This window comes from Numenius arquata, chromosome 2, assembly GCF_964106895.1.
Source record: "Numenius arquata chromosome 2, bNumArq3.hap1.1, whole genome shotgun sequence".
NCBI lineage: Eukaryota > Metazoa > Chordata > Aves > Charadriiformes > Scolopacidae > Numenius > Numenius arquata.
The window spans coordinates 97,764,343-97,908,521 of NC_133577.1; the positions used below are offsets into that span (position 1 = coordinate 97,764,343).

Here is a 144,179-nt window from a genome sequence, read left to right on the forward strand (position 1 = left end):
CTCAGTTAAAACTGATAGTAGGTTCAAAAATGGCAGGGGATGATCTGACAGACAAAAATGCAGAAGGCCTCCTCAATCCTCTAAATTCCATTTCTTTACGAAAGCATAGGATAAAGCATCAAAAACATTACCAAAAACACAGCAGAAATCTCAAAAAAGTAACTACTTCAAACAAGAAACACCCAATGCTTTATAAGCTTTGCAGTCAATCCTGAGCTGTGTGTGAGAGCAATGGGACACTGCAGATTTTTTTTAGCTGGAGCCACTAGCTGTTAAGCAAATATCTTTCTTTCAAACTGCTCACTTCCATTTTGGTTTTAAGTTACACGGGCAAATAGAGCTAAAAGAACAGAGCTGAAGCAAATAGGCACTAAATTCTGCAAAGGAACAAACCAGAAACAGGCATTCCTTCGTTTTCTCATATTCACACAAATGGAAATCTGAAAAGTGAAAATGCTAGTGGTACTTCAAAAGTATTGAGTATCTTGGGCAATTTAAATTCTTAGAGACTACTGCAGAGAGAAAGATATTTCCACAGAGTTATTCTCTGCCAGTATCAGAAATTCCCCTTTATTAATCAAGTTCAAATAACAGCTCAGTGTTTCCAAACTTAAAGAAAATGTGAAGTGTTATGTTTTCCACAGAGAAAAAGAGACAATATTTTCTTTTCTGGAATAAGTCATTTTACGTTAAGTGAAGAAACAAAACCAGAAAAATACAAAAAATTTAAAATTGCCAGTTCCATCTGAGAACTGCAGCTACCCCCAGAGAGAGCAAGTCCTGGAAACATATCCTGCATGGAAAATGGAATCGTTACTGCTGTATGTTACGGTTTCATATACCATAGTAAAGGCACTTCTCTCTTTTTTCTCTGGAATTAGAAAATATTTTACTGCACGACCCAAAAGTTCCACTATATTTGTTTTTCCTGAATTTCTGTCAGCAGCAGTTCATATTCTAGAAGATGATAAAGTATCTCTTATAAACACATCATATATGTAAGAATAAAGTATTATGGATTAGTCTGGAAGTGATGACATTAACAAATATTATTATTATCGAATGAGATGACTTCTTGATCTATCTGTGAAAAAAACTCAAATTGTTTCAATCAAGGACGAAACTTTCCTTCCTCAGTTTCCAGTTTGAAGGTATTGCTGGTGAAGAAGTGAGGATAACGGAATACAAGACAGAGACGGTCTGACTGCAAATGTCTTGGCTAGGATGGTACAATTCCATATCATGGAAAGCAAAACAAAGACAAAAAAAATGACCTGTATTAAAAGTATGCAAACCAGAACTCCATTATATATGTCATATTAAGAATTTAGAAAGCAGCAATGTATGCAGTGATGAGGGCACTGATATACTTGATCTGGGGTTTTTAGATCTTTAGGATTTTTTGATGATTTCCAGAAAATATCATACAGTTTCAGATCTTTCTTGAGAGAGAAAATAAAGTTTCAACTAAAAGCTTTTAAAGGGGAGATTTTCAGCACAGAGTTTTTTATCAAGACAAGCATAAAGAAGATAGGAGAGCAGCCAGTAGCTGCAAGAGGTAAGTATAACATAAGAGCTCTGGATTTAAGTTCCTGACTTGCTTATACAAATTTGAGCAGCTGCACCACAAGGGGCTGAGAGATGTGACTGAATATTCAGTGATCCTGTGGTTAAGACATCCATGGGGTTGCGCAAAAAACTAGATATGCAAAGCATGAGTATGAATGATATTCTTCTACATCGCTGTGTTACTGGCCAGACTATTCTGTGGTGGGTCTCTTGCCTTTGGTTCTGACCAGACGTGCCACCTGGTCAATACATACCAGTTTCTGTATTTTCCAATAAAGCAATTTTCACTGGAAAATTCCCAACCAGCTCACATCAAGAATGGGCTCTTGTTTGTCAGGCCAGATGAGTCACTCCACCACCTGGTAACCCTTCCCACACTTTTTGGCAGGTAGCACTTGGTATGAATGCCAACGGACATCATCCCAAACCCAGAAGGAGCTCACTGTAAACTCAAGCAGGCAGCAAGGGGACTCCCACGAATCAAGACAGCAGCTGGGAACATTCTCATTACTGGAGGAGAGAGGTCTGGAGAGAAGCAGGCCATGATCACAGCATCAAGCTTCAGCAGATGCCTACACAGGTGCTAAGGTAGATGTACTGGGCTGAAAGCAAACTGGGGGAAAATTATGTTCCCTGTTTAGAAATCAGATTCCGCTTAGACAGTGAGACACGGAAAGCTATGAGTGCAGTGCTCAGAAGAAAAAACAAAAACAGGCTGTGGAAATGTATCTTCTCAGGTACTGCAATTACCTATACGAAATCAATGCATCCTTCAGGCAATTAATTATGCAGTGTAAAAGCAGACAGAGACACAAGAACAGAACACAGGCAAAGTGTTAGTCCCGATGTACACAATCGCTATAGGACAGCTAGAACTGCGCTGCCTGAAGCTGCATTAGCACTGCGTGAAAACCCAAGGCCATGTTCTCTGGAAAGAGATGAGTTAGTGGGATGCGTGGTCTCAGCACCAGTAACCATAACAAAGAAAACACTGCGTGCTGCAAGACTGAGCACAATTTGTGTTACTGAGATGCTAGCATTATGCTCCAAGGATAAGGAACAACTCGCTAACATTGCTAATGACATAGATACACATCAAAGCATGCCTTCTGGACACAAGTATTCTTCCAGCTCTATAATACCGAAAATATATGCAAAATGCAGTACCTTTGTTTCTCTTTTCAGACTGTTGAGAATGGCAGACAGTAGAAAAGTTCATCCTCCAAAGCTAGCCATGTCTCAAAGAGCAAACACCTCAGGAAGTCAGTCCCTATTATAGACAAAGCTACAAAATGGAGTTTTGTTTAAAAAGGCAGGGATAAAGCAGTAGCTTCAGAGCATTTGGAAGTCAGCACCAATGCATCCATCGTATGTGGAGAAAGAGCTATGTCTTAGATGAGCTAGCAGAACAGCTACTTCACAAGCAGAAATGTTAAATCAAGCACATGTAGATCTATGAAAAAAAAATCATAGTCCAGCAATCAACAGAACCAGCAGATCTGTAATAGATCTTTTCATTATTAAAAGTTGCAGAAATTACAAGATAGCAACAGATTAGTACTCCATTTCCTGGGAAGTGGACTGAATGGAGGGCAAAACTAAGATCACAGTCAAAAATGTCTGTGATGCTTATAAAGCCTATCAACTGGTTGCTCTGACTGTGTTGAGACCACTAACACCATGCTGACCAGGAGTTTCTTAGTGTTTCTTTGCACTTCCCTATCATCACTCCTACTTGTATGCTCTGATTCTCAGCTTACATACAAATTCTGGCAGAGACTCTCTTTTTGATCTTTGAAAGATGTGTAGCAGACCTGACTTGTTGAGACAACAGGCCTCCATGCCCCACGGTAGAACACAAATCAGTCAGTGTCAATTGGGAATTTAGGCACAAATTACCATCTAATAGCTTTGAAAGCAAATGAAGACAGTGTTGCAAGACATCATAGACTGTCACAGCATTATCAACCATACAAGGAGCGACCTCAGAAAGGGATGCATCAAAGAACAATGTTTTTGTTTCACGCTCTTGCAGAAGAATGAATGACAGAGCAAAAAAGCAGTAAATTATAGGGGACCATAATGATCCAAAGATCCAAGGCTGATCCAGATCTGGATACAGCCCTCAAGAAATGGGAGAATGCAAAAGCCAGACGCTGCACTGGAATAGAGAACATGGGAGAGATGTGGCTGATTGGTCTTCTCCTATGTAGCTAGGCCAAGACCAGGATCTGAACTTAACAAGAATCTCAATGATCAGTGACACGCAACGCTCAGATTTTTCTGCAAGACCTGCAAACAGCATCAGATAATAGCAAACAGCATCAGGAGCAAGCTGGAGGCCATATTAAATAGAATCCAAAGAAGCATATAGAAAAGACTAGTAAAACCATGACGGCATGAAGGGAAAGGATGGCTTCCCAGAACATCTGCACATTGCTAATGTCTGGCCCCAGCAAGTCAAGAGAGGCTTTCACAGAGTAGATACTGAAGGAGCTTATATGTACAACTCAAAAGGAGGGATACAGCCTGTAACTGTTCATTAGTTGCTGCTTAAGCCGTGGAGAGGGGCTCCCTTACAGCAAAGTTGTCCAAGAAGTATATGCTGAGCTCGTACTAACTCAGTGGGGATAAGTTATTAACAGTATGCAATAAGAACTGTTTAGATATTCTCTGAAAAAGAATCATTATTAAGATGTACATTCTCCAAAAACAGCATCTTGGAAACATCTCCAATCCAGACCTCATACTCCATGTTAGTACTAAAAGAGGATTTTCTCTAGGTCTGTCCATGAAATTCTCCAGACATTTCTGATGGTCATGTTGGAGGGAGCTAGCCCTTTTCCTTCTTCATCCAGAGGTGAAAACAAATAACACGAGAGCATCCCTTATTAAAACAGAGTAAAATATTTATGTATGTATTAGGATTTACGTTACATTGAAGCAGATTTACAGCAACCAAATGAGGAAATCAATGGAGGGAGTGCTGACAGATAGAGGGAAACGGTTAAGAAACTCATCACTAGTTTTTCAAACGTTGGCTGCAGATGTTTGTCTACAAGTAACTATATTCTTTAAGAATCTCTGAATCCTTGCCTGATGAATTAGCTGCTTGCAAAATAAGTAACTGTTCTTAGCATGTAGCTCCAGGCAGTGTGCAGCGTGCACTAGGGAATGCCAGCAATCAAAACCTAGGCAGGATTTTGATACCAGTAGTCTTCGGATTAGGAATTCAATTTTAATTTATGGTACCTGACTGCTTCTGTGGGCCTAAGTCACTTATTCAAAGGTATATTTAAAGCCAATGGCAGAGTCAGAAACTGAGTTTTGACTTATATACTAGAACTCTGTGCTGAGGCCATTCTTATGTGACTGAATGGAAGCTAAATTTACCAGGTTCATAATCTAGAAAATATATGTGGAACAGTGTCTTTGCTTATCTTAAAGCAGAGATAAACTGTCTTTGCCTTTTTTTCTGAGAGTGACCTTGTTCTATACATCACTTTTAAGTATGTGCTTTTTTTTTTTTAGGTTTTTGAGAGGGAGAGAAGAAAGGAGGGAGAGAGGGAAAGAGGAAGGGAGTGACTTTTCAAAATTATTTTGCAAATATGGAAAATTTCTGTACATAGAATTTTGTACAGAAAATTCTGCACATAAAATTTTTATCAACTTGTAACATCCATTTTATCCGAGGCTAAGACAGTCTTTTATGCTTATGTAAGGGAGAGAACTGAGACCTATTGGATCTGTCTACAGATATCTATAGTTTCTCCATTACTTTCTGTCTCTCTACTCTGTGGAAGCTCCTGCCTTTGGACAACACAAAGTTTTAGAGAAAGAAAGCAGAAGGAGCGGAAGCCCATCTGCTAGCCACAGGCGCTTCCCCTGCTGACCTTACATATTTCCAAGTTGGAAATCCAAGGAAGAGTAGATGCCTGCTTCAAAGCCTGAGGCACAGATAACTTCGCTCCACTCTACCTGGCTGCAACCCAGAGCTGACAGGGGTCTTAGCATGTGGCAGCCAGCTTGTGTGGCCACACTGCAGGTACTACACTGGGCACGGTGAAGAACAGGCTCTAAACTGGACCCTAGCTTTCCTTGTTCCTGTGAATCCAAGAATCACAAAATACCTACCTACGTCTAAACAGAAACAAAGCACAACCTTCTGTCGTTGCTGAAATTTGACAGGATTATTCCAGAAATGAACTTACACCTCCACAGGCTACATGATTCCCAGAGAGCACCATCAGTTACTGCACTGAAATACCTGATTTATTATACACAGGTAAGAGGTAATCACTACATATTTATTACTTTTTTTTTGTGTGTTTATTTTGGAGAGGCAATAGACTATCTGTAATTAGGTTTGCATCCATTACAAAGCCCTTTTTAAAGCTGTTTTATACCTTTGACTTGCCTTGGCTTGAAAATCACCACATTTATTCTGCAGGCAACGGGGAATGGGTCTTGTTTACTTTGAAAAAAATATGTTCTAGTGCTTCAGTTACTGAATTTCAACTCAGAAACAGCAAAGGAAGTTACTTTTCTCAATTATTTCATTAAAAAGGAGAAAAGTAAGTTTGATGTAGTATTACATCTATTTTGTTCATCTTTGACAAGTTTCCTATGAAATCACTGGCTCTAAAGGACACGGGCCTTAGTCCAGCCGTGAGTTCCATCCTCTCAAAAGTCTGAGCATTCACAAAGCCTACATGAAGCAAATAAGCACCTGCCTGGTCACAATCCATCCTCTGGACTCAGGGACTTATGATCCATTTTCCATTTGTTTCCCAGGCATCATCCTCTGTCAGATCGACAGGATATTCGGTCATGAAACAAACTACCTTTAGTTTGAACTGAAGCACTTCAAGTTCCTTACTGGAACCCATTGTTACATGTGAATTGGCTTTTTTTTTTCGTTTTTCTATAAAAGATTCTATTACCAAAAGTTTGTGTGCTTTTTTCTCATTATTTAAATGCAAAACCTTGTTCCCCCAAACAAGGTCCTCCCCCTTCAGTGGTAGAATGGTGGAAAATAAAACTTTTGATTAATACATTCCTTGGCAATTTCCCACCAGCACAATCAGACATAGGATTGTTTTTCATAAGAATGATCTTTTCCCTCAATAATTCTTACTTGAGGTTCCCTTTAAACTTACCAGGGTCAAGCTCTTGCAGTCGTCAAATGCAATTGGTTTTATCATGCCTCCCTTCAGTATGTAAATGCAGGGGGGATGGGGTGTTATTCCATTTTGCTCTATTCCTTAAGGAGAAAAAAGGGTTTTTACACGTTCACAATTTTTAAAAATCCTAACAGTGACAATCATCCCATTGACTTCAGAATTTTTCTGGGTCTAATTTCTTCATTCTGTTTCATTTCAATATTTTGTAGTCATCCTAAATTAATTTAAAATTGAAATAACGTCTAAGGAGAAGTGTTAAAGATAATTTTAGGTTTTTTTCATTCTTAGGCAATTAACATCTTGAGACTTCTCAACAGGTCTCTCATTTGTTTAGTTAAAACACATCTTTATTACCTCTTTCAGCTGACGAGAAAAGGTGCAAACATTTCGCCATACTTAAAGCTTTTTGGTGTGCCGAGCTCAGATGAATAAATAGACTTGAAGCTCCCACCAGCGATGGTCTGAAAAAGTAATTAGCAAGGGACATTCTAGAAGGATTAGTGTCCTTTAATATGCTGATTAATCAGCTTTTAAATAGTGAAGATCCTTGAGTAAGTCTTTCCAAGTAGAAGGAATGTCTTTACTTGCTGGTATATGGTAATGGTATTTGAAAAATCAGAAGTGATTAATACCTGCAGTGTGTGTAATTGTACAAACATAATTATTTTCAGAAAGGAAAAGAGCTTAGTAACACATTTATTGTCCACCTGGACTGTGTGGCTGAACACTTTATTTAGGGCTTTTCTTATTCCCCCATGGAGTTTAACGAGAGCGCAGCCGGCAGCCTGTCGCCCCCTACGACATCCACATGGGTCGCCACAGCCGCTGGGATCCTCGCTCGCAACCCATCGTGTCCCTCCACGGCACGTTAATGAGGGCATTGAGTATCTCAAATTGCCTCGCACTTTGCCAAAGTAAGTGCTAATAGGCGTGCTCTTTCGAGCTGTAATTAGTACTATGCATTGGAAACGGCTCCTGAAAGCTTCTTGTGATCTCCCAGTCGAAGGCAACCTCAAAAAGCAAATAAATAGCAGATAAGTACCTTTTTAAAAGCCCAGTTATAATTATTGTTCAATGTAACACAGGAATACTCCGCCTTTTTCTTACAAGTAAACATAATTATTTGCGCAAGCTTCTTAACTTTTAAGTGGCTTGTCACACCCACGTCTTTATACGAATTTAATGAAAGGAAAATGTCAAAATGTCCCGTTGGGTGAAGCAGGATTGAGTCTTTCGTCTGTGCTGCGCGGTAAGCTCAGAAGTGCCCTTCCCTGATATTCCAGTGGTGCACCTACTTCTGCGTTGATTTTCTTGCCTTTTAAGTATTCTCATTTATTGCAATTTTAATTTCAGAGTGCAATTCACTATATATATTGATTTAACTCTTTATACCATTAATCTCCTTCAGAAAACATGCCCACAGCTCTTATGTCTTTGTGTGACTTTAGATATGGGAGCAGACTGCTGGAATCAAAAGACCACTCACACTTCTAATATCAAGTACGTGTGTAACTGCTTGCAGAACAGAGGCCTATAAGTACCTCGTCTCTATTTCTAATATCTCTAGGTTGCATTTATTATTTGCTGTCCTTTGTTGTGTTTATATTCTTTACCAATTACAAATATACAAAAAAAAAAACCAAACACTTTTTGCCCATTCCTTGAAACGACAAATGAAAACAAATACCAGCCTTGACATCCTACAGGACATTTCTCTCCAGTGTGTCTCCAGATCCCTTGTTGGTCTTTCCTGAAGTTTCCAGCCGGTATGACGGATCAAGTAACAAATAAATAAATAAAATCAGTTTCATGATGCAGTGTATTGAGTGCTCTACTTCAGTTCCTAGAATGGACCAAATACCGTCCCAGAATAGTTCGCCAAACCCATGGCAGCTGCATTTATGGTCACTGTTGGACACTATGAGATAGCACTGTACCATGCAACAGAAGAGTATCTTTCTGATGGGAAGAAATGCCCAGCCTTTCCTCTCATGGGGAGAAATGCCAGCCTCTTTGAAGTCATGAAATAAAGCTCCCATTAGCTCCAGTGTCATCCCCCTTACTTGATGCTTATTTACTGCATGTATGGCAATAACACATATTCCAAGCTTAGCATCAAAGAGACTCAAAATTGCAGTTGTATGACAATTTGGTGAGTGCCAAAGAGTGAAGCAAGGGCTCCTTATTTGGGAACTTCTAATGCCTCGGAAGAGAGGATGTTTCCATCAGCACTGCAAGTCACAGAAGCCTGCGGGGTGCAGCAGGATTTGCATGTTTTCCTGCCAGGCTGTTGAGCCTGACGCTGCCATAGATAGTCTCAGTCGAAGGCTGCACCAGCTGTGCTTGGAACCGACTGTGCTCCTCCTGACAAAAATGCATGCACTACATGAAGTTAAATATCATGTGTGCAGAAAGTTAAAGTACATATAAAATACACTTGTGTGTGTATGTATAAATATGTGTGTTTGTGTGCATGAATTTACATATGCAATAAAACAATGGGGATCTGAGCATTAACTGCATGTAACCAAATTCAGAAAGCAAGATAAAAAATGTGCATTAAAGAACTGTAGAACACATGCAAACTTTGTGGCTTTAGACAAGCTTCTACAGCAGTAGAAATGGAAGAAGAATGTAAAGTACAAGCACTGATACATGCTGTTTGGTTCACTTTCAATTTTTTTCCATTTTTGAGCCCCTATACATTTTTTACTGGCAATATGAACGTCTGTCAGGATTATGAAAATGAGCTTGTTTTTCTTGTACTGCAGGTTCCACCACCATTAGTAGCAGACCTGAGCGTTACTGGAGTAAATGGAAGTGCAGCCAGATCAGGTGTGAATACACAATTCATTCTCATAAACTGGACAGTACGATGTTTAATGCTGTCTTTAGTATCTTATACTAGTTTTGTTTGAGCTACAGATAGATCAGATCTGATCCAGCATAAAGTTAAACCAACAGCGAGAGGCAACATTTAAGCCAGCACATTTTCAAGAACAAAGATACCTATGGAAAAAAAAAGTTGATTTCACTTGAAGAGGCAGAGTGAGGTTTTGTCATTTCAAGGGACTGTGCCGTTTCTAATCTCGGTGCCCAAAAACTGGATTTACCACCAAATCAAATGAGATTCTTCAAGCCACAGGTTTTTTTGATATGTTGTTTTCATCAGTAACAACAACTTAAGGTGCAACCAGGACCCCTAATGCCTTGCCACTCGTTCCCTGGCCATATCATGGCACCTGGCATCATTTGCCGGGCCAAATGACAAACAAAACGTATGCACAGAGCCAGGTTAAAAGTAACTCCCAACAAAAAATCATGACGTGGCTTCCTGTAAGGCACCACAAGCATATGTGCTCACACCGTGGAAAGGGTGGTAGGGGCAGGTCTGAGCAGGCAGCGTGTTTGATGGGAACATCTGAAGCCACCGCTGCTTGAGGAAATGGTGTGAGGAACCGTTCACAAGGATACCCTCTTTGCACTACACTCCCTCTTCCTCCCCACTTGAAAAGTCGTACGTGGATATGGAAAGGTACTCGTGCCCAGGCTAAAGGCTACTCAGGCACCTCTGATTTGATGAAGTACTAGTGCTAGAGACAGCTTTAGGCTGTGCATGGTTACCCAACCCTTGCAGTTCATGAAGGGGTCCTGGTCGGGAAGGTTTCTCACCATACACCCCACCAGGCTTTCCCTTTTGTGTCCAAACCTTCTTCTTAAATACATGCTGGAGCGCTCTTGTTAATCAGAGCTTTTTACAATAGTGTATTACAACTCTGGAGATCAGTGTGTGCCACTAAATACAGACGGCAACAAAGGGCTGTTTGCACTTGCAAAGTAGTCAGTAGAAGCTTCTTTGACAGACTTACTCATCTGTGTGAGCTGCTGTAACATTTTATAATTAAATACATACCTAATTTAAAAACACCTCTTTAAGAAAATAAATTAGAGAACGAAGTATTGGAAAGCACCAGAGTAAGCTTAAGAGACTTAAAATGCAAAAGAATTCAGACAGCTATACCCAAAAATTAAAAAAAGTCATACCACTTGATATTTAACGGTTGCCATTTTTTAGACAATTCAAAACTGTCTAAATTCAAAAATTCAAGTACATTCAAAAGCCATGTCAGAGATTATGGTTTTAGTTTTAACTCTGAATGCCCTTTTCTTGTTGATTTTATTTTAACATAATTTATGGTTTATTTTTTATGACATGCAGCCATATATATGTGTAAAAAGCACATTTATTTATAATTTAAGAGATTAATTTATATACAAACTGAAATATACAAACACAAGGCTAAGTTTCTTGGCTAGATCTCTTTTGACACTATTTTTAAATTGTATTATTTCTAACAAGATGCAAGTCCAAGGGTTTAACGTTACCCTGGGAGAATTACAGTCTCTGAGGAACACATTGCTCACAGCTGCGGTGAAATATCCATCACTGAAAATTTCAGCACTTTTAATTCCATCTCAGTGACATCAGTGGGATAACTGAAATATTACTCACATGTGGTACTCAGTGAGTGCATGCATGATTTTATCAAAATTTTAGGAAAGTAATTTTGTGTTTATCATTAGCAGGTTTTTTCTAACAAAAAATCAGAATGAAGAATATTAGTGTGGATAATGTGGTGCATTAATGGTGGATTTTTCTTCATTATGATTAAAATAAGTTGCGATTTCCCCAAAGTTTAAAATGATCAGCAAACCTCTTCCTGTTTACTTTAGTTTCTAGCTTTTTTTTTTTCCAAAACACTGGGAAATCATTAGTAAGTAGCTTGGCCAAGCTTATGGAGACTTTTCTGATTATAAATCACTCAAAGGATAACTCAGTTATCGAGCGTCTGCAATTTGATGAAAGCCACAGTTTCTTAATCACTGCTGCCAGACTTATGCCCAGCCTGATCATGTGGCAGTACTGCTTCGATTTTGGCACCAAGGCATCTGATAATCCACATTGTGGCACTGTGTCTCCTTATCCACCTAGGATGTGGTAGGACGCGGACTCTGCTGTTGGTTTCTCTCTAGAAGGTTGCTTTTTCTACTGCTAAGGCCAGTACAGTCCAGAGTTATTTGCCATGTAGCACTGCTAAAGCATCATACCCTTTTATTCTATTTATTTCCTCTCCATAAGCTGCAACAGCAACCAAGAACAGAACTGCAAGGAGAGTCCCCAAACCAGAAGTTTCTTGTTTGGAGATGACAGCACACAACCAGAGAAGTATTTCAAGATTCAACATGTGCAACTCTCTGCGCTGCTAAATAGTTCCTTTGATAGATCAGAGAGTGTCAAGAGGCCCAGGAAAAGGAGTGATAACTTGAGAGGAGATGACTAGGCTGCAAACCTGGGAGGGAAAACAACAAAGTCAAAACTCCACAGCAGACAACATGGATGGAAATGTGTGCTGATGGTTGTCTTAGCTTACCCTAGCAGAAAACCCACTTGAGAAAGTCACTGAAGGCCCAGAGAAGTGGTGTCATGGCCATTAGGGAACAGACAAATGTCAAAATCGTTGTTTGAGCTGGCAGGCAACAGAACTATTTGGAAGGTGACATCTGTATTTCAGAGGCTTCCCAAACCATGCTGCTTGAACCCCAGAGATGTAAAAGAGGCCATAGAAAGCATAAGATTCCCAAGAAGCGTCAGAGCCATGAGCAGGGTTAATACTGTTATCCCTTGCAGTTTCTCCCAATTCCATATTAACAAGATCAACACAAAGCGCGTGTTGCAGACCATTTGTGCACCAGTCTGGCCAGCCGGTGCACAGCGCTGGTGTTTGCTGCAACTCCTGCTGGGCTATAGCTGGCGCCCAGCCCATCCAGATCAGCAGGCTGTGCTTGCTGCCATCTGATCCAGACTGCTCTTTGATGCTCCGGCACAGAACGTCAGACTTTATTGGCAAACGTGGCTATTGCAAGCAACCGCTTCAGCAGCTGTGGAAGTGGTGCAATGCCTGTTTGGCCAACTTCTTACCCGGACAGTGCTTGCTTATTTTGTTTTATATAATAATTGGGAAAGCAACAGGCAGCAGAAAGGGGGAAGCAAGTCCAGACGATGCTACAGTCTGCCATAAATCCCTGGTTTCCCAAGGATGGCAATGGGACAGCTTTGTGCAAAATCTCGAGTGCTGCTTGCTGTGCTGCGACTCACTTTTTGTGAGAGCTGTAACCTCTGTCCTCCTGAGCCTGCTACCAGCTTCCTGTAGCCCTCCCCTCTCCACTCCTCTCCTTTTATATCTGACCCCCAAATGGGACACAATACTTCACCACAGCCCTCACCAGAGCGTTATTTCTTTCTCTCACGTAGAAAACTCCAACTGATATACCCCAAAATGCCTTCATGAAAATGAAAATGTTCATTTGAAATGAAAATGTTTCATTGTTGACACATACTTATTTAGCGCATGATGCGCTACTACATCCTGTTCCACAGGGTCCTCATTTTGTATTTGTACATGATACTTCACTTAAACATAGCACTTTCCCTTTGTTTTACTAAATCTTGTAAGATTTAATCTGTTAGTAAATCCTTAATACAACTTGTTATATCAGACAACAAAGCAAACTAGTATAGGGGTATAATTAAAAACTACAACAATTCGTATTTGTGAGAAATTTTGCTTATTACAGTTATGACATTTAAGGTACCTATAACAGAAAAAGTTTAAGGAATATGCTTACATATTAGTCTATTTAGTTATTTATGTGTGTGTTTGAAGGCACAGAGTGGGAATCGTCTAAAAATCCAGGGTCTAGTCTAAACAAGTCATAAGGCTCTTTTTCGTCAATGGAGACGGAGAAAAGCCTCCAGAGGCTGATTCATTCCAAATGCCTTGATTGCTTATTTTAGAAAGGTAGTAATCACTCTCTGGATGTGTCTTTCTCCACTGATGACAGAAGATGCCAAGACAACTGCTTTAGAATAGATCCCAAACTTCCAAACTGCTAAAATTACACAAGATGAGTCCCAGCTGCAGCTTGTTCCCCCCCAGGAACAGACAATCAGACCTAAATTCTTCAAAGATTTAGGCCCTAACTCCCATTGATTTCTCACCGTGAGATTCTTTCAGCCATTGACTTCAATCAGAATTACACACCCAAACGTGGTGAATACTTAACACCGGGGGGATGCAAAACACTGACAAAAATCTTACCAAATCTGCCCATTTGACAATTTAAGCAGATACAGCCTTCAAGCACCCACGCCTCTCCTCTGGCAGGAATTTCCATCCCCATTGCAGAAGGGAACGTGTGTTCGTGCTTCGGGCTCAGTAACCCCCCACCCCAAGGAAGAGGGAAGAGCTGAACACATTCCTTTCTGGGAGAGCTACTACTAGGTTCCACAGAGCATCTCCTTCAGCATTCCCTTTTCGGCCGCTTCTTGATCTTTCTTACCACAAAAGTTTTACTTATTTTAAAAGATTATTTAAAAAACCCCAACAAACTAAAACAACGGGTAGAACAGACCTGGCAGGTGTTTTATTACAGTAGCACCGTACTGAAATTACATCTACTTATTTTTATTCAAATTGACAACATTTCAACTTGAGTGTTCCTTAATGACATAAAACTAACTCTTCTTTTTTCCTCTTTGAAGTTACATCATTGTAGATGTTGATTGTTTAATTGTCCTTCCAATCATGCACTTAACTTCCCACTTAGCCCCATGCAGGACATGACTTGAAGACATTAACAATCGTCACTAATGTGGATTGCCTTGGGATGTTTAAGTTTATTTGTAATGGAGGCAAACACTCACTGTTTGGATGAATTCTATAAAAGCTGAACATTTTCTGCCCTAGGCAAAGTTTTCAGAAAGAGTTCATATGGTTTTTCTGGTTGTAATCAGTGCATTCAAATTATGCATAATTTGGTTTTCATGGTTTCAGTGTTGGATCACATAAAGTCAAGTATAATTACTACCAAAAATAAATTTCTGTGTGCACCTTTGGATATTCACCGTGGCCTTATGACACATTAGTAGGAGATTCGCAATTACTGTAAATTATTTAAGAACATTTATTGTTTTCCTCAAATGCAACTGAAATTGCAATGGTTAATCACAGGAGTTGAAATAAATGGTTATGAAGTCTTAGGGTTATTATAAACTAAAAGTATTATCAATTGCTATACCCAATGGGGAGAAGAAAAGGAGGGTGGGAAACCTTTGCACTTAGAGTCATTTCCATGAAAAAAATTCCATGATATTGGATGAAATTCTTGTTTACACACACAAAGTGAAGAAGTGAAAAGGGTCTCCTACATCCAATAGGGAGTTTTCATGGGACTCTCTAGTAAACTTCCAGACTGGTGCCTGAGGCAGAAACCTTCTAATGCCTAGTGCAAGCTATTTCATGTATGCAAGCAGCCTCCACAAAAAACATATCCTACTCCACTTTTGTTTTTTTTTAAGCAGGATGGGTCTCACTGGTTCCTCTCTCTCTCTCCAGCTGTGGCTTTAGAAAAAGTTTTGTTAGCCTTATGACTTTTTTTTTTTTTTTAAACGGCTTAAATCAGGGAACCTGCAATAGGGAGTGATGATCTTGAGAGGAGGAACTAGTAATTTCCTTCTCCCAGAAAGTCCTAAACGCCTTCTTTGACTAGAAATAAAATGGAACTGGGAAAGTTTAGGAATAAATAGACAGGGCATTAATTCTGCCAATACTCCTAACAGGGCCATTTACTGATAGGAAAGTGGATAGATGGGCCATTGAATTCTGTCTCACTCTATCAGAACTGAGATGTGTCAAAACATAAGCAATCTTGTTCTGCTTTGCTTATGCTTTTTGCTGCTGAACACTACTTTATTTACCCATGAAAACTAGACGCAGATTTGGATTACCTGGTGATCCACGAGTACATGGAGAGACTCTTAATTCCCAGGGTGGCCTTAATGGACATAATCATTTAGTGAATATAACTGTTCACTCCTTTTGACCTTCTGACATAAATCCTGCAGATTTAACTATACGTAACTATATACAGCTATATGCAGTTGTCTCTTGTAGTGGTTTGAGACTCTCTTGAAAACTGACTAAAAAAACTGAATTTAGATTAATCAAACTGTTAAGGTTACTGATGTTATAAAAGATGTTCTAATTTTAACTCCAAACAGAAAATGTACAGTATGTTAATTTGGTTTTGCATAACTTGGCAATAGGTAAATTACTTTTAATAATCTGCTAAAACCAGACTGATTTAAGGCTGACCTTTTCTGGAGGTAGGTTACTTGAAAGCAGTGCCTGATTTCAATGCGTTAATGATATGTAAAAAAAAATACTTAGCCAGCTTCTGGGTGTGTCTTTTGCCTGAAGTGAATGCATATTTTAAACAGTATACGTTTGGACTTGAATCTGTAAACCTGTGTTTATCTGATTTAAAATAATCAGGGACTGAAGAAGACGCCATTAGAGTCAACCCGTAACATCCCAATGAAGGGTCTACAGTTCACTGTGCAACCTCCTTTCCTCCACTCCCAGCTCACCCAGACTACTATGCTGGGTAGTCTCGTGGAGGAAACTAATCTCATTAGCCAAAGAGAGAGCTTGAGGGTCTAGTTTTACAAGAATTTTTTCTCTGCAGCGTGCTTCCCCCTCCTCAACAGCATCCCCTCAGGCTGACCTATATTCAGGCTGCCATGGAACGGGCCTGCCTTTGCGTAACCACCATAAGTCAGTTCTCTTCCTTGTGCAGCTACATGGAAAGCTGGATGGGGGAATTATTTCAACTCAGAACTAAAGTGGGGTGTGTGTGTTGTTTTTATTTTTGATGGGGCTTCAGTCAAATCAGTCCCTTAATCCTGTTGAATTTGCATTTGCACTAATGCTGATGCCAAACAAGGGTCGGCAGAAATCCCTTGCTATATGTGGTGATAACAGGGCAGCTGAACGTGAAACTTCTCACTTTGATAAAAAATTACTTAGGGCAGAAACATTCTAGCCAACCCTGTGAAGGAGACATTTGTATTTGCTTATGTACAGTCATGGTGCATTCTCAACCTAAAACTAACGATCAAGAGACCCCTGGGCTTGGGGCTGCCAGCACTTGCTTCATATCAGGTATACAATCGATCCCTGAGAGTTCTGAAGAGAGCAGAACTCCCTGTGGGAAGAAAGGCTTTCTGTCATGGTCTCCAAAGTACAGCATATAAGCATTTTAGAATTCATATATAGTAAGTTTTGAAATGTTTTATTGAGTATTTTGAGAAACTAAGCTGCAAAGACAAATGGATTAATTTTCTGAATTGATTTACCTTGCTTAATTTAAAACAGCTTCATACATTATTAGCACTAAATATGCATCGGGTTTTTGTAAGGGCACAGTATTCCATGACTGCATGAGTGGTTTTCAAAATTACAAAACCAGAAGTTCTTGCCCTTTTCAACATTTTCATCTTTTTTTTCTGCTTTCTTTTCTCAGAGTTTCTCGTTCCATAGTTCACATATGCACTGTGTGTATTATTGACTGCTATGATAAAGTAAGTTCAAAATGCTTTCTCTTTTTTCTTTCCCTTGGATGTTAAAACTGACAGCTTAATGACTGTTGCCACCTACTAGTGAATCACTTCCCTTGCCAACACTCAAGATAAGACAAGGTCACTTTTCCCAAAGAAGAGGCCCTTTGCTGTGCACTCTGGGAACTGTAGTGTAAAGGTTTAGTTACTTTAAATCCATTTTAATTTTAGTATGGTGCTCAATAATTCTTTGGAGCAACATAAACATGAAGGTTTTCCTCTTGAATTTTTGATTACTTTGCAAAAGTAGCAAGTATAGCACATTTTACCTAAGTATGAACACAACATGTTCAAGTGTCTCTGTATCTTATCCTAATGGTGTGAAACAACTGGACAGCTAGAACAAATGCTGGCACTTTTGAAACAGAAGGAAGCTTTCCCACTGACTTCAGTGGGAAAGGGTACAGGCTAATAATGATAGATAGCTTTGAAAATCTGAATTTGGCACTGTCCTACTGGCTGTCTAGAACAGCTCAGTGTTTCACAGGCTTTGTTGACCTAATGTCACCCTAACGTTTTTTAAAGGAAGGAGAACGCTGCAAAGAAACCGAACAACTACAATACGTCAACGCGGCCAAGAGTTTTAATTTATAACAAATAAGTAAGAGTAACTTGTACATATTACATGTTTTATCCTGTATTTTGTTTCTTCGCTAGCTTGCTTTTATGTGTAGAAAAAAAACAAAACGTGTTCCTGCTGTGTGTGTTTTCCTGCAGTAATTTCCCCGAGGAACACCCGTGGTCAGTGGATGCAAGCTGACAAAAGCCCACACAGCTCCACACACCCTACACACCTGGAACAGCTGTGTGGACGGTGGCATGTGAACGTTTGCAGTTGCTCAGAACTTGCTCTGCCTGGCTTGCAAATTCATGATTCCTGACTAAAATGGAGTTTCATTTCTTTGATTCAGCCTGGGCCCCGAGATGCACACGGGAACAACAAAACCAGTTACAGTTTCAGCCTTACAAATTGTGACAATGGAGCCGTCGGGCTTTTGGGGCTCCAGGTTCCCAGTGTCCAAGATGTCTACAATCTTTTGGGTGAAACATAGAGATATAAAGGCAGGAGAGAAAGCAGAGCGTCCATGAGCAGTTTTGGCTTCTGCTGCTGCTGAGTTAGGGGTGCGCAAAGCCTACAGTAATTGAATCCATTGCAGGGTCTGGGCCTTACATATGGAACTTGAACAATAGGTATGTACTTAAATTACACAGATTACCTCAGAGATGTGGAATCTGCACGCCCTGCCCACTTCCCTGAACCTCTGGAGCTGGGATCCTGTGGGGAACATAATGGGCTTAATTACGGTGTCTGGACTCGCCGCGCAGGACCCGGAAGGCAGGAGTTAACCTCACCTCACCTTTTACTTGCCAGTGACCCCCGGCTTGGCTGGGAACCTGCTGGGGCCTCTGTGCAGCGGCTTCTGGGTTGCCCCGACTCGCGTTAAGCGCCGCGACGGCGAAGGGAAATCCCGCACGGGCAGGGCAGGGCCGGGCCCGGCCGCCCTCGTCTTCGCGCCTCGGCCCGGCCCGGCCCGCCATCCTGCACCCCTCAGCCCCGCGGGGCCGGGTCGGGCCGGGCGGCGCCTGTCACATGGCAGGGGGAGGGGGCTGCGGCGGGGCGGGCCGCGCTCGGGGCTCCCCCGGCCGGGCGGAGGCGGGCTGAGGCGGCGGAAAGTTTGCGGAGTGGCTGGCGGCGCGGCGGACCCCCTCCCTCCCTCCCGCCCGCTTTCTCCTTTACTTTTTTACTACACCCCCCCACACACCCCCCTCCTCGCCGCCTTCCCCCCACCTTGGCGGCGGCTCCGGAGCATGAGCGGGAGCCGCCACCCGCGCTGAGAGGCGGGAAGTCGCGCCGCGCCGGGCTCTGTCAGTGAGGGAGCGCCAGGGACAGGGGAGCGCGGGCAGCGGCTCTCAGCCCGCCATGCCCCGCTCCGCGCCCGCCGCCCTCCTGGCGCTGCTGCCGCTGCTGCTGGGGGTCCGCACCGCCTCAGCGCGCTGCCCAGCGCCATGCCACTGCGCCGGGCACCTCGTCGCCTGCAGCCGCCTGGGGCTGAGCCGGCTGCCCGAGCGACTGCCGCGGGGGGCGGTGCAGCTGTGAGTATCGGGGGGCTGGGGGGTGCCCGTCCGCCATCTTCCGCCCCTGAGGGCCGGGGTGCCCCGGTGGGGGCGGCGGTCCCGTGCCGCCGGCTGGTTTTGGGGAGAGAAACGCGGTTTTTGCGGCGGTAGCAGGGCGGGAGGGGGCAGCGCCCCGGGGCCGCGGTCGAGCTGTCAGCGGGGGCGAGGGGCAGCGTCCCTCGGGTGGGCCGCGGCCCCGGGGGCGGGGGGGAGATGGTGATAAGCGCCCGGGCTGAAACCGTTCCCGGGAGCGCTGCCGACAGCGCTGAGGTGGGGGGGGAAAGTTCTGGTGACTTTCTTGGAAGATGTGCAGTAATCGTCAAGTTGATACTGATGTGTGCGTCGGGAAAACTGGTCTCGTGTTTGGTTGGGGTTTTTTTTGTTTGTTGTTGTTTTTGTTTTTTTTTTTTTTTTTTAACGTGTGCGGTTCTTCATCTTTCTTCCCCGATCGTTTTGGGTTTGATGACTTCGTTGGCACCGGATCTCGCCCCGTTCGGTCCGGTGGCACGGATTCACGGAATCCGCCGTAACGCGTACTGAAATGCCATCTGTAGAAAATTTACTCTCAGTGACAAACTTTTACGGACAAAAGATAAATTACGGGAGCTTTCTAAAAGCCTGGAAATAGCTGAGGGACTTCTCACATTTGTTTTTAATCTCTCGTCACTCAGAGATCTTCTATATTAGTCGTATTAATTTTCTATTACATTTCCAAAGCAGATTGAGATAAGGACTTTAAAGTAAACAGGAAGACTTTCAATTAGTTGTGGCTAATTCTGTTCAATTGCCTCGTCTGGAGGTCATGCTGCTTCACTCTTGAAATGTGGATGGCTGTATTGACACCATATGGGACTGAGCATAGGAATGGCTCTGGGAGTTGAATATTTCCAGGAGTGGTATAGGAAAGTGTGAGGGGAAAGAAACTTTTTTTTTTTTTTTTGGCTGATGTGATTAAGGCATACGAATCAAATACCGGATCTGCTTTACATTCAACAACTGGCTTTGCTTCCTATTAAATTTCATCCCTCCTATTCTTTTGAAGTATTTCAGTACGCTAACATAAGTTTTCTGACAAAACCTCAGGCTTTTTTGATACTAAGCTAAGCTTCATAGCTTAGTTCCTTAGCTTAGCTTACTTTAGCACTGTTAAAACTCAGGTGTGACAGCATGCTAAACAAAAAACCAAGGGGAAAAAAACTTTAATTTTTAGAGTTGCTTTAAAAAGCATTTTGTATTAGCAGTTACCCAAATTTGTCTTTTCCACTTAAGTTACTGAGAGACAATAAAACACATTGCAGGGCTTTTTTTGTCAGCACAAGGGAGGTTTTTCTAATTAGAATTCCCTTGGTAGTGTAAATTGTCCTTATGTAAGTTCACATTCCTTTAAAAGTGTGAGAAAATAAGTTCCACTTGTATAAATAAGCTTTGGTCTGTTGTAAGAAACCCTGCTGTGATTACTCATTGGACAGCTGTGTCCCTCGCTCTTAAACTCACAGGAGTACATCTTTGTAGGTGTCACCAAACCATGTGGTCTGGCCGCTTTTGTGTAAATAATTCTTTTGTTTGTGTCAAATGCCTTAGAAGTACCCTACTCTTTCTTCCTTCCCTTCTTCTTAAAGAAGAGAGTGAGGAAGAGGCCGTTGTCTGTTACCTCCAGCTACTCCAGTACTTGGGGCTGGGATTGCACAACGTTTAAGATGATAAAGCGTTTCGGTTTTACATACGCAAAAAAAAAAAAAAAAAAAGGTTTGGACGGCCTGGGTTATTGTTGCAACAAACTGTGGACTTCAAAATTGTAAAAGATTGTTTATGAATTTTATTGGTATATGTTTACTGTGTTTTCCATGGAAGTCCGTAGCGGCTATAGCCAAAGGCTAGTAGTTTAATTGCAGGCTTTCCAATCCTCTTTAGAAAACAACAACTATTACACGGTGTTCTCAAAATACGCAGGCGAGATCTCCCAAGCAGGAGAAGGAAGAGAAGGTCCAGGCCCGCATTAGGCCCTACATCTTCCTCTGCCCATCCGTCTCCTCGCCTTAGTGGAACATCAGATGGAGTTGGCTTTCAGAAGCTCTGTTTCACTCTTCCGTTCCTTTTTTGTTCAAATTCCCTAATGAAATAAAAGGAGAGAATCTAATGTGATGGGGCTGCGCAATCTCGGGGAGGTTGAAAAGAAAATGAGCCTGAGAACTGAGGTTTTTTTTCCCCTTCTGTTTCATTGCTACTGCTTTGTACGGAAATGGGGTGTAAATAGGGTATAATTGCCAGCTTTACTGTGATTTTAGCGCAAAATACCATCTTCTGCGATGCTGCCTTCACCTTCACAGAAGGTGACAGACTGCTGAGAACTGACAAACATTTGTAATGGTTTTGTGTACAAATAGTTCTGAAGTTAAGATTTCAATTTACTTCTAGGATGTGTGTCCCCAGGTTGTAAGAATGTGGCTTTGTTAGAGCTGGTGTAGCAGAGCTGGAGGAGGAGGGAGGGAGGGAGGAAGAATGTTGAGCCTTGGCCGGTGTCCTCCATGTGTGCAAACTCCCGGTGGCACTGCCCTACCCCTCGCCAGGTTCACTGAGGAATGCTAAAACTGTCGGTGGGGCAGGAGGGAAAGTCTGAAAGATGGTTTTCACTTGTGTTTGTATTACATCTTTAGTATTTACATTTTATAAATCCTCTACTTCTCTACCAGATTTGCCAGAAAAAAGGGCCGTATGGTTTTCACAGCTGTTTTTCAATATTTTCCAGACTAAAACTTGAACATAGCAAGCTGATTTATGAGTCACTTTGGATCAGTGTCTTAAAACAGCTACAGCCTGGCTTTTTGTTTTTCAGCTCTCCTGATTTCTGCTGAATTAGCAGCTCTATAGGCCCCAGTGGGACTGATTAAGAAGCTGTTGCTGGATTTGCATTTTAAAATTTGACTTGGGGCTCAGGTTTCTGAGTTCTCTAAGGAAGAAGATGATAATTGTGACTAAGTGTTGTAAATTAAGTTAGAGTCTAAAAGTTATATTTATAAAATGTGTGAAGAAACACTCAGCCTCTCCCTTTATGCATTAGGCCTTCCTTTCAATTTTTTATCACACAAACATTGACATTCAGAGGTACATTTCAGCTTTCTAACATGGAGACTTTTCAGTTATGAAATATGGTCATACAAACATAATGGAATATACAAAATAGTTTCTTTCATAAAACAGATTCTTAAAGGGCCTCAAAAACTTTGGCAAGCTTTTTCAAGTGGAGGCAATTCTACTTAAATGCTCAATCACTTTTATGAGAAATCTGAGGTGAAGAACAGGTATATGTACTTTTTATTGTTATAAAGAAATTCTTAATATAAATCTGGTTTCTGAAGTTTCTGAGTGCATTCACTGTTATATCTTTCATGGCTTTTGAAATTTTAGTAGCAAAAGTAATCACAGAGGAGATTTCCTCCCCACTTGCAATGTGGTTTTAACAGACAAGGAAAATTCAGAAATGGAAGATGCATAGTAATAATCTTAGTGTTTTAACATTGTCAGTTCCATTTCTGTGAAGGAAGAATACTGATCTGTTTTCAAACCTTTTCTTCATGCTTGTTTAAAGATATGTTGCGAAATGCATTGGACTGAAATGTACTTGTAGCTTTGCAACAGGGATGATAGATTTTTATATTTAAAAAATGCCTCAGATCCAGTGCTTATAAGTTTCAGAAACTTCTGTAGGCTTAAGCTTCACTTAGAATATTAGTAAAAGACAAATATTTTAACTCTTGGTTCACTTCCAACTGCTCTGTTTAACTTAAATGTAACTTGCAAGGCTTTTTTGGTGAAGTTTCTCCTGCCAGTAGCACTGAAATAAAGTTTATTAAAATATTTACAATTCATATTTTATCCAGCTGTGTGAGATAGGCAATTCAGTATTGTCCGGTTTGTTTTTTTTTTGTTGTTGGTTTGCTTTAGGTATTTTGCAGCTTGTGTTTGACAACCTGCTTTAAGGAAACCAGGAATGAGGATTTTGTACTTCTGTATTTTTTTTAATGTAGGTGCTATGTGGAAAATCTGAGAGTATCTTTAGTGTTAAAACACACACACAGACACACAAAAAAAAGTTTGAAACCTAGTGTAAGTTGTTACGCTCACGGTTGCCTTGATAGACTCCAGATGGATGTGAGCTTGAGCTATGAGTGAAAGTGTCTGGCTCCAGTGTGGTGATCATGCACAGCAGTGGTTGTAATTGCAGGATTTTTTATAGTTTAAGGACTCTGCCAGGCTTTTTTTTTTTTTTTTTTTTTTTTTTAAACATGTTATAACTCCAGCAGAACAAATCTACTCACGTCTGTTACTGTCTGGTAGGTCCTTTAGGCAAACATGTTTTAAATAAACCTTTTGCAGGGTTTTTAGATGAAATGAAGAAATGCAGGTTTTTAGCACTAATGTTGAAAGCTCTTTGTTGAAATAATTACTGATTCCTAAGTCTTGTATGAAGCATGAAGAACAGTAACATATTGGGCACTAACAGCCATAACTTCGCTGAATTTTGGCTGTTTATTTGCATAGTTCTTATAATCCCTACAGATTAAAGCCAAATATTGAATTAAGTTTAAGGGTAAAAATTGTCTCTATTCTGTCTGCTTTAAAGGACCAAGTTAGATTTCCCTCAAGATCTTTGTAACAGCATACTTCTCCAGTCTTTACATTTAAGACTGTAGCGTGAGAATTTCAAATCTATGCAGCTAATGTCTTCAGGTGTTAAACAAAGGGATTTTTCTCCAGTCTATGGCCAGACGAATGTTTGCACTAGATTTTAACGCAGTGCACGATGCAGTCCTCTAACTCAAGTGTGGTTAACCTCATTTACAGGAGAAATCAAAATCATAATGATGAAACTAACATTTGTGGGTTTTTGAAAATGTTAACACTGTATTGGTTTTCCATCTTGAAGAGAAAAATCTGTAGGTGTTTAGACACCTGGAAGAAGGCGTGGATGTATATTAGGTGCTTGAGTCCGGAGCCGACTCTCGGAAAACATCCTCTCTGTGGCCACCTGAAGGTCGTAGAGGGTGTTCCCCTTCTCTAGGTGGCTCCCCCACAGCCTTCGCCCCCGCTTTTTCTTTTCTCTTGGAAAATGCCTTTCGCACCTGCGGATCTGCCTTGTGCACACTCCTGTGCAGCCCTGGCTTGGGAAATTGTGTTATCTCCTCCCTGCCCGTGGCCCTGAGCCAGACGCCGGTGCCACAGCTCTGCAGCCCACTGGGCCTGAGCCACTTGGCTGGCTCAGGGCACACCTCATAACCAAGTGCTGGTGGTACCCCTGGTAATGCCCGTACGTGCCTGGGATTATTTTTAATGTTTGATTTTTATTAATATATATTTTTTTTAACCACTGACTCCAGGCAAGGACAAAAGGGACGATGGAATTGTCCTGGCAACATTGAACAAGTACGGCATAAAGAACTGGTCTAAAGTCTAAAACATAGTTTTACCATCCCCATGTGGTGTTGAAAAAGCCTGGGTGTGGGTTGCAGCATTACACCCATGTCCAAGAACCTGCAGTGGTGGGTGCAGAGAAACCAGAGTTCTCTGGATCTGCAGTTGTTCAGTCACAGAGCGGAACACCCAGCACAGACCCACAGAACCTGGCTTGATTTAAGCCAATTCTGGTCCGTGTGGAGCAAGAATATGATGATCATCAGGTTTATTAAATTCCAGAACTGTAGATGGAGAGTAGGCACATCCATGGCCATCAGGCCTGTGTTGGGCACGCTCAATACAGGTGACTGTACTGCATCATATTATCCAGAAAAAGCAGGGAATCCTGGAGTTTCCTCATAGATTCAGTTTGAAATACATCATACCCTTGTGGCTTGATGAGGGCCCCAAGCACGTTGGATGACTGTTCAGTGCTTAGTTAGCATGGGGAAAAGTGTCATGAAGTGGGAGAAGTTTCTCTGCCTTAACCTGATGCTACAGCAGCTCACTGCTGAAGTGTGATGATGCGAGTCTTTCTGTGTCTGCACTGCAAACTCGCACCGGTGTGAGTTTAAGAACTCCTTAAAAATAGTGCAGTTTTTGTTTGCTGGTTTGGATAAACAGAGTGTTACAGTGTCCAGCCAGTGCTTTGCAGATGGCTGAATTGGTGCAGGTGAGGTGGCTGTAGAATGGGATGCGTTGTTGTGCGTGTTGTGGTGGATGAGTGACTAAGGGTGCGTGTTGTGGTGGATGAGTGACTAAGAAAGGGGAGGTCTTCGACAAGACTTGCCATAGTTACAAGATCAGTTGTGAATCTACCACTTGTGCAGATCTCTACAGATGTGCAAGTTTAAGTTTCTGAAACTTCTCTACCTTGTATTGTATGGCCATTCTTTTGTTTCTGTGATATTTCCAGTACTTCTGAGGCTACACCAAAAGTGTTTTAGGACTCTGTTTTATGGTGCTGTCAAATGTTTGAGAGGACGTATGGTGAAGATATGTCGTGTCTGTAAGGAAAGGAATTTCTTGACCCTGGCTTGTTTTGTAGCAAACACTGCAACGACACTAACAAGATTTCTTAGAAACTGCATCAATATATATTTGGGATCTTCAGTACAGAGTGGCACAAGCTAAGTGCTCGAGCTGCTACTTCAGGTGCGATTGAGTATTAGTGTGGCTAGTATACAGTCATCTTAAAACTCAGAGTAGAATTAGGCCTTTCTATGTCTGTTTTTGTCTGATTTTGCGTAAGATCCCCATCGAATTGGGCTATGTAGGAATGGAGTCCTGAACTGTGTGGAAGTGTGAAAATAGAATTGAGATTTATGGACAGTCCTCATTGTGTACTTACGATCTGTGTGTTGCATTACAGAAGTGAGTGAGTACATGAGTAAATGATAAAAATACTATGATTGACTCAAGGAAAAGACTGCAATGGGTATTGGTTCATGAATTTTCCTTGTAACCAAGAGGTAGCTTTAGCCAGATCTTTTGTTGTGAAGAGATGGGGGAGGAGGGTTGTTGGTGATGTATGTGAGTCAAAATCTTCAGATGTTTTTTGTGGGTCTTACGCACATCCCAGTGAACAGCTCTAAATTGTTCAGAGGTATAGGAAATTCTTTGACACTGCTGGCAGTGATCGAGGTATACTTTGTATACTCAAATGAGTTTATATTCTAATTTTGCTAATATAAAAAAGCCTTTTTATGGACTTGGAAACAAATGATAACATAATTTGGGTTGAAATTGTATTGCTTTACCCGATATATTATGGCAAAACTGACAGGCTGTTTATTTTTGTAACTTCATAGGGACTTAAGTCACAACAAATTATCTTCAATCAAGACCAGTCTCTTGGATCACCTTCATAGTCTTCAGGAAGTGTAAGTTAATTTGTCTTAATTAAAAAAACAAAAACAACACCTCCGCCAGAAAACCCCAACCAAAAAAACCAACCAGTGTTTGTGTATGCTAATTGCATAGATATTTCTCTAGGGATAATTGGTTGAACAACAAAGATGTTTGCAGTTCTGATATTTTGCTTTAAGTGAAACTGGAATTATTTTTGAATTTTAGAGTGACACGGTTCAGGAATTTAGCCAGTCCAGTGTACATACTTGTGATGAACATCAAAGCTGACTTTCCCTTTTCTAATATTAATAGGAAGTTGAACAACAATGAACTGGAGATCATTCCAGATCTGGGACCAGTCTCTGCAAATATAACTCTTCTGTCTTTGTAAGTAGATCTTACTCTTGTCCCTAGTTAGTGGAACTAACTCTACAGGGTTCGTGGAAATATGTGCATTACGGAGATTAAAGTGAAATAATTGGAAATAGAGCAGCTTGTGGTTAGGAACTTGATTATGTCATGTTATTTAGCAGGTTGTTTAAAATGTGTATAATTGAGCTTAATCCTTGTAGTTTTTATGCTACCCTCAGATACAAAGACTGCATTAGAATTAATTTATGTTGTGGTAGTGCCCAGAAGCCTCAGCCCTGTTGTGCTAGGCACTGTACAAACATTAGTAAATGTTATACAAACTTTTACAATGCAGACTTTAAAACAAGAGTTGCACTCTATCATTATGCATCTTGGCTGAAATCCCACTTGTGCTAAATCATGGCAGAATTCCATTAACTTCAGTGGGCAACATGGGGAAATCCCTTCGAGATGCAGCTTCAGGACAAGTATCTAGGTTAGAAGTTATTTTGCCAATATCTTTAAAATGTCTTTTTGAGCCCATTTTAATGTGTGGCATATTTTTTTTTTTTTTTTTTTACAGTTACAGTTATTACATATAATTGAGACACACGATTATGTCTATGTTCATTGCTTTGTTTGAAAGTAATCAGTAGATTACTTGATGTGGCATCTGTAATATGAGTACAAAATTGTAAAAAGCATATGGAGCCCATAACCAAAACAGTGTATTTTAAAGGAAATACTATTCCTGAAGTTTTCACTTGAAAACAGTTTGATTTCTCCCCCTCTCTCCCCCATTATCCAATTTCTCTAAAATCTTGAAGAAACTGCTAACAAAAATAGTAACTATCATACTCTTAATTGGGAAAAAAAGAAAAGACATGTTTTTCATGTGTGGGATTTGGGTTTTATCAGTGGGAATCTAAAGTGTCTAAAGCTACTAATATGTAGCCCTCTGGCCATATCCTGCCCTTGAATACAAATTGCAAGTTACCATTCTTGAAGAAGCCTGAAGGGTTAAAACAATACAGTAAACTTTGGAAAGCTGTTCAGTTAATTAAATTGATCACTATTCAATTGCTTACATCTGGTCATTTATAGGGGTTTGTTTTTACTCTAGGCCCAGGTCAGCTAAGTCAGCTGGTGCAGCCGCTGTGTCTGGACTGCTCTGTTTGAATAAGAACTAAGTGACATTTGATACTGATGTGGTTTCTTACAGATCAGAATCAGAAAAGAATGGAAGAAAAAGCAGATGGTGTCTAACAAATAACTGTTGAATTTAAGCGTATCTTCTATTTCTTGCTAATGTTGACATTATTTTTACACTGGCATGGCATTCTGTACTATAAGCGTCTAGTTGATATAAAGAATATATATTTTTTTTTTTTACCACTTTTCTAATGTTCTTTTTGCCACAAGGTTGGAAATAGTAACGTAATAAAGTGGTTTAGATCCGTCTACATTACTTCTGGTGAAAACAAAGTTGAGAATTTGTCTTAGCATTTCCTCTAGTCTTTCTCATGGAAACTTACCTAGTTTAGATGAACCTAAAATCATGCTTCTGTAGCTGTGCAAAGATTTCTGTATCTCTTTGGGAGAATCACTGACAATCAGTCAGTGCTGGATTGGTTGTTTCATATCGTTAGGTCACTAACTTGCTTGATTTACTCAGGTGGTCAAACATGGAAAAACCTTTGTTAAATCTGTGCTTTGCACTGTATATACTGACACTTAAAAGGAAAAAAAAAAAAAAAGTATTTCTAAAAGCTGTTATACTACCAATGCAGTTAAAGTTGGTTTGGTTGGGTGTTACCTTGTTCTTGTTCTAATTTCCATTATTTCTCTGTGGTGTTGGGAGATTACTGAATATAAGTGTGCTTCAGCTGAGATTTAATATCTATTCTATGACCACAGCAGAGATTCCTTGAGATTAATATGGTAGAAATAATTCATTAAGTTATTTATAGGTTTTACTTACACTGACATTCGTAAGTTAATAGTAGCTAATACAATTGTTTGTTCCGTATCAAAATGGATGTACATAGAACATAAAATTAAAGAGTGGTATTGCATTGTTCAATAAATAAAGCATCTTATTTCTTTTGCAAAGGTTTCTCTTTAGAACACAAGAGAATCATAGAATCATTTAGTTTGGAAAAGACCTTTAAGATCATCAAGTACAACAGTTAACCTAGCACTGCCAAGTCCACCACTAAACCGTGTCCCTCAGCACCACATCTACACGTGTTTTAAATACCTCCAGGGATGGGGACTTAACCAGTTTCCTGGGCAGCCTGTTCCAATGCTTGACAACCCTTTAAGTGAAGAATCTTTTCCTAATACCCAATCTAAACCTCCCCTGGCACAACTTGAGGCCATGTCCTCTTGTCCTATTGCTTGTTACTTGGGAGAAGAGACCAACCCCCACCTCACTACAACCTCCTTTTGTGTAGCTGTAAAGAGCGGTAAGGTCTCCCCTCAGCTTCCTTTTCTTACAGGTTGGAAGTTATTTATGTAAAGATGTTAATTCTCATTTTTCAGAAGAGAATACAAGTAAAGAGGAATAAATATACAGCAGTTGTCTGGCATAAAAGTATATGTAATATAGTGGTATCATAGATGGACAAATACTCATGGACAAATGATCCTTTTTTTTGAAGTGAAAAAATATGTTCACTTAGTTTTTCTGTATTGAATGTTATTCGGAGGGGTTGAATCAAACTGAGTTAATGTATCTAAGTCATGCAAAGAGAACACATGGAACAATTACACTATAATTTTTATTTCTGTTCAAAGAATAACTATACTTGAAACATCTGATGACTTTCTTCAGGATTTTAAACTTTTATATGAAAGGAGCTTGTGGAGCCTTTCCAGAACAAACCACTGTTGCCTTTTTGAGTCTTTGTTCTGACTTTCAAATAATAGCAGAAAGGATGGTGCTAGTCTTCTGAAACTTGATTTGATTATGTTTCTTGTGAGATACGTATATGTTGGTTCATTACTGTCATTTGAAAAGCCAGTTGTTTTTTCCAAGGAGTCTTCAAGGAATGCTGTGGAAGTGGTACTCTTCTTTCTTGCCAAAATCTTCATTGTCGAAGATACTCTCCTGGCAAGAATTTTTTTTCACTTCTTAGTATTCGTCACTCTAGCTGTGGAGCCTTAGAATTTTACCTGTTCTGCAAGAATTTTCTTGCCCTGCAAAGGAAATCACACTGCTGATATGTCTGCAGTGAACAATAGTGCCAGTATCTCCATACAGCACTATGTGTCTAAATTCTTTGAGCAGCTTAAACAAGCATGGGTGGATTATCATGTTAGTGTAGTTTCCATTTCTGGAGCTACCTCATTTCTAGCTCTCTAATTGATATTTATCTAGCTTAGCTATTTACATACTATTGAATTATGCAGGGTAAACATACCCAGAGCAGTAGATGTTCCCAGTCTCATGGTCACGGTCTGTCTGTAATATGAACAACGATGCCAACATTTTGTTTTTATGGATGCCAGCTAAGAGTTGAACACCATGGGAGAGAAGAGTATCAGGTAGGCACACACCGCCCACCACCCTGGGAAGACCTTAAGTCTATGTGAAAGAGTATACAAGCACATGCAGGCACACTGTTGTTACATGGCTGGAGATGCATCTATGGTTTTTTGGTTTTTTTTTTCATGTGATGAGTATGTATCTTGTCACATGGCATAGGAGAGCTTCCGAGCCTCCTGGGAATCTGGAAACTGCTGTGAACTAAATGGGTGGTACTTTGGGCTAAATCTGTTGAGGAGGCTTTAGGTTGTGAAGCTGTGATGGCTTGCCTGACACTAACAGATAAAAGATGCTCTGGACAGAGGAAAGAGTAGGATTCATCTTCCCTACCCTAAATTCTTGAAAGTTTGACATCGTAAGTATGAGTTACTAACTGTAGGTCCTTTTCAGGATGAGTGGAGAAGAAAAGGTACTCTCTGAAGTGATTTGTCTTCCCTAAGATAGTTCACGTGACTTTCCTACTGAAGACTATCCAGATACCTATTTTGAACTAACTTTTAGATGTATGAAGTTAGGTTCCTTTTGAAATGTCTAGCCAATGTGCTTGGGCATTTCTGTCTTACAGTGATGTTACTTGCAAAGGTCTGATGGCATCTTTGAGCATGTTTGACCATTTAAGTAAAATACCTGAAACTGAAATTGCAGGGTGTTCTTTTTGCTCACTCAGCCCTTTTCTTTGTTTTCTGTGAGAGGAGGCAGGAAAGGAGCAGTTTATCAAGGCAGAAAGAGAAGTTCAGCTGTTTGCCAGAGGTTGCCAGCTCTCCAGTCAGCACAGTGGCTCTAGCCAGGAGGCCAGGTCACACCAACACCTTGACAACATAAGTTTTTTGGGAGAGTACTGGATTTAACAACTGATTACCACAAAAATATAATGTACAGACACTATACACAGTAATACTGTGTACTGTCTACCTATTCCTGGAACTAAAATATGTTAGATGTTTCCCAATTTGTGTTCCTGAAGTGCTTGTAAAAATGGTTAAATTAATATGGAATTGCTCTACACCGTTGTGGAAGTTTTATAGTGGGAAATTGTGCAGTTCTGGGAGAATAAATGGAATATTTTTCATTGTTTCTAGATACGTGGATCACTTTTATGTGAGGTAGAGAACTAGGCACTAATGCCCTTATTCCAGGAGAACAAGCAGAGCTTCTGAAGTTAGTTCTCATTCTAATGGCATTCCTTATCCAAGATGTTCCAGTCCTGTCCTATTTATCCTGAAAATCTGCTAGAATCTGTGATGTTGGTCCAGGAGAAGAAAACTAGAATTGTCTTTTACATCTGTTATTGCTGTTAAGTTTTGTACTTAAGTTGAATCCAGAAACAGGTTGACGACAAGTAATACAAGTACAATAGCCTTTTATAGAATTCCTTTGACTCCTACCAATTATCTTTCGCATTGGGCTTTTACTTTTATTAAGTACTTTTAGTGTGATTAGTGCTTTTTAAGGAAGAAAGACAGAATCACAGAATCTTCATGGTTGGAAGGGACCTTTGAGATCATCGAGTCCAACCACAAAAAAAGAAAAACCACACAAAAAAAACCCAAACCAAAAATACCAAAACAAAAAAAACCAAACAAAAAAAACCCCCACAAAACACCACACACCACACCCAGCCACAAACAGACACAAACCAACCATCTCGTGCACTAGAGCATGCCCTGAAGGGCCATGTTTACACGTTTCTTAAATACCTCCAGGGATGGTGACTCCACCACCTCCCTGGGCAGGCTGTTCCAGCGCCTGACCACTCTCTCAGTAAAGTAATTCTTCCTGATATCCAATCTAAACCTCCCCTGCTGCAACTATACACCATTTCCTCTGGTCCTGTCATTATTCACTTGGGAGAAGAAGCCACCACCCACCTCTCTACAACCTCCTTTCAGGTAGTTGTAGAGGGCAATGAGGTCTCCACTCAGCCTCCTCTTCTCCAAGCTAAACATGCCCAGTTCCCTCAGCTTCTCCTGGTATGACTTGTTCTCTAGACCCCTCACCAGCTTGGTGTCTGTCCTCTGGACACATGAGCAGCTCAACACCACTGAGCAGCTCAATATCCTTCCTGTAGTGAGGGGCCCAGAACTGAACACAGTACTCAAGGTGAGGCCTCACCAGTGCCGAGTACAGAGGCACCATCACTTCCCTACTCCTTCTACACTATTCCTGATACAGGCCTGATACAGGCCAGGATGCAGTTGGCCTTCTTGGCCACCTGGGCACACTGCTGGCTCATGTTAAGCTGGCTGTCCACCAACATCCCCAGGTCCTTTTCTGCTGGGCACCTTTCCAGCCACACTTCCCTGAGCCTGTAGTGCTGCCTGGGGTTGTTGTGACCGAAATGCAGGACCTGGCACTTGACCTTATTAAACCTCATCTCATTGGCCTTGGCCCATTGATCCAGCCTGTCCAGGTCCCTCTGTAGAGCCTTCCGACCCTCAAGCAGATCAACACTCCCACCTAGTTTGGTGTTATCTGCAAACTTACTGAGGGTGCACTCAATCCCCTTATCTAGATCATCAATAAAGATATTAAACAAGACTGGCCCCAAAACTGAACCCTGAGGGACACCACTGGTGACCGGCCGCCAACTGGATTTCACCCCGTTACTTACAACTCTCTGGCACGGCCATCCAGCCAGTTTTTTACCCAGTGAAGAGCACACTTGTCTATGCCATGATTCGCCAGCTTCTCCAGGAGAACGCTGTGGGGGAACTGATATGCAAATGCTGCAACACTATTCAAGGCTTTGTTTAAGCATATACAGTTTAAATAAGAAACCCATAGTACTTTTCTTACAGAATTTTTAAAAATATGTAATTGTAGACACCATCCAACATCATCAGTGCACTGTATCCTTGAGTACTGTGGAATATGGAAGGCAGCAGTGACTTTAGAGAGACACAGCAATTTTGGGTATTAAAGCCTCCTGCCTCTCCAACTAAATTTTACTGTTCTAATCAAAATGCGTAAGTAGAACTAGACTTAAAAAACATGTTTCTTATTACCCACATCCAGGATATATTATACAGTAATCATGTTGTCTGTAGGGACTAGAAAAGCTGTACATGCCAAAGTCTCTAGTGCGTATAGTGAAATTCTGCCGTTAGACTAGCTTTAAACGATGGAGTATTTTAAATAAGTTTGTGATTTTACATTTTATTGAATGGAAATTATTTTATTTAAAACCACTAGTACTTATGGTGCAGGTGATTTAGATGGAAATATCCTTGTAGCTTGTGATGTAAAGACCAATCACGTTAGTCTAGGACACAAGCAAATGCTCAGTCTTACTAAAGCCAGGGTGGAAAACACAAAAGTTTGTGATGTGGGAATAAAAGGAGTATGGATGATTCACAGTTCAGTAATGTTTTTCAAGTTTTACATTAATATGTGGTTTATATTAGGTTCCCACTTCACTTTTTTTCAGAATGTGAAATCTTCTTTTCATAAGAGATGTATAGAATATGCAACATGGCACAGGTTTTCTTCTCCTACCCTGAGAGGATCCTCCAACCCCATCTCCTCAGGAAGCCTTCAACGTGGTTAAAACAAGGAATCAGGTGGCCCTTCACTTTTGAGCTGAGATGATGAAAAACGTTGCCGGTATTGAGGAGATTTCTTGAAATGTGCCCACTTGTTTTTTAGGTGCTGAACTGAATCCACAAGTCACTTTTTTGAAGGCTTTCTGCAGCCTTCCATTTGTAATGTCTTTCTGTTGGTATATGCCTGTTTAAATGCATTGGCTTTGAAGACATGTGTCATGTGTCCTGGATGTTTAAAAAAGTAAATGAACAAAACATATTAACAAACAAAAAATAGATCAGGAGCTAAAACAGGACAAAAGGACTGGAAAGTAGCCAGTGTTAATTGACTGCAGGGGTTCACAACTTCTCACAATAAGCAAAATTGGTCTAGCTTTAAATGTAGCTTTCTGATCAGCCAGTCTAAAATGATTCTGATCACTTCATTATTCACCTCAGGCCTTTGGTGTTCAATGAGCACTTCTGAGAAGTAAACTCAGAAGTTAAAATTGAATTGCTGTACTGAAAAAGTGCAAAGTCATTCTCTTCAAAGGCAACAAAAAACCCCAAACAGAACAACAAAAAAAAATTATCAAAGCCATCAACAATTATTTGTTTAAAAAAATTTATTATTTTGGTCACTGGATACAAACAAAAACCCAGCAAATGCCTAAAAAGTTTTTTCAGCTCCAGGCAATAGTATGTGCTCTCAATGGGAGGTTCTACTTGTTGCTCATCAACAGCTGCAGCAGGGAAATTTATTGGAGAAGACCTTCGAGTTTCAGTGTGTGCTAGTTTTAATAAATAACCTCTGAAATTTTAAAATTATCAGAAGGGCTGAGGCTTACCTTTGTGTCTTACTATATTAGTTCCTTCCTGCTCCTTCCTTCCTTTGCTCGTTAATCCTGATTTCAGTCATCAGTAAGATTTCTTCAGCGGACAGCATGCTTTGCTCCAGTCTGAATAAAATCCTGTTGATGAAAGACCTGGTTACAATGTGGTTGTTTCTTGAGACTGGTCAAGCTTTGTGCTGTCCTGCAGTGGAGGCAGAGCTAACTCCAATGCAGTACAAACCTTTGGTACGTGGAGCTTATGATACTGCAGTGTATCTTTACTTAATAGAGCTTTTCAGGGTGAATGGAATTGTTCATGCTACCTAACTGAGATGTGTAGTCTGAAAAAAGATTTTTCTTTGTAGCTCTTAAAACTAAATAAACTAACTCTTAAGTTGAAGTGGCTTGTCATAGATCTTTGCTAAACAAGATGCTGAGCTTATTACCAAGGATTTGTAAATTCATCTGTATTTTAGGCAGCTTCGTGTTTGCTTCCATTCTCCTTGCTGGGAAGAACAAAATAGTCATACCTTCTTCATTGCGGGGGGGGGAGGGAATAATAGAGTGTATACTGGTCAGTGATTTTCATTCTTGGTTAAAAAAAATAAATATCTATTGCCAAAAGGATACTCTTCCAAAATTTAAGTGTGCATTGTCACATCCTGGCTTTAATTAATCAACATACAGCTGAAGTACCTATCTAGCTTTATGCACAAGCGTAGTTACTGAAGAAAAGTGGTGACTAATCCCTTATACTATTTAGAAGGGATTTTATTTTAGTATTGTATGTCCATTTCTGTTTAAAATATGGAAAAGTATATTTATATATGTTTTGTGCTGTTAGGTAATCCAGATTATGCTTCAAATAGTCATCTTGAGAAGTAAAATTCAATTAATTGAAGGAAACATGCATAATAGATTGTACATTTGCCCCAGCTGGCAATGTGGAAATAAAAGTGATAGTTTTCACTGGGCGGCAGTATCTTAATGAGGAAAACTCCTGCAAGGGGCGTTCTATAAAGTTAGAAGTTTTTTTCATAATCCTTGTTTGTGAGGTTATTTGGAATAGGTGTAGGTGTGAGAAATCTGCCTCTTTGTCATCTCACAGTAGTCTGGAAGTAGAAGCTGTGTATAAAACTCAGGAGAATGCTGTCTCAGTTCGCATTCAGAAAGCCACAGTCCCAAGAAAGAAGTTTAGACGCAACTCCTAAAAATGAAAGCTCACATTCAGTAGGAGTGGATGCCTTTCCCTTCTACGCTTGCCAGAGAAAGTGGTATTGTGTGTTTATAAAGCTAGCATACTAAACTGAAGTCTGGCTCCCAATATTAAGAAAATTTTGGTCAAATATTTTACATCCTTGTCATCTCTTCAGCTACCACTTTATTATGGGAAGGATTAAGATTTGGATGCTGCCTGGAAGAGTTTGTTTTGAAGAAGGATTGAAAGAAAGGATAGAGGAATGCCAGACTAGGCTTCAGGCAAAAGGCTACTTGGAGAAAGTCCCAAAAATGAGAGTGGTGGTAAACCATGTGTGACTTGGGCTGAAGTTGCGAGCAAAAAAGCTAGAGCAAAGAAACTTACTGGAATTAGTTCTTGCAGTCTTTGACATTTGGTGTGGAGACTAAGAGGAAGTAAATGAAAGAATTTGAAAAGGAACCTGTCTTAGTCAGACTCGCAGACATGGAAACTAGATTTTTATGGCAGCAATTTAGACTGAATGATGGGAAAGAGAAGTATGTAGAAACCCAAAGTTTGTTGTAGCAAAAATATACAGTAGTGAGAGTCTAGACGAATGCTTTTGCAATGAGAATGGAAACAAATGCAATTTTTATGAGCTATTTGCAGTGAAAAAAAAAATCTGGCATGATTTTCTGATAAACAGCGTTAAAGAAAAAGATGAATTAAAAACAATAATAATGGATCAGAAAAATAAAGAACACTGTTCCTGTGTGACAAAATGGCAGAATGGTAGGAAATTTTACCAAGGAGGAGGTGGCAAGTTGTAGGGCATACAGCACAGAGAATGAGGGAAGTCAGAATGAAGTTAGGAGGTCAGGCATAAGTATTGGGGTTATATTTTATACAAGTGGTTATTGCTATAGAGCAGTGAAATGTAATGACTCAGTGCCTTGAGTGAAATAGGAGTGGACAGGAGAACATCCCTCAACTTGTACTAGCAGTTGAGATTAGGAGTAAAGTTAGAAGAATGTGCAATCTGAAGTGCCCCAGACTTTGGTCTGCACCCTCCAAAAGGGAGGGTTGGCTCTGTAACAATAAAGGATAAGTGTTTTTACTTAATGAGTCCATACATCTGATTAGAAATATGATTTATAGTATTGGAGGACATTATGCTGTGTTTAAACTAGGTCATACTTACAATTGTCCAAGATTTTAGCATTAGCTAACAGTCAGTGCACCAAGTCTGCAGTGGGTTATTTTGCCTGTTGTCAGCTCATGCTGAAATAGCTGTGCTATTTCATAGCTGGTTTTTTGTGTATCTTCTTTAAAATAATGAACTTACGCATTCATTTGGCTATCATATGCTAAGTAACTTGTGATTATTTTGGAAAGGCCAGAAAGTGTAATGGGAAACAGACTCCAGGCTATCAAGAAGAGAGTTTGGAAGGAAAGTTTAATTAATTACATATTTGTACTGTGACTGGAATCAGGAGAGAATTGCTATGGAGTATCACGTTTGGAAGTTTGGATTTGCCTCTGTCTTTTTGGTGATAAGAACACCTCTGATACCAGTGTTGTTTCATTCTTATATTTTTCTCTTCTGCTTTTCCCAATTTGTGCTTGGTTTAGGAGTCAGTAAGCCTGTGGTCTCAAGTTTTGGACAGGGCATCAGTAGCCTACAGAGTTCTGAGTTTTCATTTTCTACTGTATGCCACAAAGAGCAAAAAAATTAGATCAGAGAGTTACTGACATCTGGCTCGAAAGAGCAGTGACAGGCATGGATCATGGAATGAAGGAGACCTTCAAAAGAAAGAACAACTGCTTACTCTAATGAACTTGAGAAGCCTGTGTGTGAAGGAGGCATCAGACTTGTAGACCTACCAGTAGGACTGGAAGTGAGCCAGAATCCTGACTCTATTTCTGGCATCTTTGTCTTGGGAGAAAAACAGTTTCACTTGAAATATTTCTGTATCTTAACAACTGCAAAGATTCAAAAAAATAGAGGTTCTTAATTCAGTGCGGTTGGGTGTCTAATGGTGAGAAGAGCATGTAGTCGCATTCATACCAGGATTTTTCTAAGGGCAATGTTTAGCTTAAAACCATAACTACAATATTTTAAATGATGTAGTTGTTCGTTACAGTTGGCTAGTTTTAGTAGTCAAATGAGTAGAAATGGAATATGAGGGGAGATAACAAGTAAACACTTGTTATAGACATAAAGTAAACACAAGTAAACACTTATCTATGTTTACAAGTACCTAAAGGGTGGGTTGAAGGATGATGGAGCTGAACTCTTCAGTGGTTTCCAGCGATAGGATGAGGGGCAACGGGCACAAGCTGGGACATAGGAAGTTCCATTTAAATATGAGGAGAAACTTCTTTACGGTGAGGGTGACAGAGCACTGGAACAGGCTGCCCAGGGACGTTGTGGAGTCCCCTACTCTGGAGATTTTCAAGACCCGCCTTGATGCAGTCCTGAGTAACGTGCTCTAGGCAATCCTACTTTAGCAGGGGAGTTGGACTAGATGATCTCTAGAGGTCCCTTCCAACTCTGACAATTCTGTGATTCTGTGAATAAAAAAGATGAGTATCTTTGTTCTCTCACTAATTACTATAAGAAGGAAGAGACTCTTTCTTCTGTTATGTGTTCCTTAAAGTTGTCCAGCCTCATCCTAAAAGCCACAAAACATGAGTTGTCCAGCACTGTCTGAGGAAGTTCATTACAGTATTGATCTTCCATCTTTACTATCAATTAGGTTTGTGGGTTTTTTTGCTTAAATTTTCTTCCACTCTGTGTCTTGACATCCTTGTTTCTTACAAGAGATCCAAAAGTCCAAAGGAATTTGGGAGGGCAGGAGGGGGAGTGCAAGAAAGAGTAGATGAAAGGCCAGGAGTCGTATGATGTTGGTGGGTGAATGGAGGGAAGAACAGGTGAAGCAACCACAAAAATGTGAAGAAATGTGAAAAAGGAGGCTGTGAGCCATTAGTGGCACGTAACAGAGACCACCCAGTACGTGCTTGGATGAGGACAATCACATCTGCTTTGCCTGTGCTCTGACATGGCTGCCTCCAAGCCAACTGTAATCTGGAAGCCCTATAAACATAAGGTGGTCAAACTAAACATTGATGAACCCCAGTGAGTTGTCTTCAGCACTGCCCAAAAAGATATGTCTCTTTTCATTTGCCTGTTTGTGTGGCAAATTTGGTCTATTGTGTTTCTCAGGACTTAGTTGAGGGGCAGGAGATACTGTCTTAGTGCAGAATCACACAGATATTAAAACAGTTATTTTACATCTAAGAGCTTTGGAGAACAGGCTGCATAGACACAGCTCTCCAAAACTGCCTTTCTAGACAACTGTTCTTTTTACCAGGTTGCTCCACCTTCTCATGGATCAGACTAAGGTTCTCAAAACACAGCAGATCAAGATCTACCTGGAAGAAAGTTATGCTGGAGAAGGAACTGCCAAGAGTATTTTCGTGCTGAGATTTTGAATAGAAACAAAAGATAGGACTTCAGGTCTTAATCTGTTTCTGAGGTGGGACTTCTATGTTACAGGATCAGAGTAATGAAGCTTGCATATGTATTTCTCTTAGGTAGAAAACATAACATATTGACAATCTTTATCAACAGATACTTAGTCATACTATCTCAGCTCTTTAAAAACTGGTTGGTTTTTTTTTTTAGCACATAAGAGCTATTATGTCTAAATGGTGTTAACTCGATCCTTAACAAAATGGATACAGAAGGTGCTGCCCTGCTTTATATTTCCCCAGAGGCAAGGAAAGTACAAGTCAATATGTCAGATAAGTTGTAGCTGTTGTTTATATAGAATGAATTTTGAGGTCATGATTGATAGGGCTGTTAGAGATGTTTTGGCCTAGTGGTGTGGTTGAAGTCATGAATGGTGAGAGGGAAAGCTAAGGTTTCTCATACCCATACAAAAAAATTGATATTCTGTCTTACAGGCTTATGTAAAAATAATTAAATCAGTCTGCATGCACTCTTGAGGGGTTTTTTTGCCACAAGTCAGGGTGTAAGCACTCAAACTGCAGAAGACATGTTCAAATTCATGCAGGTATTTTTGGTGCTTTTGTCTGTGTTCCTCGGTGCTCCTGCTGCTTTAGCAGTAAGAGGAGAAGTTGTAAGGAAGCTGCAGCTTGTTGCTGTTCTTTGCACATGAAGAAACGGTGATCAAATTGCTTCAGGTCCGCTTCTGTGAGAACTTGATGTGCTGGTTCACTTGTTGCAGGGGTTCTCTGTTGCTCTGATCTCTCCTTGAGGGGCTGTGAAACGAAACCAATGTGGGGTGTGCTGCTCCTTTTGTCTGAGCACAGTAATAACAGCAGTTTGCTGGAAGGTTGGTTTTCTTGTTAGGTTTTTTTTGTTCCCCGCTCTCACCCCCTCACCCCCCCAGTGAACAAACTTGTGTGCTGTTGTGCTGACACAGAGGATATGGTTTGGTTCGGCCTTGGCAATTAGATAGGCTTGCATTTTCACACACATCCATCTTGACTAATTTTGACAGTGATTTGGCAGTTATGAGGATGCCAATACATTGTTTTTATTTGATTTACTTAAGTGATGATAGTGAAGAAAAATCAAATTAGAATTGAACTTTCTCATTTTAACTAAAGTTGGGCCTTAAAGTAGAACTGTTTGGCTATGTTCAGCGCTAGATGATCTCCTGGGTGTGAATTATGGTTCTTAATTTTTTTTTTTAAGAGAGAACTGGACTGGGAGGTTGCAGCAATAAAAATTCAGAAATTCTGCATTTGAGTAGCTTCTACAAATACGAGTAAGCAGAAGGTGCAGTGAGGGCTGGTTTGATTTTCATTGTGAGATGGACTAGGACTTTGATGTGTAGCTCAGTTTCAGTGAGCAGAAGAAGTTGCTTTCTCCCCAGGATATGACCTTACCATCACCAAGAAAGAAAAACATTCCCTGAAACAAACAAGCTGGGGTTTTTTGTTTGTTTGTGTTTGTTGTAACCTGGTTTGTGTCAGGTAATTTGCCAGTTAGTTTAAGTGCTAATCTGAAGGCTGTATAAGAGTTTTATTCGGTTCCATTAGGTCCAGCTAAACTTTGTAATACAGGGGCTATTATCCTGCCAGTTGTGAGGAATTTCTGTTTTATGGAGCAGCTCTGACACAAAGACAGCACTGTGCAAGCCGTCTCTATAACTGAGCACTTTCACACTGCAATTTAGGAGGCGTGCAGTTCAGGAAATTGCTGGCTTCTGCTGGAGCACACTTTTACTGCAAGGAAAATTTTATTCGTCACTCAAGTAATTGGCAGTTTTAATACCTTGTTAGTAATTACCTTATAAACAAACTAATGCATAAAGGCAAGGCTCTATGACCTGTTATCTAACTCAAAGTCTTATTTGGCCAGTGGGACTGACACATGGTGGTGGTGTTTGTTGTTGTTTTTTATTAAAGTAATTTGTTTCCATTTATTATAAATATTTTCAGCTAAGAGCTAAAAAAAAAATGCAGTGTACCTCTACCAGACAGCCTGAGGAATGAAACATGATCCGAGCGCAGCACTGGAGGGGCTGCAAGATCACTTACCCATTCCCAAATGTGGTCAGGAGGCCCATTAATCTAACTTCTGGTTCAGTTTTTGAGTCAGGACTTTTTTGTCTTGAGCAGTAATACCCCCCTCACCCCTTGAATATGTGAGGGTTGTTCATGCTATCCTAAATGTGTGGCTTGCTATTTGATCCAGAGCAAATATTTCCAATAAAGGCAAACACTTTCCAGAATCAACATTCATGTTGATAGTTCTACTGAAATTACCTTTGCCTGCAATTTCTAGGAGCTGGGGAGAGCTCCTAAATTTTGATCATTCATCTTATTAGGTGCAGAATGTACCACAGCCAGAACTGATTTGAACTTCCTAAGGTAACAAGGATCTTTTTGGGTTACATTCATTTAAGTGGTCGTGATCTGTTTTCCCCTATTCCCTACCATTAGCCCCAAACGAGTAACCCTGTAAATGTTGCTGATGTGCTTGTATGATTCTGTACATTATGCAACTGTGGTTGAAAAACTAGTAGGTTGCTGAGTATGGACATGAAATATGATCACTGGAAAAAGTACCTTTCATTAGAAGTGAAAGAAGGGGGATATTCCTTATAGCAGACCAGGATACCCATGTCTTTAAATGCAGTTGCGCAGGTTTTGTTGTGGAGTTGGGTGTGATGCTTAGCTGAAGTTTGACCAGACATGAAGTCCAGAACCTCTGCAATGAGCTGTAATAAGCAGAAATGTTACTCTTTGCTAACTCACTAGAAAAATCCGTAGGATGAAATACTAAATGTAATTGCAAAATTAGAGAATGTCTTTCTGAGGGAGCATACTGTCATCCATCTCTTCTAATATAGTTCTGTTTTTCTGGAAATTCAGTCTGATTTTCATGCTGTAGGATTTTTAAAAAAAACCAAAACATGTTGTCTAGCTACTATGATGTTAATTTGGTTAAAATAGAAAACAACTCTAATCTCATTACATAATGATACTGTGGCATAGTGTTCAATGCAACTACCAGATATTTCTACTGTTCAGAAATAGATGATCATAGAGTTTAACATCTTGTTTTAAAAGCCATGAATTGCAGTAATTGGATTATAAGGCATTTTTTTTTTTCATCTTGTTTGCTGGGAATAGGTTTTAAGAAATTTTGGTGAACACATTTATTTAGTGCATTCCAAGTTGGGATTTGGGATGGCTAGAAATGAATGTTATGTCTAGAGAACATACTTTATTGGTTTTCTTTAACTAGAAATTATTTTCAAGTGGAGGAACTAAGAAATAGCTTTCGTCAGTCGTGTAGTTAACAAGGGTTTACTCTGGAAATGACAGTCTTTTGACTACCGTCCTTAAATTTCAGGACCAGTAACAAGATTGCCAATGTCTTGTCTGAACATCTGAAGCCATTTCAGAGTCTAGAGACTTTGGACTTGAGCAACAACAACATATCAGAGCTAAAAATATCATCATTTCCATCGTTACAGCTCAAGTATCTGTAAGTAAAACTTACTACTTATTTTTCTTTCAGGTTGCTTTCAAAAAACTTGTTGGAAAGCTTAGATTGGCAGCTGTTTGTTAAGGTGCTAAATCTTGTTTCAGTTAGACACGCATTCATTATTAATTCCTACTTTCAACTGTTGAGTTTTAACATAAGCTGCTAATTTGAATACACAAGTTGTTGCAGTGAGATATTTTAGTTCATAAAAAGTGAAGGTGATTATCTTGAGATTAAACAAATAGACGCATCTCTTGAGAGAAATAGTTATGTAACAAAATGAACTTAAGTTCCCCGTGGCTGAGCTAGTCTTGAGTTACATGGGTTTGGGGGACTTTTTGAATCTATCTTAATCTTTATGCAGTAATACTGCAATGCCAGAGCTACACTGAGTGAGAATAAAGTAATGGGGTTGCAACATGCTATCTTCTGCCAGTAATACACTCCTGCAGAGTTGAGCAAAGTGTTGGTGGTGAAATACTCTTTGGCCGTAGACTGAGCTGTCAAGAACTCTAATTAATATGATAAATGAAATTCCATTTATCAAGGAGTAGGCAGCGCAATAGCTTTGTGTTTCACTACTTGGTATTAAGAATTTATTAAATAACTGTAAATTTAACCTTCTAGACATTGTTTCAACAGGTACATTAACAGTAACCGAATAACCTCCATGGAGCCTGGTACCTTTGACAATTTGTCTACCACACTTCAAGTATTGAAACTGAACAGGAACAAAATTTCAGCAATCCCTCAAAAGATGTTTAAACTCTCCCATCTGCAGCACCTGTAAGTGCAACCTACAATTGACTAATTGTTTTCAAAGCACTGGCAGTGCTTGAACTTTAACCTTTAATTTAACCAGAGGCAGAGTGAGACAGACACAGAAAACATTACAACAACCCTTACTAACTGCAGCTTTGTACTGAACAAAACTAGTCTTACATATTGGTGAGATGTGAATAGTCTTTGTGTTTAAAATCGTGTTCGCCTATTAAAAGAAAAAAATAAAAAGCAGTATTCCTGTAAGAAAGCATTGGAAAAATACTAGAAGTAAACTTATGTAGTTCACTGCAGCAGTCTCTTATTTATTTTGTGCTTTCACAGTGAAATGGAGGTAATTAATTTGCTTTCAGAAGGGATGACAATAAGCAATATGCTTGAGTAAATAGATCTCCATCAGTTTCACTGATACAATGCTGTCTATAAGTGATTTTATCTAATAAATAATAAAGTTATTTAATATGGAAGAGGATGGGGAAATAAAATATCTTTTTCCTTTTTTTTTTTTTTTGGAAAACTTAGAGTGCAGGAAGTTGGCAAGAGGATGGGCTAGGACTGCACTTTGTGAAATCCTGAATAATTATTTTCCATATATAGATAGTCAAGAGTTAAAAATTATCAACTCTCTTAGGTTGACCTTGAAAGTGAAAGGTCGTAAGAGCAGTGAAGTTTTAGGATGCTTGGCACATCTGGAAACAGCGACTGTGTCTTCTCTGTATACAAATGCAGCAAGAGTTTCACTCAAGCCTCAGTAGAAGAGTTCGAGAACAGTCCTGCAAAGTTCAGGATTTGTTAACGATCTTAGTAGACTTTCAGATCTTCGGATTCAACTGAAATTTTGGATTTGGTGATATTCTTGCCTAAAAAAGTTCTACTCGTTCACTGTTTAATCAGTAGGCTGACCTAGTTATGTTAGGTAGCTAATCTGAAATGAAGGTCAAAAATTTGTGTTAGCACCTGGAAGAAATGTTCAGAGGAGGAGTGGGGAAGAACTGAAGGCTGCTCTTGCTGAATGTTCTTCACTGCTTTATGCACATATAAACACAGGAGGAATAGTGTTCTCTATCAGATATCTGTTACCAGGTAGGGTTCATATCAGGATACCAGAAAGGAAAGCTGAATTCTGACTGAGATTCTGAAAAATAGTTGTGACGTAACTATGCAGAGAGAATTATTTAGATCTTTACTTCCTATAGGGAACTAAGTTTTGGAAGGAGAGGCTGCTTCTTGGTTTGGTAGGATTCAGGTTGATATATCTTCTTGAAGAGGCAGATGATCACTCATTGTTGCATGAGGGCCTTTTCTTACTATTGTCTGATCCTGTCTCTTTATATTATGTACCAATTGTTGCTAATAAATATAACTTTAGCAAATGATAGCTAGTTCAAAATTCAGTGTTATAAAACCAGTTAACATTGTTGTTTGTGCCTGTGTGAAGCTAGACTTCCCTTTTTACGTAGCTCAAAGTTGGAAAGCTGCTTGGGGTTGATACAGGTTTTGGAGTTAAAGAGGCCCAAAACCAAGACAGTGTTGTGGAGAGCAGGCAACTAGAAAATACTGAGTACTACTGTCACTGTAGCTTGTCCTCCAGCTAGTTATGCCTTATAACTCCCTTCCAGTGTACACGTGGGTCCCAGCTTCTGACCTACAAGGGTGTGTGTGGTGGCAGAAGAGTGAGTGCCAAGACCACTTAAGAAAGAGGGAAGGACCTATTAATAACTAGTTGTGGAGAATGAGGGAGAAGTGTGTGATGAATGCTTGACTCCAGATTAAGAAAGAGAGGGATCGGACAGGATATTTAATTTTAAATTAATTTTAATTTTATTTAATAAACTTTTCACTTTCTGACTGATTATTGATTGCAATTACAAGCTACCCTTAATGGCTTCACAGATGGATAAACACCAGGAACTTGCTTTCACCTTTGAATTTGTGAACAGGACTAACCATGACATTCTAGGTCTACAAGGATTCTTTAAATCTGAAAGTCAAGGAGCTACCAAGTACTTGTCCTCCGTATTAGAAAGGCAGAACAGTGTTAGCGTGGTTAAACATAATGTATTACAGTGAAATATTTGATTTTTATTACATCTTGTCTCTGTTGTTTTATGTGCAAGAAAAGCATTTAAATAAGGTTTGTTTCCAGAGAGGAAAGAAAGGTTGCTGGTATGCAGGTAAACTTACTGTGCTATAACTATAAATTTTATTGATGCAGGGAACTGAATCGCAACAAAATTAAAAAAATAGATGGGCTTACTTTCCAAGGACTTCCAGCTTTGAAATCATTAAAACTGCAGAGAAACGGGGTTACTAGACTCATGGATGGTGCTTTCTGGGGATTAACCAACATGGAAGTCTTGTAAGTATCAACTTTCTGCTGATAAATTCTGCTGAAAACATGTGAAGTAGAGTTGCGCAAAATGAATAGAATTGCTTGATAAAATTTAAAGATGTTTTTGAATTAAACTGCTCCAGTATTGTTTGAAAAGCAGGAAGCTGTCATTGGTGTATGTGTAGGACAGCACATTCTGAATGCATGCGTACAACTCTAAATGTAAATAGAGGCTGCAGCTCTCTAGCCAATATCATCAAGTCAGATGTGGAGCCATGGCACAGCAGGCACGCCACTGAGTTTCTGGACCTTACGTCTTTTTTCTGTTTGTATCTCTTTTGTGTTTGTTTGTAGGCAGCTGGACCATAACAACTTAACAGAGGTAACCAAAGGCTGGCTTTATGGCTTGCTGATGCTGCAGCAACTCCATCTCAGCCAAAATGCCATCAGCAGGATCAGTCCCGATGCCTGGGAATTTTGCCAAAAACTCAGTGAGCTGTGAGTTGCTTTTATTGTATTCCAGTTTTGAAAGCCAGGTAGATGCCAAAGCATGAACTTCTTACCACTGATCTGTGAATTTTTCATAACAAAGTTTCCAAGGTGACAACAACTTTTTTGTGTGTGGGACAGTTGTATTTTGTTGAAAGAAGTTGAAGCCAACCGTGACTGCTTCATTTCACTGTGGCAGTGGTACTAAAGCTGTAACACAGTCATTTTCAAATGAAATAAATGAATTCTGCAGTAATTTGTGAATTATCGGAAACAACGCACAATCTCTGTGGTAAAAAATACTGTAGTAGGTTTTGGGATAGTTGTAAGGGAAGAAACATTCCCTCACGCTGAAATTTCACCTGGCCTGAACTGACTAATATGCACTGCAGCATGAACATTAAAATATATTTTCTTCTTGAATTTGCAGGGATTTGACGTTCAATCACTTAGCAAGGTTAGATGATTCAAGCTTTGTTGGTTTAAGCGTGCTAGTTGGACTGTACATTGGAAACAACAAAGTAAATTACATTGCTGATTGTGCCTTCCGGGGACTTTCCAGTCTACAGACTTTGTAAGTTGTAAAACTCAATTTTTAAGGTCAAAAACCTTAAGAAAAACCCTCAGTGTTTATAGATACTCTTTTTTTCTTATGAAACATACAAGAACCTTTTGTTAAATTTCCCAGATCAGCATCTGTTTTTCTTACAGTAGGATTTTTTTTTTTTCAGAGTAGTTGGGAGAGGGAGGACTTCCTCTTTCATTAAGGCTGTGCGCAATGGATGGTGGTGATTACAATACGAACTTTTTGTAGCGTTACTATGGGAAAGGCATGTCGCCATTTGATGGCAGCAAGCAGCACTGCTACCTACAGCTTTAGGGGTCTGGATCATAGTTGTGTCTTAACTGAATCAACATTTTTCCTCATGGTAGAAATAAGAAGACAAAACTCAAAACTGTGTACTATTGTGGATGCTGATGCTTGTCGTGACTGAGCAGTTGCTTTAAGCATTTGAGCATTTTTTGAAAAAGCATTTCCTAATGGAAGGGGAAGAAAGAAGTAAACTAATCAAAATATATTCCGCTTCATTAAAATGTTCCAATTGCATACCATTGACCCATCTGTTAGCCAGATGAATGAAATGGTTGCCTTTCCCTCTAGGCTTTGAAAGAGGTGCTAACATTTTACTTTCAGGGGTTTGCTTACACACTCACACTTTGGACATGTAGCAAGGATGCAATTTGAAGGGGTGTATGCTATGGTCTTTACGTATACAGGAGCATACAGATCATAAAGAGGGGAATTCAGAGACTTGTGAGGTGTCTAGGAATTAAGTGTTAGACTTTTTCTCCTCTGGCCCTACCCTGTTGACACACCTTTCTTTTCACAAATCTCTAATCTCTATGGTTTACAGATAATTAAGCTATTGTTGTGGACGTTGTAGGATGTAAAATGATTCTTTTATTAATAAATCCCTGTGTGTTCTCTGTGTGTTAATATTACAAACTTATAAAGACATGAGTGTATTTTGTTTTGAAGAGGCAACAGTTGATTCTTTCCCTTCCTATGACGCTCCTTTTCTTATGATAGTATCTGAATCTGTATCTGAATACCCTTGTAGGGGAATATGGGTTTGTTTTCTAACAATTCTTAAAATTGTTAGGTTTGTGATCTTTTTAATTATCAGTGGGAAAAGTACTAATAGTGTTCAAAGTCTCTCAGTAAAAATTGAAATGAAATGGCTAATCAGGAGAAGCTTCTCTTAAAAAAACAAACAAACAAACAAACAAACAAAAAAACCAACCCCCAAACCAGCAATAAACAACCTACTGGAAAGCTATTTTAGAAATTGTTTTAAATAATATGTGCACTTGAAGAAGTATGTACCTTGTTCTTAGCTCATGTGGTTTGATTTCCCCTCCCTCCTTAAACAGGGATCTAAAAAACAATGAAATATCATGGACCATTGAAGATATGAACGGTGCCTTCTCTGGCCTAGATAAGCTTAAAAAGCTGTGAGTATTGCTACAATATTTGTATCTCATCATTCCTTAAAATAATTAGCTTAGATTATGTGTGTTTCAAGGGACAAACCCAAAACTTAATGATGTTATGTTTTTCCCTAGCTGAGGTGATTCTTTTTTCTCCCCATACCATTTTGTTCTCTATAAAATGTTCCTTTTCTATAAAAGAAATTCCAGATTTTTCAAGTCAAACTAATCTGAAATATTTTAGAAATGACAACTGTTTATGTTTATGGAAACATTTCTCAAAGAATGAGGGTTTCCTGAAATAGGAGGTAATAAGTGACAAAGTAAGGAAGTGAGGCAGTAATATGACAAAGGCATAGTGACAGGGATAGTCTCTGGTAAGGTAATCCAGCATCCAGTGGAAGTGGCTTCATTGCATTGAAATTTTCAAATGCACATTGATGAATTAAAAAGCTGCTTATGTGTATACACTTAGAATAATCCATATTACTGAACTGTACACATTAAATGTCTTCTAAAACCAGGGTAGAATCTAGATGCTTACTCAAGGGGAATAAATAGCTGTCTTTTAGAGGTGAGATGTTTTGCTGCATTGGGGAAGGTTGAATAGTGAATATTAGTCACAGTTTAGAAATAAATGCCAAAAATGCGATTGTTCAGCTCAAAAAATGCTTCCATTTTATTGCATCTGTTTTGCATCATGTACTTACATTTTTCAGGATACTCCAAGGAAACAGGATTAGATCCATTACAAAGAAAGCATTTTCTGGATTGGATGCACTGGAACACCTGTAAGTAGTAGGAGTTCACATTTAACCCAATATTGGAAAAAATTAATTTTGCTACTAGTTGAAATAAAAGTAGGACTAACAAGCTTTGCTTATGACTTGGAATGAAATACACTTACCCTGGTTGCTACTGTGATCTTGAGAAGGTTATTTTGGAGTTATTCTGAATATGAATTTTGGAATTAATGCAGAAAATGTTATGTATTAAGCTTGCTATAGAACTCCTTAATCCTGTCTCTTTAGTTTTTGAGCTGGGGGATCCTTTGTATATCACTGATGTAGCAAACTATTCTTTGAGTCTTAAATACATTCAATTTAATAAATTGCTCTTTCTTCCTCTAATGTTATTTTTCTTTTTCTTTTTTCCTAGAGATCTAAGTAACAATGCAATTATGTCAGTGCAAGGAAATGCATTTTCACAAATGAAGAAACTCAAAGAATTGTAAGTTTCTATCTAAAGACATCACCTCTATTAAATATATCTATCCATATAAATATATAAATAAAAGCCTTGTATGTTGTTGCCTGCTGCAGTGATAAACTCCCATGGTAATCTCTGAAGTCATGTAAAAAGGGTATGTCAGTGTTTGGGGTTTTTATTCTTTTTATGTGATCACTGTATTTAAGTGAGATAATGTAGGATAGGAGGCGTTCATTTTCTGCTACATTTGGTGTCTAGAGTTCTTATTTTAAATTGCCTGATTTCTAATAGGTATTAGATAAGGGAGACTTTGATGTAATGTGCTATAAGATCAGCAGTGCTATCACTGAGCTAAAGCTTACTGGACCAGTGAAATGCAGTGCTGTAATTCTTTTGTGAAGACCTGGTTGTCAGTGCTTGTAATTGGGTCCTTCTATCCTGTAGTAGCGAAGGGGCAGATCTTCAGAGAAGTCATGAAGCGGTCACTAGGAAGAATGTATTCTTCTAGTGAGTTTTTGGGGTGTTTCTTTTTCTCCTCTTACCCTCTTTTTCTGTTGATCAATGCAGAAAAATGCTGCCACTGTTCCCTGTGTTTTGAGCACAGCTAATTCTTCCTTTTGCATATGTCTTATGTCTCCTCTATTCATAGCAGCCTTCTCTAGTCAGGTCTGTTGTCCTGAGCTGCTCTGTGGGTTGTTGTTCTGCCAACAAACTAAAGAATAACAAAAAGATGCTGCTCTCATTACGAATAGAAACTACCTAGTGCTTGTCTGGAACTTTTGATTTGTGTTCTCCAGACTCCTATAGAATATCACCCTGACAGCTGGCTCTCTTCTTAATCTTATGGTATTACTCCATGTTGGATGCCACAGAGAATGTAACAAGGAGCCTTGCGTATTTAGACTCATAGAACAGCCCAGGTTGGAAGGGACCTCCAAAGGTCATCTGGTGAAACCTTTCATGGAAAAGGGAGCCTAGATGAGATTATCTATCACCCTGTCCATTCATGTCTTGAAAACCTCTAATGCTGGGAACTCCATGACGTCCCTGGGGAGGTTGTTCCAGTGTATGATTGTTCACACTGTAAAATGTTTCTTTCTTCTATCTAGACAATACTTGGTTTGTTCCAAGTTCAGTTTGGTGTTATTCATATCCTGGTGTAGCTGTGGCTGCTCTGGAGAGCAGCAGCCATGCTTCTACCTATAGCCAGGGGTTTTCTGCCTTTCCGCTTCCTTGAGTTGGCTTTGGTTGTATTGCTTGATTAGTTTGCTGAGCTCACTCAGCCAGCTGCAGGGAAATTGCTAGATTTGGCCCAAGAGAAGCAGTGGGAGGACAGTGCTGACAATTAGAGATTGACATAGATGATTTGAAGAGTGATCAAATGTGATGGAATGACAGGCTAACGCTGCTCCGGGAGGTGTAAGATGCTACAAGATACCAAACTCTGAAAGCTTCAATAAAATAACCATTCAACATTTGTCAGGGTCTTTTTCTGTACTTTTGTTGAAACACCTGGTGGACATCCATTATGTCTGAGGAAGATGTAGACAAATGGTAGAAAGTACTTTCCCAGAAGTAAGATTATTTAGTATAAATTCCTATCTAGCAAGTGTATTCTGAGGCCCCTAGAGAGTAACTCTGAAAATAGTATGACAGATAGCAAGAAAAGCTGTGGTTTCTTTGCCTCCTAAGAATAAAGAATGCCCCTAGAACTTCAGTGAAAGATGACCTGTTTCATCTCAATGAGAACTGGTGAGTTCACATCCCTAGGTTTTATTCATGCAGTGTTAATATGAAAAAACAGAGACACTCTTCCTTTTCTTCACAAAAAAATCAAGCATTGGTATTTCTTCATTTGTCTTTAAAGCTGTTTCTTTCCCTGGATCCATAAATTATTTTTGCTCTTCCTCCAAGAACAGGTAAGATTTGAAGAGAGGAATTTTATTACTGACTGTGGTTTTTCATACCTTTTTTTTAAGGGTGATTCTGAGTTTTCAGCCAAAACTGAAAGCTCTTCCTACTTCAACTCCTGATTCTTGATGCTTCACAGAATATCCCTTTGCTTTCTTATTTTTTTCCCCTTTGTCTCAATGTAGCTGTTTGCATAGGTTAGGTAAGCTGATAATTAGTTCTGTCTGCGCTTGTTATTTCAGCACTTGACTATTCTTCATTTCCCCACTCCCCTTTTCAGATATCTTCCCCAAGATAAATTCCGACTGAGAGGGAAACGAGGGAATCATAGAATGGTTTAGGCTGGAAATGAAATAGTCCCGGAAGTTTTTTATGTTAGCTTCTGTGTGTCTTACTGCTGGCTGTAGTTTTGTACCCAAGGCACTGCAAACATGCCTGACTGCCTGGACTCATATTTGTAGCAGAAGCTGGGAGTTCAGGATAACGTGTTCTTTGTAGAATGTAGGAGTTATGGCAATGGTGTCATCACATCTGAGCTAAATAATATTGCTGTATTTCTCTTGCGATATATATATTTAGCCTCAAAATTTAGTTTTGTTACTGACATGTGGTCATACAGATCTGTATTACAAACAGAAAAAAATCAAACAAGAAAACAGGCTTTGAATGTGATTGCTTTTTCTTAGGCACTTAAACACATCGAGTCTCTTGTGTGACTGCCAGTTAAAATGGCTCCCACAATGGATGTCAGAGAACAATTTTCAGAGCTTTGTAAATGCCAGTTGTGCCCATCCTCAGCTGCTAAAAGGGAGAAGTATTTTTGCTGTCAGCCTGGATGTGTTTGTCTGTGGTGAGTATAGCCTCTATTCCTCGTTCCGTAGAACAAATTTTGCTGAATGCATTGATTTTTGTTGTGGTTTCTTTGATATGTTTTGAATTCTGTAATGAAATGGAGAGGATTTAATATTTGTTAACATTTCTTTCTCTGTTCCCAAACTGTGATGTAGGTGCTCAAAGCTTGTGGCTTTGTACAAGATGGGGAGTGGTGATTTTCTGATTTTCGTTTCATGTACAGCTTGCTTACATAGTACATAGCATAGCATGCAAAGGAAAGCTGAACAGCTTGTGGTGGTAACTGTATATGCCTTTAGATTTAAAAGACGGATATTGTTTAGATAACTATCGTTTTTAAGTGAGACATATTTTGGAAAACTTGAGATGCAATTTTTGCTTTTGATTATTTGTAAATTATTTTTGTACCTGAGGTTATTCCAGAGCTGAGAAAATATTAAGGTAAAATAGCCATACTGGCCTTAGCTCTGACCTTTGTTTTTATGTGTGCTTGTTGTCTACTTTAAAAATTATTTGGACCATGCAAGTTACTGCCTGTATGTAAACTACATTTTAAAACATCTGATTACCACAGTTATGCTACTGATATTTTGTAGGTTAGTATGCCAGATACCTTTACTTTTAAGACTTGATAATTTGAGATGATAGCATCTGCTGTAAAAATGAAATTTCTCTGTGTATTCAGTAACATTCACTACCACCTATATGTCATGTTCCCTGTTTAAAGCAAAGCAAAGTGAAGCATTTAGAGTAAAGATGTATGTTTGACTACTCTGATATGTCTGATACATTAAGTGGGAACTTTGAAAATATCAGGAAATTAAAATCTGACTGGATTTCATGTGTTTTTATTGTATACATTTTAATTTTTCTTACTAAAGACAATTCAAACTTTATATTTTTTGGAGACAAAACAGTAACCGTATTTGTCCTCAGTACCTTTCCTCTCGTAGCAAATAACACTGCTTAATTTTTACTGTTGCCACTCCTACCTTTATTTCAGTGGGAAAGCAGGCACAGACTATACAATGGTGTACAAAAATGTTGTTTTCTCCTTTCTTATTAGCAGTCGAATGTTACATATATTATTGTTAAATAACGAGTAGATGGTGCATAATCTAGGTACTGCTGAAAAGAAGTTGACATAGTGCAGGAAATAACAGATTACTCGATAGCTAATGGAGTATATATGAAATATAGTTCTTTATTTATGAGAAACTCATTCTGGCAAGAAATTAAATTGGAGTATTTAAATATATATCTCTTATTTGTTAAACCACAGGGCACCTTGATCTTTTTTTTATCTGCTGAATGACATTTTTAATTTATTCATTTCAAACCCTTAAAGATGTATTAGCAGAAAGGGATGTACTAAGAGTAAGTTGATACATTTAATGCATAAAGTAATTGTCATGCAGAAGTAATTACAATCGCTTAATTCAATCAATGACTGTTTCACTGTTTATTAATTCTTCAAAGTGTGCCATCACTAGATGTTTGGGTGTATACACCTTGCCTTATAAGTTCACAATGGCCGCTTTTGCTTTCATAGAATTTTCAAGAAGACTGTGTTAAGTCCTGTCTGAACTGAAAATAAATAATGTATTACATGTAATCTATATGAATGTATAAAACCTCCAAACCATGCCAAGATACTTGCTGAGGAGATAGGAGGGAGTCATCCTAAATTTGTTAAAGGAAAGCGCATGTTAGGCAAGGGTTCCATATCTGTGAAATTGAAAAAAAAAATAGAACATCTGTGTAATTTGTGCTTCCTAAAATCACGTCTTTCAAGCTGAAACAAATTATGAGATTTTTTTTTACTAAAGATAACCGTGGAAGAGAAAGAATAGTTGCTTTTTTGACCTGTATTAATTACTTTAAGTTAACAGTGATGCTAAAAGAGTACCATCTAGGTGATGAATAGCTTGTTTTCTGTTACATAGTAGTCAAGTGGCTTCTATAAAATGAGAAATCTATTTCTCAGTGTATAAGTCTATGTGTGTATGTGTTTATGTGTATAAGTGTGTGCGTTTCTGTGATATGTGTATCTCTCAAATTACTCTGTTCTGACAAAATACATTGCCAGTCTTATCCTAGAGTGTTCTTCTGTATTCTATAATATTTGCTTATTTGAGTGACCTTGTCATCCCCTGATTCCTTCCAAATAATTAAGATTTTAAAATATTTTATTGTTCCATTCATAGCACAACTAAAACAGAACAAAGTATGTCCTCCTGTCCTTTCATAAGGCTAATTTTTTACAGTGTTTTACTTACTTTCACTGACTTTGCACAGGAATAACTATCAACTCAATTTGCAAGTGGTATAGTTTGTTAAGGAGGACTTAAGGGCGTGGGTAGGAAACGTGAAAAACCAAATGGCCTGGGAGATTCTTAAGGCCCATGCTTAGAGTCCCATTTCAGGGGATCCATGTTGCCCTGGCGCTGGAGCAGAGCTCCAGACTTGCAACTGTTCTTGCCGGTAGCTCAAGTTCAGGCTGTCTGCACATCTCATTGTCTTTGGTAACATGCAGCGTGGAGGTTCTTCGAGGAAAAAACACTTTGACCCTGGTATGTTGTTTCCAAACAGATGAGACGTAGGGAGGCAGAGCAGCTAGGTGAGACCTAACCCTGTGCGGTACAGGCAGGGTCTGTCACAAGGAGTATTTGGGGCCCAGGGCTTTTCCTGCAATGCCTGTGAAGTTTGGGCCTGTGTTGTTGTCAGGAGGTAGGCGACATCTTGAAAGTTGGGAATACTCTAAAAGTTGGGCTTTTGCTTTTGGAAGACCAAGCATTTAATTGCCCATTCCTTTTGTGCATGCAATGTACACGTAATTGACAGAATAAATAGTTCAGAAGGAAGCTAATTCTGTAAACTCACAAACCGGCACTTTGAAGATAACTTCTGAATAGTAAAGGGATCTCCAGAACCTAACCTCTTGAAATTCTTGTGTGCTGCCTTGCTTAAGGGATCTTCAGCACTGCAGTGTTTGTAAGGTGGACCAAACAGCCACAAATCACTGGAACATTGACTTTTGTACATGATTGTTTTTTGTAGGTTTGGGTAAAACCCTCAACTTTAACTTGCAGTTTCTGATGGCAGAAGAGCTATGCTTTCAATAAAGAAAACCTCACAGCAGCCTGAGGTGTTGTAAAGATGAAGGGTAGGCTTCATGACTGACATTCAGAGTAGTTCTTATGGATGTCGGGGGTAGTTCTCTCCTCTTTAGTGCTGCTGTTGAACAAACTGTACACAGTCTGCTTCTAAATGTGCTTTCTCTTCAATAAGAGATGACATGGCACAATAAACTCATAAATATGGCAACCTTAAATGCCCTAAGGCTAGCAAAATTTGAAGTGGAAGCATTGTGTATCCATTTTATAAATAGTTATCTGACACTTCTCTCAAACCTACGAAACAAGGCTTTCTGACTTTTTCTAAAAAGAGTCCTCAGGACCCACATTATCTTTTTCTCTTCCTTTGTGTTACTTTTTCTTCTTTTCCTTTCTTTGCAGATGATTTTCCTAAACCACAGATCACTGTCCAGCCAGAAACCCAGTCAGCAATCAAAGGCTCCAATTTGAGTTTTGTATGTTCAGCAGCCAGCAGCAGTGATTCCCCAATGACTTTTGCATGGAAGAAAGACAATGAATTACTGCAGGATGCTGAAATGGAGAACTATGCACACCTCCGGTCACAGGGCGGTGAAGTGATGGAGTACACTACCATCCTTCGACTGCGCAATGTTGAATTCAGTAATGAAGGGAAATACCAGTGTGTTATTTCAAATCATTTTGGTTCATCCTACTCTGTCAAAGCCAAACTTACAGTAAACAGTAAGTATGTTACTTCTTACTTGTGGACTTAAAGTAGAATTACTTTAATCAAGATATGTAAACACAGTTTTTTCCATTGTCATCATCTGCATCTTTTAGAAGATCCCTTAATAACATGAGATTATTCATTAAAATGTATCTATTTCCAAAATCACCATTTGGTTTTACATCTGGCCCCATTGTGCTGAACCATAGTATAAGAAAAAACAAATAACAGACCCAATTCATAGTAAATCTGACAAAAACTGCGTAATAAGATGGGGAAACATTAATTTTTTCTTTACAGGAGGTAAGCATAAACTCTGCTTCAAGGTACTATGGAAAGGTCATGTAGGAGGCTGTTAGCAGAAATGAGATTTTGATCTGGGCAGTCTCACATACTTCACAGCTCCCTCCCTTTCTCTTTGCTGGCTACTGATAAGTTTAGGTTGTATGCTTCTCCTGCATTTTCAGGCCCAAGAAGGGTCTTAAGAATGTGCTGTGCAAAAAAGGAAAAGTATGTTTCATTTATTCATTTTGGTGTCACTAACTTTTCTTTAGTGCTGCCTTCGTTTACGAAGATCCCCATGGACTTAACCATTCGTGCTGGGGCAATGGCGCGTTTGGAATGTGCTGCAGTTGGGCATCCTGTCCCGCAGATTGCTTGGCAGAAAGATGGTGGAACAGATTTTCCTGCAGCGCGCAAAAGGCGCATGCATGTCATGCCTGAAGATGACGTATTCTTCATTGTTGATGTAAAGATCGAGGACACAGGTGTTTATAGCTGTACGGCTCAAAACACTGCTGGAAGCATTTCAGCCAACGCAACATTAACAGTACTAGGTAAGACATTGGCGGTCCTTGGCGGCATAATATCCTTGAACAGAACTATTGCTGAGCACTTTAAAATTGTCAACTGATTAAAGGTAGCATTGTTATGAAAGTGTTGTATAGAAATAAAAATGCTCTGAAATAATTTGTATTGATACATAGTTATAGATTAGAAACATAGACACCAGTACACAATCACTATTATGATGCAAAGTAATAAAAGTTAGTTATGTTTCTCATATCTGATATGCAGGGGGAAAAGAAAATGGGGCTGTTACTTTTGTTTAGAGACAGGAGATTTTGTTTAACTTGCGATTTCGTGACATTTTTTTAACCATTTTTAATCTAGTTCTTGGCAGTCTTGAGCCTGTATGATTTGGCCTTTTTACCTTCTAAGGTAATCAAGCGCAGAGGTCTGATCAATTGACAAGTAAACTGTAGGCTCTAAGTTCAAATGCCTTGAATGTGTTTTTTCTGAGAATGAGAGTAAGCTTCATTAGGCCTTACTGATGCATTTAATTTAGCTTTTCCTCTTGAGCTGTGAAGGAAAGTGACATGTTCCCATTCTTGGAAGGTCATTTATAATATATGGCTTATGCTCGCTTTTCAGAAACACCATCATTTTTGCGGCCTTTACTGGATCGAACTGTAACAAAAGGTGAAACTGCAGTCTTGCAGTGTATTGCTGGTGGTAGCCCTCCACCCCGACTGAACTGGACTAAGGATGACAGCCCTCTCGTGGTAACAGAAAGACATTTCTTTGCTGCGGGCAATCAGTTACTAATTATTGTGGATACAGATGTAGAAGATGCTGGGAAATACACTTGCGAAATGTCTAATACACTTGGAACCGAGCGGGGCAACATTCGTCTAAATGTAATTCCCACTCCCACCTGTGATTCTCCTCAAAACATTGCCCCGTCACTTGATGATGATGGATGGGCCACAGTTGGCATTGTGATCATAGCTGTGGTTTGCTGTGTGGTGGGCACTTCCTTGGTGTGGGTGGTCATCATCTACCACACCAGAAGGAGAAATGAAGATTGCAGCATCACAAATACAGGTGTGTAAACTGAAGGTTTACCTTGGAAAGGAAAAAAAATGTTTGTGGTTGCTTTGCAATGACTTTATTGTAGGAACTTTTGTGTGCTTTGACTCAGTCAGAAGAATGAATTGCTTGTTACTTTCAGCTCTTTGCTGACAAGTTTAAAAATGCTTCTACAAACTCTGAAGTATGCTGATGACTATGGTGTGTGTTTTGCTTTCCCACAGATGAAACAAATTTGCCTGCTGACATTCCAAGTTACCTGTCATCCCAGGGGACGCTGGCTGAAAGGCAGGATGGATATGGTTCGTCTGAAAATGGCAGTCATCATCAGTTCCTCACGTCTTCCGTGGGAGGGTACTTCTTGCAGCAGAGGGACAGTACTGGTAGGTGTAAAACGTTAAGCAGATTTTTCCATGTTGCTTGAGTAGCTGCGGTTTGGCTTTTATCTTTCTAACTAATAGAAATAACACTAAAGAAACATCTTCACTGAAGTTTGAGAGGATGTGACATTTATTGCTTTGGATTGCTTCAATGAGATAATAACAGAAACTTCGTTCTGTTTATCCAAATGACGTTATGTCTTTGCTTAAATCATGAAGTTTTTCTCTAGTTTCAGGGGTAAAATTAAACTGATCACATATCCAAAACAAAAGTGTCCAAAAGAAAATTAGAACAGCATGTCTTCCTCTGTTATATCTTGAAAAGGATGCTTGAAATCGAATGCAGGGATGGGTGGTAAAACCAGTGTAACTTTAATATTATATGACTGATGTAACTTTCCTGTTATAAAAGCCATTAAGGTCGGAGTGAATAAAGGACTTAAGGTGACTGCAAGTTAACAGCTGCAGTACTTAATATTTATACATCTGGCCTCTGAGAATCCAGAACATACTTGGGTTAGGGAGGAAAAAGCACCTTGCTGGGAAGGGATTAGGGTCAAGATACAGTCAGGAGTTGGGGCAGGTGGGAATGGAACAATGGTGAGATAGTTCTGCAGCTGTAGGGAGCGAGAGGAGCAGGCTTTTGGGAACCATTGAGCTGAAAGTCAGTATAGCTGTTCAAGCAGCCAGTGACTCCCTTAGTCTCTTCCACCCGGGACTTTCTCATAGCACTCTGTGTTCAAAAATGAGCATAAGCCTGGATTCCAGTGCTAGAGGAAGTCAGTCCCTGTTTCTGATCCCTGTGGTTGGTTTTGTTCTGTTATCCAGGGACTGTATGATGAAGCAGTGTGACACGTTCTCTGTCAAGCTAATTAATTGAACACTTGCTAGAATTGGAGTTCTCATCAAAAGGTTAGGTTAAACTTAAGCAGGTTCTAAATACAGTATGAAAATTAGTTGAACAGATGAGGTTCTTGAAAGAACAAAAGTTACTCAGGAAACGGTAAGCTGAAGCTTAAGAAAAGACCATATGCTGACATATCAATTTTATTTTTAAGGCATTTGCCATCTAGATAACGGCAGTGAGACAGACTTGGAGGGTGTTGCAGATCCATTCCTGTGCCACTATCTGGGGACTTCAGGGACTTTGTATTTAAAAGGAAACACATATGGCTCTGAGGCCTTTGAAGCATACAGTGCAAGTAAGTGTGTGTGTGGGAAAGTTTTAGTCCTAATTTAATCTTGTGCTATGATGAATCTATGTAAAAGCAATTTTACATTTTCTTTAGGTTGCAGCCCTGACCAAAGAACAGTATGCCTGGACCCTTATGAGTCTGGATATCTAAAGAAAAAGGAATGCTATCAATACTCACCTCCACTAGAAGATCCCTTTGATCAGTGTGTTGGCGTAATTGGGATGCAGGCTACAAGTAGCAAATTGATTAACTCTATTTATACTCAAAATGAAGGAACTGGACTAAAAAGCAAAAGTCTGAACTCAGACACATTTGATTTAAACAGAAGTTTGGAACCCTCATCTATTATCAGTAACAGCACTTCCATGGGTATGTTCTACCTATTGGTTTTTATTCAAGCTGTTGGTATTCTTGCTGTCTAGTTTCCTACTTCCAACACTAAACAAAACTGATTTCTCAGCTTTTTCTTTCCCAGTCCTAATAGGAGTAATTCCGTAGTAGTGTTTAGGTGCTTATATAGATAGCGTTGTGAAAAAACTAATTTTGGATAATTTTGCATTGGCTTCTTTTTGCAGGTTTCTGTGAATTAAGTAATATAATACAGCATGTGAGAAATGAATACTTTAGAAAGGAGGAGAGGAGAGACGGTGTAGCTGAGTAAAGGCAGTTTGAGAGTCAGCCTGACTCTTTGCATGTGTTCTTGTCTTTCTGTTTTCTTCCCCCTTTTTCCTCCCTGAGTAACTTGCGACACTGCAGTGTCTATTTTTTTTAACGCGCACACAACTGAACTGTACACATAGGCTCAATCTCTCTCCACTGCAGAGCATGAGGACAGTTGGATGCCCCAGAATGCAGGGTGTGCTCTGGATGCTACCAGGAGTTAGCCAGGAGATGGGCCCTATCCTGTGTTAGAAAGGGTACAGCTTGGGGCTTGGTCAGAAGCATAAGTGGCACACATTGAAGAAGTCTTTAGGTCAAACGTGGCAGTCCAGTTGAGGTGGTTCACCTCTGGGTGTAAATGTGAGCCCTCTTCTGCTTCTTGGGAAACCTGATTCTAAGGACCATTAAATACAATGTCCCAAATGTTTAAAGGTCACGAACAGAAAAATTATTACAGTAAAACTGCATAATGAGCACATTCAGATTACCGAGAGATCTTAATAGCTCATGCTTACATAAAAATCTCGTCAGTGGTGTGATTCTTATCTTTTATCTTAATGTAGCTGGCAGATTTCCATAAATGTTAGAATACTTAAATACACCTTAACAAACTTCAGGCATACCAGAAGTTTTGCCTGACAGGCAAAAGGTGTGCAAGGTCCCAGGAGGGCTCAGGGCAGGTGGGGAGACTTGAACTTCAGTGTATGAGGATATATTGTATAACACAGTGAGCTGGAACGACTTACCCTTCAAAGTATAAGGCACTGTGGAAAAATGTCCTCTCTACTCCTGCTTTGTCATCTTTTTTCATGGGTGTATGACAAAAGAGTTTGTCATAACCAGACAGAGTTTCTGAAGCTTAATTCAAGGTTTGCAGTTTTAATCCAGATTACAGGAAGAGATAGGGGGAAGGAGAAAAGTGTTGCTTTACCTTTGAAGCTCCCTAAATTTTGGGTGTTGGTTCAGTTGATTGGTTTAAAATGCATATAAACTTCCATCCTGCTTTCACCCCTGTGACATCTGAGCGCCAAGTGCAGCCCTGGTATCATGGATTGTCTCCCAGCTGGTGTGTCAGCATGGTTGATCAAGGCCTGGGTCTGCTGGCTCTGCAAGAGGACCTGGGGGGGAATGTGCATCAGTGGGTTCTTTGTTCTCAGGGGGTGGGGAGGGAGGTACAAGTTCTGAAGTTCTCCCCCTTGAAAGCCAGATGTTTGGACTGTAAAACATTGCAGATGCCCTGACATCTGGCAGAGGCCCTGGGCCTACACACGTTCTTCTGGCTGCCTGCCACTGGTGCTGTGGTGGGACTGTGCAGATAGGTCTTTACCATGTCTCCTGCAGAAAGTAGTTCTACTGTATGTGGGTATACCCAGAAGTTAATGCAACCTCGAGGGCTCATATTCTCCTTTCTGCCCTAAAAATCTACGCAGAGCTACTGTTTTTTTGGCAGTTCTCTGAGTTACTACCCCACCCAAGGGGTAGTAGTGTTGCCTTGGACACTCTATAATTGTTAGCACTTTTCACTTAAAGAGCCTATGGTTAAGTCTTGGAGGTGGTAGGTGTAGAAGTCTTGATAGACTTCTCATCTTTAGTTGTGGACTCGCTTCTTCAGCATCACTGTCTTCAAATTCAGCCCCCTTTTTGCTTCTATAATCACAGTGAAGAAAACAGCTGGCATTAACATCACTGTTAATGCATGAGCCAGAAACTTCACAGCTTGGATTTTTTTAAAGAGAGGATTCATTTGAAGCTTTGGTGCTGTGAGGCACATCCTTTCATATTGTGTTAGGAGCAAAATTGCTCTGCAAGTCATCGATGCAGATACGGACCTTGTCCAAATCAACTTTTACTAACTTCTCAGATTACAGTTTTACTTGAAACCTTTGCTTCTAGCAACTAAGCAAAACTAGAAGTACCGCTTTTTGGGTGCAAAATTTAATAATAATTGTAGTGTTAAGTTGCTAATAAAACCAGAGTTCTTCAAAATCAGCCTGTGGCACATTGCCTTCTGAACATAAGTCGTTTGACTGTTACTTACAGACACTATGACTTGTGACGGCCATATCTTTCTTCAGTGAAAAAAAGAGAAGGCCCTTCATGCAGAGAGGTTGACACTAACACCATCCCAATGGTGAAGAGTGACAGGCACGCTAATTATTTTCTGGCTAGTGAATCCAGATAACAATTAATAAAGATTCAGCTGAAATGCCAAATTCTCTTTTGGCTACATCTGTTCTAGCCAGTTGAGGGCAAAGACATGAACAGGTGTGAATGGAGAATTTGGCTGGCGCGACCTTTATTATTAATGGGAGATGCTAGCCCGAAAAAGATCGGTTTAGCATTCAGATAGCATTCAGTGGGAAGATGTTGTATAAACCTATACATGTTGGGGTTTTTTCTTTTTTTTTTTTTTTAATTTTATTTATTTTTGCTGAATGGCATGGCAGATTTCATGTGTCATCCATTCACTGAAGAACAAATAGGGACAGTCTTCTGACTTTCACATTATCATGCAGATTTCGCAGTATCTTGTGATAATGTTTGCAGTTTGGTCTGTGTGTCCGCCTCCCCCTTCACCACCCTCCCCAAAGATAAATCAGCATGGGAGTAGTCATAAAAACAAAAGTATTGAAGTTATGTGTGGCTATACATTTACTTTGGAAATGTTTTTAATGTCTCAGGTGGCAGAATCTTGCCTTATGCTTGTGATCACACGGATATTTTCTTTTAAGGGGTAAAATAACGGTTAAGTAAAATCTAACGAGTGAGCTTTTGCTTGTGTTGATCTTTGGCTTGCATTCTAATGTGCAGCGCTTAGTGAAACAAAACTTCTAGCATCAGTATTTCTGTACTTACTCAGTAACTGTCTTTCAGGAACATTTGGAAAGCCTTTATGGAGGCCTCAGCTGGACTCTCTTTCAAGTTGTAGACAGACAGCAAGTTGCCAACCAAAAACCTCCCATAATAATCCTCATGCCTCACTGGACTTTGATGCAGAGGCAGATGAAGATGGAAAGGAAAGGACAGTTTCTAGGGGAGAAAATAGCATTTATACTTACAAGCAGCCCTTTGAAAACTTTAGGACTTCAGCTTTCCAATCCTGTGATTTGGATACATAGCTCCTTTTGGACCTGCCATTGACTTCTGGAAGCAAAGAAGTATTTTGACATACTACTACCTCAGTGTGGAATTTTATTTAAAAAGGGAATAAGGAAAGGAGGAAGGGAAGAAAGAAACCACGTGATGCTATGAATTCAGAACAAATAAATGCATTTTTATTCAAATAAAGCATAATTGCCAAAATGCTCTACGTTTTTATACAGGGAAAACATTCCTTCTAAAAAAATACTATATTTCTAATTATTTTATAGCTTTGTTTTATGCAAATAATATCTTTTGTAAATTAATGGTGTAAATAATACAGCATATGTATTTCTATGTCAGACTTCATTTTATTGAAATGAGTAGTAATCATTCTAATTTTGTACTGTTACTTGTACCTTTTTACAAATGGAAACCCCATGCTGTTTGCAGGTATCATGCATCTTATTTGCACATTACTTTTAATAAAATATGCTGCCAGGTGGTCTCTGACCCACATTAGTGTGCGAAGAATGAAAAGCATGAATTATGTTTGCCTTCTGTTGTGTGTCTGCACCTTTATTTGACTAAAACTTGTATCTCTGGATTTACTGTGTTAAAAATATGTTCAGCTTCTAAGAGCGGGTGTGGTTCCTGCCACAATTACTGGTGGCTGGTAAGGTGGATTGAGGATATTTGTGCCAAACTAAGTATGCAACTCTTCCACTTCGTGAATTCCCACTATCAGATGTGTGCACACACCTTCTCAGTTTTCACGCATGCAAGGCTGTAGCACCAACGGGTCTGCCTGTGCCTGTGTGCAAACAGTGTGCATGCCTCTGATGGAGGGTGTGCACAGTAGGTGCACAAACCCGTATCGAGCTATTTAGTTAAAGAAGAAAAAAGGCATTGGATGTCTGCCTGGTAGCATCACTCTTTTCTAAGTGGCTTAGTGTTAAGCGTTTGCCAAATATGCAGTGCATGCCTGAGTCTTTGCTTTCCCATACCCTTTTTCCCTTTTTTTTTTTTTCCTTCTGCAACCACTTCCATGCCCAACATGAGAAGGTAATCCAAGTACAAGATAATGTTTTCTTTGGTTTAACTTATGCTTCTGTTCCTTATTCAGCTGCCCTTTTCTGTTTATAGATGAGATCTGTGCTTTATTTGGTTGCTCAGTCAAGTTGAGCAATAGTAAATTTTTGCTGGATTAAATTTGCAGTGATGAACCCAGTGCCTTTAACTATATGAAGTCAGAGAAAGAGGGTTGCTCACTATAAAATGGTAATTAAAACTAAGTGAAAACACTCTATTTTGGTTTTCTACATACAGATACCTACTATTTTAAAAAGCTGTGAATCCTGTTGTCATCACTGCATTAAAACAGCAAGACTCCAAAATGGTTAATATTACAGGACATCGGCTTTTTATGTCTGTCTACTTTGAAGGTGCAAACTTACATGCTTGCCAAATTGCTTCTTTTAAACTAAATTAAAAGCAGCTGTTAGAGTAGGCCATCACAGACATCATGGCTAAAGCTAGAGCAAAGGTTTCACTGCCTGGTGTAGCTGAGCTAAGGGCTTTTTGTTGTTTGTAGCCAGAAACCTGGTACCCAGATTGCGATGCAATTTCCCTTTAATTTAGGCGCCAGTATTAGAGACAGGAAGTTAATCCATCCTTAGTCACTGGTGGTCTAAGTGTAGAAATGGATTTTGCATGCTTTAGTTGATCATATTGCCAGATTTTCTGACTCTTATTGTTAATTTGTCTTCATTGCTGCCAGATGTGCTGATGTGGTGACAGACATTGATATGGGTATTTGATTATAATTAAGTGCATTTTGAAAGAGATTAATTTTTCCTGAGTTAGGCACAAAGCTTTAAGTCAGTAAGGCAAGAAATCTTAAATTTGATTCACTTGATAACTCTCCTTTTTCTTCCCCCCCTAGTGACCCCAGCTTTTTTAGGGGGAGGAGAGCTGGGGTCCATGATAGCTTGTGTTTGTAACCAGACGTTGCTTTTTTGACGTATCTAAAAGACTAAAGAAACCTAAAAACAGTAAGTACATCTTTCATTTCAGATTTAATGTTTATACTTAAGACTCCACGTGAAAGGTCCATCATGAAAAACAAGCTTTAAATTTATTTTCTGTAGTGGGGAAGGTTGGGAGCAGTGGCAGTGCCATTTTATTCTTTTTTCATCTTCTCCCTTAAATACTTTTTTTTGACTTACAGTTGGAGAATATAAAGATCCTAATCTTCCAAGGACATGGAGCTCTGTACCCAAATAAATGTTCAGGGTCAATGACTGAATTTTAAATGCTTCCCATCAAGTTTCACTTAGCATCCTAAAAATACGAATGACTAAAATTTCCATTTCTGGGTATTTAAGGCATCTTTTCTGCCAGTGTGAGTTTTCATGTTTAGTAAGTTGATTGTGCTTACATACAGTGGCAATCTGTAAACTGCAAAATACTTGCAGTATCTTAATAGTTCTTTCTAAGACCGCTGATGTAACCAAACATCTGTTTTAAAGGCTTGCGAGTGTTTCCTTCATTCTCTCTCTCCCCTCACCCCCCCTTCCCCCTCTGACGATCCAGATGTATGGGAGATGGTAGTTTGATACTTACGCAGCTGAAGCTAAATCGTAAGTTAATGTGATGGGGGAATAAATTGTGGCCAACACTGAGTAAAGCTTATGCGGCTTCTCAGAGTCTTAGAATGAGAAACAAGTGTTGCTGAATGACAAAACAGACATTTTGCAGTTTTCTGTCCAGGAGCAATTGGAATTTTGTCATGGGCTCACTTCAGACTTGTAAAATGTTCTTTAAAGGCAGTATCCTCTTAATGCTTTACACAACAAAATGTTTAACCTAATGAACTCGTACAAACAATTGCTGAGGTATAATTTCTGCAAGCCCTGAATAATAATTTTAATAATTCTGGACAGAAAGTGGAGTAACTTTTTTACCAGAATCTCTCTGAAGCAAATACTTCCTAACTGAATAACCTAAGTGGTGTATCTAAGATGAAACTGCGTAGTTTCTCAACTGAAGGCTGTTACTATTTCAAACACATAAAACCTTAAGGAACACTACAGTTTTCAGGACCAAATGCTTTAATTTAGAATTCTTAACTGTAAATGGATTTTGACAGTGCCATGATGGCAAAGAGTTAGGCCCAAACTTTATGCTGAAGAATATTGCTACTTTTCCAACTGAGGACACATTACTGTCACCAAACATTTCTTACTTCAGTCTTGGGGATCTCTTGAACACTTGGGTCTTAGCCCTTGAACTGCTTCAAAGCAGCTTAAAACTTAGACTTTAGATTCAGGATCCATTAAACATTCATGAAGATTTATACTGCAGACATTTGTGTTCTGCCAACCTTAGAAGCCAGGACCATAATTGGGGATTGTGTTTCTTTTCAAGTATAAATGTAAGCAGAAATTTTACTTGCTGCTTGTAAGACATTGTCGCAGATGTGACACATCTCAGAGAATGATGTTTTCTGAGTGAAGTCTTCTACCTTTTTTTCTAACTTTGTGTATTTCTTTGTCACAGAGAATGTGTCTGACTAGGTGGTTGTTAGTTCAGCAGCTGCATGAAATTATTTTATTAAGAAAATAAGAGTGGGGAGAGCCTCGGCCTGTGAGTTTTCATGTTTAGTAAGTTGATTGTCCCAGTGAAGGGAGGAAACTAATGCATAACAAGGTGCAGTTTTTGTACGTAGGGTTTTACTCAGATGAAGAGTTTACCAGATATCTTCCTTTATTATATTTTAGGGAAGTATTACAGCAGGGGATAAAAGTCATAGCGTCTTTGCTCACTTAGGTGTGGTGAGAAGTGTTGCTCGCTCTTGTACCTGTGTTAGGCTTCAGTAGTTCCACTGAAACAATGTATGTGCACATCCTAGCACTTACTGAAAGGCTCAGGAGCCCCCTCTCGTTTCCCATGCTTGTTTTTCTCTCGTAGCTCAATACCGCTCCTGCATCCTCTGGGGACCCTCTGGCATCCCACACTACTCTGTTTGCAGTTTCTTTATTTGCCCTGTCACTGTGGTTACAGGCTAGGACAGATGTATTCAGTTTACAGCGCACAGCGCAGTTGAAGGCAGTAAGTCAGTAGTGGTTGGGTGCTGGAGTAGAGGAGAGGAGGTGTGAGGAGACAGGCTAGCACAGCTTTAGGAACCTCTTGGTATGAATATGCACTATATCCGTAATGGAGGAGACATACAAAATATTTATAATTCGATGCATGCGTTGCCATCATCTTGACAATGTTTTCTGCGTATTTAATTGCACTTATCCTCTGTGCTCTAAAATGCCAAAAGCAGCTAATGCACCAAAGAGCATGTCAGCTGGAGAGTTACGCCTTACTGCATCTAAAAATCTCCTTTTCTGGTAGACGAAAAAACAAGATCCGTTTGTTACTCTGTGTTTGTGTTCAAGACTAAATACTGCTGGTGCGATACATAGTTTCCCAGAGTCATGTGGTCCATGGGGTCCACTGTGTCAGAATGTCTGTGATCAATGTGACCCAAGAATGCTATGGGACAACAGGACCTGAGAGTGAAGTTGGTAGTAATTTAAGCTCACTGCTTGTAAAAAAAATTTAGGCTTTGTGACTTGAGTCCAGGATTTTATTTCCCACACAAGAGAGAACAGAACCATAAATTACTCTAGACTATGGGCTGCTGCTAGGAGTTCAGTATGGTCACTTTTCCTCAGCCATCAACAAGTGCTTTCGTGTTACACCCGTTCAGCTTGACTGTTGACCATGGGCTGTCCACCAACAAGTGCAATGCAGGAGTTTGCAGTCTGAGCACCTGTACGTACTATCTTCTGAAATGGACAGTGACTAATTTTAAACTCAGCAAATTTCCAATATCGTGGCACTGGAAATTAAAATCTTTCTTGCTTGACAGAGGTAATAAGATCCCCTGAATATGAGACAGGCTTTGAGATTTTGTAGGCCTTTACTTTGAAAGAATTGTATGCAGCATGGTCTAAAGAGTCCCTCATTTGCCATAGCAACCTGCATCCTGCTTATTTTCAGCACTTACCTTTGGCCGTGTGCATGGAGAAGCTGAGAGAATTGGGTTTGTTCAGCCTTGAGAAAAGAAAGCTTAGGGGAGACCTTATCACCATGCTCCAGTATTTAAAGGGTGGTTACAAAGAAGATGGAGACTTCCTTTTTACAAGGAGTCATGTGAAATAGATAAGGGGTAATGGGTACTAGTTACTCCTGGGGAGATTCTGATTGGACACGAGGAAAATTTTTCCCAATGAGAACAATCAGCCATTGGAATATTTTCCTCAGGGAAGTGGTGGATTCCACATCATTGGACACTTAAGATTCAGCTGGACAGGGTGCTGGGCTGGCTTGTCCAGACCGTGCTTTTGCCAAGAAGGTTGGACCAGATGATCCTTGAGATCCCTTCCAACCTGGTATTCTGTGATTCTGTGATTCCTGTCATATCATAAAGTGGTTTTGAATAATTCCCTTGTTCCAAGGGAATAACTTGTGCAGGTTTAAATGTTTACTTCTCATAACACAGTTCAATAAGCTTTTCAAGGAGTTAGAGCTGCCACTCTATCAGCCCTTGAATGGGGCAGCTGTACCATTTTCTGCAGGACACAGTACAGTTGAGCTGGAGATACTTGGTGAGATACTTGTTTGATGCTCAGTCCACATACAGCAGAATTGTTGCTGACAGAGAGCCCTCCAGGTGTCAGGGAGAATTGCATCTGAAGAAATACACACATTTTCCCCAGAAATGTTGGAGGAGTTTTTGAAACTGGTTTTCAATCTCATTGTGATTCTAGACTCTTAGAAATAACCAGAAAGACTTAGTCCTTCATTTGGCATCACATTTGCCCTTACTCTGCTCATTACTCACCTTTTTGCATGCAGAAAGGTATTACAGGCTATTGACTGACATAGTTGAAAACCAGAGAGCTCACACAAAAAATATTTGGTCCACTGGTACCACATAGTAATTGTTACAAATGAGGCTTTTGTTCAATAGGTTTTTAACAGCTGGGGCTCACTAGCACAGTAGTGAAGAAGCTACAGGACATATATATAAACAAGCCAGGTCTTATAACTGAAACTAGCTACTCTTGACTTAGAGTAAACCATACTTGCACTGCTACCTGCTGCAGGTCTGTGTACCAACAGCATTAAGAAAGCATCAGTGCTACAGCAGCCAACTGCCCAGAGCTTGGCTTCTGCCACACACTGATCATGTTCTTTATTAGCTTAAACTTCTTTCTCTATTAACCTTCCCTCAGGAAAGGGGAAACATGGCCCCCATGGTAATTAGCTTACACAGCTTTCCATGTAAGCGAAAGAATGGAAAGTGTCAGGGGTGCTCGCAGCAGCCTCGTAGGTATTTGCTCTAAGCAGGGAAAAGTTAATCTGCTTTCAGATTTTGGCAAGGGGACAAAAACCTATGTGTAAAATAGTACTAAGAATGAATTAAATTTCACATAACTGTGACCACACAGTAGGCAAAGTAGTAAAATGAGGGCGATGGTGGAAAATATGACTAATCAGAAAGCTGCATTAACTTAATGAATAAAATTATGCTTTAGTATAAACTGAGGTTCTTAAGTGCCTCATTTTAAAAATGTCCTTGTTTATTACTCTGTAGCTTGTAACAACTGTGTTATTTCACCTACCAGCACACTCTAGCAGTTTCATCTGAAATGACATTTTCACTCAAAGTAGTTTTAAAAGAAAAAAATAGATGAAATCAAAAAGAAGCTCTGTGACACTGAGACACTGTAGTTGTTTTGCTAAATTACTTAAATCAGGACATGAAAAAAATTCTGAAAAGATGGAAAAGCTCTGATTTTTCGTTTTGAAACTACTTGTTGATGCAAAATTATTTTCATTTTTATTTTTAAATCCTCGCAGAACCAGAATATAGAGCGCAGAGGCCTTTGGGTTATCAGGGCAACACAGACTCAGCACAAAAGTTGGTGTGGTCAGAGCTGTTGCTTGTTCTCTCCCCGCTGCACATCCCTCTTCCCAAATCCATTTGATCTGTGTTTAGCAGGTCCTTGTGGATTGATTCTCATTGCCATCAGAGCATGTTTCTCTTCCTGATTTCTTCTTAGCAGTTCTGATTCAAAAGGTTTCTATAGTTGCAAACAGTCAGGCTTAATATCTTTCTGTGTGATTAGAAATGTGCCGGTCTCTACACTTTGAGAATTGTAGGAAGCTGATCCCTCCACTTTCTCCATGACCCAAGGTGGTTTTGCATCTGAACTAACACTGAGTGGACTCTCCAGAGGTGCCGCCACATGTGCTGAGGGAAGCCGCAATGATGGGGTGACCACCACCGTGGGGCAAGCCTTGCTCCAGCAGATCTCAAACAGCACCTCGGATTCAGAAGCCATTTGAGCACCACCCAAATCATCCCTCCTGTGAAACTGAAGTGCAAATAAAAGGCTGGATCACACAGTCACCTCTCAAGGCAGCTGAGGAAACTTCTTAGTTTATAATGTTTGATCAGCTTCATTTCCTTTTAAAAGAAACCAAACCTTAAACAGCACCATGTTGCAAGATGATGGAAATCATATTCAGCATTCCCAAATACCATCAGCTATCTTCCCTGCTCTCTTCAACATCTTACTGTCTTGCTGAGAAAATATTCAATAAGCAAATAGAAAAGGAAGTTATTGCAGGTGTGGAGGCTGAGGAGAGGGATCTGGGAAAAGTATTCCTACCTCTTTCCTCCACCCAAACCTTTCCAGCTCTTCGATGGTATTGGACCTCTTTTCTTCTCACAAAACATTCTTAAATGGAAAAGTAGGGATTTGTTCATATAGTTCATAGCAATTACAAAGTAACTATTATATAGATTTGATGGGATTTTTCTTTTTTTTTTTTTTATGAGGTCTTCCATAAAGGAGTTTTGAGTATATGTGGGCTTCCTGTTTAAGTTTCATATTTTCCTCAGGAAAAAAAACAAAAAAAGAAAAAGGTCTGCTTTTTTAGGGCCAGGTGTTTTATATAGCTAAGTTAAAATCATGCCTCGAAAGGTTTTGGTTATTCTACTGTCTGAAAAGTAATGCTTTTTTTTTTTTTTTTTTTCTTTTTCCACTCCCCTTTTTGTAACAGTTAACGTATATCCCTTTAAATATGCTGTTTATTTCTAGTGTTTTCTGCTTGGGAATCTCCCGCCACCATTGGTTTCATTGAAACACTGAATTCAAAAGTGGACATTGGTTTCCTCCTCTTCCTCAAATACTCTTACAGATGTTGCTGTAAATCAATTACGAGGCTGACATAGCATTTGGCTGCCTGACAAATGTGCCTTAATAACACAGCTCAGTAAAATGTGGAATTTCTGAGGTACTGCTTGTAACTTTTTCAGTGCTGTTGTAAATTCCCAGCCATGTCAGCGCAGGTGGAAAAAAAGTCATGAATAAAGTGTGTGTGTGTATGTTTGCATGCACACACCTGTGTATATAGAGGGGGGTAGTAGGGGTTGCGTGTACTCATTATTCCTAAAGAGTTCTCTAGGTGGTCACTGCTTCCATGATTTAATTTAGTTACTTGAAGTGAATTAAAAAAATAAATCCCTTTCTTAAAATCAAAATAATCTTGCTAACAAAGTTTTAGACAGAGAATGTGTGCATGCAAATTGAAGCAAGTAGGCTGTTGCTGCTATGGACATGAGCCAGTCCTCCAAGCTTCACAGCAGAACTTCAGATAATGATGAAAGAGCCATTTCAGTTACCCACCATGAACTTCTGCTTCTCAGAGGGCTCAGCTGAGCTGCCTCTCGTCTTCAAGAGAAATCAGCAGTGAGCTGGAGCGCTATGCTGATGTTTGCAGTGCTGGGCAAGGACAGGAATCTTGATCTAGGTAAAGCTGGGTGAAAAGAATCCCAACATCTTTTGCTTTTCTGTTTCCTTGTGTGACCAATTCCAAGAGGTAATAAGTCTGGATATTTCCTTCTTCATTTTGTCCTTAGGCCACTTAAGGCCAGGGTCATGTTTAGCAATACAGCTAATCTGATTGAATGGTCTGTGCTGATGAGGTGGCCCCCATCCAGCCTGCCTGGCCATGACAATCCTTCTGCCTCGCCTGTGGGAACTGGCCTTCACCTGAACACGTGCTGAGCCTGGCAAGGAGTTAGAAGAACCCTCCACCCAAAATAAATAATTTCTGGCTGCTCCCTTTGAATCCATGAGTGAAGGACTACTCAGGAGTTGTTACACAATAGCTGAGGGTAAAACATCTGAAGGTGTCTTAGAGAGAATTTGATGAGCTGGTTCTGCTGAACTACCAAAGAGGAAAGTTGGGCTCTGGGAACACTGATTTTATGAACATCACCTCTTTTACAATCAGTGCTAGGAATTATTACTGCTAAACAACCAAATAATATCAGCCTAAGAACCTCTTTCTTAGCTATTATTTCAGTCATCACTAGAAAAACATGGCTTAGAACAAAATACCAAGTTATGGTACACAATAATATTTATAGTCCACAGATACAGCGACCAACTTTGCGCTGCACCCAAAACTAATGTTAAAAGAATGTTTATTTTCACAGTTACAGATTTTAAAATCAGGTATTGCTAAAGGAAAAAATGAGTTTTTGCCCTTATCAATGTCTTCAGCTGTTTGGAAACCAGCAATTTCTTAAATATGGTAATGTATGTGTATTGTATTTTCACTTCTTAAATTTATTTCAAATACAGACTACCCACTAATAGGCAACAGGATCGTCAACTGACAAGGATTATTAGACTTTAAAATTTGCAGAATAAATCAGCTAACTTAATTGGAAGACTAAACAGTAAGCTATTTTTTCCTGCTATCTACTGTTTTATGGTTATCAGTATTTATAGGAGCATTTCCCAAACACAGCATGCTTAAACCTAGGTCTTCTCATCCACCAAAGTACTTGATTTAAGGGAAAATTTATAATTCTGTTCTCAGCAGACTTCAAAATCAGCCTACTTGTAAAAATTATTGTTGCCCTGTATGTTGCAAAATGGCATGCTTAAGAACTAGGTCCTGTATATCTTAAAACCAATTGGTCCAATAGGTGATCAAACCCAGTATAATTCCCTTGCGTGGTAGCAGCTTGTTGCTGCAGCTGTTCCTGGTCCCTCTTTTGTGTCGGTGCCGTGAAGCCACACAAGATTAGCTCCCAGTCGGTGAGGCTCCTGCCTTGGACCTCCAGCTTGCACAGAGAAGGCAAGGGCTAAAATATGGATGTGGTGGTGTGTGGTGGATTGTTTGGTTTTGTCAGGATCTTAGGGGCAGCAGAGTCAATAAATGTAGAGGGGAGCAAATATAGGAAAAGAGAAAGAGAATTATCAGGGAGGAGTGTGTGTGGGAGGAATATAAGCAGTGGGCCATGTAGATGTACACAGACTGGGAGGAACAGGGATGTTCAGCTACCAAAAAGCCCTGAGAAAGACAAAAAAGCAGAAAGAGTCTGACTGGCTCCTCACTGCATCTATCCCCACAGGCTGGAGGTTGGGTTGGGAGGAAAGAGAACAAAAAGTTGGACATTTGTCCTACTGCCACAAGGAGGGTCTACTCTCTACGTTTTTGAGCTCCTTTGAACAAAGTTAACTCAAACTGCTCTGCCATAGATCATTATGAAAAATACTTTCACTGTCTTATATTAGCACCACTCAACCCACATGCCTGAAAGACACTCACGTTTTGATGTGCGCTGTGAAGAGCCCATGCTGTGCAGTCTTGTGACTTTGGTGGTGGTTTTAACTCGTACAAGGGAATACAAGTGGTAGTTAGGGCTCGGGTTCTTCCTGCTTCGTTTTAGCTGATGGAAAGTTGGGCCTCTAGCCTCTGGTAACTGTCTTGGTTTCCTCTGAACTCAGTGGATAAGCAATAGGCATCTCAGGAGCTGCTTCTCCCCACATGTCTTGGAAACCTACCTGAGGAGGAGCTGCAATCTGCTCAAAGCTGCCCACACCTCTGCTGACAGCCTTAGAAAACCAGATTAAATGAAAAGCCTAAATTTTGGTCATGTAGGGGTAGGTGAGTAAATCTTGTGCTGAAACAGTATTTGTTCCTCACTAGGAACGAGAAAAAAGAGCACAGTTCAGCTGACTTCAGAAAGCCCCAAACCAGTTTATAAAAGCCGCAAACAAAAAAAGAGATTTTTAATTGTAAGCTGTGGTGCATCTGAGATCATTAAGACGGTAGCCCTTTCTGCTGACTTTAAATGCTCATAATAGGAATGGAGGACAAGAGCACTAGAGATAGTCAGAATTCTATTCATTTTGTCAATACTATAACAAATAAATTTTGGCAGAAAATTTTCCACCGTAGAAGTCATCTGGGTTTTCCTTCTCCAACCCACTTAGAAAGGTCTCCTGAAACAAGGTTTCTCACAAAGGTCTTTCTGATTTTCAGCCTAAGTTTACTCTGGCATTTACTCTCTGGAATACCATTTTTTCAGTAGCTGAAAGTAGATGGAATCATATCCAGTATTTAAACTCCGGTGTTTTTATAAAGATCAAGCATATTCCTTCTCAGCCTTTCTTTTGCTGGACTGAAGAAGCCAAGTTTTTGTACTTCCCTTTGATATGATTTGTATTTTCCTTAATCAACTTAGTATCCTTTTTTTGCATTTCTTTCTTCTAAATTGATAAATCCAACCAAACACCACTGTAAATCAACAACAGCAATCGTTTGAAAAAATTAGCTTTATTTTAAATATTGAGTTAAATACTGAAACCCGTCTAGGAGAAGAACAAAAAAAGTTAACATAGATGTATCCTTTATGATTGATTAAAGCTCCCATGTGGGATTCACCAAACCTATAATACAGCCCTAATGAATTCTGCAGACCTACAAGACCTAATGTTGCCAGAGGAAGGAAAAAATGAATTTCTGTTGAGCAGAAGCACAAAAAGATACCAGCTTGTTTTGGGGCAGGTCATGTTACACTGTGTATAAGTTGGTTGGCCTTATTTGATGTCAATGGTAATATTCCTGCTTACATTAAGATTTTATTAGTGTTCTAGTGGTAAAGTATAGCACTACTGGAGAGGCTAGTAACAGTGCAATAGAACATTGGGTTTAGATCTTTCTGTTAAAATGATCTAATTTCTCATTAATGCAGCCAGCAATTAATTGGTATTTACAACTAATGGAAATAAATCAATTTGATCAATGTTCAGAATGTGTTACTCCTCAGAAACCTGAATTTTAATGAAAAGCAAGGACATAGTCTGACACTTTAGCTTGTCTGGTCTCCGTTCTGTTCACACTATGTGTTAGTTGCTTAAAGCATGTGAATAGTTTTAATTACACTGTACCAATTTAACATTCTAGCCTTAAAACTGAAATGATATATTAAGAAGGCGGCAGTGAAAGGAAAAAAGCAAAGCCTCAACTTTCCCCAAAAGTAACTAACTATGCAAATACAGTCATATTCAGACCACTTACATGCCCAATGTTGTTGCTGCAATAGCTCCTGCATCTAAGTTCAAGCATGAAACAAAGCATCTGAGCTGCACACTATCAAGAGGTTCAGGAACCTTTCCATTCAGGCAGCGTATGACTGGATTACATTTTTTACCCCAAACTTACATGTTTTTGGAATTTTTCTCATGGTGCTTCTGTTGCCTAGCAGTAAGGCATCTGTGTAATCTGTATAATGGCAAGAATAACCACTGGTGCTCCTCTGGGTCCTTCCTACAACCAGCATTTCCAGGAGGAGATTTGGCTTAACAGTATCTCTCCCTTCAGAGGGAACCTCCCCGACCACAATGAGTGGATATATAACTGCTAGATGGTAAAGTTGAGTGAAATGAATCCCAAAACAAATAGTAGATGGTTGAAAATGCCCTGAAGCTAGCACTTACCAAGTATGGCCTGAGGCATGCATTCGTGTGAATCTTAGCTGTGTTTGGCAGAAAATATTCTTATTCTCCATGTATTTTCACAGAGTTGAAGTTGCTTCAAAACTTAGTGGTCTTTTTTTTCTTGTTTATCTCCCTTTTGCTTTCAACTGACATGCATATGAAAGAAACATCGTCTTTTCTCCAAGTTTATAATTGCCGGAATTACAAACCGCAGGTGGAAATGGCTGCCAAGCTTCCATGCTCAGATATTTATTAAATGCCTCTCTGTCTCTGTCTGTGTCCTGACATGAAGCTAAGGCCAAGCAGGCGAAAGCAGGTTATTCTTTGAAAGGGTCATTCCTTCAGTAAGCAGAGGCAGCTTCACAGCTGCTTGTAGAGCATTCCCTAGTTCCAGCTTATTTCACCTCTCAGGTCCAGCTTCGTGCACCAGATGCTTCTTTTTTCTTTCTTCCTCACACCCATCATGATTTCACAAATAAGGCAAGTGGCTTTGCTCTGAAGTTGTGGGATTAATCTGTGTTAACTCAATAGGTGCTTACTTCTAGCTTTTGGGTTTGGTTTGATTTTTGCTTTTGTGTATTTGGTGAAGGGTTTTGTCCTTACGTATTGTGCAGCCGGCATCATCTAAAGGGAATTAGTTTTCTCACAACAGAATGCTTCGTTTCCTATTAATACTTCCTTAATTGAAAAGGTTGTTCAAACCCCTCATCAGCTGAGCACAAAACCACCTAGAGATAGAAGAAATTTTACAGATTGAGAAGAAAAATTTAATTACTTTCTTTTTTTTTTTTTTTAAATTAATTCTATAATTCCTGAAACACTTGACAAGAGTGCTCTAAGGAAAGCATTGTCATCCTTGCCTTGCAGAGGCTGGCTGAGCCCATCAGGTCCAGATGGCCCTTTGGAAGTGCTTGTGTTTCTCTAAGGATAATGAAATGTGCTTGGAGCAGACATGTAGGGAAACATCTTGACTAAGCAAGAATTGCTCCTGGGCTTTTGCCTTGCTTGACTCTTCTCAAACATGATGGAGAGACTGCTTTATCACTAACATACATTGAGAAATGTTGTATTCATGTATGAGGTTCTAACAGCTAGGATTTCTTTATTAAGTTGGATGGAACTCTAAACTCTTTATTTAAGCACATAAATGTGAAAAAAGGCCCAGTTTTTATCACACACTCCCCAAAGACCTAATATATTCACTCTGATTATGAATCCTGAGAGGTGAGCCTAAAGAACATGAAGCCAGTATTGTATTTAATTTACTGTTTTGTTATAAAATGTTCCACTGTATAAGTATTTATTTTGTAAGTTTGAATGGAAAAAAATGTTTTGCTGCTGGAAACCTTATAACTTTATACTACCACCCAGATAAATAAACGAAAGATAAGGCGTTTTTTAAGATACAGAATGGAAAGAGAGATTAACAATTTTTTTTTCCACAGAAAATACTTTTCCCCATCAATAAATCCTGAAGAAATTATTGACCTTTTGAAATAGCTGCAGACTAAAAAAAAAGTAATTTTATTTTACTTTCTTTGCTTTTTTCTTAAGTTTGAATCTTCAATTTTAGTTTCCCTCTGTGAAATTTTAAGGTGTTTCCTAGTCAGTGTCTTCAAGTTTTCAGAAATATCCAAACATCGTTATCAGTTTGTCTGATGAAACAGAAATCTCTGATGCTCTGATACATCAAAAGCCTGTCTTTCATATATCTGAAAGATTCACTCCCATCATCGTTGAACTTGCACAGCAAAATGAGCTTTGCAGGTTGGGAGCCTACAGGGATATGAGAATACCTTCACTGTTTTAACATCTCAGTTTTCCTATTCAGGCCTGCTTTCTTTTTTGGAATGAATCAACCGGTTCCTTCTGGGATGAAATCCAGATGTGTTTCTGGGGACGACTCTGTTTGAGGCTGTTCCCAGTGGTCAGCTGGGGAAGGAGTGGGGCCACTGTTCTCTGCAGAGCTTTCTCACATGCCTTCAAATCAAGGGCCAGGGCTTGTAGCACGCACCCTTGGTATTATGATGTACAACCATTGGCTTGATAGGCTGTAATACACTTCTTTCTTACATCGTTTCAGGGCATTATATCTAGAAAAAAAAAGTTGAGGGGGGAGAAAGAAATGTTAAAAAGCTCCAAAATAACGATGTCTTAAATTCACAGAGGTGCTAAATGGAGCTTGGAGGTGACCCAGGCTTACAGCTGTTCTGTAGGGCTGCTGCCAGGGTTTTGTAGCAGAGCTCGTCCTGAGCAGCATGCACACGAGCCACCCTGTGTCACTTGATCTGGAGCCAGGCATTGGTCTCTTGGGTGGATGGCTCTGTGTGGTGTGGTGAAACAACTACCGGCATTTTGTGAGCACAATTTGGATCTTTGGCTGGATGAATTCACAGCCTGATCTGTGTTAAAAACCATAACAGCATCAGTCTCCATGTGCAGGGGAGAAGCTGGAACAGCTCAGAGCACCTGTCAGTTTGGGATTATTTGGGGTGCGTTTGTATCTGTTTGTTTCCGCTTATTCAACAAGCCTCTGAGGAAATTATAGTGTTACACTTTATTTTTAATAAAGCTGTGGCTGTGAAAGTAGTAGCAAAGACTTCTATTCATGTGCAAAATGAGAAAAGGGAGGGAAAAGGCTGTGGAATATCTCTAGGGAAAAAGGAGAGAGGAAAAAATACATCTACAGAGCTCAACGTGTCAGCAAAGATAAAAGGAGGTGTTTTGGTTTTTTTTTTTTTCTAATTACGAACTTTGCTAAGAATGAGTCCAGATAAAATTGCAGCTGAATTAGTCTGAGCTGGCTTGAGCTGGAATCTGAGGAGTTAATCAATATCCAACTCAAGGGATGCAGTTTTTCCAATGGGGTCCAGTTCTACCTTGTACAATATTTCTACAGTATACCAGTATAACACAGTTGTACTCATGGGATGGTTTTTCATTTAGTTCCATCAGCACTGAATAACTTCTCATACTTTGCTTTGACTGTTGGCCAAATAGGCTAGAAGTTTTAATGCTTCATATTTTAGGGAGGGTGTCATGGTTTAACTACAGTAGGCTCCTAAGCACCAACCAGTCACTCACTCACTCCCCTCAGTGGGATAGGGGGGAGAATCAGAATGGTAAAAGTGAGAAAACTCATGGGTTGAGACAAAAACAATTTAATAGGCAAAGCAAAAGCTGTACGCACAAGCAAAGCAAAACAAGGAATTCATTCACCACTTCCCATGGGCAGGCAGGTGTTCAGCCATCTCCAGGAAAGCAGGGCTCCACCACAGGTAATGGTTACTTGGGAAGACAAATGCCATAACTCCAAACATCCCCCCTCCATTCTTCTCCTCAGCTTTTACTTCTGAACATGATGTCATAAGGTATGGGAAATCCCTTTGGTCAGTTGGGGTCAGCTGTTCCAGATGTGCTCCCTTCCAGTTTCTTGTGCACCCCCAGCCTATTCATTGATGGGGCAGCATGAGGAACCCCAAAGCCTTGACACTGTGCAAGCACTTTTCGGCAATAACTAAAACCTCCCTGTGTTACCAGCACCGTTTTCATCACAAATCCAAAACGCAGCAACTTACAAGCTACTATGAGAATTAACTCTATCCCAGCCAAAAACAGTACAGAGGAAAAGGCAGCATGAGATCATAATTGGGGAATATTGTTAAATTCACCTGATAACATCCTTTATTGGTTATTTTGTAAGTGCCTTTCCTGTGGGTTTTTTTTTTTCTTTCTTTCCCATTGTCTTTCTAAATTATTTGCAAGACATGCAATATGATCTTGTCCTTGATGAAATCAACTGTCTTTAGACAGGTTGGGATTTAACCCCAAAACTTTGAAGACAAAAAAAAAAAAAAAAATTAGCATTAAAATATACAAAAGATTTTTGCAGGTAAACCTGTAAACCTTTTACCATATTCACTGACTTTACATAACCAGTACCATATGATTTGGGAAAACAAATGTAGTATGAATTTTGAATTCCTATCCTTTTAAAAATTGGCAAGAATTTTTTCAGAATAAAAAATTGCAGAAAAGAAAAGTCATGGTCTCAAAATTTGGAAAACAGCCATAAAATCATCTAATCAGTGGTCTTCTGAGAAACATTTATGCAAAAGAAAAATAAATTAGATTTACTGAAATAATTGTATTCAAGATGTAATTTGACCAGCTCTCTAGTTAACTTGACATTAATTTGAGAAAAAAGAGCAAAACAAAATCATAGGTAAGGTATAATCTTTTATTTACTCTTCCCTCCTTGTTAAAATACTCACAGATAATTTTTATTGGTAGCAATTTGGTGTTAGTTCATAACCAACAATTTATTACGAAGTTCATGCCATATTGCTTCTCCAACATGCAGAAACCTACTTCTTTCATGCATAACACTTTTTAATTTATCACCTCTCGAGAGCACTTAAGCAACTGTGATTCCATTAAACCAATGTTCAATGGCTGTGTCTGTGCTTCACACTTGGCTGATAAAAGAAAAAGATGGGATACATTACAACTATTGATTGACTATAGTTTATTTATGGTTTTAAGCTATAAGTCTTAACACGCACCTTAATTTTGTGTGTGTGTGTGTGTAGAGTGCTGACCTGATAAAAGAAAGCTACAAGTGCAATCCATACTGAGAAAGGAGAAGCACACTTTAACATTTTATCTGTTTATGCAGTGAATTTATAGCTTGTGACTTTGTCAGTTCTAGAGAGCAATTTTCCCTCCTTACATGCATAACAGGGTTGTCATGAGCACTAGTAGTGCAATCTTCCCTAAACTGGAATAGCCCCCAGTGCTATTTTAAGTGATTTTTATAGGGATTCAGTCTCTCATCCGTTTCTGTTAGTCACTCTTGTAACGGGCTTTCTGGCAATAACGTAATTTCTGTTTGTGATATCAACACATCAGAGAAAGGAAAACAGTCTTTAAAAATTATTATGATGGGGAAAGTAAATCGGACAACTGCACACTGACTTGAACAAGGTCATGTGGAAAGTCAGAGCCAAAAGGAACCCAAGTCTCTCACTTCTTTTTTTTACACTGGGCTAGGCTGGATTTGAATCCAGAGGGAAGTACTCAAAATTTCAGAGGCACCCAGTCCAGCTGAGGGAATAAAGAACACAAAGATGGAAAAAACTCAATCATTTAAAGTGCAACAGGAAGCAAAAATAACATGATTGCACTATTTTCACTCTCCATTTAACCTGCTGTATGGCGCTTACAGGGAAGCTTTGAAATACAGAGAGAAACTCAGAAGACAAAGTGGAAGGGTAGATAGTGAAAGGTACTTGAGTTGCTTACCCTGCTGTGTATTTCCTGGACTCATCTGAATGATAGCTCTTGAGGCTGTTATCCTGTAGGAGTTCACAAGAACAAGGCAAAACACTGTTTGTGTTTGGCTTTTTATTAATTCATTTGTGCAAAAGGCAGCTTTCAGGGACATCCTATCACAAGCACAGCTACCAAGATATCTCCCTAGAATCAAAACACAAAAGCTTACTCACATGAACATTTCTGCACGAGGCTCCTGGACTGACTAAATTCTCCTTCACATCCCACAGAAAAGGCTGGGTGAATTTAAAGAGTTTAAAACATTCTTGCAAAGATAGATATAAAATGATCACAGAAACAATAAGTTGGTACTTGTGGAAATTTTTCCTTTAAAGTTTTATTTGGCATAGAATAACTTTTAACAAACTTTAGTCAGTTTTAGTTAGAAACTAAGGAAGTGTGGGCTGGATGAGGGGACAGTGAGGTGGGTTGAGAACTGGCTATGTGACAGGACCCAAAGGGTAATGATTAATGGAACAGGTTCAAGCTGGAGGCCTGTAACCAGTGGTGTCCCCCAGGGGTCAATACTTGGTCCAGTCCTGTTCAACATATTCATCAGTGACCTGGACGAGGGGACAGAGTGTATCCTCAGCAAGTTTGCTGATGATACCAAGTTGGGTGGGGTGGCTGACACCCCAGAGGGCCGTGCTGCCGTCCAGAGAGACCTGGACAGGCTGGAGAGCTGGGCAAGGAAGAACCTCATGAGGTTCAACAGGGAAAAGTGTAAGGTGCTACACCTGGGCAAGAAGAATGTCAGGCACCAGTACAGGTTAGGCATGGACCTGCTGGAGCCAAGCTCCGAAGAGAAAGATCTGGGAGTCCTGGTAGACAGCAAAATGACAATGAGCAAGCAGTGTGCTCTTGTGGCCAGGAAGGCCAACGGAATCCTGGGCTGCATAGGGAAGAGTGTGGCTAGTAGGTCGAGGGAAGTCATTCTCCCCCTCTACTCTGCACTGGTGAGACCACAACTGGAATACTGCATCCAGTTCTGGGCTCCCCAATTCAAGAGGGATAGGGAACTACTGGAAAGAGTCCAGCGAAGGGCAACAAAGATGATTAAGGGATTGGAGCATCACCCTTATGAAGAAAGGCTAAGAGAGCTGGGACTCTTTAGTCTGGAGAAGAGAAGGCTGAGGGGAGACCTTATCAATGTTTATAAGTATCTCAAGGGTGGGTTGAAGGAGGAGGGAGCCAGACTCTTTTCAGTGGTTGCCAGTGAGAGGACGAGGGGCAACGGGCACAAGTTGGAACATAGGAGGTTCCACTCGAATATGAGAAAGAATTTCTTCACGGTGAGGGTGACAGAGCCCTGGAACAGGCTGCCCAGGGAGGTTGTGGAGTCCCCTTCTTTGGAGATTTTCAAGACCCGCTTGGATGCAGTCCTGAGTAGCATTCTCTAAGCAATCCTGCTTCAGCAGGGGAGTTGGACTAGATGATCTATATGGTCCCTTCCAACTCTAAAAAAAATTCAGTGAAATTCAGTGAAAACTGACTTTTTCTATTTTTTCCCCTTCCTAAAGACATTTTCTCTAAAAATAGAAAATAATTTTGTAAGATACATGTTGGTGTTTTTTGTTTGTTTTTTTTTTTTTTTTTGAAGGAAGATGATTATTTTTTCCCAACAACTTAAAAAATTCTGTTAGAAGTGTTGTCAAAATGCTTAGTTAATGACATAAACTGTCATAGCCTGTTTTTGGAGTGATTACTCAAACCAGCATATGCATAGGAGAAGCAAACCCCAAGAAGGAAAACCTTAATTTTTCAAATCACTTTTAAGAAAAGCTACTTTCCTTCCAAGCCTCTCCCCAAGATCAGCTGTCCACAGCAATGCTCAGCAAGAGGGCAGGACTTCCCACCTCTCCAGGAGTCATCAGCACCACAACTGCGTGTTCATGAGCATTCACAATGACTAAAGATGGACCTCTTCCCCAGTTGGACCAATGAATTTTCCACCCTACCTAAATGATTATGTATATGTCAGTTTTACGTAAGACTGTTAGTGGAAGACAGTTGCTGTAAATCAAAGTGGAAGCTGTAGTGCAAGGGTTGAGGTGAAACCTTTTTTATAATTCTCAGTGTATCTGTAGTTATCTGAAATGCTGCATCTTTGCTCTTTCAGGCTACAGTAATTTATATGATGCTTTGTAGGCTATTTTATAGGACTTTGAAGCCACTGTAATACAGAGTAAATGAGATAGGTAGAGGTAGGTAGTAAGATATTGCCTATCTCCATTGCCAAATTTTCTATACAGCACTCAGATTCTGTGATTTGCTGTCTTGTAGCCTTTATCAGGAGCCACCACCTAGCAGTCACCATACAGCAGGTGAAAATCACATCTCACGCTTGCCCAAGGTTCATCTGTACTTATCCCATATACCTGGCTGCAGTTCCTCGTCAGAGCCCACCATCATGTTCGGCAGGTAGTGATGATACAGCAAGGGTAGCTGGGCAGTCATGGGAAGCTGGGAACCAGCAGGACCCCAGGGAAGCTGTGGTATTCTCCCAGAGATTTCTGGTTGGAATTTGTATTGAAGCTGATGCAAGAGTTAAACGCTGAGTATGAGTCGTTATTTTATTTTTTTTTAACTTATTTTCTCAATCTTTTAATCACTGATGACAGCCATGGAAAGATGGTTTTCTTTGTTTTGGTTTGGTTTTTTTGTTTGTTTGTTGGTCGGGTTTTGGAGTTTTTCCCCTACCACGGCCTCTCTTCTGTGTTGTTGATGCTCGTCTTATTGTTCCCAGTTTATTTCAGCCGGCTATTTGGTTTTATATTTTACTTTGTATTGAGCTGTTGCTTTCTGGCTGTGGCTTCCACCTCTAATTTTGTACATAATGAACAAAATAGAAGAAAAACAAACACGATAGCAAAATATGTCATTATCCTTTGCATCTTTTCCATGCTTCTTGCTGATCATATGCACAGCATTTGTAATGCTGCCAAGAGCATCTGAGCCTCAGTCAACTACCTTTGGGATTGTAATTCCTTTATGATCTGTTTTCCTATTTATTTTGAACTGAATGGTTTAGTAGTGCAGCTTGGAAAAGATACAGGCAAAGGTCTTTGGACTAAGTTTCTGTTGAATTAACATGAGCCATTTCACATACCGTTGGGTACTGGCATAATATGTTTCGGACTGGCAATTGGCCTTGGGAATATAAATCAAATTCATTTATTTTCTTTTTCAGCTCCTATCTTACTTGGGCAGCAGACGCTCTTATCACAAGTCAATGCTATACTAGTAACAGATTACACCTGAAGAAGGGTAATGGATACAAGAAGTTCATTCATCTATCTATCTTGCTATTTATCCTACATATATTAATAGAACATATCTGCTACACAGAATTCGCTACATTTAGTGTTCTCTCCTTTAGTGCTTGCATATGGAGATATAACTGTTTTGGGTTTTTTTTCATAAGGAGAGAAAAGAGAGATGTGATATGCATTATTCACAGGAAAAAAAAATATGGCCAAGGTAGGTCTGGTGAATTGAAGGAAATCACACGGAAAACCAGTAATTACACTTAACAAACTATAGTATGTACATAAGAGCCCAGGACAGCTCTCTCTGAAGGGCTATATTTCATAAGATGCCTTTACAGTCAGAGACAACAATGGTAGCTTTCAAGTTGTCTCTAGAGTACATATCTATGCTGTAGAAATCTATACTTAACAGGATATTCCAGTCTCCTTTTGCAGATTGCTATAAGAAACAACTACTCTTAGAAAGTACCTCATCTCAAACTGATTAACAGATTTAAAATGTCAGATAAAGTGTGATTTAGTAATGCCTTTTTTATCTCCAACAACAATAAAAAGAATCTAGCTGAATAACTCAGATGTGACTGCCTGCTGCATCAGCATTTAAAAGTTCACTGAGATGAATCCCACTTATAATTTTATAAAGTTCAAATCTTGCACTGTTTTTTGATATTTTGATAGAGTTGTGTTCCAAAACATGTCATGTCTCATGATGAAGATAGTGCACATGTTATGTATTCAGGATCCTTAACCATTCTGCAGGGAATGAGAATCAAAGATCGACCAGTATATTTCAATACATATATGAGATTTAATCATATGCTTGAGTACGATCATCAAATATTTATGGTAGTGAATCAATAAAGATTATGAATAAAGGTAGCAAGACACATACAAAAATGATTTAAAAGAAAAAATATCATTTTTCTTATGAAGTTAAAATTAATAGTTAATGTATGTATGTGTGTACACTTGTGGATATATGTTAGACACAGACTTGCATCTGTGATTCAGAAGGTGGCAAGAACATTGGCAATTGCTCAAAAATGTCAGGGGGTTGGTTGTATTGTTCCTGACCATCTCAATTGCTGAATTAAAATTAACTTAATTTAAATAACAATATTAAAAATTTTGAACTGAAAATCCCTAATGTCTTTCTAGCTGCAGAAATTTTAGATAAAAGGAGCAGTTGATGTAGTGAAATCATAAAGCAGTATAATATGAACCCATCACTGTTGGAGAGTGAGATTAGAGCAGATAGTCAGTGCAGCAAATCTCTTCGCCATCTGCTCCTTCAGCTTCTTGACCAGGTTGCAAGGCAGGCAATATCCTCCCTTTAGTCCTATTAAAAGTGACATGTGCTGTCTTCTGCATCAAGGTATTTGATGCAGTCCAAACTTCACACATTCAATTAAACAGAGCAGACTTGGATGAGGCCATAGGAAGTTATCCTTCAAGGGTTTTCCATTGAAGCATTAAATTCACTAAATATAAACTCGGAGTAAGCAGTTTAAACTCAGAGTTAGTAAACTAAGTTATAGGAACCATCCTAAATGAGCTAATCTGTGTACTGGAAGAGAGTGATATGGGTTTTTTCCCATAGTGTTTGAACCCACTAAAGAAACTCGCATGCCCCAAGTCTCTAAGGTAGTGCATTTAAAGTTAACATGGGCATTTCTACACGACCTTGCCCTGCTCACGTGTAGCTGTGTCTTCAGTGGACTTATCCAAACTGCAGCAGAAGATGTTTATATACATGTGAAATCACTGCAACAGAAACATATTCCATGGAGAAAAGTAAGGCAAAAAGGCAAGCAAAAGAATTTAACTGTAAATATTTTGTTATTTTTAACCTGACTTCTTCTACCAAAATTAAAAAAGCTTGGTGATGTTCTTTTTAAAGTGAATTTTCTCAGTATTTTTATATGCATTCAGTATATCTATATATGTTGTTTCAAAATACCATTTTCTTAAGAACAGATACCATTGATATATTTTTAAATGTTTTGTTAAAATGACAGCAATTAATTTTTATTTTTTAAGAGCTATATCAGAGACCAAACATTACTTCATTATCAGGTTTTTAATGCTAAAGATTACAGACTCAGAACAAAGGTTCTTATACCCTGGAAATTATAATTTTGAGGAACGTGTATTTAATGAATCTGTGCTCTGACATACCTGAGAAAACATTTAGGAAATATATCTATAAAAAGTAACACTATTTAAACAATTTAAGTAACACTATTTAAACTATTTTTTACATTATCTTTAATTAGTATCAGCAAAAGGTGATTTGTAGAAGGTGATTTGTAAAATCCTTTTGCTTCTCTTTTGCTTTTCATTGTCTTCTCAAATCAACAAGTACAAATACCTTCTTTAAAGAACAGTGAAGGAAGTGTGAAGAGATGAAGAATCTAGGTGTACTCATCACTGGCTGAGTGTTATATTAAAAGGGCAAAAGAAAATAGAGAAACTTAGCTACACAAAGATGGGTTCAAGGGATGACAGTTTTCATTAACAGTGTAGAGAACAGAAGTATATGAGCGATTCTCACCCATGAAAGAGCAGAGACTGAGGGTGAGGGCTAAGTGAACATCTGGGATGCAAGGTCTACACCAAGCCCATGGAAATATCTCAGCTGCAAGTACTTCATAGCTATCCTCCATTCTTTTATTATTTTCTTTGTTACTTTAATTGCACCGGGTATTGCTCCTTGCTGTGAAAAACACTGCTTCTTTCCTTACTGGTGTTTTTTTTTTAAATTTCATAACATGTTATGAGAGTATAGTTTATTTTTAAATTACAAAATAGAGTAAGATTTTCAACCTGGGGCTGTAGTGGAGTCTCTGCATTCACTGGATATTTCTTAGGGTCAAAAAATCGAAAAAGGTTGCGAATCTTTGATACAGGAGGAACAATACTTGAACTGTAACTATATAAAATACTTTCCATGAGAAAAAAAAAACTTGTGCACAGTTGAATTAATTACCCCCAAAAGCTGTTATTAACTGCAGATGTCCCCTGATGTGGTATGCTTTTGCAGTGGCAATGATTTCCCTTGTTGTCTCATTCCTCTTGATGCTAGCAGCGTTACACCCTTCTGACCTTGTAGGGTAGGATTTCCAGCTGGTAAAATGTAGTAGGTCTTTCTGACTCATAATTGCCTCTGTAAAGAAATCGGCCAAGATAATTATTTGTATTCTAAAGGCACTTCCACCTTCCAGAAGTGTATTCAGCATTGGGCAAATAGAGCAAAATTAATGATGCACTGTTAGCAAGTAACTCTTCAGCTCCTGTGAAGTGATGCAAGTTCTTGGAGGAAGAGTAATTTGGATTTCCTTTATTTTTAAGAAGGGGATGCACTCAAAGAATGAACCTTTTCTTTGTTCTATATTAAAACAAAGTAAGAGTTAAACAAGTAGTTAATGAATCACAAAAAGCAAAATTGAACCTGCTGTAATTCCACTAGAATTTCAAGCCAAGATGCATGTATTTTTGTCAAAGACAGCAAAGGTGGGGTTAGAATCCAATGTATGATGTCAGATTATTTCCTATGCCAAAAAGCACATTGCCTTTTTTCAGGTGAGAATTTCCTAAGGCCTCATACAACACCCAGAAATACAGAACACTTATTATGTATTCATTTTATGTCATAGATTTTTCATTGTATCTTTTTTGCCCAGTACTTAATAGTAATATGACTTCTATCAATTTAAAATATTTTAAATTTTATTATCATGAGTTGGAAATTGATTTTCATTTGCTTAACTGTCAATAAGGATATGTATGGTCGGACCACCTGCAGCTCAATAAATGCAGCTCTGTGTGTGTGTGTATGTATATATCAGAACAAAGTAAAACCAGTCTGTATGCACAAAGTTCACTTGGCCCTTTGAACCAAGGCAGTGAAAGAAGGCAGCTGGGAAGGCCTTGTGGCAGCCAAACCTTGAAATGTTAACAGAAGCAGCTAAAGAAAGCCTCGCCAAGTCAGCAACACCACTATCGCAGTTGCATCCATAGCAAAGGGCTGCCAGCAGAGTAGATTACAGTGCTTGGTTTATGAGCTCTTTGGCTGCCAGGCAGGCTTTGTGTGTGGCCGTGTAAGTAACAATAGGTCCTTGGAGAAGGAAGGATGGGTACCAGTGCTAGTGTGCAAGGAAAGAATGAATAGGTGAGAATTTTCAAACCCGTGTTGTTTTTCTTCTCTCAGAGACCACTGTCTGCCATCCAGGAGCTTGGAACAGCACACCGAGGCTGATCTGTTCAGTGCCGTCAGAATTTCTCTCGTATGCAGTGGTCATTGAGGTCTGTAATTAATGTGGCTACATTAAAACATCCAGCTGTTGGGTCCACATTTTGCCCTCAGATGCCTGTGTGTGGCTTCTGTGCTTCAATGGGAACAGTGTACGCGTAGTCAAGGATAGAATCTGGCTCTGTGTGTGTACACATATGTATACATATGCTTCTCTGTATATACAGTAGTCATAAGGAGAAAGAGAAATGTATTTTCCTGAATGATAATATTCATTAGCTTCCCATTTCCTTTCTGTGCCAAATCTTCTTATTTCTCTGTAGAGTCCTGGGCTTTGATGTGTAGCTGTCTTCTTTAGGAAGCATGTGGGGCATTTGGTGGCTCTACTTCAACCAAAGCAATGGGATTGATCCAAGATTTTGTCCTAACCTCTAGCTGAACCACAGCCTGAACTGTTGAGGAGAGGAGAGGAGAGGAGAAGAGAGGAGAGGAGAGGAGAGGAGAAGAGAGGAGAGGAGAGGAGAGGAGAGGAGAGGAGAGGAGAGGAGAGAAGAGAAGAGAAGAGAAGAGAAGAGAAGAGAAGAGAAGAGAAGAGAAGAGAAGAGAAGAGAAGAGAAGAGAAGAGAAGAGAAGAGAAGAGAAGAGAAAAGAGAAGAGAAGAGAAAAGAGAAGAGAAGAGAAGAGAAGAGAAGAGAAGAGAAGAGAAGAGAAGAGAAGAGAAGAGAAGAGAAGAGAAGAGAAGAGAAGAGAAGAGAAGAGAAGAGAAGAGAAGAGAAGAGAAAAGACCAAATGTTCTGTTTGTGTCTGAGGTAGGAAACAGCAATACGAAAATATCCCAGGAAGGCTATTCTTGCTCTACTACTGACCCAGCCAAAACCAAGTGTTTCTGGAAATCTTTCAAGAAATCCTGTTTGAGTTATTTCCAGTCTTGCTTCCAGACCAGAGAGGCTTGGGTAAGGCATTCAAAAGTTTGAATGCTTATTAGCTGCTTCTTCCTCTTGCCTCTCCCTACCTAAATGAGAGCCCATACTCATCATCAACTATTCATGAAAGTGGGACTTCCTTCTGCAGACATCCCAGGCTGGTTCTTCACTCATACAGGTCAGGCAGTTGAAAAAACTGAATTTAATCAACCACTTTTTAGCTTTTCTAGCCATAAAGCAAAATATGTTAAGACAGATAAGTTGTTAAGCAACAGCCTGTAATGGAGTAATAGCTTATGGTGATATTGTCCTTCCTCCTGTTGTTTCCTTTTGTGCACTGCAACATTTTGAACATCAGTATGTATCTTCTTTGGCACAGCAATTGCAGCTAATTGAGTAATATGACTAGCCATTTGACTGTTGCTGCAGAAATGGTGCTGCATTTCTTTCTGAAGCTGCCTCTGTATATCTGCATGCAGCTGCACCTGTAGTTCAGGCAGCAGCTCTGGCTGTTATTTTTACTAGTTTTTCAGCACAGAGTGAAGAATATGAATTACTTGTTCTCTTTAAACTAAGGGAGCATTTGCCCTGACCTCATTCTTCACATGGTCATCCATGTTTAATTAGAATCTGGGGCAGAGGAAGTTCGTTTCATATTCTAACTGAACTGCTTTTCTCATTCTTAATTATCTTAAAGAATTAAGTATTAGACCTTAACTGAAACAAAAAGTCAGTTTGATTAAAAACCTGAAAAGAACACTATCTCTTTCATAGATATTCTTCTGTTTCCTAAAAAAAAAGTTAGTCCTTTACACTCTATATTTGAGGTATGTCATCCATAACTAAGCCTCATTACTCCTATAGTCTAACAAATCTTTCTGTTTTTCCGTTTTCATCCTGCTTGGTAGGTCTTATCTTAGTCAAGACAAAGCTTTTAAGATATAATCTCTTACAGAATTCTGTCTCAACAGTATAAACATACATAACTTTACTAACCATATATAACCTTACTTTAAATTATTCAAATCCAACTTGTAATTCTGCTTGGTTTGAAATAATTAGTTGTGCATGAGTCATAGATTACATGTTCAAAAAGGACCAGTGTGGTTAACTACCTTGACCTGTGTCAAGAACACCAGGCTTGCCTGAATTAGATATTACTGTAGCTAGATTGTGACCTTTAGAATAACCCTTCTAGTTTGTTTTTTTTTCCCTCACATAGGTGTATGTAGACTAAGACCACCTCATACCTTCATTTTGTCTTTCATAAAGTGATTAGGCTGCCTGGATTTTTTTTTTCTTTTTTTTTTCCTATGAGTCATGTTTTCTTATAATCTAATTATTCTCACAAATCTTATCTGAACTCTTTCCAAATATCAATCCTTCTTGAACTGCGGGCATAGGAATTTACTTTAGTATTCCCATATTGTTTATTGGGACAAACACATAAGTGTTACTGACTCTTTACACTTGCTCAGTACCCTCTTATTACTAAATTCATGAGTCTTGTTAGGCTTTTGAAACACAGGATCACACATGAAGCTCAGATCAGTTCAGAGCAGGATCATCACCATGGATCTTCCTAGAATTATGTTTCCCATGTTAGCATCTCCTCTCGTGTTAGTATCATTTATGTCCTTTATTCTTTAGTCTCTCTCTCTATTTTTTTTTTGCTTGTTCAAATACACTGTTTGCAATCTTCTAGTTTATCAAGCAATAAAAATTGCTCGTTGTCAGTAACATTTCTTCTTTATTATTTGCCAAGCTCTAACTCTTCCTGATAATGACATACTTTGTTAATGATATTTTTATGCTGTCTTCCAGGTCATTGATAAAACCTCATTAAAATATATCACCAATGCATTACCTATGGGATCACACTAAAAGCACACCTACTTGATGATGATTTCTCTGACATCCGCCACTTAGTTAATGGATAATATATGTACTATTCACTGTGTTAACTTTGTAGCATCCTATATTTTTAATCAAAATGTCCTGAGATACACAGCCAAAGGTTTGACTGAGCTTTGGTTATATGCACTAATATTACTATCTTTGTTAACTCAACTTGTAATCCCACCAGAAAAAAAATAATCTTAGCTTGACAGAATCTATTTTCCAGAAGACTAGTTTGAGTGACACTAATAACATTTTATTATTTATCAAAGTAACTTTTCATCATCTGTTCTACTGTTTTGTTTAGGGTCAAGATCAAGCTGACAGCATATCTTTAGGCAGATCATCTTGTTTATCCCTTTTAAATACCGGTGTAACATTAAATTTCTTCCAGTTTCTGAAATTATTCCAGTCTTTCTAGAGTTATTGAAAATACGAATAACTGCTTAAAGATCCTTTCAGTCAGCTCTTACGTTTTATAATTTTTATTGTGCTTAAGTCTTAGTTCATGAATGTATGAATGCTCTTGAAAGCTTTACCTATAAGACCTGGGATGTCGAGGCATAAACTATGAGTAGTGTAGGTGTTTATTACAGAGAAAAGTAGGGTGTTGTGTTTTGTTGCTTTTTTTTTTTTTCTCCACTAAATCTTTCTGATATTTTCATTCTATTCTCCTTCTCTAATAGGGCAAACCTGCAATCTTCTGACATGTTTAAAAAGGAAGATATCTGTGGTTAAGGCACTTACTTTGGATGGTACAAAAGAAGCTTGTAACTAGGTCTACTAAGTTATGGATTCCAGCATTATTGATACTCTTGGCTAGCAGCTTCTGAGTACAAATGCTTGCAGAAATTATTTTGAATACATTAGTTAACATTAATTGAAACATGACATGCTTTACCAGTTCTCCCGGGGATGAATAATGCCTTAGCTGGATGTATGTTAGTTTTCTAAATATTTCATTATTTATGCACAATAAGATATTGAGGAATATACAATATGAAACCAGAAAGAAGAATATGGCGAGGGCAGTCTGACCATGGTTGCACACTACAATTGGAGCAAAATTGGTCAAACCTTGACTAAAATGGTCAGATCCCACTTTTGTTGCTATAACCTACTTGTGCTCTCTCTTGCTGGATTTCATGTGCTGCTTCCATGGGCTATTTCCGCGTCTCACCTGGTTTCACTGGGAATCAATTCAGCTAAATGAAATGACATAACATTGACCCAGAATAAGATTCCAAGGTGATGAGCAAAGGCAGGGAAGGAGAAGGATCTCTGGAGAAAGCAGGAGAGAAAGTGAAGATATGGCAAAGCAGAAAAAATGAGAACTATTGTACTTGGGGATGAGCTGTTATATGCAGTTTAGCCATTAAAAAAAATCCATAACAACACGTTTTATAAAAGAGTAGTTGGGGAGAAACAAAATAAGAACATACTATAAGGTTTTGAAGACATATTTTACTTTTCAAATAGCATCTGTACCATAATTTATTAACTACAGATTGCACTTAGACTAAAGATGAACTCCATGTTGTGTACTAAAAACATATTTTTAACCTGATTTCTTTTTCATCATTAGCTATAAGTAGAATGATTAACATTCTTCTTATTGCCAGTTACAATAAAAAAACAAGAAATATGATTTATTTTAGTAAGAATTCTAAAATGCAATAATTTTATACATCTCAGAGCATCAATATGAAATGCAGGAACTACAAAAACAAATATCGTATTGGCTGACTGAAATGCCTACAGGAACAAATGGAATAAATCAAATACTTCAAAATGAGAATTTCATTGTCCTTTACAACTCATCAAAACAATTATAGCATGGATAAATCACAGAGCTAGATATGCTTGTAATAAAGAAGTGTGCAGTAACAAAGAATTGGACTCAATTAGAATGTTTCAGATAAGCCACGAATACTGTATTTGTTAAAAAGGCTTAAAGGCAGCAATATGTAGTACACTGTATGCATATTGCAGTGCCAAAACAAACATGACCACATAAATGCAAGGCTAATTTGGAGAAGCATTTCTAGACTCTAATCCTGATGGCAAAACCTGTGATTATGGGTGCAATCCTGCAATCCCCAGCAATTGTACTAGGTTTATTCAAGCCAGCAATCGAGTCAGGCATTCCCGCATTCTGACTGTTGCTGAATTCTTCTGACTCACCACACATAAAATGGCTAAGCTCAATGCTTTCTACTATCTTCGCAAGTCCATTGTTACCGCTTGTTCACTCCTGGCCTTGGTAACAGCCACCAACTTGTTTCTAAAGAACCCACATATGGGTTTATGTTAAGATTGTCATCTTCTGGTATCTCTGGCTGCTTTCCTTCTACTTCGAATCTTTCTCAAGGTTTCCTCTCACCCTAAGCAACCTCTAACACCCTTTACAGTTCCACCTTTCTGGTTCTTGTAAGTTATGATCCCAGTCTTTAATTTTTCACCATGACAACTTACAGTGGCCATAATGTGTCATACCATTGTTATCTTTCTCTTCCTTGTTTTGTATTCTTCCTGTCCTTTCCTTCTTCCCAAGCAGAAAAAAAATATTTTTTTCTATGAAAATACACTTTTGATGAGATAATGCCAACAAAATCAGCAGGATTAAATTGATGTTTTTTGCATATGCCATGATTTGGTTGGCCACTTATTTGGTGCCTAAAGACCAATCTGTAACACTTTCCTTTTTGTAATTCTCAGTCACCACCAAAATCCTATAAATTTAAAGATTTTAAACTTGAAAAGACTACTTATGCCCTCATGTTCAGTCCTTGCATTTATAGACATTTAGAAACAATGTCTTCACAAAAATTTCAAACACAAGTCAACAGGAAGGACTGTCGACGTAGATTCTGTTCTAGGTCACTGCTGTGAGAGAAATTTCAACTGTGAAAATAGTTGAAAATGTTACTTGCTACAGGGAAAGAAAGAAACACCCTGTCCAACTGCTTCTACATATAGTGATTTGCCTTATAATGATTCCGGATGCATAAGAAAAGCTTCAGGAAGTTCTCAAACCAACAAGGTAAAGTCATCTACTTTTAATCCTCTGAAAACTAGGGGTCTGCTTGTCCAAACTTGTGTGAAAGTCTGCATTTCTGTCTTCTAAATCCTTCCAAAGCATGATTCATCAAAACAAAATAAATACATTTGAAACAAATATAATGAATCAAATTCTGGGAGTTGCCTGCTTCTTCCCATTGACTAGTTTATTTATCTTGTTAGTCTAGATGACTTATTTAAGGAAGATAATTAAATGTTAAAATATTAGTTGAGAGTGACATTGTTCTAATTGTTGCTAATGGCTCTGTATTGAGTGAGCAAGTTTCAGGCTTTTTTGGTCACAAAAATTGCTATTCCCTGTGTTCTTGTCATACTGGTCATTTCATATTCACAAAATAGTCTTACTGATGATACAAATATAAAGACATGCGAAGATATTTTTCTAGAGGTTAAGGAGTTCAATAATCACCTGAAGGAGTTCTCTACCCAACTGGTGAAAATGTGTTGAACACAGGCTAAGAAAGAAATAGAAAGTAAAATTTATCTTTGGATAAAGATTAAAAAAAAAATTGTTAGTCAAGTATGCCTTCTTTGACAGCAGCGGCAACACTGTCAGTGACAAGTGAGCATGAGGGTTTTTTAAAATGATTGAAAGAGATATCAAAATGTTATTAACTATTTGGGGCTTGCTGATTCAATTTCTTGAGAGCTTTAGGGGAAAGAAAAAGGAATATTATTTTTCTGATATTTGTGAGGCAACTACCCAAGGGAGGGGAGTTGCATGAGAATATCAAGAAAGTGAAATTAAACAAAAATAAACAAACAAAACAGAACACAGAAACCCACTAACTGCATTTCTTTTTAATTCCCTGTCAGTGACTCCACAGTTGTAAATTTTGGAAGGGTTCAATTAAAGTAAATTGGAAAGCTAGAAATGAGCTTAATGAGCTTTAAAATTAGGGCAACATGGTAAAGAAAATGAACAACCAATTCTCTAATTTACAGAAGATGAGGAGGAAAATTTAAAACAGTGCCAAAAGGAAATAATCTTTAAAACTGGAAAGAGAATCAAGGTGCAAAATTCAAATCGTGTTTGCATCCAAATTTTGACAGGCATTTGTAGGAATAATTTTTACTGTGGCCTTATTTTCACTTGTACTCTTTTCTTTAAGGGTCATGAAAGAGCACAGAGTACCTTTCTCGAGAAAGTTGTGATTTTTGTGACAAAACTAACATGCTTTTCTCTATATCAATAGTAATTAAGTGAGCCAGCATGTAGCTTAAAACTTTGTCTGATCATTTTTCTTCCTCTCTGTGACTGTACAGCTGTTTCACAGCACAGGTGGGTTTCTACAGTTTTCTGAAATCAGATAGAAGTGATTGATTTTATTAAAAAAGAAAAACCAATACACAAACATATACCAGACAAAAACCCTGGGCGCATGTGATGTAAGGTAATTTATCTGTGTAATGTAATCTCCAAGTGAGGGTTTACAGTCAGTTTGTTCAAGGACAGCTAAATTACTTTAAGAAGTTTGAGTCTCTAGAAGACTTTTCTTCACATTTTTCACTCCCCGCTGGATAAATTTTAAAGTGTGTTCACTCTTCTTCTTGATGTTAAGTGCAAAGTAAGGTGGGTGGCACCAAAAAATAACCAGCCAGAAAGAAATTTTTAAATTTGAGCCATTAGTTTTTCACCTGTCATATCAAAGAGTGGGCAGGTGGGTGATAAAGTGTGGAGTTAGCTGTAACAAAGTCCCATGACTTTGTTTCAGAGGATTAGACAAAAATATTTCTAGGTATTTTTATTATTGATATTCTAAATTTTACGAGGTGTTTCTTATGTTAGAATTATCGGTAACCTTAGGTATTTACCTCTCTACTCTGCGCTCGTGAGAGCCCACCTGGAATACTGTGTCCAGATTTGGAGTCCTCAACACAGGAAGGACACGGACCTGTTGGAATGGGTCCAGCGGAGGGCCACAAAAATGATCAGAGGGATGGAGCACCTCCCCTGTGAAGATAGGCTGAGAGAGCTGGGGTTGTTCAGCCTGGAGAAGAGAAGGCTGCGGGAGACCTCATAGCAGCCTTCCAATATCTGAAGGGAGCCTACAGGAGAGCTGGAGAGGGACTCTTTGTCAGGAGATGTAGTGACAGGACAAGGGGTAATGGTTTTAAATTGGAAGAGGGGAGATTTAGATTAGACATTAGGAGGAAATTCTTTACTGTGAGGGTGGTGAAGCACTGGAACAGGCTGCCCAGGGAAGTTGTGGATGCCCCATCCCTGGCATTGTTTAAGGCCAGGCTGGATGGGGCTTTGAGCAACCAGCTCTAGTGGAGGTGTCCCTGTCCATGGCAGGGGGGTTGGAACCCAATGATCTTTAAGGTCCCTTCCAACTCTAACCATTCTATGATTCTATGATTTTCATAACTTCAGGTTAAAAAGGATTTAGTAATTCACTGCTGTATTCAGGCAACAGAATTCTGTTTCAAATGAGGAATGATTTTGCATCATTGAATTTCAAGGAAACAAGATTCAACTGCATTTTATAATTCTACAGTAAATGAAAATAGGTGGAGATGCCTTGCTATAAAGGAATAAAGTTACGTTTATTGTTAAAACACTTGATTTGGATGGTGATCAAGAGAGGAGGTGCTTGGTAGAAAATATGGTTGAAAGCAGAGCCACTGAATCACTGCACCTTTGCTTCCTACCTGCCAAGTGGTAGAAGTAAGTTCATAGCTTTTTGCTTCTCATATCTTGCCCATTCATACCTAAGACTGACTGAGTGCCATTCTTACTGTCTGACTTTAATTAAGGCTATACTCTCAAACCAATGACAAACAGTTCCAGAGCTATAACTGGGAAAAGGATGTCTAGGTCTTAAGTGAGTACAATTTATCATGATTAGCATGGGTAAATTAGACTACAGGTTTAAGAAGGTGAATCATAACAGCCAGATGTACCAAAACCAGACCTCAGCCCACTATTAACTGCCTAGTGAAGATAGGTATGTTGTTTTGTGTCTCCAGAGCCCCTCTACGAATGCAAAGGTAATGAATTAATAAGATGTGCAAGTTCTCTTTTGCTATATGCTTGAATATTTCTGGAGCTTTGAATCAGTCTGAAAATAAGAAATGCTAGTGTAGAAAAATAAATATTCAACTATTTCTTATGGAAGAAATATGTATACAAAGTAAGATTTTTCTATTCAGTACAACATCTGTGCTTACATACATGTTATACATGAGTTTTAACTTGAAGAGACTTTCAAAAGAAGGAGTAAGAGGCGAAAATCGCAAATTATTTTTTTGCCTTCAGCTCCTAAAGGCAATAGTTCAGAATATCCATCACTGTTCAGAACAGTGCATAAACCAGCTCCTTAGCTCTTTTTACTGTACTGTAACCCATCTTTGCCAGGAATTGTCACCCCAGTAACAACGTAAAGTTTTCCCTTGGCTTTATTCTCACAAACAGTAGCCAGGGAAAATGATTTACTGCATCTGCAGAGGCAGTACCAGAGGAAGAGATGTCTGTCCTGGCAGGGCTGTGATGAGTGCGACATGCTGATTTTGTAGCACGAAGGACCTACTCTCCTGAGCCCAGTTTGCTGTTGGAGCGGCTGCAGCACTGTAGACGTTGTTTGGGAGCTAAGGGATAGTAAAGCTATTGCGGGAGACACTGATGTGCTTTTATGGATCCTGACGTGGGTTTTTTACACTGTAGAAGTGTGAGTGTGTCTAGGACATTACTGGTGAGCTCATTTAACTTCATCAGCCAGTCCTGCCTGTCCCTGACCCTCTCCCCCAAGAGTCTGCGCCCACCCCACCCACAGCCCAGGTCGTGCCCTGCCCAGACATGGGCCCTGCCAGCTGAGCAGTGCAAATGAACTGATGGTTGAATTAACTGTTAGGTAAGACCAGCTCTGCACATACAATATGAAGTTATTACAGCCAAGTAGATTTCTATGTATCTTCATACATAACTTGATAATCCATATTTTCTACTTCATCCAGAAAATTATTTTGGGATTGCTGGAGTGATCCTGAGTAATTAAAATAAATGAGAAAACTGCAGTCCTTTAAGAAAGAGGCGTAAGCCATTCAATAAATAAAATATTGACACCTCTTCCCCCATCTAACAATTATAGTGTGTTCATTAATTTTTGTATTCTTTCAGTATTTCACAGAATCATGGAATCACAGATGGTTGAGGTTGGAAGGGACCTCTGAAGATTTTCTCCTCCATGCCCCCTGCTCAAACAGGGCCACCTAGACCCAGTTTCCCAGGACCACCTGCAGATGATTTTTTAATATCTCCCAAGGATGGAGACTCCGCAATGTCCCTGGGCAACTTATTCCAGTACTCTGTCACCCTCACAGCAAATAAGTGTTTCCTGATGTTCAGAGGGAATCTCCTGTGTTTCAGTTTGTACCCATTGCCTCTTGTCCTGTCACTAGACACCACTGAAAAGAGCCTGGCTCTGTCCTCTTCGCATCTTCCCTTCACGTATTTATATATATATTGATGAGATCCCCCCTGAACCTCCTCAGTCTCTTCCAACTGAAATTCTATTCTATTCTATTCTATTCTCCAGGCTCTTTCAGCCTTTCCCCATGTGAGAGAGGCTCCAGTCCCTTAATCATCTTTGTGTCCCTTCGTTGAACTCTCTCCAGTGTGTTCCTGTATCTCCTGTATTTGGGAGACACAGAACTGGATGCAGCACATGAGCTATGGCCTCACCAGTGCTCAACAGAGGGGAAGGATCACTTCCCTTGACCTGCTGGCAATACTTTGTCTAATGCAGCTCAGAATACTAGTAGCTTTTTTTTTGCCACAAGGGCACATTGCTGGCTCATATTCAACTTGATGTCCACCAGGAAACCCAGAACATTTTCTGCAAAACTGCTTTCCAACGGGGTGTCCCCCAGCGTATCCCATCCCACGGATCAAAGTGAGGTTAACCAGCCTGTAGTTCCTTGGGTCATCCTTCTAACCCTTCTTGGGTGACATTTACTTTCCTCCAGTCTTCGAGCACTTCATTGAATTATCATGATTGATCAAATATTATTGAGAGTAGCCTTGTAATGACACCTACCAGCTCCCTCAGCACTTGTGTGTATCAGCGCCCATGAACTTCTGGGTATCTAGTTTGGTTAAGTATTCCTTGGCCTGATCATCTTCCACCAATGGTACATCTTCCTTGTTCCAGATTATCCTGTTGGTCTCTGGGATTCTTGAAAGCTGGTCTTGCTAGTATAGATGAGGCAAAAAAGGCTTTCAGCACCTCAGCCATGTCCTGTGTAACCCACATCACCCTCCAATTCATCAATAAGCCGCCATTTTCCTTATTCTTCCTTTTGTCACCCTTGTACTTATAGAAGCCTTCCATATTGTCTTTGACACCATGGCAAGGTTCAATTCCATTTGGGCTTTAGTTTTCCTATCTTCATCCCTGGATGCTTGGACAATCACGGAATCACAGAATTGTCAGAGTTGGAAGGGACCTCTAGAGATCATCTAGTCCAACTCCCCTGGAAAAGCAGGATTGCCTAGAGCACATTACTCAGGACTGCATCAAGGCGGGTCATATCTGTATTCCTCACAGGTTATCTATCCTTGCTTCCACCCTCTGTATGCTTCTTTTTTGCATTGGAGTTTGGCCAGGAGTTTGTGTTCAAGTTTAGCCATCTCAACTGGTAATCTTGCTGAAGGACTTCTTCAATATTAAGGGGAACTGTCCTGTCACAAAAGAAAATTTTCTCAGATAGTGATTTTGTGAAGTATCTTTATTGAGATGACAAGTCAATAGAGAATTCTGGGTATGACTCCATTTATTTGTTCCAAAAACATTTAAATATAAATTCCAAGGAATAAAATTTAAAGGAAGTTACAAGCTTTTCAGAACTTGGACTGAACTAAAGCTTCACATTGTCTTCCCAGGTGGAACAGCTGTCTGAAGCATTAAAACTATGGAAGAAGGGAACTACGAGCATTATGGGGTTTAGCCTAGTTGAGAAGAACTTCAGCTAAAGGAACTATTTACTGTATTGCCCTTTCTAGGGTGATGCTCACTTTTCAATTGATATGTATGGCCTTCCCCACATGGATTTAAGTTGCAGGGCTGACTTTGATGCCTTTTCATTCTGGCACAGACTCCAGCTTTGCTCCTTTGCTCCCTGTCTTGTACTTTATTTTTGGAATAAATTTTCCTACTCTGTGATTAAGGTGGTGTACTTGTGTCTAGGGAATTCTGCAGCCCAGGTGGGGTGCTAATATGTCACAATCTTTGCATCTAGAGTATCTGTGAAAATGACCCGACCTGTTTCAAAAGGCTGAAGTTGGGAAAATTACTTTTAAAAATTCCATCAATAAGAACCTTAAATCATTATGCAGATATCAATTTAGGAGCTTCTTCAGCAACCAGAGATTGCCTTTTCCAAGTAAAGTATCTTTTAATCTGTTGTTTTTCATAGATTATCTTTTCCCACTTTAGTATTTTCTCTTTTCCTGATCTTGATTTATTGTTTGGACAAAAAAAGAGCACTTCAAAAGATTTTCAATATCTGACAACAATGTCTGTTCACAATTATGCAAACAACAATGAACCATCTGGGTTATTTGCATGAAAGCATAATCATAGAATCATAGAATGGTTAGAGTTGGAAGGGACCTTAAAGATCATCGAGTTCCAACCCCCCTGCCATGGACAGGGACACCTCCACTAGAGCTGGTTGCTCAAAGCCCCATCCAGCCTGGCCTTAAACAATGCCAGGGATGGGGCATCCACAACTTCCCTGGGCAACCTGTTCCAGTGCTTCACCACCCTCACAGTAAAGAATTTCCTCCTAATGTCTAATCTAAATCTCCCCTCTTCCAATTTAAAACCATTACCCCTTGTCCTGTCACTACATCTCCTGACAAAGAGTCCCTCTCCGGCTCTCCTGTAGGCTCCCTTCAGATATTGGAAGGCTGCTATGAGGTCTCCCGCAGTCTTCTCTTCTCCAGGCTGAACAACCCCAGCTCTCTCAGCCTATCTTCATAGGGTAGGTGCTCCATCCCTCTGATCATTTTTGTGGCCTTCCGCTGGACCCGCTCCAACAGGTCCATGTCCTTCCTGTGTTGAGAACTCCAAATCTGGACACAGTATTCCAAGTGGGCTCTCACGAGTGCAGAGTAGAGGGGTAGAATCACCTCCCGCGACCTGCTGGCCACACTTCTCTTGATGCAGCCCAGGATGCGGTTGGCTTTCTGGGCTGCCAGTGCGCACTGCCGGCTCATGTTGAGCTTCTCATTCACCAACACCCCCAAGTCCCAGTAAAAAGTTCAGGGTGATATCCATATACTTTATATTTGACATCATTACCCATGAGTTTTGGACTTTGCCCACATCATAGGAGCTAAAATTGTGGGCCCATTATTTCTAATCCCACATACAAAATGTTTATTTTCTTCATTATAAGGACTGACCACTACAAGCTGGTTGAAGCATTACTCTTTACAAGTCTGAGGAAGGTGGAAAGCATGCCTCAGCACAGAGGTCAACTCGTACTCATTCTTAGTTATTTTAACAAAATTCTTTATACACAGGTAACACCTTAAACTCAAACCAAAAAAAAATTTTTTTTGTTTGGTTTTTTTTTGTTTGTTTGTTTGTTTGTTTTAAATATGGGAAATAGAAGCAAAAGGAAGAAGGTGGCAGGAGCATGCTGATCTTTGAGTACCAGCCTGTTCCTGACAAGAAATGGGGTCAGTGTAGGGGTCCAAGGGAGGAAGCAGTAAGAATTACCCCAAATTCTCTTGAGGGATGTGGTTCTGCATTTGAACCTGATCAGACTGGGCGATGAGGAGCTGCTCCTGTAGTCAAGGATGGATTCTCAGGTTCCCAGGCTATGAGGCAGCAGAAATGGAGCAAGCCATACTTGTAATGGGTATTAACAGCTCATTTTACCACAGTTGCCTGAACTGCCTCTAGCACAGCTCAGGAATGCTGAGCCTTCATGATACATGAAAAAAAAAGAAGAAACTTCTTCATAAAAAAAAAAAAAAGAAACTTATTCAATAACAAGTAATAGGATCAATCATGCAAGTAAGGACACACATTCTCTCTTTTTTTAATCAATCAAAACCTGTGAGTTTAGGAGGTTTACATTTAATTTCCCCCCAAAAAGGGAATTGTGATTGGACTTCTAAATTATTTCTTCATTTTTAGTTGAATTTCATGTCTACTTAAATACCTTATATCCTTCAGTTGTCAAGAATATGATAATAGCCATGGGAAGATCATGCAAAGACCTTTAAAATTTTAATGTTTCTGATGGGTTATTCTTGTCTGTTTGATAAAAATGGAATCATAATTGTGGTTTATATTTATTGCAAGCTGCAAAAACTAAATGCAATTTGAAGGTAATTTTGCCCCTAAAGTCACATATCATGTGTAGTTCTATAGCAGATATGTTCAGCTTTTTAGATTTCCAAAGAATATTAGTTCTTGTAAAATTTCCAGTGCCAGTGGAAATGCCAGTATCTTACCCTGAGGTTTTATTCTTTGTGTAAAAAGAATGCAAAGCCTAAAATGTAGGCGCCTGTCAAGGCAATTAAACAGGCTAAGTACCTTGATACCTTGTATAGCTGATAGGAGGAAATCAGACACTTCAAAGAAACAGAAAGCCTCCACCCAGAATGAAGGCTTGTTTAAACTTAGCCAGTAAGAAATATCAAGCGCAGACCTGTGTCTTTCTGCTCTCCACTCACAGTTCAGAACATGGAGGCTTTTTTGTCAGTGGCAAACAGTTGATATGGGCTTATATTTTCTAAACAAGTTTTTATGGAACAGAAACGGAAGGTCTGTCCTAAAAGACAAGGAGCCACACACCTTTGACACTGAATGCTATTATTACCCTGTGCTGCACTTATGGATTCAGTTCCCTTGTCAGATAAATTCTCCTCCATTTATTCCCAGGTAATACCCCCATCACCGAGTTGTAAGGTAGTCCAGACAGGGAAGCAATTAGCTGCTCTCAGTGAAGTATGGTTCTGGTGGAGCCAATAACTGTGGTCCTGGGCCAGTGCGAATGAAGAAATGAAAGAGTGGAATATGACTCTGCTTCCCTCAGTTTGCTGCTTAAGAGTATTGAGCTGGCAGGTGAAGAATATGGCTTCTGATCTATGGAATCAATATTATTTCTGGTTTTATCCTGTCCTGGGGAAGAACCAGCACCTTTCCTTTTGGAAAGCTAGGGGCAGTCTGCTCCTCATTCCTTCTTTTAAACTCAATAGATCACAAGTTCTTCAGTGTGTAGCAACAGGTTTTTAACTGGAGGAAGAAGAGCATAATTTACCAGAAGAGTAACACCTTTGGTGTAGTGGGAATTGTAAGTCAGAATATCCTTAAGGTGGTGAAGGAGTTCACAAAATCATTGCCAATATGCCATGTCAATATTTGTTAAGCTATTATATAAAATTCTTAAAAAGAGAAGAATTCTCTCTGTTTAGTTTCCTGGGATGAAACACATAATGACTTACCTCAAGAGAGGATGTTGGACAATGAGTCCCAAGGGGTTTCCTGTGTAGCTAAGTCCCAGGAAATACTGGCATACACACATGCTGATACAGATCTATGCACACCTTTCCTTATTGATTTTCTCCTAGTGGATGCTTCCTCTGCCTCTTGCTGCTGTCAACCCCACTCTGAGATGCCTCTTTTTCTCCCCCAACACAACCTGAATAGAAGGATGCCCTGATATTGTTACCCTGTATGGTGTAAAACCCAGTCCTCTAGGAGCTAGCTCAGTGTATTGGCCTGGTAAGCACTGTTGAATCCAGCTGAAAATATCACATTTTTTCATAAAGGTGTTCCTTTCACAGGGAAGTGGATGTTGCTTCTTATAAATCAATCTTTCTTTCTTCTGCATCAATTGCAAAATACTAGCTGTCCACTTGACTTTGCTTTTTGGTGTGTTTGGGCTTTCTTTTTCAAAGTCTGCAAGGACTGAGAAGAAATTACATAAGAAAATCTAAGGGTATATCACTTCTGTGACTCACATTAGACATATCCTGATTTAAGAATAGCAATAAGCTGAGGTAATGGATTGCACTTAACCCTGAGTGAAAAATTCTCATGGTAAGACAAAACTTAAAGTGTTTATAATGCAAATATATACTTTATATCATTAGATAAGTGATGGTTTTCAGGCAGTAGCAAAGTTCTGTGAGATCCCTTAAAATATTTAAGATGTTGAAATGAATATGCCTTGTCAGTAGTATAACCTACCATATAATTGCCAGGATCATTAGAGCTTTACTGAAGAAATGTGATTCATAGAGTCACAGCAGTAGACCTAAATGTGGCAGAAAATGTGACAATGAGATAGACCCCGTCAAGTATCTTACTAAGCAAACAACAAGCAAAGTCCGTAAAGCAGTCTATTTGCGTGAAAACTATAGGTGTTGGACATGAAGGGGGAAAATAAAGCTTTCAAGGTTATGGTGATCCATAACGTAGTGAGCTGAGGTCTTTACTCACTTGTCTTTTGTTTCAACCTCAAATATGGAAGTAGAGTGAAGCCAAAATTAAGTAATGAGGTCATTCAGAATACTTTTGAAGAGAAATGGCAGAAAAGTGTGCAATGGAAAATGTCTGCATAGCAAAGAATTTAGCAGGAGGAATTTCCATTAAACTGAAGAACAAAAATGAGGAGCAGGCAGCTGTTAAGTGTTTTGACACAATGAGTTAATATGGGTTAAATAGGACATATCACCATCTTGTTTGTGAGTATAACATGTTTACAGGATACTCTGTAATCATATAAAGATTTATTACAAAAAAGCACTTACGTTCTTAGAAAAACAAACAAAATAGATGTTGCATATATTACTAAATTTATGAACAGAAGATTTGACTGCATTTTTGGAGGCAAAATAACTAAAACTTTTCCTTTTAACTAATAATCATATTTTCAATGTTGGCATTTTTTTTCCCTAATAAAATAAGCATTTCAAATTTCAGTTCATGATTAAAAATTGGCAGACTGCACAAGGCAGACTGTGTGGCTCCACTTCAAACAATATAATGAAACAAATATTAAAATAATATCATATTTAAGAGCCATATTTAGCATAAACTCTGCCATTGTAGAGGTTGGCCATGTATCCTCTGGACTTCCCCAGAGCTCTTGAACTTGATTCTGGTATTTCGACCAAAAGTACATGAGAGGCTTCAATACCGGAGAAAATAACAAAAGTCAAAACTGGTGCCATTCCTACATCTTGGAGGATGATCTGAGTACTCATATGAGCTATTTCTTCCTTCCTCATGTTAGCATGTCTAATACAGGAAAGGTTATTTCAAAACAGCAATTTGATCCCGCTGCGCTAAGTGAATAATCCTATTGTAGTCACAACATATGTTATTTCCTGTCCAACAGTGCTTGGGAAGAGGCAAATTCAGGAACTGACACTCCCCTGCACACCCTCCAGCTTGACCCGAACTTTCAAATGATCCAAGAGTCCAGTAGGACTATGGAATTCACAGCTGGGTCTCACAAGTAAGTAGCATAGCTCTCAGTCTGCAGACTTATGGATTGCAAACCAGTATGGATGCTTGTTTTGTTGTGGTTTGGTTGAAGTACCTACCTCTTGCACAACCCTGAAGCAAGGTTACCATTTGCAGTATTCATGCTGCTCTAAAGGGATGTGGAAAGGAGTGACAGAAATCAGGGTCTAGTTTCAACATTCTTATATTCATGGAGTCACAGAACAGTTTGGGTTGGAAGGGACCTTTAAAGATCATCTTGTTCAAGCACCCTGCCATGGGCAGGGACATTTTCCACTAGGCCAGATTGCTCAAAGCCCCATCCAAGCCAACCTTGAACACTTCCAATGATGGATCATCCACAACTTCTCTAGGCAACCTGATCCAGTGTGTCACTACCCTCATTGTAAAAAATATCTTCCTCATATCCAATCTAAATCTACCCTGTTTCAATTTAAAAACATTACTCCTTGCCTTGTCACTGCAGGTCAGTGACAAGAAGAGCCTCTCTGTGCCTTGTAAGCCCCCTTTAGGTACTGAAAGGCCACTACAAGGTCTCCCTGGAGCCTTCTCCTTCAGGCTGAACAACCCCAACTCTTTCATTCTTTCCTCATAGAAAAGTTCTACCCCCTCTGTTCCAACCTACTTTTGTGGTCCTCCTCTGGACCTGCTCTAAAGGGTCCATTTCTTTCTTGTACAGGAGACCTCAAACCAGATGTAGCACTCTAGGTGCTATCTCACAAGAGCACAATAGAGGGGGAGAATCACCTCTTCAACTTGCTGGTCATGCTTCTTTTTATGCAGCCCAGGATAAGATTGGCTTTCTGGGCTGTGAACGCACATTGACAGCTGATGCCGATTTTTTCATTCACCAGCATCCCGAAGTACTTCTCTGCAAGGCTGCTCTCAATCAGTTCCTCCCTCAGTCTGTAATGATATTGGAGATTGCCCTGACCCAGATGCAGGACCTTGCACTTAGCCTTATTGAGCTTCATGAAGTTCACATGGGCCCACTGCTCAAACCTGTCAAGGTCCCTCTGGATGGCATCCCTTCCCTCAAGTGAGTCAACTGCACTAGACAGCTTCGTGCCATCCACATATTCAGAAGTATTCTTCTGTTGTTTTAAAGATACAAGACATGAACCATTCTGAAAGCAGCAAACTATTTGCAACAAGAGAAATATGCCCATATGAAATGCAATAGCAATCACAATATTTTATATTAGCTTTTCTTGCCACACGCTGAAACTATGATACTAAGAAAAGTAGTCAACAAATCTTAAGCCATCTTTGACAAAGAACACGCAACTGACTTTTTATGGGTATTAAAAGGGAGTACACATGCAGTACAATAAAGGGTTTGTTAGGAAACAAGGTGCAAGGATTGATTAGGGACCCCTTATCCGGTTTACAGCTGGTGATTACCTTCATTTACACCCTACCTTCATAGCTCATATAACGTACTAAAATCTATGGCCTAGGAATGCAGCAAACCAACAGACTGAAGCAAAGCCTTACACTGCTCTTTTTTTTTTCAGTCTCTGAGAGACAGTGCTTGCTGCACGAGTAGCTATCTGATGTTTTTATTCTTATTGAGAACCTGTGTTGTCCCGTGCACCGAAGTAGCTCATGTTCTGTGACAGGTTTGAATGTTAATTACACACCATGCTACAATACATATACCCAAAGAAAAAGAAATTAGGGTTGTATGTGGCCAGTACGAGACCAATTCTGGTATTTTCCAACTTCTGGAGTCTGCCTTTGCAATATTATATTCTTTTAATGCTCTTCAGACAGCTTGTTTTTAAGGTACGTATGTTAAAATGCCTTTTCTGTTATTCTGAGTTTGCACTGACTTCAAAAGTTTGGCTTCTAAGCCATATTATCGGTGCTAAGAGTCAGGTCCATACAACACAGTGCCCTAGATCCATCCACACATGCTGAAACAACCAGTGAGCATCCATGTCTAGGTCATGAAATTTCAAGAATTTGGATGGAAAACACCATACTTGTGCAACTACATTCAAAATTGCCAAGTCCAGCTGAATTATTTCGGTGCTGTCTCTCCATTTTGGTACACAAGCTTTGCTGTAGAGGATTGGAATCTGCAGAAGGGCTCAGCTGTTTTAAAGAGCTTCACATACACAACTTGTGTGAGACATGGTGAAACAGTATGATTAGTGAGTTCATTTCTACAAGCAAGCAAGCGCTTAGCCCATAAACCCATTCCTGGGCTCCTTGAGAAAATTGAGACTAGCAGTCCTGTAACCAGAACCAGCCCTCATTCAAAAAACTACTCCCTCAAATTCGGGACAGATAATTAAACTAGTCACATACATGGGGAGATTTTCACTATCCAGAAAGAACCCAGTTTCTCAGACTGACTGAAATTGCAGGAAATAGCCAAGGAGGGAGGCAGGGAGCCCTGGAGCGTAAGCAGAAAGGAACTGTTGAACCTACCTAGACATTTAAAAGTACTGGCAACTGGGGGTTTTGTCAGTGTGGATATGATTCTTTTGCCGATGCATATGTGGAGTGTAATGCCATTTCAGATGCTCTGTGGTATCCTGTCAGACCCCCACCCTGATTTTGAGAAGAAGAAGAGTCCCCCATAGATCCTATATCATATACGCCAGCCACATACAACTGTCTCACATATCTTAGCACATTTTAAATGACACTAGGTGCCTATGTTTAGGTAAGCAAAGCAGAGCCAATGTAATATTTCACTTGTTTCCTTCCATTAAATCAAAACTTTGGCATCATGATTTTTTCTTTTAAAGGTCTAACTCAGGATGCATGAACCTCTGGCATTAATTTTTAATCCATTGTGGAAACCTTAGGAAATGTTTTCATTGTGCAGCCAGATTTTCTACTGACTAACCTGGCTGGATACAGATACAAAAAATCAGCATCTTCCTGTGTTGCGGAAAGCTAAATATTCTTTCCCGCTGAGTAGTCCCATCACTGTCTTAACAGCTATCAGAGTTCACTCAAGAATGTATTTAAAGGAAACAACACACACAAAAAAAATGCGGCTGACCTGCGGTTTAATACTGCCTTTGGAAATGAATGCAAGTCTCTTTGAAAAAGGGCAAAAAAATGCAGATAGCAGTACTGTTAACAAACAAGGAGAATGAATATAATGAGTGTCACTTGGATTGAACTCACTAACATTTTTCAGTGATATGTGAACTTGCATAGAATAATCTGCTAATTTGCAGCTTTCTCTCAAAAATAGCCATGTGAGTACTTACTTTTGATTTATTAGCCTAATTTGTGGCCACGGCAACTGCTACTATCAGCTGTATTTATGGTAACTCTAATATATCACCCAGAAACTTATAAATGTCAGCATTGCAGCTCCCTGTAATAGAACAAGTTTTTACTGACGGAAGACCACAGAGTAATAACACAGCCCAACATTCGCTGTTATTCATCTAAGAGAGCATTGTAAGCATTCAGGTTATTATTGAGACCAGTGAATTCACATAGCTAATAAAGGTAGTTAGAAATGCAAAGTTTGTATGTAGAAATGTTGTGTTTTCCCCACTACTTTTGAAATTTCTCACCAGTATTTTTCACCATCTACTGAGACATTAGCAACAAAGTTTAAAAAGTGTTTTAATAGTGTTTACAGTTCAACTGATCTATTGTAATATCCCCTTTTGAAGCTATTCAAATAAACATTATAAATATGTTTGTTATTAACATATGGTGCTGATACAAGGAGAAGACTTAATTCACTGTGTTATTTATGCAGCAAAATGTCTTAATGGTTCCCAGACTAAGATGAAAAGCTGCTGCGGCACCATCCATGTATTAGATAATGTCTTGGCACTTTCCCTATTATATTGTTATAAATAAATATAATGATTAGAACAGGGTGGTGTCTGGTGCATTAACAGGCATTCCCGGTTTGTCCCTGTTTTCAGACCAGATCCACCCCCTGCTGGCAGGAGGCTTCTTTACACAGATTGATAGAGAAATAGAGCCAAGAAGTGCAGGGATTGCTTCAAAGCCTGTTGAAGCTAATTGATGGGTTCTAATCAAACTGACAGTTACTTGTGGACATGCACTTGGTGACATATAAAGAAGCAGTATCAAGGAATTTACCCTGCCATTAGATAAATAGTTGAGTGGGCTTTGGGGAGGACTTATTTCAGAGAAAAAAAAAAAAATCAATCTTTTCTCATGTATTGTTTTTATCTGCAGAACGTTTCCATTATTTTCTCTCTAACTGTTGCCCTCCTTTTTTACCTTCCCATGCAAGATATCGCATCTCTCTGTCTTTTTGCCTTTCAGAAGAGCAGAAATAAGCAGGTTCAAACCAGCTGTGAAAATGAATTTTCATTATATCTTGCAGCTATCCAACATAAATATTAAACACGTGAAACAAGAAGAATTTTCACCGCAGTGTTATGCTAAAGACAGGGCAAATGAACAGGTAACCATCTGTGATAAGTTCGGGTATCAAATGGCCCCTGTAACAGCCTGTGTGAATACTTGGACCCTGTGGTAAGCCTGAGGTAAATGGCAATGAAAGACATTCTTGATATTCGGAAATGAGCTAATATGCTGAGACATTTACCTGAAATCATAAAAGCGGTTTCATACACTTTATTCCATTCAGGCTGGTGCTACCATTTCCTGCTTTACATGAGCACCCCCTAAAAAGCATATTTCATGATCTGCATCTTTGAGAACCTTGATCAGCTTGTGGTCAGCTGGCTACCTCCCTACTATGCACAACCCTATCCCGGGAGCTTTTCTGCCCCGGCCACCGTGCTGGACTGGACTCACTGGAGGCACCTAATGAGTCCTACAGAGTGAATTAACTGGCCAGAAGGGTTTTAGGCCCTTTTCTGGAGAACTGGGGCCCAGGCTCTTAATGATCATTTATTCCTCCTGGGTACAAAGGACACGTGTGCTGCCTAGAGGAAGGCAGTGTGCACTGGGGAAGGAAAGGGAGGGATGACAGGTATTATCACTCTTACCAAAACCATACCCTGTGCTTCTGCTCTAATATGGAAAGACAGAGTTTGAACTAGCATTAAGCCAAAAGGGAGAGACAGAGGAAGGTCAGGTATTATCTATGATGTCCTCCAGCTTATGGATCCCAGATCTTTTCCCTTATCATAGCCTTGCTGAAAACCTCCACTCCACTGCCGTCAGCACTTTCACACCCACCGCACCACACCACGCACGCAGGCTCACAGATAGGAAAATGCTTCCCCAAGGCTGAAGATGTGGGATATGTTTATGATGAAGATGTGTTGCTACTTAGTGAAAGCTTCATTTAATTAGGTCAGAGAGCAACAGAAGTCGAGCTGGGACAATACAGTTTTTAAATGAGCTCATAATTAGAGCATAGAGTCTCCAGGGCCAGGACAAGTATTTTGGTTGTTTTCACATGCTGAACCTGTGCTCTGCTGCTGCGACTGGCATTAGTCTGTCTAAACTAATGAAAAGATGTTAGCACATGGTATCATCTCAACTTCATGTTGTTTTACAAACATTTCTAAAAGAACCAAAATCACCAAAAATATTGTAAATTAAAATTTTGAATTTGTGCTATTCCATGGAACCAGCTTAATGCTGTTATGGATCTGAATTAGGGACTTACTTATCTAAGGATATACAAGCCTTTATTAGTTTGACAGTTTAATTAAAATAATCCATATCTTTAGTTATTGCCATCAACCACAAACCCCTCATTTTCTTATCAAATTCTATTTAGATAAAACACATTTCCTCCCCATTTGTTCATAGGTAGATCTGGTTGGAATAAAAATCATGCTCTTGATGAAGGATGGCTGTTTTAGGAAAGCATAAACATTTTGGGAGGATGTATGACTGTCAACAAAGCTTGTCACTGAAATTTTTTGAAGTGCAGAACTACCTAATCATTTTTCACCAGAGAATTAGAAAAAAAACCAAAGAGAAATACCTGCATTTAAACAGAAACAAAATAGCAATTTTTGATAGTTACATTTTGTGAAAATGCCTGAAATTTCTTGATTCTGTTCTAAAGTAAAATGTAATGTAATAGAATACCCTAAATGGTATCCTATTACATTAATATAAAAAATACATATATAATACATATAAGAAAGCAAGAAAAGCAAGGTTCTTTTCTTATGGGCACTTCTAAATAATGACATTATTTAAAATGACAAAACACTGACCTCTATGTTCTCTATAGAGCATTTAAGAGCGTTTAAAAATGCAGAGGGAAAAGAAAGCTGCAAAGTCATGAAAAGGAGTATCACAGTTATTCTTTAATGTGTTTGTCCTTAGCATTATTTATTGATGATATTTCTAAGGCTGTGAGTTTGTCTACAGTTTGCTAGAGAAATACACAGACCCAGAAACACGTTACATGTACCTTAACTGCCTGTAAGTTAAATATCTAATTTAGTTATTTAGTTTAAATATCTAAATTAGTTATTTCCGTAGTCAATAGAGAGGGACAGAGAGTGAGAAATGATGAGTGAGAGAAGACCAATGGAGTAATGGGGGAGACTAAACAACTAGTTTAAATTAGACATCTATCTTATAGATGGCTAAACACAGGCGTGTCCTAATGTGAGTCTCACACCAATGATCACTGCATATACTTAATTTAATGAAAATGCTTTTTCTTGGCTGGAAATTTTTTTTTTTTTTTTTTTTTTTTTTTTACATTACAAGAAGGGAACTGCTGCAAGCAAATAGCTAATTCCAAGAAGTACTTCTCAATTACAAGTAAAACTATCCTTGGATGGAAAATTAAAATTTTCTGTGCTAATGCCTCTATATGTTTCTACAGGAACTTTAAAAATTGGTCAGGGTTCAGTTTTACACTGAAAAATATATTCCAGGTATTTAGAGGATTTTTATTTCATATTACTATCTAAGCCTATCTTTGAAAGAGTAAGACCATACACCATTATTATCTCCTTTTCAAATTTCCTTCTTACTTCTTTTTAAACATGCAACCATTCTAACAGCTCTTACAAGTAACATCAAGGCCTGAAAGGTCTCCCCTTCCTTCATCACTGATTGAAATGAAAACAATGCTAATTGACAATACACAATTTGCCTTCTCCTCAGCCTTTTCTTGTTTTGCCATGTAAGGAGAATAGAAGGAGAAAAAAAAATTGGCTTTCTGTTATGAACATGGTAAGGTATGCAGTCTTTTTATGATGCAAATTCAGATAAGCATTTACAGAATTTGTATTAGATAACAGAGAATATTTAGGTCACCTAAAAAACAGTGTCCAGAAGGCCCAAGAGAACAGCTGGGTCTTGCCTCCTCTGCTGTGCCCTGTATATTTTCATTATCCTAAAGTAAGCTGCACTTCATTGCCATGCATTCAACACGGGGCAGCAGAAATTAACCTGTTTTCTTCCCTCATACTTCATTCTACATATTTCAAAACTACTACTAACAAAAAGCACAGGTATATATTTATATACAGAGATGCTTGTTTTTCTAACTCCTTCCCTCCTGGGCAGTTCCCACTTGAGGCTTTCATTCCAGCACCCCAAAATGCAGCTCTTCATTTGTATCCACCCTGCTGTCCAGGTTTGCTATTTGTCCATGCAAATCTTCACAACTCAAGCTCAGGCACCTCCTCTTAGTGAGAACTCACAAAGACTTTTCTGGATTCAGGTGAAAAACCCTTGAGTATGGAGCAAGCTAATTCCAGAGTAAAATCCTCTGGATTAAAATTTCTAGCCCTGGAAATGTCCAAACTTGTTCATTGTAGTGTATCTCCTCAGATTACCCCAACATACAGAGAGAAATATGAATGCATAATTCACGCCTGGGGCTTCAACTCAACTAACTAAGCAACATCTAATCTGAGCTGGTCGTGTTAAACTTACTCTCTAGTGAGTTGTCCCAAATAAGGTATCTGATGTAGATGGGATGAATTGACATACAGAGGTACTTCTTTTCATTGATTATAAAGAGAACCCCAACAAAACTAAGATAGACAATGAGCATTCAGACAGGTTAAGTAAAATAAACAGTGGCATGGAAGAGTTATAAAATACTAGGTGGCCATAAGAAGCCATGTTTGAAATTAGAGAACAGATAAATCTGTCCTTCCTCCATTTCAAGAATACAGTCATATTGAGAGACCTTCATGGATCTTCTGTATGTGTGAGCAGATGGATGAAAGAAACGTTACACAAAGAGGTCAGAATCCGTATTCCTTACGTTAGCATGTACTCACTGTGTTTGCTGTAAGGGCAATACATAAAATTACTTGTGCAGTTGCTCAGCGCTTTTAATGTAAACTCTTTTTAAATGCAAAGTTTAATTAGATTTTAGTTCTACTTTCAGACAGATCTGTGTGTTAATTAAGGGCCTGGAGCGAAGCTGTATTTAAAAGTCTCGTAAATCTCCCTGTAGCACTGGGGTGATGATCTGCTCATCATGCAGGTGTTTTGGCCTGCACATTTCATGCAGAAACAACTTTCCATCAGGCAATTTCTGCTTCCATTTCCTCCCCCCTCCTCCTCCTCTCCCCTCTTTCACTGCATACAAACTTTCAGTTAAGAGGTAGGTGGGCAGATAGGCCAGTACATTCACATGGTAGATGTTTTTCTGAAGTGCAGTTGATCACAATATCCTTTGATTAATTCCCTCCTACCACCTATTCCTGTAAACAGGGCACACAGAAATTTAATACGCTATTATTCATATTATTTCACACTTTAAAATGCAGTATTTGTTGAGGGTTTTTCCCCTCCAGCTTGCTAGCAGATTTGAGATAATGGCTCTCTGCCAAAATCATATTACCTTTGTCCTTAAGCAAAAGCATAAAAATTGAAATTAAGCTAATATCAATTCTCATTTGACCTTTTGGACTCTGTGCTATTATTTAAGTACTATATTGTGTCTCACAGATACATTTCTAGGGTGGTACAGCAATTTGGCATCCGGAAATGGAGTCCAATGGCAAAGCCTTTGCTGGAGATTAGAGAAAGAGAGCTCACAGTGAAGCCTTGATTATAAAGATATAAATCTGCCTTTCTGGGTTGTGAGGTTTGTGTCTCTTCTGAGTATTGATTCTGGCTTCTCCACTTGGCTCTTTCGAACTCTCCTCTTGGTTCCTCTCCAAAGTACTCTCCAAAGATATTGCGAGGAGATTTGTACATGACTGGAGGTAAAAGTGGAAAGAAAATTTTCCAGCCTAGCTTTCCCTAGATGAATGAGAAGAGTATGTGTACTGCATCATGCCTTCATGAATATGGCCAAAACAGTTTGGACAAAGTTCAGTAAGTGATGAGAGCTTTGTACTTACATGCCCTTTGTGAAAGTAAAGTGTGAATCCATGCTGCTTTTGATAGCTGGTCTCATGGCCAAGGCCGCAATGGGGTGCCTTGTGACAATTCTGTCCATACTGCTTGTAGGGGCAGGTCTCAATTAGCAGATGCCCTTTTCTTATCCCTGCCAGGTGAGGCAGCTGGATGACCCCAAAGCACAGGGAGAATGACAATCAATGCACTTGCTCTGTGGACCATCAACTGGTTGGTTTCACTTTGAGGCTTGGAGCCTTACCACCATGTATATTAAATGTAAATAACTTGAGCCCCACTGATGGTTTCCCCTCACTGTCTCCAGTCATACCTGAGCAGATGTGGTTCTCCCGAAGAATGCATGCTGCATGCGATTTGCTGTGCACTGTTTGTGACTTCTCTACTTCTACTGCAGTAGCTTTGCTGAGCCAGACCTCAGTATGGTCACCACCTGACTTCTGCAGCCGCTTGAAATGGGTTTTGCCTCTAAACTCCCAAATAATTTTCATTGCCATTCACAGTTATGCAGATAGAACTTTGCTTGCCTTGACGTTTGTAAAATGTGCTATGCAAATGAGATGCAAAGAGAGGTGTAAATAATTGTTTGAAAATTTCCCCTGTTATATATCCAACCCCAACAGCTATGAACTAATTTGTGTCAGCTATAACACTTTAATAGGTTGAATTAAAGGCTATATGTACTTGCTAAGTGTACACACCAATGGTGAACAAGAATTATTTAATATCATTAACAAGGTTGTAACTAGAAGTGATAAGATTAAAGTTAGAAAGATACAATTTTCATTTGAGTAGGATCTGTACACTTTAAGCACCTGCCAGAGGAGGTATTTGGTGCATTTTAAATTACACTGGACACAATACTTTTTTTAACTATACAGTCATGAATAAGCCTGAAATGACACAGACATGAACTACATGGCATTAGGTTGCATAAAAATAAACAGGAAATTAAGTTGTCCCTGGGAAGAGAAAGACTTTGTCATCCTCATGGAACCTTGAGGTGTTAAAAGAAATTTTAAATCAAGTTTCCAAAATTTTACGGTTGTCTCTGAGCTTAAAAAGTAACAATAATAAATTGATGTTGGTTTTGAGCCAATTCAAGCACTCACCCAGAGAGTAGAAATGGGCCTGCAATATACTGAGAAAACATGATGGGTTTTCAGTTACTGAGTGGGTAAGACTTCTATTGCTGCACCTGTGAAAGGGAGCATGTAGACACACCTTTCTGTGGATGAGATCACCCCAACACTTTCACTCTCAGCTTGGCAAGGAGAGAGTGTAAGGAACACCATTCCAACCACATTAAAAATAAATGATGGGATCTGCTAACTTTCTGTGCCCACCTGTGTGTGAATTCGTTCGTTACCAACAGACTTAAAAGAAGTGGGGGCAGGAGGTAACATGAAGAGGAGAAGAGCCCAGCACCGAAATTGAAGTTTTTCTTTTCAAAGGAACTTGTTAAGAAAATAAAACTGACTTCAAAACAAAAATTGAAACTAAATTCAGTGTAACAACATAAAAATAGTAAAACTGGAAAGTATTTCCTTAGCACATTTGCTCTAACACTTATTAAAGATATAAACTAAATCCAAGAAAAACAAAACCCAGGTGTGGAAATGTGGTTAACCCATGACTCAGTTTAAATTTAAAATGTAAAGTAAAACAATCAATCTTCACCAATTTGCTTTAATTCTAGACAGGCACAAAAGAAAAAGAGAGAGATCCTTACAATTCTCCTTCAAGAGAATCCGGTGCACGGTTGGAGAGCTGAGAACAGCCTGGTAACGAGCTTTATAAAGCAAGCAAAAATGAAATAGAAAGACCTAAATGCTCATAGCTTTTTGTGCCTGCAAATATGCATGAGCTACACTATGCTCAGAATGGTGCCACATGCAGAGAGCTGTAAGGAGATTAAGGTAACGTTTTCTTCCCCTATATGGACTTGTCAAATCATCAGAGAGGAGAGAAAACTGTTGACAGCAAACTGCTATTCCCTCTCCTGCCTAAAAATCTGTGCGTGGGTAGCAAACAGCTACAGTCTTAAGGTGGGAAGAAAAGAAGAGAAATTATTTGCTACCAGTTCCTGAGGAGGATGGGTAGCACTCCATCATACCATGGAGAAAATAGAGAAAGTACAGGAAAGCGCATCTGAAGCTTTCCTGAAGCAGTTTCCACTACACCATGTTTGGGGACATGAAAGGGTACAACAGTGATATATATATATTATTATTCTTTACGTGAACTGAGTTGGAATGTGTCAGCTCTAGGCCCAAATAAACATTCCTTCTGTACTTTGTCCCCCTTTGCATATATTACATGCATATTACTATATGCAAACCAACAGGGAACTTGGAGACCTACTGAACAAAAGACCAGTAGTCAGTTCTCGCATTGTCAAATGAGACATTCTGTGGGAGGCTGGAGTTTTACTTCAGAGGGTGTAAATTCTGTCAGGCTCAAGCCTGACATGCCATGCTGTTGTGGATCTATGGCCACAGGCCGCTTTTGTAAAAAAACTAGCCTCTGGGAAGGACTACAAGGGTCAACTATTTCTCCCAGCCCTTCATCATATTCTGAATCACCAATTTAAGTTTATTCTTTCTGATCTTATCTACCAGAAAAATTATAGTGCACATCTATTTAAAATTCTGGTGGAGATTGTGACAATTCTGAGGGATACAGTCCGAAAAATCAGGAGGTACTTTCAAAAAAATAAAGACAGGAAGTTTTTGAATCATGACGATTTGAGTCAAAAATGCAGATGACATCGTAGAAGCAGTGCAGAGGTATGTCATTCACAGAGATGATATGAAGGAGACTAATTTTCAAGGCTGACAGAGCTGTCATCTCGTTCCAAGTTTTCTATGCTTTAAGTTTTAAAGTGATTTTCAGGTAACATTTCGATGAAGCGTTTGGAAATCATTAACACTTTATTTTTCATGGTCTACATTTGTTTCACAGGTTTACTTTCTTTCAGGACCAAGGGGAAAACACCCCCCACAAGCCTATCTATACAGAATTTCCATGGAGGCTGAGAGCAGTAATTGATTTAGTCCGGAAGAGCATGTATGGAAAAAGGACATATCAGGGACATATTGACCTTCATAATCACTCATGCATCCAGTCACATGATAAAGGAGCTACTGTTTTGCTGTGTAACTCACCCTCTAACCAAATATACACACAGTGTTTCAATAATTCAGGTTTCCATTTTATATGCTTTGTTGGAGGGAGATTCTAGCAATAAAATAACTGACAATATAAAAAAAAAAAAAAAGTGTTTTCTTGTCATCTCTCTGTTTTTATTACAGATGTGCCCAAAGACTCAGATTTCTCAAAGAACAGAATAATCTATTAAAAACATAAGGTCAGATCGCAGTGGATTCATATTCATCTAGTTCCAGTAGAAGAGTTGCCTCAGGATACGCCAGTGGAGGACCTAACCTGGTATATGTAAACTAATAAAATCCTTGTTGGCCTTCTGCTCTTCTTAATTAATTCTTTCTAGTTTGTCTATTTTCTTTTGAGATGTCAGGTCTGGATACAAAACTATAATATAATCTGAAAAGCAAGATTTTGGCATCTAAGCTAAGATATGGGTGGACCCATCTTCATTCTATATTCCTTAGGCATTTAATGTTTGAGACATCAAATTTACCAGCTTTTATCTGCAGAGAGACATATTCCAATCTAGAGGACAATATAGCTTGTGATGACTATGTCTCTTTCCACTGCCTAGGGAGAGGAGCTTGGAAGACTGGGATCAGAGCTTTTGTGCCTCAGTTAAATGTGTAAAGTTAAGAACATGAAACCGTATCTTCATGTGTAGGTTCACATTTTTTATCATCTTCAAATCCCTCATTCCTGGGTTCTACAAAATCTTGGAGTTTAGATGTTTTATATGCTCATTATATTCAGTAACTGAATGAAGAATGAAGTAAAATGTAGACAGTTACACTTCCAAATATGTAGCAGAGAAAACAGTATCTATTCTTTTTTCTTATTTTAATAATCTAACGCTTAGAGCATTGGCACAGAAAAAGACATCTAGGATCACTAGCTTCCTCAGAAGGTTCATTCCACTGTCTTTTGTTGCACTGTGCCCCTATGCAGAAGAAATTTAATACTCATAGACAGGGAAAAGGAGAGTTTGAAGAAGGAAGTCTAAATCTGTCGTCCAGTATTTTGGGGCTTTCATCTAGGAAGAAGGACACCTGCACTCTTGCCTCTGCTCCCAGCAGTGCTCTGTCTCTGTACGTGCAACAGTTTTGCTTAAAAACTGAAATAATCATAGTAAGATGGACCAAGCCCCTATATATACCATAGATACCGGCAATACTTTTTTCTCCTGTAGGCACTTTGTAAAATAATTAGATGAACCTTAATAAAACAAGAATAATCAGACACATTCTCTGAGGACAAGACTAAAAGTGTGGATTCGAAATGGATGAAGAACTTTCTTGCACTCTTATCTATGTATATAGGCTCTTTAGAAAACGTGTCTTTTTGGTACATTCCCCCGTTTAGAATTTTCTACTCTCTTGTTCAACTGTAGCTTTTTTCAGACTGTTCAAATCTTTCCCATTCAATGTAGGATGACAGTAAGCATAAGTGCCTAGAGGTATTAGATTTTAATTACCTTACTCTGTTTTTCCTATTCAAGTCTAGGGAATAGGAACATACAAGGTAAGCATTATGGCATCTAGCTGTAAAAAATTGAAGTTCCCTATTGCAGCTAGTTCTGAATTTTTGAGGTCGTGAACTGCTGGGATTTTGTGTCTTGCATTTTGTGCTGTATGTATTTTAAAATGCACATAAGTCCATTGTCATTTGTTTTTCTCTAAAAACTTTGTTAATATTTTCACTCACTTTTTTATCTTCTCATTATATGATTTCTTTCTGTTTCTTTCCCTTTATGTTGAATTGAATTGAGAAACTACTTTGGTGTGTGCTTAAAGAAAGCTGAAGTCAACACCTGGAGACAGTGAGTAGGACTGATCTGGCCAAAGGCAGACACCTGCATCTCGTGGGATTCATGTACTTTTGAAGTGCACATCTAGAATACATGTCAGATGACTCATCTGCTGTAAGGGTCTATTTTACACCTTCATTATAAAAGGAGCACAAATGACTAAATCAGATGATGTCATCTATATTGCAACTGTCTAAACTATACCACCAAAAAATCCCCATAAGAACTAAATAGGACATGGGGAAAGTAAATAACAAAGTTGGAGATCATATAGACCGGAGGAATTATTTACCAGCTAAACTACCTGCCAGGTAAAGGAGGCTGGCAGAATCCATCCCCATCCCCATCAACATCTCCAAAGTCTTCTGTTGTCAGTAGCTAATTCTTGACATAGTGATCCAATGTCAATATCTAATTCTTTAGTTTGTTCTGTCTCCCTAAAAAGGTCTTTGCTTTCATGTAAAACATTCACTAATCTACTTTTATATCACTCTAACCAGTTGAAAACTATGCAATTAGAAACCATTTCTGTTTCAAACTTTTTGGAAAAATAATCAGGGAGCAAACTTTTTATTTCCCAATGGACAAAGCACTCACACCTGTGTGCTTTAAACAGTCAAATGAGGCATTCTGCCTCTATATTTGCACTACCACATATCTATAAATATGGCCTTTTTCCAAATGACAACCTTTCCTAACCTGAATGCCTGCCTCCTCTCAGACTTGCCATAAATAACCTAGGTTCATTTTATAAACAATCCTTTATATAGTGTAACCAAAGCAAAATTTTTGTTTCCAAGTAATTCCTTTCAGAATCAAGATGTTGTTTTCATTTGACAATATTAAAATGTCCCTCTGCTCTACTATTTGGAGAATAGAACATTTATAATAATGCAAAAAGGTTGAATTATGTTTTAAGTAGAAGAAGAACAGAAGAATGTGCCTTGTGTCCAACCATTAACCCAAGTATAGAGGTTTTCTTAATGGGTTTGTAGCAGCCGGTGGGACAGTAAACAGACAAGTGGTAACATCTTAAACCACTGCAGTTCTTTGCTTGGCAACGCAAGCTTAAGTCTTTACCCCTAAAATAAAAAGGGTTTTTATAGCAAAACAACTGTCAAGAATTTGAACAGGTTAAAAAACTTCATGGAGATGAGACACAGAGAGGTTTTATCACTGCTTTCTCACAATGCAGAGAAATTAACTTCAGGATGAGGACTAATGAAATATTTGCTCTCTGGCAATAACAAGTTTTATGTTACTTCCCACACCCAGAACTTGTTCCTAGCCACACCATACAGTAAATTTTGCTTTTTGAGGTAATACGAGGTAGTCTTTTTTTATAGAGCTGACATAGCCATGTAATGTTTCTAACCCCTGTCTTTTGGAATTAAGGAGTCCTTGAATAGATATTTTATTTTGCTTAAGTTTGTGCTAAGCATAATAAATGCATATGCCGAACACTCAATAAATATAGTTTCTTAAAACTTTTCATTGTTCAGTCAGAATCATATCAGTTACTGATGAATGTGGTTGCTTGTACTCTAATACATTTTAATTGATCCTTCGATCATTAGTTTGTAATAATTATCATCTTTAACTCATGAAAAAAATTAGCACAGATTTTTCCTTGAACATACATGATATCAATTAGTACTTTAACTACCTGAGGTTTCTATATATATTTCAAAGAGAGTGGCATGTTATGGCTGGTTCTCTGTTGTACTTAGGGAGCCATCCAGCTATTGTCATTTAGAAAGACTATATGGAGGATGGAGTATACGACTGCGAAGCCACTATTAGCATGTGGTCACCACATAACAGCGAACATTTTTTGCTCTATGTTGTTGCCTAACTATGTTATTTTTATTTGTTCAATAATCTCTTAGATATTCTCCCTACATTTTACTTTTATATTCTGGGAATATAAAAATATATAAAAATATAATTCAGTGGTTGCCAGTGACAGGACAAGGGGCAACAGGCACAAGTTGGAACATAGGAAGTTCCATTCAAATATGAGGAGAAACTCTTTACGGTGAGGGTGACAGAGCACTGGAACAGGCTGCCCAGGGAGGCTGTGGAGTTGCCTTCTCTGGAGATCTTCAAGACCTGCCTGGATGCAGTCCTGAGTAATGTGCTCTAGGCAATCCTGCTTCAGCAGGGGAGTTGGACTAGATGATCTCTAGAGGTCCCTTCCAACTTTGACAATTCCATGATTCTGTGATTCCGTGAAATAACCATTATTACTAACAATCATTCAAATTTATTACTAAATGCACTCACATATCATTTAACACTTGTGTTGATATTTAGGCTTTCAGCAATCTAAAATGGTCAAAAAAATGCTTCTGGCCACCTCTGCCTCTGATAGTATAAAGCCATCATTCAACAATATTCTGGTTTTAATGGAAATATGACTTACACAGTTTCCATCCCACTGCCTTCCAACTCCAAACCTGATCAGTATTGCTGTTCTTCCTCCCTACAAGTTATTTTGACACAGATGACTGTGGACTATGCAGTAAATGTGGTAATTTAAAAGTAACCTTTTCCTGACCTCCAAAACAGAAAAAGATCTTTCTTTAACCTGGATCATTTCATTGATTCCGTTTGCCACTTGACCCCTCAAAGAGTTGCAGTAGTAAAACAGAATAGTAAAAAGTAATGAACGGAGGCCACCGAAAAGGAGGCATGAAATCCATGAACTGGTCTCGTTTGTTTGAGTGTCAGTATCATGAAACTATGATCTCCGTCTAACTCCTGAGATAAGTGGAATTGTTCCTGCTTGTAACAAAGTATATTAACCTTTATAATTCTGATTTTCATTGTCATGCTTTGTCTTCCCTTTAAACATATCATATCATTCCTAAAGTAGATGCAGCAAAAGCAAGGAATCGAGTCATTAGAAAAGTGGCGTAGGAGGTGAGAGCTCAAGTTTAATTTTTAGCTCTATCACAAATGTCCTACTCATTTTAAGGCAAGCTAAAATTGGCTCCTTAATTTTGAAACAGTTTCTTGCCGTTGAGTGAGGTGCCTTTAGGGTGGTGCTAAATTGATCTGTTGACTAGATGATGCTGAAAGAAGAATTTCTTCAGTCTTCCTACCTTGCTGGGTAAGCTTCCTGCAGCTTTAGCTGCGTAAGGGACTTACAGACTTAGACTTGCATAAGAGAAGAAGCAGGAACAGTGAGCTGGTGCAGAAGGTGGAATAGGACCACAACTTTTGGCAGCAACTTAACATCAAATTGGTTTTCCATTAACATGAAACTATGCCCTCAATTACTCATCACTAAAATGAGAATAATAACACTTTCCTTTCTGTGGTGTTATGAGGACAAACATATTAAAATTCATTATGTGTTTATATATATCAGTTACAGGGGCCAGACAGTAACTTAAATTTATTTTACTGCTGGGACTAATAAAGAAATGAAATTATGTGAAATTATGTTTCTCTACAATTTGGTATTTCATGGTGCAAATTCTAATTTATCCAAAGACTAGACTAGAGCCTTCCAATCTAAGTAAGTCCTTCCAGCTTGAAATTTTAACAGTTGTAAATTAAAATACAGAATAAGGACAACAAAGAATCAGTCCCAGAGACTTTAAGACACATTCCCAAATGGTAGTGAGCCAGTTCAGAGCCAAGAGTAGATCAATGTTGTAAAATTTAACTGCAACACTGTCTCTTTCCAATGGGATTGTTTAAAAATACGCCTATTCCCCCTAATAATTTTGTTATTTAACTTCATCTGTGATAACTGAGGTTCATATTGCGATTTGTGTGGAGATGGACATGTATAAATTTGCAGCACTGGTGTCTCAGAGAACAGACTGCGACAAGAAGGATACACGAGCTGAATCTTGCTTCCTCTTATCTTGAGAACCTATTCCTCCCTGAACCGACTTCTTTGACTGCCCTCGCCTTGTGCCATCATACAGGCTAAGAAGGTGGCACTTTATGACGTGAGTGCTTACTCTTAGTGAGTCATGTGCTGGGCATTGTATAGTCTTGGCCATTTGTGCCTTTGAAGCGATGATGCAGAGAGACAACTAATCAGATTCCATGGTGATGATATTTATACGATTCTAGATCATGTCACATTACTGTACACTTTTATCTCTGATTATTTTAATTCACATTAAAAACTCACTGATTTTCTGCTAAATAATCTTGTTGGTGATGGAGTTTCAAGATTTACTTTAAAGCAAGTATGTAAATGTGAACTACTAAGTCAATTTTTCCTTCTTGTTAGCCTTAGAATGGGTTTTCTCTCTACTCTTTTGTATTTTTTTTTTTCCCTAACATTGAGTTACATTAAAAATCCTTTTGAGAGAATGTTTTCGATAGATACATCACAGTCCTTGAGAGAAATGCCTGGAAAATTAGTTCCATGTACATTTTAGGAAATCTTGCTAACAGCTGCATTTTTCCATTAGAAATGGTTTCAAAGGCTATATAAAAAACCAAAGCCAAATGAGGCAAAGTTTAAGTGAGAAAACATGTGTGCAATATTAAGCCAAGAAAAGGGAACAGTTACTTAGAGAAATCCAGACCTTTCTTTGCAGCACTTTTCTGAAAACATATTAGGAAGTATAGGTCAAATCTTCATTTGGTGTAAATGTGTGCAGCTCTGCTGAAATCAATGAAACTTCCTTTAAATAGTCAGACTCGAGATCTGACCAACTTTCAGATTTCCAAATGTGTAACAAAGAGCTACAAGTAACTCAAAATGAACTGATTAAATTCATTTCCTATTTAGCATCACTTGGAATTAAATGCTTAGTTGTGTACTGAGAACTACACATTTAGATAGAGTACCAGAAAACACTTAATAAAAACATTTAAAAGATATTCAAAGAGAAAAAAAATAGTTTACGTTTGCATGCCCTGGCCTCTCCAGCCTCCTCTACCTTGACTTTTGACGAAGGAAGAAAGCCTGAAAGCTTTATTTTCTGTATTTATTTCAAATCTGCTTCTTTCTGCCTGGAACTCTGCAGCTGGAGAACTGGGATCAGGGTGACATAATCAGAGACAGCACTTGGGACTATTCAGAGAGAAAAAAAAGAATTGCACAAATTATAAGTGATTTCCTGACATGGGGTTAAGAGAGAATGTAAATCAATTTGTAATTTGGCCCCAAGACTGCACAAAGACAGATTTTTAAAACGCAGACTTATTTTTCACACCTTCATTTTCAACCACAAATAAAGTCTCTGTTTAAAAGCCTTTCTTCCCTTTGATTCATTTATGTGAGCAAAGTCAAAATGATTTTATAAAAAGGTAGGTTTCTCTCCTCAATTATTATCCGGGAGGCAGGACATAAATGCAATATGCTACAATAAAGCAAATCTACCACCATATCTCTCCCAGTGATAGCAAAAGGAGACTTGTACAGCAATTAAGGCCATTGTCTTTGAGTAGTAGCTGAACTTCTACCTTTTTTTATTTTTATTATTCAGACTTTATTGGCTCATTCAGACTCACCCTGGGACATTAATTAGAGCTGGTTCAATATAGTAAAACTTTTGCAAACCTGTCTTAAATGTATTTAAGTTTCTTCAGTTTTTTTTTCCAACTGAAAGAAGTAACAGATTCTATGGCAGAAAAAGAAAAGTATAACAAACCCAAAGATTTTTAGTTCATAATACTTGTCAAAAACTACGGCCCCCTCTCACCTTGAACTTTTCCGCTTCTTCTAACTCCTCATCCTCCTATATCTAGCTCTGTCTGTTTTTCTTGGCTGTCTCTGTAGTCTTCCTAAGTCATTTCCTTCCCCCTGGAAAATCTCACTGGTGGGGATTTCTCACTGTTCCATCTGCCAAACTGATCAGCAGCTGACCTAATGTGTATCTTGACGTGCCATCCCAAAACTAAGCTTTAACTCAATCTGTACAAAAACTCGAATCTCCAGTCCATGTAAAATTTGCATTTCCAATTATATTTTCATTGAGATCCAACCAAGAAGATTGAGGGGAGAATAAAAAAAAAATTTGGAAAAGTGTAAATTGCAATGTATTTAGTAATTTCATCTCCCTGGCAGCCCACCAACAGGGCTGTGAATCCCTTGTGCCACTAAAAGCTTTCCTGGTGGGCGGCACAGGAGCCTTAATGTCTGGGGAATTGGAGAGCAGGAGAATCTGGAAGCCAGAGTCAAAGGGACTTTGGCTGTGTGCCTGGTAGGCTTCCCAGGAGATGGGAGTTTCTGGCAGCCCTGCCAGGGTTGCCTTGGGATCTGGGAGGTGGAGAGGCTGGCAGAAAGCTGAGGAAATTTCCATCTGAAATCCACCTGGTGGTAATCAGAATTGATTTGCAGCAGTTAAACGTCTTGGATATTTTCTGAGGGAAATAATTTAGATGCATCTCCGCCTTCTCCCCGGGGCGTTGGCTCTGCACTGAAACATTTTGGCAGCCCTGCGGGAAGGTGTGTGTGCGAGAGTAGGTCTTAGGCCAGCAGAACTCTTGCCATGGCTGGGCCCAGTGCTGTGGGGCTGCAGGCGCGGGAACGTCACCTCTTTTCCTCTCCTCCTTCTCCCTCACTGACTGACTCGGCAGGAGAGAGTCAGCAGGGTAAGAGAGACTCATCAGGAGCTATTTCAAGGTGCCTCATGGCAATTGGGTCAGGAATAAGAAGGAAAATGGGAGGGAAAATAAGAAAGCACTGGAGGGCTCAGTTCAGAATGACAGGATTCAGAGAAGGCAACCAAAAATTGATGTTGTAATGAGGAGTGAGGGTAGTCTTACACTATTCCTGAAGAAGATTTCTGGCCATTGCCTTACCGCAACAAAGTTGCTCATGTCTTTTGCTTTTACTCAAAGACTGGAAGCTGCAGAAGTCAGGCTATGAGGTGGCCTTCTGCCTGCCTGGGGACATTTGCTGGTGCATCTGCTTGTTTTCTTGTGTTTTCCTCTAGAAGCTGAGTTACAATGTAGGGCTATACTGAATCAGCCCAAGGGGTGATATGGGACTGTGTCTAGAAAGAGAGGGCAGGGAAGAGACAGGAGAACAGCAGAAGAAATCCTCTCCTTTTCCTCTTCCTACCACAGCTGTCTGACATGTTAGCAAACAAGGCTCCTGCGGGCACTCTCAGGTTTTATTTGTACTACACTCTGAAGGTGGTCCTCAGATACGTAATCGCCCAGAAATAAATGCCCTGAATATCAAACTGGAGTCCTTGATGAAACCAGAAATGGAGAAAATGCAGGTGCCTGCCTTCATCACCTTGAAGACAAGACTAGCGCAAGAAATAAACATTATCAAAGTTGTGCAACATCTATATTCAGATAATATAATATACCGAAGTCATTTGTCCAAAGCAAGCCCTTCTATCCAGCAGTTTAGGCTTCAGTTTGTTAATGTTTTCCAGTGAATGAACATTTGTGAAAAAAAAATGCAATCTGCTTTCGCAGTCTCTGCAGTAGTTTGGAATTCTCCTAGGCCTGTTGAAATGATTTGTACATTTTTTTATGGCAAAAAATTACTGGAGAAGGGTCAGAGATCTGGCTCAAAGGATTCTAGCAAGGACAGAATTTGGCCCACCGCATTATGATTAAAACATTTATTTCTTTTTTATAGAATTCATTCCCCTGAAAACAACCTGTTCTGGTAAGTTTTGTATCTCTCTGTAGCTTGGTATCAAATAATTTCATTGTTTGTATCAAATATTTTCATTATTATTTTCTATTACCTGTATCACTAAAATTCATCTTTGAAGGATTTTGAAGCCAGAAAGAACCACAGGTCCTAATCACATCTTTTTAGACAGTATTACATTCTTCCAAGGACAAGTCATAGTGAGAAGATTTTGAGGCTTTAATCAGATTACTTAGTAAATTGATGTAAAAGTCATCAAATCGGATTGAAGTTTCATCTACTGTGACAAATTATTCTGCTTCCTTGAAGGAACATACAAACATACTCCAAAATATTTCTCTCTGTAAGCTTTTATCTGATCATTTTCAGTGTAGTAATAAAGCAGAAGCTTGTATTCTCAGTGAGTTAAAGTCTGCTTACATAGTCAGGAAATGTACTTATAAAAGCTAGAAATCACCAGGTGATGTATTTCAGTACTTTTCCGATATCTCAGCCATTCTTGGAACACATCAGCCAGAACCACAGCAGTTAACAAGAGAGACACCTCTCTTTTCCAGAGTTCAGTGTTTGTCATGACGTGCATTGAGATGCTGCCGGGGCTGCCAGGGTTAACAGCCCGTCCTATGCCCTGGCATAATTCTGTTATTGATTTCTTCCATACTGCACTATTGAGAGCTAATTTCACATTGCATTTCAAGGACAGCACAGCAGGTAGGAACACTGTAGCATAGAAAGAACACAAATTGAGAGAACACATTTCATTTACTGCCCACTATGATACACTCTCTGTAATTGGGCTCTCTGAGGGGCCACGTCTCTCCGATGTCATCCCCAAACTGGAAAGAGATGAATGATGAAAGAGTAGTGACAAGGGGGTAGGGGAGGCTTAATGTGTGGTGTTAGGTGGCAAGACCACTATTCTTCCTAGCTCCCCTCAGAAATCTGACCTTCAGCTAAGTCAACCAGAATATTCAAGCTGTCATTTTGTTTGTCGCAAAACAAAGGGGGCAGTGACTCCCTGGGGGCTGTTCTGGATGGAGCTCTAAAATTTTTATTCTCTCCCAAACCTATGAGTTGTTGGTGATTTACATGCTGCATGTTCACAACACAGGGATTTTGGACAGGGCTGAGGCCATGATGCTCAGGGCAGCAGGCAGTGTCTCCAGGAAGTTGACTGGCTGAATTCTGACCCAGGTAACATCTTAACACTATTACAATTTGAACATTTGATTGCAGACATGACAGAGCTTATATCTTTTATTTCTTCTTTCACACAGTAGCCAAACTGGTAGAAAATAATGCCACTATGGTGAAGATATCCTGGGTAGTTTCTCTGAGGTAAATGGAAAATACTGGTTTGAAGCAGCTGCAGTTTGAGCTGGTAGGTGTGAAACAACACAGCAGTCACTCTCCTTGCCTCTGTCCCCTTCATCGCTGCTTTCTTATCTTCTATTGCGAGGAAGATACTTCAGAGTTTTCATGCCAATCCAGAGATTTCTTTAGCCAGGTACAAAAACACCTGGCATCAAGAACAAAACTCTTTCTTCTGTGAGACTGGGAGAGGTTCGAAAGAGAGTTCCGTCTCTTCATCAAAGTGAATGTTGTCAGAAGATTTTTATTTTAATATTGCTGATACAGAGACTCTATACTTCTTTAATAGTAAAGCACACATGCATAACAAGTGAAGATGGCACTAAATGGCATAATATCCAAAGCATATTGCACACCTACAACAATGAACTTTTGGAAGTTTTAGCTTTGCGTGAAAAAATAAAATGATGGAGCAGCTCTGAGGACGTTTAAAAAAGATTTCAGTCTGTAAAGACAAATGTGCAATCTGCAGTGTCTTGCGGAATCTGACATCAGGTAAAATGAGAACCAGCAACTGGAAAAAATACTGTCAGAAAATCATGAATTAAAAGTAGAAAACCTGCAAAGTTTGCCAGACTATAGAGCAGAGGCAGATCAGATTGCATGACACAGTTGTGCTACCAAAGAGCAAAATCATAGGAACAGTCAACAAAACAACAGATGACTACAAAGGAAGGCAACATGGAAGACAGCAGAAGGTGTGGAAGAAAACACTTCCAAAGCATTGTACAGACCTTGGATAGAGCTGAAGAAACAAATAAACAAATTTACAAAAGAGAAACTAAGATTGTAAGAATACCTGATGGATACATCATTAGCCGGGATGCAAACTGGAACACAACTGATATCTTGATTACTTGGGAAAGTGTGAGGTTGATGGTATGGGTGAGATGGGTAGTGGCACTGTAGTTAAAACAATGGCTGCAGTTATCTTAAAGGATATGCTTATTTCTCTCTGTTAGCTATAAATGAATTCTAGAGGACCAGTTCAGATGAAAATGTCTGTATTGGAGATACAGTGAGGTAAGGTATGTTTACCACCCAGGAGTCCCTGAAAGAGGTGGCATGTATAAGATGTGAGAAGTCCATGTGTGAGAAACTGGACTGGGACCTAACACCATGAAAACAAAAAGAAAAATGTAGAAAAACAGAAATTAAAGCAAAAGAAATGAAGACGTAGCAAGGAAAAGAAAAATTCCCCAAAGGTGAAAAGTGCCATACAGAAAATTAGGAGCTAAAAACATTGGTGTTGTTAAAGAATGTGAATGAAATGGTAAAAAGTTACTAGTCCAGTGTTATGCAGGTAGGTAAGTTTAATTAAACTGTGGATCTCCTGTCCAGGACTGGCACACATTGGACTGTTTGTACACACTGGAGGAAAAATTGCATGCTGTTTTTAGCTTCTTATTCTCACCATCAAGAAACATCATTCTCACAGAAGATGAATGGCTCTTAGACATGTAATCTCATGAGATCTGTATTTGCTAGATATGACATCCATGCTATGATAATGATGGGTAAAGGGTTGCAATGAGATTTCCACTAGATCTAACGTTCTTAAAAAATGTGGGATTTGGGCATATTATATAGAACGTAAAACACCCAAAGTCTTCTGATATTATGGAAAAAAAGTGTTGAAATTTTCAAAAGGATCCTTAGAAATGCAGAATAACCTAATAGGCAAGGAATAGTGGCCCTCTCTTGAACCTAGAAATGCAATTTCATAACACAGCATAATACATACTACTGAATTAACAATTCCCCACAACCAAAAGGGGAAGATCCTGTTCCTGCTTCCCACTTCCCGTCCTTCCCAGTCCTCCTTCCCTTCCCTGCTCTTCACTGATCTGCACTCCAACCACTACTGTGGTGCCTGACCTGGCATTCATCGGAAAACTAACCCAACAAAGGAAAACAAAGATAATACCTTGTCAGGTTAATAAGTTGACTTAAATATCATGACCAGGCAAGTGCCAAAAGCAGTATTAGATAAGGGAAGGAGCTAGCAGTAGGGAATGAAAGTTGGACTGTCTCTGGATCTAACTCACTATGCTGAAAACAGGGCAAGTATGAATTGGTGTAAACAACTTGAGACAGCAAATGCAAAGTGTATCTTCTGATAAAGGATGACATGACTTCAATGCCTTCCCAGCCACAAGGCAATATTTGTAAGCATTATGACAGACCACAGGCATCAAAATTGTCATTTCTAGTGAAGATATGCATATTTTCTGAACTGTTGTGGCTCAGTGACGGACAGCCTGGAGAAAAAAAATTATAGACATTCTGAGCTTCCTCCACAGGCAGACAGGAAGAGATGGCTGCAGAGGAGCCACAGACCCAAGCAACACCATGGGAAAGTGCTGACTGGAGTACTAGAGTAACTGAAGTCTGCAACCATCTCTCTTCAGAGATCTACAAGGCATGGAGACCAGCCAAGGGACTGATGGAGAGCTGAGGTGCAGTATAATAGATGGCATGTTGTTTTCCCTCTGGAAAGGGAAGATGTAAGGCTAGCCACAGATGTAATAAGAGAATAGATTTTATTGATCTAAACTAGTGGTGCTAACAGCCAGACTAAGTGATGTGTACAAATCTCTCTTCTTGCCTCACAAGTAGTCTCATCTTTTATCTGTTTATTTTCACTTTAATACTGTGACACTTTGGTTTCAAAATTTGGCTCAGGGATTTCCCAAGTGGCCTCAAAGTATCCTACAGTCATATCTGCTCTGGTAATCTAAATGGAACGAGGGTTAGGGCTGAGTAATGGCCCCAAACCATCTTTATGGTGACACATTTAGCATACAAAGTTTTGGAGTGAGCAATTCTTGAGCACAACTTGGTGTTTAAGAACAGTGGGGCCCATTTTGATGTCTACAGTTTTTCAGGGGAATGGTAAGAGATTGTGGCTGTATGGCTACAGCCCTGCCAAAGCAGTTATCATTAGGGCAGGATAAAGTGCCTCAACTTGTTTGATTTACTAGCATAGACATTGGCCACAATTTCCCCACACACTACTCAGACATCTGTGCCTCAGTACCTGAAACTGTCACATAAAGGAGATACCTACTTTTAACAGTGCCATTATAACTTGTAGAATAGGGTGGTGGGTGGATATCATTGCAGTTACCATTCCTGCGTGGAACAAGAAACCTGGGATGATGTACGCTGTATGTGGCTGATAACATGTAATGACTTTGAGATGCAAGACGTCTGGAAGGTGCCTGAGGGGTTACCCTCCTTTGCATCCTGCAAAGATTTATTTATTTATTCATTTATTTATGGTGAACAGTAAGAGGAAAAAGCAGAGGATTATAACCTAGATCTTTGCAGAGCTGGCATGAAATCATGCAGTATGTCCTAGATGGATATCTTTGGAAAAGCATGTCCTGAAAAAAATAAAAGGGTCTTTTAATTTCAATCCTTCTCCTAGGCCTTACAGCTCTTGCTGTATTTGTCATTGCTCTCCACGGGATATTTTTTCTCTCTTTCCTCCATAGATACGTCTCTATGTCTTTTGTCTTGTACCTCTTCTTCTCTTGGAGCTAAGAGTTTTTGACTCTCAACTAAATCAGCTAATTTCAATGTTCTGAAAAATTGGGGGATTTGCAAATACTGCTGTCTCCCAGTGGCAGAGGAGATCACCCGCCCCATAGAGACTTTCCCAGTTTTACTGTTCCGTACTTTCACTGGATGATTCCTGTCCCCTGGAAAGAACAACTTCCTGAATTTGGGGGGTGTAACTTTCCATATTCTACTTATCTGTCTGGTTACATTTAATATTGTATCAGTATGTTCATATTAATTCTAAATGCTTCAAGACAGGATTTTGATGGTATGTGACGTTGCAAACTCATATCTAAAAAGTTTCAGCTGGTGAACACAGATTATCTGGAGTGGGAAGTTATGTGAATCTGTTTCTTTTCTTTTTTACTTCACTTTTTTCAGGACCCTTTAATGTTTTTGTTTTTTTTTTTTTTTTTTTTTTCTGAATTAAGAGTTGTCAGTGTGTCAAGTTGTGTCAGTCTCTTCTCTTCTATGCCATAAAGGGGTATAGGGATAAAGGAACACACACATTTTGAAGTGCAACATTGTCATTGAAAATGTAACTAAAACCAAAAAGCAGCGCTGAAGTCACTCTTACCTTCCAGAGAAGTAGTTTTCCAAACCTTTCTCCTCCATTTCTTCAGTAGTGTATGTTGCAGAGACATTTCACACTGCAGAAATGGTGATTGAAGATGATCAGAGAGCTGGAGCACCTCTCCTGTGAGGACAGGCTGAGAGAATTGGGGCTGTTCAGCCCGGAGAAGAGAAAGCTATAGGGAGACCTTACAGAAGCCTTCTAGTACCTAAAGGGGGCTACAGAAGACATGGGGAGGGACTCTTATCAGGGACTGTAGCGATAGGATGAGGGGTAACAGTTTTAAACTAAAAGAGGGGAGATTTAGATTAGACGTTAGGAAGAAATTCTTTACTGTGAGGGTGGTGAGACACTGGAACAGGTTGCCCAGAGAAGCTGTGGATGCTCCACCCCTGGAAGTGTTCAAGGCCAGGCTGGATGGGGTTTTGGGAGGTGTCCTTGGCCATGGCAGGGGAGTTGGAACTCGATGATCTCTAAGGTCCCTTCCAACCCAACCCAAACCATTCTATGATTCTGTGATTCTATATATTCTATGATTCTATGATTCTATGAAATGTATTCTGATCCATTTAGGAGTTGCTGGTTTATTTGTAAGATTTTCATTAGCATTCAAAAACCTGCAAACCTTTGCCATTTGGCATGGCAAGCACATGAACAATTTGGGCTTACAGCTGGTTTGCAGAACAAAAGTTTGCAAGTAAACCCTTATGCCCATAAGCAAACGAACAACTTTTCCAAATGCTTCTGATCTGAGATGGATATGAGTATCCCCAGGAATCAAAAGCATTCAGTGTTTTCCATGAGCACGCTCATAAACTTGATAAATACCTTATGGAATCAAGCTGGTGAAATATTAGGATTCTTTAAGTTTCTATTATAATTAGCTTTTAAATATATGTTTATGAGATTATGACTTTGGATACTAGACAACTACTTTGAAATAACAGACTATAGTATGAAATTTCCATCAGTACAAGGGAGCCTTCCATTGAGTATTAACATGAAAAAATCACATTTAGACAAATTATACTGACTGGAGATCTCACAAAAAGTAATCGCCAATAAGGGAGCTTTCTAATGGGTTGTGCCTGGTCTGTAACTTGTTCAAATGTAATGAATATCATTGTTAACGATCTGCAGAAAGTTGCAAAATGTCCCTTGTAAAATACATGAGGACACTTTTTTTTTTTCCACAGGCAGTTGGATACTCACATTAACAGGTCCATTTCATAGAGAAATCTGCATTACTGGGTGATGTGCAGTTATGTGAAAAGTATAAAAAGTATAGAGTAGTACAATCTAACAAGGTAAAAACCCTAAAGCTGAAAGCTGAAAGCTGATGGTGAGTTCACACGAGGAATAGGGAACATACACTTAATGCCAGAATAATTTCATTGTAACACTCAACATATTTTCATCAATACTAGATATCTTTAGCATATCTTTCAGTTGCACATGCACCAAATCAATAATAAACTAATACTTGATTCAGAAATTTCTGGGTCAACTTCTGTAATCTGTGGTTTGTACCACACAGAAGGAAGACCAAGCTCCTCTTCAATTAAAAGTCTAGAAACTCACAGAACAAACAGAATAATGAATATGAACATGATAAATAAGTGATCCCACCCCTCATCCCAATTCATTGCAACTGTTTCCTCATATACAGCATTGGACCTTGTCTGATCCCTATATGTGGGCTGATTCAGTTCAGTAATGACAAATAAACTTTCAAATTATGAGGACTGGGAGTAAAACATATCAGAGCTGGACAGTTTCTTGTGGTGTATGTATTATGGAATTGAACCACTAGTCATGTGTACTCCAATGAAAACAAACTGATTTTTTGAGGACAAAGGCATACAAAGGACTATTATTGCTCAAACCCCCTCCTATTACAGTGCAAAGGGAGCACAGGGAACAGTTTGCGCCCCTATCACCATTGACCAGGACCACAAACAAGCAAAACTGGGGCACTTCCTCAGGACTGCCTCAGGCTTGTAATGGACCTACCACGTTCACCACGAAATAAAGGTGCATTTACTTTGAATGTAAGGTTGAATGCATGCCTGGAGGACTCAAAAAGTTACACTTAAAAAAGAAAGTTACACAAATGCTGCAACAAGTGTGTGGCAGAGCCCAGGGTTGTGGTCTGGTGGTGTCCAGCATGCCATACTGATATGAGTCCAGGTTGGTTTTGCTTCCTGCGAGCATGGTGAAAGTCCTGAATTTCCCATCAGCTATACTGTGTCAAAAAATGGAAAACGCTTCACCGTCATTTCACATTTCACAGAGCATTTTTATACTAATTGATTGTTTGACTCTTAATGGACTATATTTTTCTGTGTCCCTGTAAACAGGGGTTTTGTAGACTTTTCAAGAAAAATCTGGGATATTAGTATTTCTTGGTAATTTTATTCTTGCCAGAGGTATCCCTCCTTCCATTTCAACCTCTATTTTTCTCTTTAGGAGTAAAAGCACTATTCAAACAACAAAGCAAAAATAACAATGAAATGAAATTTCTGCCTGGCCAGGATATTTTTCAAAGAAAAACTGGCTTCATTATGTCTGCTATTATTTCCAGACATAGAATTTGAGACATTTTTAGAATGGAAAACAAATAAGCTGTGAATGTGACTTCTTAAATATTTCACAGGTACCTACTGCATTATAGGCTCTTCTGAAAAGAAACAAATAACAATGACCTCTAAAATTCATCACAATGGAGTAAAGTTGCTGCATATATTTGCCCATGTATGTCTTACATAGAGACACTGTTCCTCAAGGCACTTCAGTGTCATTTAAAAAGGGAGAGCAGCCTCCGATATTCAAAGTAATTGGCAGCATAATGACATATATTTATGGGACTCTCAAGGATGGCTCAATTGTCTAAGTAGCCAAAAATGAGTGTCTTTATTAAAAACAATATTGATCACAGACTTGTGATGAGCCACCTATTCAGAACATAAACAGAGCTTTTCTAAAATTGCGTGTCCATTTGTCCATTTTTGCGTGTCTCATGTCAGCAGAATTCTAGCATTTCGTTAGTGCAGAGTAGGATTTCTTTTCCTGAATATTATGAAAACTTTTTGTTTCCCAGTCAGAGTTTTTTGTGAAATCATCACATTTCTTCTGTTTTGTCAACAATTACAAAATAATTTCAATAGATTACAAAGTAAATTGAGTTCAATTACATTCTTTGGCTCCTTAACCATTGTTTACTTTTCTCCCTAAGGTAGCAATACTTTAAGTTGAAAGAAATTATGGTATCTCAAGATTAATTTTTCATTTCTTCCAAAATAATGTAAACCCACTTTTTGCTTACAGTTTTTGAAGGGAATTGTCTCTCTCATTTTATGGGGTTTTCTTTTTGTCAAAGTTTGTTGGTATGCTTGCAGATCATCTGCATTTCCAAGGCATTTTTTTCTTGAAAATATCTTTGTTGAAATGCAACACAGGTGGGGGTATGGGGGAGGAGGGGAGAAATTAGCATATACCTTGTATTTCCTCTATTACTTAAAACTTTCATACAGGACTCCCAAAGGCCAGTTTTCCACTGCTTATCTGATAGGGCTTTCTTTGCTGTGATTACAAATTAGCTGTCTAGTGTTGCAAAGTGAAAACTGAAAATGACAGTATATTTCCTTTTTGTTTGAGATAGATGTGATTTTTTTAGTAAATAGCGTAGGACAGTGTCTGTTAACCTCTAATGTTGCAAGGATTACTTCTTTGCTGTATACAGCTTATCATATCAGGACACATAAATAGAGTCACATTTCATTAAGCAAAAATAAGACCCAAAGAGCCAAATTCTGTGAGCAGTAATTCCTATATTCTAATCCAAAATATAACTTCTGTTAGACATTTTTCTTCCATCAGCATTTTTTTTCCCATGCATTGAAGGAACCATCACATTTTTGGAAAGAGGAAATATAACCAAAGTAAGAATTGAAAGGCTTGCATAAACAAATATGAACCTGGATAGGCTGCCGTGAGAATCACAGCCAATCCTGCTCTGTAAGGATGTTCTTACAATTCAAAGCACGCTATAGTTTTTTAAAAAATGTTGTTTGATGCTATATATTCGTGCTGTAAAACATTTGTGACATATAATGATGTAAGAGGCCAGCTGGCCGCTAATGGTAACAGCATACTTTACCAGCACTATCATCAGAAGGACTGTTGAAGGCAGATGGCCCTTTTTTGCAGCTTTATCCTGTTAGAGATCTTACCAAGGACAGGCGCCCTACAAACCTCACAGTAATGAGAAGAACATTGCTTTATTGACTATAAAGCCTTACTGCAAATAAGTTTGAAAGCAATATGTGCTGGAGAAGACCAGTGGCACGTACGTTCATAACCAAAATAGAAGACTCTGGACTGAAGCTTTGTTAAATGATGCCTATGTTCTGGAAAACTTTTCACAGAAATACTGGATTGGTATTCAAAGCTGCTGTAATACAGACAGCTACTTTCCTATCTTATTTGAGAGAGGCACACAAATTATGGTAGTTAATTATTGTGCATCCTCTCATTTCATGCCCATACTGCAAGGAGTTAAAATACAGACATAAGGGGAAAAATTACTCAGACTCAGCTGATCATACAGAGATTAATTTTGATGATAGTGTCATTGAAACATGTTCTACAGTTTGATAGCCCAGATGCGCATTTTCCCTGGATAACAAAGGTTCAATTGGTTATGCTTCTTTTGCTTTTAGGGCTATCAGAAATAATACTGTCACGGTCTCAATTTCTTTTTGTCTTGTGATAAGGAAAATGACCCATTTTGAAACAGTGTGTCATATTTTGCCTGACTAACAATTGCTATTTAGCTTTCTGGTGGGATAGCGGGTTTGTTGTTTCAGTTTTTCGTGGTTTTTCAAATGTGTTTTCCAGTGATTTGTCGGTCAAAGCCTTCAGGACCACACAGCGTTCCTGCTTAAATCATTATCTTCCATAGCAAGTGGATTTTGTCCTCTAGTACTCTGGTTACCTACTTTTTGTAAAGGGGAAACATATAGTAGGCAATTTTCTAAATCCTATTCACTCTATGTTTTGCACTTCAATCATTGACAGCTTGTCTTTTAGCAAAGGCAGACACATCACAGAATCACAGAATCACAGAATCTTAGTGGTTGGAAGGGACCTTTGAGATCATCGAGTCCAACCACATTAAAAAAAAAAAACAAAAAAAAAAACCAAAAAAAACACAAAAACACACAAACAAACAAAAAAACACAACACAAAACCAAACAAACAACACCACCCCCCCCAAAAAAAAAAAAAAAGCAAGCAGCATCCATCAACTAAACCCCACACACAACACCCCACCACAAACCAACAATCCCGGGCACTAGAGCATGCCCTGAAGAGCCACGTCTACACGTTTCTTAAATACCTCCAGGGATGGTGACTCCACCACCTCCCTGGGCAGGCTGTTCCAGTGCTTGACCACTCTCTCAGTAAAGTAATTCTTCCTAATATCTAATCTAAACCTCCCCTGCCCCAACTTCAGACCATTTCCTCTGGTCCTGTCGTTATTCCCTTGGGAGAAGAGGCCAACCCCCGCCTCTCTACAGTTTCCTTTCAGGTAGTTGTAGAGGGCAATGAGGTCTCCCCTCAGCCTCCTCTTCTCCAAACTAAACATGCCCAGTTCCCTCAGCCTCTCCTCATAGGACTTGTTCTCCAGACCCCTCACCAGCTTGGTGGCTCTCCTCTGGACACGCTCCAGCACTTCAATGTCTTTCCTGTAGTGAGGGGCCCAAAACTGAACACAGTACTCTAGGTGAGGCCTCACCAGTGCCGAGTACAGAGGCACGATGACTTCCCTGCTCCTGCTGGCCACGCTATTCCTGATACAGGCCAGGATGCCGTTGGCCTTCTTGGCTGCCTGGGCACACTGCTGGCTCATGTTAAGCCGGCTGTCCACTAACACTCCCAGGTCCTTTTCTGCCAGGCAGCTTTCCAGCCACTCTTCCCCAAGCCTGTAGCATTGCCTGGGGTTGTTGTGGCCGAAATGCAGAACCCGGCACTTGGCCTTATTAAACCTCATCCCATTGGCCTTGGCCCATTGGTCCAACCTGTCCAGGTCCCTCTGTAGAGCCTGCCGACCCTCAAGCAGATCAACACTCCCACCTAGTTTGGTGTCATCCGCAAACTTACTGAGGGTGCACTCAATCCCCTTATCTAGATCATCAATGAAGATATTGAACAAGACTGGCCCCAAAACTGAGCCCTGAGGGACACCACTGATGACCGGCCGCCAACCAGATTTTGCTCCATTAATCACAACTCGCTGAGCACGGCCATCCAGCCAGTTTTTTATCCAGCGGAGGGTACACTTGTCTATGCCATGATTCTCCAGTTTCTCCAGGAGAATGCCGTGAGGGACGGTGTCAAAGGCCTTACCAAAGTCCAGGTAGACAACGTCCACAGCCTTCCCCTCATCGAGAAAGCGGGTCACATGGTCATAGAAAGAGATCAAGTTGGTCAGGCAGGACCTCCCTCTCATAAACCCATGCTGGCTGGCCCTGATCCCTTGGCTGCCCTGCACATGCCTTGAGAGCTCACTCAGGATGATCCTCTCCATGATCTTTCCCGGTACCGAGGTCAGGCTGACAGGCCTGTAGTTTCCAGGATCCTCCTTCCGGCCCTTCTTGTAGATGGGCGTCACATTGGCCACCCTCCAGTCATCTGGCACCTCTCCTGTTGACCAGGATTGTTGATAAATAATGGAGAGAGGCTTGGTAAGCTCTCTTGCCAACTCCCTGAGAACCTTTGGGTGAATGCCATCCGGCCCCATAGACTTATGCGTGTCCAGGTGCATAAGCAAATCATTAACTACTTCCTCTTGGATTACAGGGGAGTTGTTCTGTTCTCCATTCTTATCTTCCAGCCCAAGAAGCTGAACTCCCTGGGGGTAGCTGGTCTGACTATTAAAGACAGAGGTAAAGAAGGCATTAAGTATCTCAGCCTTCTCCTCATCCTTGGTTGCAAGGTTTCCCCCCGCATCCAGTAAGGGATGGACATTCTCTGTCACTCTCTTTTTGTTGATGTATTTATAGAAACTTTTTTTGTTGTCCCTTATATTAATGGCCAGGTTGAGTTCTAGCTGGGCTTTTGCCTTCCTGATTTTTTCTCTGTATGACCTAACACAATCTCTGTACTCCTCCCGAGTTGCCTGTCCCCTCTTCCAAAGGTGGTAAACCTTCCTTTTTTCCTTAAGTCCCATCAAGAGCTCTTTGTTCATCCAGGCCGGCCATTTTCCCCGCCCTTTAATTTTGCGCTTCATGGGGACAGCCTGCTCCTGGGCCTTTAGGATTTCCCTCTTGAAGAGCGTCCAGCCTTCCTGGGCTCCTTTGTCTCTCAGGACTACCTCCCACGGGACTCTCCCAACCAGGGTTCTGAACAGGTTAAAGTCTGCCCACCGGAAGTCCAAGATGGAGGTTTTGTTAATCCCCTTCCTTACCTCACTATGAATGGAAAACTTAACCATTTCATGATCACTAAGCCCAAGACTGTCTCCGACCTCCACGTCCCCAACTAGCCCTTCTTTATTTGTGAACAGTAGGTCTAGCAAGGCACCTCCCCTGGTAGGCTTACCTACCATTTGTGTCAGGAAGTTATCCTCCATACACTCGAGGAACCTCCTAGCCTGCCTGCTCTCTGCTGTGTTATATTTCCAGCAGATGTCTGGTAAGTTGAAGTCCCCAACTAGAACAAGGGCTGGCGTTTGCGAGACTGCAGCCAGCCGCTTATAGAATACCTCATCAGCCTGCTCATCCTGGTTGGGTGGTCTATAGCAGACTCCCAGCACAAAATCACCTTTGTTAGCCTTCCCTTTCACCCTTACCCATAAACACTCCACTTCTTCATCACTGGAGTCTATCTCTATAGAGTCAAACAACTCCCTAATGTACAGAGCCACACCCCCCCCCCTCCTTCCTTGCCTATTCCTTCTGAAGAGCTTATAGCCACTTATTGCAGCATTCCAGTCATGACCATCGTCCCACCACGTTTCCGTGATGGCAACTATGTCATAGTTGTCCTGCCGCACCATGGCTTCCAGCTCATCCTGTTTGTTGCCCATGCTACGTGCATTAGCGTAGATGCACTTGACCTGGGCTACTGATTTCACCCCCATCTTTGGCCCTTGACACTCAGGTTCATTACCAGCAGGCCTGGTTTTATCCCCATCCCCCTTAACTTTCGGCTTAAAGCTCTGTCCGTGAGCTTTGTTAACTCTTAGCCTAGTACCCTTTTCCCCTTCTAGGAAAGGGTTTTCCCATTGTTCTCTAGCAGTAATTTCTAAACGTCTATCACCTTTCTCTGATGAAATGTCAGAGTGTGAGTCCTCACTAATGTGGCCTCCTTCAAACCGTGGCATGCTTTCCTCAGGCTTAATCTTGACAGGCCCAGTTATCTCCCCTTCCCCCCTCATATCTAGTTTAAAGACCGGTCAATGAGCCCTGCCAACTCCTGCCCCAAAATTCTTTTCCCCCTCTGGGACAGCTGTGTCTCACCTGACAATGGCATGCCAGGTGTCTCATATAGCCACCTATGTTCGAAAAACCCAAAGCCCTGCCTGTAACACCAGTCCCGGAGCCACAAGTTGATCTGTTGCCTCTTCCTATCAATTTCTTTATTCACAGTTGCCACTGGTGGGATAGAAGAGAAGACTACTTGTGTTCCTGACCCCTTGAGCTGCTGCCCTAAGGCTCTAAAATCTCTTTTAATTGATTTCAGCCTCCTCCTACCCATTTCATCACTACCCACCTGAAATACTAACAGGGGGTAATAATCAGAGGGGTTTACTAGGTCTGGGAGTTTGTTTGTCACATCCCTGACCCGAGCCCCAGGGAGGCAACAGACTTCCCTGTGTAGCGGGTCAGGGCGGCATATTGGTCCCTCTGCCCCCCTCAACAGAGAGTCACCCACAACTATGACCTTTCTCCTTTTCCTTTTGGAGCTAGTGGTGAAGTTGGGTCCGCTGTGACGTGTACTTTCTGTCTTCTCTAGTCTTGGTGTGCCATCCTCCTCTCCATCGGCCAGTTCCTCCTGCAGGACTCCATACCTGTTCTGCAGGGGTAACTGGGAAGCTGGGAGAGGTTGGGAGGGGACTCGCCTGTTTCCCCGAGCAGTGACCTGTTTCCATTCCTCCTTTTCTCTGAGATCCTCTCCTGTCGCTTGATGAGAAGAGGGGAGAGGGTCCTCCGATTTACACGGGGCCTCAACCTGTTCCCCTACTCTCAGGGAGTGCACCCACCAGTCAATTTCTCTTTCACACTCCCTGATGCTCCTCAGCCTCTCCACTTCATCCTTCAGCTGGGCCACCAGGTAGAGCAGATCATTCACCTGTTCACATCTTATACAGGTGTTGTCTCCGCTACCCTCCATTGCCAGCGCCAGGCTCCGGCACTCTCTGCACCCAGAGGCCTGCACACCCATGTGTTTGCGTGGGGCCTCGCTCTGGGTACCCACAGCTTTCCTAAACATAGCCTTCGATCTGGTAGCAACCATAGCTGAGTCCCCAGGAGCGACTGACCTTACCGTGTACACCAGTAGAAGCACTGGGCCCGGCCGGTACACACACCAGCTCCGGTTGCTCCCTCCGTGCTCTGTGGGCAGGGACTAGTCCCTGCCCTCCCTGACACCTTTTATCCCCTGGAGGTGGGATAAACCGGGGGTGGTGGCGGCTCCGCCCAGGCTCGCTCAGCAGCACCGCCCCCCCAGCTGACAGCCCCCAGGACAAGCAGGGGCCTTGTCCCGGCTTCAAAAAAAGCCCTAAAAAGAGCTTCTCGTCGGCCTTTTCCGCTACAGAACCCTTCCCCAGCGCAGTCTTACCTGCCCTGAAGCTGGTCTCCGTGGCAATGACCCTCCGTGGCAATGACATGTACAGATCTATATTATTACTACCTTACATGTACATAAGAACTGTAATAATTCATTCA

General features: G+C 39.6%; 1 protein-coding gene across 1 annotated transcript; it reads left to right on the forward strand.

The window, feature by feature from the left end:
* Positions 1–18,916: 18,916 nt before the first annotated feature.
* Positions 18,917–63,846, forward strand: LRIG3 (leucine rich repeats and immunoglobulin like domains 3). Its single transcript, XM_074167997.1, has 19 exons — positions 18,917–19,365; positions 26,649–26,720; positions 27,001–27,075; positions 43,016–43,150; positions 43,793–43,936; positions 46,146–46,289; positions 46,617–46,760; positions 47,182–47,325; positions 48,687–48,767; positions 49,463–49,534; positions 49,902–49,973; positions 52,550–52,713; positions 56,234–56,554; positions 57,095–57,376; positions 57,975–58,427; positions 58,637–58,795; positions 59,851–59,994; positions 60,082–60,357; positions 63,523–63,846. The coding sequence occupies exons 1-19, from the start codon at positions 19,193–19,195 to the stop codon at positions 63,765–63,767; spliced, it is 3,300 nt and encodes a 1,099-aa protein (XP_074024098.1). The 5' UTR covers positions 18,917–19,192; the 3' UTR covers positions 63,768–63,846.
* Positions 63,847–144,179: the final 80,333 nt, after the last annotated feature.

Excerpts from the sequence above, each read along its gene's own strand:
- LRIG3 (XM_074167997.1), top strand. The coding sequence starts at position 19,193 with ATGCCCCGCTCCGCGCCCGCCGCCCTCCTGGCGCTGCTGCCGCTGCTG. Across the intron at positions 19,366-26,648 it reads CCGCGGGGGGCGGTGCAGCT|GGACTTAAGTCACAACAAAT; the intron begins GTGAGTATCGGG and ends GTAACTTCATAG. Across the intron at positions 60,358-63,522 it reads CAGTAACAGCACTTCCATGG|GAACATTTGGAAAGCCTTTA; the intron begins GTATGTTCTACC and ends ACTGTCTTTCAG.